Source organism: Onychomys torridus, chromosome 1 (assembly GCF_903995425.1).
Source record: "Onychomys torridus chromosome 1, mOncTor1.1, whole genome shotgun sequence".
Classification (NCBI taxonomy): Eukaryota; Metazoa; Chordata; class Mammalia; order Rodentia; family Cricetidae; genus Onychomys; species Onychomys torridus.
This window is the reverse complement of record NC_050443.1, coordinates 152498395-152642573: the sequence shown is the minus strand read 5'-3', so window position 1 is coordinate 152642573 and position 144179 is coordinate 152498395. Positions and strand designations below refer to the sequence as shown.

The following is a 144179-nucleotide window of genomic DNA, read 5'->3' as shown; positions in this document are numbered from 1 at the left end:
GGGATTCAGCCCAGCCTGGTAGAATCATCTGAGCCAAGTCCAGTCCCCTCCTCCCTACACCAACACTGAGTAAAGTGTCCCAGCATAGGCCCCAGGCTCTAAAAAGCCAGCCCATGCACCAAGGACAGGTCCCAGCTCTACTGTCTGGGGGCCTCCCATACAGTTCAAGCTAACCAACTGTCTCACTTATCCATAAAACCAGCATCTTACAAACCCAAAACTACTTTTCTTTCAGTGCTGAGAATTGAACCCAAGACCTTGCACTTGCTGGGCAAGTGCTCTGCCACACTAAGATTTACCCTGAGATGCAAAAGCTCTGTTTGCAACACATACTACCTAATGTGATTTCCAGAGAAATGTGATAGAGGGTGGTGCTATTTAAATATTAGTGAGAAAATATGAGTGAGAAAACTGAAGTTCAAATGGGTTAAGTAATCTGCTCAAGTTAGCCCAATTAATTATTAGATAAGTCAGCAGTACAAGTATGTTTTCTAGATTTGAGTCAAAAGCAAGCCCTTTAGCATCAAGGCAAAGTACCCATGATCCAATTCACTTCCAGGCTTTTCTACTCTCCAGCAGATATGGGAGCATCTTATCTCTCTTTAGAGCTATTGTTCCCTGCCTGAACACAATTCCCACCCACATGTAATGCTGTCTCTTGCCTCCTCAAAACTCTCATCTTTTGTACAGAGTCAAAATGTCTTCTTGCATAACTTGCACCACTCTGAGCACAAATGTTTTATGCTTGCCATACACCATAAAGTATTGACGTGCAATAAGCATCAGTTTTTTAGCTTTCTTTGCCTCTAGAACCAATACCTTGATGACAGTCACATCTCCCATAACCATCATCAACCTAAGCAGCTAGCAGTTTAGCTTGAACAGAATGGTTTTGGTAATGTTCAGAAACTGGAGAGTGCTCAGTGATGTCTGGTGCTGATTGGTGGTAGCTGAGCAAATGGAAAAGACAAGAAGAGAACTCAGTTCCTAACTCTGATTCAGCGTGGCTCTTCTCTAAGAAGGTAGGATGTCCCAAGTTATAGCTAGTGTTTTAGGCACTGAATACTAAAACTTACGTGACACAGCGATCACAGTGTTCACAGACAGAAATATTGCAATAGAAGTTGTGTTTGCACTTGCATTTGGTATTCTGGGTCTTGGTGCAGTCTGTTTCCACTTCTAAACCTAGAAATCCAGTTTATAAAATATTAATTATAGCAGCTAGTTACAAATAAGCAATGAAAATAATGACTAGATTCTGCATAGATTTTTTTATATCTACTGCTTATTATCAACAGTTACACTATCACATCTTTAATAACAATATTTTGTGCTGATATATTGTGTACCCCCAATAAACTAGCCTGAGGATCAGAGGACAGAGCCAGCCACTAGATTAGACATAGAGGTCAGGCAATGTTGGCACACACCTTTGATCACAGTAATCAAGATCTCATACCTTTGCTTAGGAAGCACACATGCCTTTATTCCCAAGAAGTAATACAGCAGGGCAGAGAAAGGTATGTAAGGTGGGAGGAAACAGGAACTCACTCTTTTTAGACTGAGGGTTTAGTAGAGGTAGCTGCTTTGAAACCCACTCAGACTTCTATCTACTGTTCTATACAGAAGCCCTCAGCCTCACATCGGAATCGTCATTGTTGGCAGATTTGGTGAGACAATTGGGATTTCTTAAAGGGAGAAATTAGTTAAAAAAGATTTTCCCCCACATTAAAAAATGGGAAATATTTTTACAAAGGAAGGAATTTGGTCTCTGTTTGATAATACAATTGACAGTCTGAAAATGGAACAATTAAAAGAGAGAATAATTAATGTAGATGGGATTTTTGTAATGTCAATTATAAATATTATTTGTTTGATCATTTTTGTTTCATCATTTAAAAAAATTGGTTAATATGATTGCCAAGATAAAAGTTTTAGAAAAACTTGTTAAAACAGATCATAAGGAAATTCAGACCCAGACAGAAGAATTTGAAAGTAAACCAATCTCAGCATTGCATTATATGGTTACAGAGAAACAGCCTAAGGTTTTCAAACAGCCAACCTTAATTTATCCAGTAACCTTACAGGAACTGCCAAATGCTCAAGCCTATGTACAAGCTAACTGGACTTCTTCGGAAATGTTAGATTAAGGAGATTCAAAGAAGCTATAGTGACATATGGTATGCATTCCCTGTTTGTGAAGCAGATGTTAAACTTGTGGTCAACTTGTAATAGAATTATCTCTCAAGACTGGAGAGATTTGGTTACAGCCACCTTAGAGACTGGTCCACAATTACAATAGAGGACCTGGTGGAAGGATGAGGCTAAGACCATTGAACAACAATGTAGGGCTAGAGGTATGGAAATCTCCCAAGATCAACTTCTTAGAGTAAGACATTATGCTAATGTAGAAAGACAATCTCTCTATGATGACCATACCCTGGCTTATGCTGAATGGTAGCCTTGAATGCTTGGGACAGAACTGAAGAAGAAGGAAAGAAAATTGAGTCATTTACAAAAGTAATACAGGGCCCAAAGGAAACCTTCATGGATTTCTTACAAAGGCTGTCTTCAGCAGTAAATAGAATGATACCAAATTCAGAAGCTAGACAGATAATAATTGAATCTCTAGCTTTTGAAAATGCTAATGCACAATGCAAAAGGGTAATTAGGCCATTAAAGGCAAGATCAGAACCCTTGGAGGAATGGATATGAGATACAATTAATATTGAATCTCATGACCATGATGATACTTGGATAGGAGAAGTATTTCCAGAGGTTTGGAAAAAATAGTAATGTCAGATGTTTCAAATGCGGTAAACAATGTCACCTAAAAAGGGACTGTAAACAGGGCATTCCTAGAAACAATGTTTTTTCAAGGAATAATCCCAACAGAACACCCCTCCTTTCTGGATTATGAGGAAGATGTGGCAAAGGCAAAAAACACTGGACTAATGAATGTAGGTCAACAAGGGACAGACAAGGTAATCTTTTGCCTTTGCCACTGGGAAATGCCCTGAGGAGCCTCTCAAGGGCCCCCATGACAAATTTGGTTCAGTCCTTTCCTGCCATCATGGAAGGAACCTCTTCCCAGAGCAATTAAAGAACCTAATACATTTTGTAAAAAATCATACTTCTTTGTATGATAGAACAGCTTTAGAATATAAAGCAAAAAGTTAAGGAGAAGCCATAAATCAAAGTTGATAAAGATTAGATTTGGAAACTCCTCAAAGTTAGAGTTGGGGAAGGGTTTTGTTTTTGTCTTCCAGGAGAATGAAGGCATCCAGTTAAAGAATCTGAAGAACACTGGGCAAAGGAGACATCTGAAGAAAAAAACAACAAATCATCCAGAAAAAAACTGTCCCACAAGAAAGATTTTCTGCAGTAACCATGACCTTGTCTAATAGCAACTTTGAAGTCTCAAAAAAGATGATGGGACCCCACAATGATTCCATCAGGATGATGATAATACCACTAAGCTGAGAAACACCACCCAAGGATTGGCTTTGGACCACAAACTGCTCAGGACAATTTCAAGATGGGTAGCTGAGATGATCCAGCCTCACAGACTACTCAAGCGAGGACTTGAGACAAGCCCTGCACTTTCCCATTATGCAGAGACTGGACAAATGATGCAGCTAACTCTCCCAGGACTTGATAATTAACCCTCAAATTTTTCTTTTCAGAATTCCCTAAAGATTCCTTCACCCCCAGACACCATGAAATAATTTTAAGAACATGACACCCACATTTCCAATAGGTGGGATAGGTGGTTTTGGTCATTCAATGGGTTATGGATAACTGTCATTGTTTAGGCTAGTTGGTTACAAGTTGTAAATTGTTAATGATAAGGAGAAAAGATAAACAAAGGAGATTAGATTCAAGGTTCTGGTTTGAAAAAAAGAAAAAGAAAGAAAAATGATATAGATAAGAGATAGGTTATTTAATCTACTCTGAAAAAAAAGATATAGAAATGATGGATAAAGGGTAGATTATTAAATTCTGAAAAAGAGAGAATATGGATATGATAAGATAAAAAGTTAGATTATTGACTCTACTTTTAGAAAGCAACTACTAGTTTTAAATATTTTACATTGGATTGAATTTTTGTATATTGTATACAAATTATGTATATTGATACAAATTTGAGATTATTTTTATTAGAACACACTGTACATACATTCCTACTCTTATTTAAGGTATTTTATCTATACAGCTCATTTAACAATATAATGGAATTTTCTAGTCCTTGAAAGTTATTATTACCAACTATTTAGAATAATAAAGAAATGTAAGTTAGTATTTAGTCACCTATTACAATTAAACTTGTAGTCATACTAGGTATGTTTTCAAGTCAAACAGAAATATATTTTACATAGACAGGTCATCTTCAAACACTTCAGAGATCTACAGAATATGGCATTTAAGATATTTTAATAACAGTTTTTTTTTTTTTTTTAGAACAATGAGACATGTATTCTCCTGGCAGCACCAATATGCTTCAGAGAAGATGACAGGCATCAAAGAAACTCCATACAGAGTTTACTTTCTTTGTGGCAAGTTAGCCACTGGGCAAGAAAATGCCCTTGTCTTGACTGCTGACAGTATGCTGTCCAAAGTGGACAAGCAAGACACAAAAGAAAGGACTGTAGAACCTTGCCAAGACAAGGTAGAACCTTCAGAATATCCTGCTTCAAGATAAGTCTGTCAGATATGGTAGGCCTTAGGGTAAATATGGAAGCCACAACATTGCAGAGAAATCTTGGGTCATCCAGGTAGCTAGCTGTTTCTGTCATTGCTCATATTTTTTTGGAAGTTGCTTGCTTGCAATTCCTGCTTACTTAGGTAGTATTATTTCCTTCTTGGTTCTCTGAGGGAGTTGAAGACTGGATAGTTATAGTCTTTTTGTTAACAAATTCAGAAAAGAAACTCACTAAAGAGGTATAAAGTGTATAAGTTTGAAAGGCATCAAAAAACAGTATTTGGTTGATAATACAAGTTAGTATAGAAAGTGAATTAGGTACAACATTTTAGACTCACCAAAATAGGATAAATAATGGGACATTTTCTCTAAATCCATCAAATGTTAATGGACTGGACATTGTTGACGTAATTCTTGACTGTATATATTGTATATACTTATTGTATATACTTTTTCTTATATTAGTTATAACCTTTTATTATTTTAAACAAAAATAATAAAAGGAGAAATACAGTGATATATTGTATACCCTAATAAATTTGTCTGATAATCAGAGAACAGAATAAGCCACTAGATTAAACATAGAAGCAGGCAGTGGTGGCACACACCTTTAATTCTAGCACTCAGGAGGCAGAGATCCGTGTGGATCTCTGTGAGTTCAAAGCCACCCTGGACTACATGAGACTGACTCAGTCTAGGAGAGAAACAGAGCCAAGCACTGGAGGCACACACCAGTACTTAGGAACCACATGCCTTTAATCCCAGCACTAGGAAAACTGAGACAGGAAATTATATGGGTGAGTGGAGAAAGGTATATAAGGCATGAGGAGACAGGAACTAAAGGCTTTTGGCTGAAGAAAGCTTTCCAGGCTGAGGAGTCCTAGAGGTAAGAGGTGGCTTGTTCTTTTGTCTCTCTAGTCTTTCAGCATTTACCCCAATATCGGGCCTAGATTTTTTTATATTAAGACTATTCAGAAATTTGTGTGACAGTATTTACTAACAAAAAATGTCAGTACCAGGCTGAAAGGACCATCAATCAAATAGAGTTGTTAGTGGATAGATACCCAGAAAGCCAGACATTCTCCACCATTGCATAGATGGCCCCCCTACTCCTTTAATTGAGAGCTTTGTGCCTTAAATACATGGTCTGAAAACCACCACCACCATCATCATTATCATCATCATCATCATCATCATCATCATCATCATCATCATGTCTAACACATTGGAATGCTACATGATAAGCCTGAAATAAGCTTAAGCAGACACATTTTCAGGCTCCACTTGGAGACTGATTTAATTGAGAGCTGAGACCTAAGCATTAATATTTCAACAGCTCCTTGAGCAGCTCTAATATATAACCAGGTTCTGGTGTAAAAACTTTATGCTGAGAGAGAGAGAGAGAGAGAGAGAGAGAGAGAGAGAGAGAGAGAGAAACAGACAGAGAGACAGAGACAGAGAGAGAGACAGAGAAAGACAGAGATCTAAAACTTGATGCCAAAGTATGGCCATTTTTTGTTCTGTTCTGTGTAGATGTAACTGTCTTGTTAAATAAGAAACACAGAGCCAAACACAGAGTTAATAGCCAAGAGGTCAGAGGAACAGGGGAAATGTGGTGGTATTGTGTTCCCTGAAATACTGTGCACCCTAATAAACTTACCTGGAGTCAGAGACAGACAGCCACTAGATACAGAGGCCAGAAAATGGTGGCACTCACACCTTTAATCCCAGATTAAGGGAGGCAGAGCTAGGTGGATCTCTGTGTGTTCAAGGATACAGCCAAGCTCGGTGACTCACGCCTTTAATCCCAGGGAGTGATGGCAGAAAGCAGAAAGGTATATAAGGTGTGAGGACCAGGAACTAAGTTAGTTAAGCATTTGGCTGGTTAAGCTTTCAGGCTTCTAGCAGCAGTTCAGCTGAGACCCATTCAGATGAGGACTCAGAAGCTTGCAGTCTGAGGAAACAGGGTCAGCTGAGGAACTGGCGAGGTGAGGAAGCTGTGGCTTGTTCTGCTTCTCTGACCTTCCAGCGGTCACCCCAATACCTGGCCTCGGGTTTGAGTTAATTAATAAGTACCTCTAAGATTCATGCTACAGTTCTGTTTTGTTTTCACCTTGGTCTTGAGAATAGATTGAAATAGCTACAAAAATTCAGGTCCCCAAGTAGAATGATGTTGACAGACCAGATCCCCAAAGATGAGGGGACATCCTCCCACATTTTGGGTTTCTCTGTACAGCTGTGAACAAGAACCACAAGCCAAGTTTAAATACAGGTGGAAAAATGGCTTCTATGGGTGGCTTTGATTGCAGCTGGTGACTCTCCACTCAGGGTTATTAGTCCTTTGCCTCCATTTGGGAGGATTGCTGAGAAGACTCTTAAATGTGATTACAACCTAAGGACTTGGCTCCACATTACCTAGCTAGCCTCATTCTGCTCCTTCCTATATGTTGGCGTAGTACCAGAGTAGATCTCAATCTCAAACTGTGCGGTGTATGGTTCTACATGAAGTGAGGGGATGGCTTCTTTCGATTGCTTTCTTAGATACATACCATGCTCTCCATCACAGAGTGTACATCTTCTGCATTTGTCAGAATAGTGCTCCTTGTCCATGTATTCCTTCCCTTCCTTGCAGGGAAAGCACTCTGGTTTGTCACCATCAGTTTTACAGTCCGAAAGTTTTCGTTCACCTGTCATGGGAAAAAATATATTAAATTTTTGGAGCCTGGTAGTCACTATGGAAGTATGTGAAGATGACAAATCTTAAGATCAGGGAACGAAATGTCAGGTTAATTATACGCAAATGCAATGGGAAAGACAAATAGCTATTGGGGGAAAAAATCACATTAAGAGCCTTCCAAAAACAGAAGGCAAAAAATACTCCCATAAAAAAGTAGGATAGTTAGCAATAGAAACACAGAGAAAGAGTCGATCAGAGTAACCAAATGCACTTCTCTGAAGAGAAGAAACTAGATACATGGGGGAGGTGGCTGTCCTTGGCTCCGAGATTACCAAACAAACTCACTTTGTTCTGATTCTCATTTTGTTTCCCAAATCCACAAATCCTGATCATAGACAATACAGTTTAAGCAAAATAACTTTGGAAGTTTCTAGAAATCTCTATCAAATCTTTGACAGAGCACTTAGTGTCTGTAAACCTAAGTTTTTGTCATGCAAATGATGAAGACTTCTTTGTCATTACTATCAGAACTGTGCATATGCCACCAAATAAAGAAGTTCCTTCTTCTCTCCCCTTTCTATTTGTTTTCTACCCAGGAACACAGCACATTTTGTAGACAAGCACATGTATTTCTAATAAAATATCATAGGGTTTGCTATTATTGCAAACAATCTGAAATAATATTCATCTTTGCTTTGATTTATTTAAAGTAAGTCATTCTATTACCATGACCAAGCATTATAGAACAATGCCTTCTGGAAATATGGTCACATATTGAACAAGTGTTTATTAAATGTCCATGTGTGCTAAGGGATCTGAAGGAGCAGAAGGAAGTGCTGCAGGAAGTAAGACAAAACATTGGCTTCAGGGGTCTTGCCCTTCTCAGGCAGAGAAGCTAAGTGGCAGTGGGCAGTGAGTAGAGAGGCAAGTGCTGCAGAATATGCAGGGAAGTGTGGCAAAGATGCAGCACCGGCAACTCTAGTCATCAAAGGTGTAAATGATTGTAAAGGCCAAACGCAGTCAAATCTGCTTGCGGTGCGCAAAACAGCAAATGCAATTTATTCTGTGTTTCCTATTACATGACTTGGTGAATTTCCTCACAGAATTTTTGTTGTCCAAACACAATATTTACTAAGTACAGTCAGTTATTAAACCAAAGTATAGATGACATTTTGTGATGTTTTAGTAAATAAAAACAAATCTATTCTTAAAAGGAAACCATGAAAATCTAGAGCAAAAATCAAAGGGCACATCAGCGCTACACAACCTTACAGCAGAATTCTACTGGGGACAGAGTAGAAGAGGCATTGCATTGCCTGCAAGTGGTATGACTCTGTTGTTTAAGTGAACTGAAATATCTAATGAGCTAACCTGTAGATTATGCCTCACTTTATATGGATGCAATTAAGATTCTTTCCTCAAACTATACAATCTAAATTACCTAAAATACAAAAAAGTTACTAAAAAGATAAGATTTCAAAATGCATCATTTTCTGATAGCCACATACTTGCTTATCGCAGAAAATTTGGTAGAGATGGGAAATTATTAAAAGCACCTACATACCAAGGACCTTGAGATATTTATTCTCTTACTTTGTTGCATTCTTATGCATGCAAATATACTACATACATATACACACATATGTATGTATATATAGTAGTATAGAGACAGCAGTGTATATAAATGTGTATATGTAAATATAATAAATAAGAAATACATTGCTGAATTTATCGTATTGGATATCAAGATGTGGTGAGGACTTTACAAGTATTTGATTTTTATTTATTTTTTAAATTTCTGTATATGTGCACAGTATATTATAACAAAAAATATCAGTTCACAGGTGATCCCTGAAAAATATATTTTATTTTCATTTTAAAGAGACTCTATATAAGTATGCCAATCATTTGACGTGGAGATAAGTTAAAGACTCTTTTCACTTAAGTCATATCCACAGTGCACCGCCTTGGTTTCTGTTTGGCTTCCCTCCATCCCCTTCTCCTACTTCCCTTCATTTTGATGAAAAAGAAAGCTTTATCACCCCAACAGTCTGTATGAATTCATGAAAGTATCCAAAACATTCAACCAAGTTTTCTTAAAAGTAAAATTTATCATTTCCCAATATCTGATGTTCACTGATGTATTTCATCATTAATATTACCTATTACTATCCGATCATCAACACTATAAACAGATTTGAAACTAGCTTGAATGTTGGTAAGTCTAAAATTCAACCAGAGAGAATAATAATGGTGGTGAGAGTGTTTGGTGCGTGTTGAATGCCATGTGGAATATATTAGTGAAGGGGCAGAGAAAAACCTTCAACACAGCCAGAATGCCAGATAGCAACTGCTGAAAGAAATCTGTACAACTGAGGATTAGATTAGAAATATATCAGAAATGTTGATACGCCTAGGCTTTGATTGATACAGACTATTCTAGCCTTTGATTACTCCAGAATTTACATACACAATCCTACATTGTTGGGTATCAAAATGAAATGCCATACACACAAAATTCTCCATGTTTAATGCATTTTCCTATAAATAACTCATTGCTGTGTCACTGAGTAAAAACATTGTCCAGTTCTTGACATATGTCCCATTTTCATTCTTAAAAGTTTGCAACAGACTGAGATTCCCTTTTAAAATACAAACAAAAGTACAGTAAAAGCACACAGCAGAAATCTTTGACAGCTTAATGTGCAAAACACACCATCTTCGTTTTAGCTTGCACTTTAAATTTTAAACATCTAAGTGCAAAATTTCAACTTATGAATACAGATTTCAATTCATAGGCTAAATTGATTGTCATTAGCAACTTAAAAAAAAGCAATAGACTCCTGGAGCTCCACCTGAGGCCTGGCTGAGGAGTCCAATTGTTGAGAAAGAGGAGGGACTGTAAGAGCATGAATTGTTGAGACCAAGATTGGAGAGGCACAGGGACAAATAACCAAATGAATGGAAGCACATGAATTATGAACCAAAGGCTGTGGAGCCCCCAGCTGGATCAGGCCCTCTGGATAAGTGAGACAATTGAATAGCTTGAACTGTTTGGGAGGCATCTAGGCTATGGGACCGGGACCTGTCCTTAGTGCATAAGCTGGCTGTTTGGAACCTTGGGCTTACACAGGGACACTTTGCTCAGCCTTGAAAGAGGGGACTGGACCTGCCTGTACTGAATCCATCAGGTTTAAATGAATCCCCAGGGGAGTCTTGGCCCTGGAGGAGATGGGAATGGAGGGGAGGGGCTGGGGAGAAGGTGGGGGCGGGGGCGGGAAGGGGGAGGACAGGGGAACCCATGGCTGATGTGTAAAATTAAAACACAAATATAATTGAAAAAAAGTTTTTTTTAAAAAAAGCAATAGATGATTTCCACTTCCTGTTTGGAAAACAGTAACTATATAGGAATTTAGGTAGGTATAAAGTGGGTTATATAATAGGGAAAACTTTCTTGCTAGGCTTAGTAAAATCTGGACAGGAGAGTGCCCCATGGAGACTGTTGGAGGAGTCTTTGCATGTGCATGACCTGGGCCTGCTTTGTACTTTTAGTACTGCAAGCCTGAGAAGCCAATGATGGAATCTACAGAAGCCTTTTGGAGGTCTATGACTATAGCCTGACACTGTCAAACAAATCTAAATGCCACTGAGTCACTTTCTTTCTTTCTTTCTTTTTTTTTTTTTTTTTTTTTTTTTTTTTGAGACAAGGTTTCTCTGTGTAGTTTTGGTGCCTGTCCTAGATCTCGCTCTGTAGATCAGGCTGGCCTCGAACTCACAGAGATCAGCCTAGCTCTGCCTGGGTTTAAAGCTATGAAGCACCACCGCCCGGCTTGGGTCACCTTCTTATCCTCTCAATGCATCTGAGACAGATCTGCATTTATAAGTAATTGTGGTCAACCCCAAAGTAGAAACGAAGTTTACAGAATTACATTTTCCTTAGCCTCTCATTTGCTGGTGCTTGAAAGCGTTCCAGTTTGAAAGGGATTTGCATTTCAAAATACTGATTTTTGAAAAACTGTTGGTGGCTGTTCATTGCTCTTCTAGCTCATCTGGTTATTCAGCTGCAAAATGCAAATGTATTTTGCAGGCTTTAGTGCTGGGACAGAGAGCCTTAGCAATAGACTGAAGAGGGGCTGAGAACTACCACTGAGGGTGGGGGTTCCTTGCTGAGGGAGCCCCAGAATTAGTCCGATACACCCTGGTCAGCTTGAGATGACAGGCTTTTAACCCTCCCAAATAAGTCTTCCTTAGCTTATGAGAAACAGCTAAATAGATGAATCTTCTGATTTTAGACATATATTCCATTTGTAAATTATATTTCTTCATAAGTACCCCAGACAAGCAACACAAAGATAAAAGAACCAATTTGTGTTTGGAGGATAACTTTATGGTATTCCCCCTCCCTCCACTTCTGCTCTACACTATAGGACAGCCAATAGCTGTATAACTAACTGTCCAACACATTCTTACTTATAGGACTTCTCAAGCCCTCACCCTGATTCTCCCACTCATCTCTGGATGCTTCATGTAACCTACCAGGCTTGCATGGTTGACAGCAAAATTGGCCCCCACGATATAATCCTTTTGAGCAGTTAGTCTCTATTTCATGAACATTCCTCCTCAACTCCGACCCCTCTGAGATGCTGTCTGTCTCTTGGGTATGAATGCTTAACGGTGATCCAGCAAGAACCTGTGGGGGGAGAAACATACTAAGGATCTTAGTGATTACTGAACCAAGCACTGTGGGAAACATGTGTCACTCACCCAAAGTGACTGGATCTGTGTACAGGCTACACAAGGTCATGCTGGTGATTGCCAGAGGAGGGGCACCCTGTGGCCCTGCAAGTCCAAGCACAGGTTTTTCTAGCCCACACTAGAAACACAGGGAAGCCGTGGCTCCACTTACTATTTCTATGACTGGGGATGGGGTGGAGGGGGAATCCCATATGGTCTCTCAGTCTCGAGTTCTTCATCTCAACTCTGGAAATAATCTCTACCTCACAGATCTGTTGTGATAATCAAATAGAACCATGCATTTAAAGCTCTCAGCACAGCGCCTGGAATTTAATAAAAATGTTCCCTGAAAGTGGCAGTATTGCTGTTGTTACTTTAATGTGAAGTTCCAATAACAAAATTGGGGGAAACTCAAAGCAGACATAATTTGAAACCTAATTATGGCCACCAATAGTGACTAACTTTTCCGTGCCTTCATTTTCTTACATTTTAGTGAGACTAGAATTTTCTATCTTTAAATGTTGATCATGAAGAGGAAAGTGTTCATTTCTATCAGACTTGATACTTACTTCGGGCACGTTTGTGCTTCCTTCTTGCTACCCAGCAACAGAATCAAAGCTCTGGTCAATGTTCACTACTGTCCAAAGATACAATGAACTTCCCACTAAACCCATATAGGTCTCTTCACCTTGTCCAGGAAATATATATTTATATATACACTTCTTGGAGAACGAATCTTTAAGTCTATTTTTAATTATTTTCTCCTGAAGACATAAATCCAAATGAAGTTATTTCCAATTTTTCTTTACTAGCTATAGAGTTGGAGTTCCTTGGGAAAATAAGCAAAATTATGCACTTAAGCAACTTAGAGGTAACACCTGCAGTGGTTCCTTTCTTGGGATTTCCAAGTATATATCTGAGGTGGTTTAAATAAGAATGGCCCCATAGACTCATATATTTCAATGCTTGGTCACCAGGGGGTGATACTATTTGAAAGGATTAGGAAGTGTGGCCATGTTTGGAGAAGGTCCATCACTGGAGGTGGGCTTTGAGGGTTCAGAAGTCCACGAAAGGCCCAGTGGCTCTCTCTTCCTACTGCCCAAATTTCCTGATATAGAACTCCCAGTTACTTCTCCAGCACCAGGTCTGTCTGAGTGATGCCATGCTTCCCACCATGAAGACAGTGAACTAAACCTCTGAAACTATAAGCCAGCCCCAATCAAATGCTTTCCTTTATAAGAGCTGCCATGGTCATGGTGTCTCTTCACAGTAATACAACAGCAAGACACCTTATAAATATAAATGTATACCACTCCTTCTATGGATGCTCTAGAGAGAGCATTGTCAATCATCAAATTCTTTGAGCTGCTATTTCTGAATTTGGTTTTCTCAAGATCATTTTCTAGGGTTTCCTGGTACATGATAGGGTGGGATCTGTTTGTGTCGTTAATTGTTTTGGTACTCTGAGCCAAGAGAAGTTAATGATCTGCAGTCACTGCCACAGAGGCCTCCAAGACCCTCTCAGCCTGTTCTCCTTCATCAGTAAAATCTATGACCCCTTCAGGTCACAGGCTACCTTAGGACTTCTGACTGAGGAAAAAGGAAGGAATGAAGTGGCCTACATTTTCTCCTGAGATAAAAGTGTCTTAAGATGCATCTGTGTGCCGGACGGTGGTGATGCACGCCTTTAATTCCAGCACTCGGGAGGCAGAGCCAGGTGGATTTCTGTGAGTTGGAGGCCAGCCTGGTCTACAGAGCAAGATCCAGGACAAGCACCAAAATTACACGGAGAAACCCTGTCGCAAAAAGATGCATCTGTGACATCCACACTTTTAATAGGGAAAAGTGACATCAAAATCTCAGAAAACATTCGACTTGTCTGCAGTTTCTCACCAGCAAAAGGTACAGCTAGGATGTGTCTTAAATTTTCCCTCATAGTACAGTGTTCTCTCCCTTTGTACTCAGAGGTGTAAAACCTTAACATCAATGACAACAACTGACTTTCCATGCTTGAGCAGTTGTAGGTAAAGGGCAGATACTACAAAGATGAGAAGAATGGAGCCTAAATAGGCTGGCATCATCCCCAAAGTATTGATAATTCAACCCAACAGATATTTGTTAAGCTAAGTTCTGATAATATAAATACAATCGATTATTAATGGAAAATAGGTAAGTTCCCAAAGACAGATTTGCATATGAATTTGTGCTTATTACAAAATAATATGTGGGGCTGTTTAACAGTTTATATTTGCATGGTCTTGTTTTATTCCTTCTTGGTGCTGGGAATTGAACCCAGGACCTCATGGATACCAAGCAAGTTATAGACCACCAAGATTCTTCACTCACAATCTGTTGCTTTTAAAACACACTCAAATCTGGGCTCTTTTCTCTAACATGGAAGCTTACATAAATTATATTTATTGGCATCAACTTTTCTTTTCAGAATGACAATATCTATCTCTTGCTTTCTCAGCTAAAGGTTGTGTGCTAGTCCAGTTAATGGCAGGCTCTCTTTCAGAGTGGATAGCCATCAGCTGTGGTGATATAGCTGGGGCCGCTAGGGAATAGTAACTTATTTGGAAATGTACCAAAGGATTAATTGTTCAAGTATGAGAGGTTTTGCACAAAAGTCATTCAAATTCTTATGGCTTCTTACTTTAGGGCTGTGTCAAACTCATATTGATCAATGAGGGATGATTTGTAGAGTTTGACATTTCAGGAGTTATCAACACATGAAAATTCTCAAACTAGGGCTGGGAGATGATGGTTCAGTTGCTAAGTGCTAGTGATGCAAGCATGAACCCCTGAGTTGGATCCTCCAGAACCCACATAATAAAAAGCCATGTGCCAGCATTGGGGGAATAGAGACAAGGTGTGCCTTCCAGCCAACCTAGGTGAATCAGCAAGCCCTGGGTTCACTGAAAAAACAAAAAACTTCTCTCAAGAAAATAAGGTAAAGAGTCATACTAAATGTTGACCTTCAACCTCCATATACACTCATTAAATACACATATGGGGAGGAGGGGGAAATTTGAGAGGCGGGGGGAGAGTGTGTGTGTTCTCTAATCTGGAAAATATCTCAGGAGCTAGAAGGTAACACTAAGTCCTACTGGCAACAATAATCAAAACTGAGTCTGAACAACCACCCGGAGGAGGGACAATTCTTTTCTATCATCAGCCAAGCTGGTTACTGTAAAAGTAACGTTAGTGTCGAGTCAAACTTGCTTTTCTTTCCTGTAAATTTTGACTTTTCAGCGAAAACAAGAAAATGATGGGGATTGAAACTCAAAGAGAGGGCATTTATAGGTTGGGTCTAGCCCAAACTGACAAATTGAAAGCACTCAAGTTTCATGCCCAATTGTACATATGTGTGTGTGCCCTGTGGATATACAGCCTGTATGAACATTTTAACCAACATCTGAGAGAAACTATATGTGCAGGTCCTTGATTCCTAGCATAAATGGTTAAGAAACCAGAGGAGAAGGACAGAAATCCATACATTTATGGATTGCTTCCACTAGTACCATTCCAGAAAAGGATACATATATTACGCCATTTGGGACTATCTGAAAGAAATGTACCACTCTTCCCTACTTCACCCTAGTTACTCGGGATTCTGAGGCCTCAAGTTCAAGTTCTACTGGACTACTAAGTGAATTCAATGCCAGCGTGGCAACCTAATGAGACCATCTCAAAATAAAAGTATTGTTGTTTATGAAAGAGGCCTGGAGATGCAGCCCAAAGGTAGAAAACTTGCCTAGCATGCCTGAGTGCTTTCCGAGTACCAAGGGCACGGAATCATTATCCAAGATACATTCAGAATCTGAGAAACAAGAAATCTGTAATCAAGCTGAGTAAAGAGACACAGACTCTAGAGATATCCCGGTAGCAGCCTCCCTTCAGATGTGTTCACACACTTCACAGAGTTGATTTCTTCAGGAAATGTTGCCTACTTACTACAATATCAGTGACTTATGTCCGGTACCAAGAAGAAAGGTGGTCTGAAACACCTATCCTAACTGTTTCCAGAGGAAAGGCAAGCTACACTCCACCTGGTTCACATTTTAAAAAGTCTGCACTTACTCATCTTTGCAGAATGCAATGATCTAACTGAAACTGTTTAGGCAGAGACTGGAGCATTTCAGTTATGATAGGGTAGGAAACCCACACAAACCTAAATGTTCTGAGTGATTTTTGGTTTTGAGAAGCAGAAAGAAAAAGCAAAAAAGTTAAGGATAGGAAAAGTTGGTAAACTATGGCCAATGACAGGAGGGGAAAGAGGGAAATACAAGTTATTTAAACACCCACTTTCATAAGTAAGACATTTTTAAAGCAAGAGAAACCTTGACATTACATTCTACAGACAGAAGTCTAAGTAAGCAAATGCACTGTTGAGCACCTATTGTGTGTCATGCATTGTCTGGTCAATGCCTGAGAATAAACCAGTGGACAGATAAATCCTCTCCTAGCATTGTTTATGTATGTGAGTGGATTTGTCACCAGGGAAATGGAGATTTATCATGTGTGTGTGTGTGTGTGTGTGTGTGTGTGTGTGTGTGCGTGCACGCGCGCGCGTGCACGCACACACACACAGATTAGATGGGGAGCAATTAATTTTAAATAATTGATGTCTTGGCCCTCAGATCAGATGGTATAAGTCAGCAACCAGAATAATCTGCAGCTCAAGTCCTAAGGCAGTATGGGGGCAGAAATTTTACTGAGGAGCTGAGCAGGCTGGTGTTTGTTTACTACAGCATTCAACCCACTGAATCAGGTCCACATATAATATGGAGGATTAGCTGCTTTACTCACCACATATCAATTTGAACATTCATCTCAGGACACATGCAGAATGTCTGACCAAAACCCTGGGTGCAAGCTGATGTAAAATATTAACAATTTCCAGGGAAGCAATGCTAAATGAAAGAAATGTAATAGGTTTGTCAGGGGAAAATTAATCCTATACAAATAAAGAAAGGGAGCTAGGAGGTATAGGGAATTTGAGGAGTGGGGACATATTCAATAAGAAAAAGTGGTCTCTACACAATGGAGTCTTACTCAGTGGTTAAAAAAATGACATCATGAAATTTGCAGTCAAAGGAATGGAACTAGAGAAAAAATCATTCTGAATGAGGTAACCCAGACTCAGAAAGACAAATACAGTATGTATTCACTCATAAGTGGATACTAGATGCACAACAAAGGATAACTAGGCTACAATCCACAGCCCTAGAGAAACTAGATAACAAGGAGAACCCTAAGAGGGACATATGGATCACCCTGAGAAGGGTAAATAGATGAGATCTCCTGGGTAAACAGGGGGCAGGGAGTTGGAGTGGGGAGGGGATGGGGAATGGGAAAGTGAGGGTTCAGGATGGTTGAGTTGGGGGAGGGTCAGAGAGAGACAGAGACAGCTATGTGGAAAATATCTTGATAGAGGGGCCAGTATGGGGCTGGGGAGAGGCCTGGTGCCTGGGGGGCTCCTGGGAGCCCCCAGGGATGACCCCAGCTAGGATTCCTGGCAATGATGGAGAGGGTGCCTGAACTGGCCTTCTCCTGTGGTCAAATTGGTGACTACTCTAATTGTCATCGTAGAACTTCTGTTCAGTGACTTCTGGAAGCAGATGCAGAGAACCACGGCCCCGCAATGGGCCAGCTCTGGGAAAGCAGTTGAAGAGAGGGAGGAGGGGTTATACAAGCAAAGGAGGGGGAGAATGAAGATCCCACAGACACAGCTAACCAGTTCTTGTGGGAGCTCATGGACTCTAGACCGACCCTCTGCATGTGAATGACAGTTGTGTAGCTTGATCTGCTTGTGGGACCCCTAGCAGTGGCACCAGGTCTGTCCCTGATGCATGAGCTGGCTTTTTGGAACCTATTCCCTACAGTGAGATGCCTCTCTCAGCTTTGATGCAGGGGGAGGAGCTTGATCCTGCCTCAACTTGATATGCCATGCTTTGTTGACTCCCATTGAAGGCCTTATCCTTTATGAAGAGTGGTTAGGGTGGGTAGAAAGGAGGTGGGGGGGACTGAAGGAGAGGAGGGAGCAGAAACTGTTGTTGGTATGTACAATAAATAGGTAAGAAAAAAGGAAGAAAGAAAAGAAAAAGTGGTCTCAGGTAGGGGAAAACCTACTAGTATTATTATGATAAAGGTAAATAGCAATAAAATGACTGTTAATTAGATATTGCTATACTCATTGGTCAGTGCCTCACTCTGCCCTCATCAGAGAAGCTTCTTCTTGCAGTAGATGGAAATCAAGACAGAGATCCACAGCTGGATGATGTTCAAAGAGTGAGAGATTTTGGAGCACTTAGTCCTAAATGGGACATCTTTATCACACCCTGTCCCTCAAGGCTTAAGGATCTATGTGGAAGAGGAGGAAGAAAGATTGTATGAGCTAGAAGAGGTGGATAACTTGAAGGAAACAGTGTCTTGCAGGCACAACAGGAGTGATACCCGTATAAACTCATATAGACTGTGGCAGTATGCACAAGACCTGTACAGGTTCAAGACATATGGGTCCCAGCACTGAGAGTGGACACTGGCTCCCACCTTTAATCAAGAAGCTATTTGCAGTTGATACCTCTGGCAATGGGAAAATCAGTTTTATAACATAGAGTGTTACTGAGTTTATCAAACACATTCCAGAACAGGTCCTATGCCCAGGATTAGCCAATCAGCCCAAAATGAACTCAATGCTTCCTCTCTCTCTCTCTCTCTCTCTCTCTCTCTCTCTCTCTCTCTCCTTTTCTTTCTTTTTTTGTGTGTGTGGTCCTTTGTTTAATCTGGGCATTTTTTCTTTTGTTGGTTTTTTTGCTTGTTTTGATTTTCATTTCTGTGTTTTGGTGGGAGGTAGGTTTTTTGTGTGATTTTTTGTTTTGTTTTGTTTTGAGGGAGAGGGGGGGAGATCATAGAGTGGGGTGTGGAGAGAGATGGGGAGGACCTGGGTGAGGGGAAATATAATCAAAATATATCATATGGAAGAGAACATTTTTAATAAAAAAGAAAAAAAATTGACCACTGAGAAGTTACAGACCTGATGATATATAAGGGATGGCCACTTTCGGGACCAGCTTTCTAGGGCTCCTGACCTGGGGAAGAATCCCTTTGGTACTCACAGCCACAGCAGGTGTATATGTCTCTAATGCTGCATTCACATTCAAGCCTGGAATGTCAATTTAGAAAGGCATCATGGCACCTGCTCAGCTTCAAGCCAGATTTTAATAATGGATCTCCTTTGTGCTAGATAGAGATGGGTCAGCAGTAAGATACATACACTGGTCTCACAAAGGACCAGAGTTTGGTTCCCAGCATCTAAGTAAGGCAGCTCACAGCCCCTTAACTCATTCTGGTCCCCATGGGCATCTCTACACTCATGTCCACATGTCTACTCACATATGCACAGTTAAAAAAAATCTTTTAAAAATAGTATCTACTGGAATGTTTCATTACCTACAGATTTTAATATTTCCTGCAAATCAGAAGTTCTGTTTTTCTCTCTCCTTTTCTGAATCCCTTGTGGCCATGTGATGTGAGAGTACCCACCCTTATTTACATTCCCCCATGACACTTGCCTGCTCCTTACAACGTTCATTAACATATACTACCTCTTCAGTTACAGTAAAGTACTCATGACAAATCGTTACACTTAGCGATAGTTGAAACTCAGCACTTTCCCCAAAGCCCAAATTTAGGAACGTTAACAAAGGACTCCAGTTCAGCCACTTCCGTTCCAAATCTGGGATGGACTCTGATGCACGTTTGTGAGGATTTCCTTAATTACTTTTGCTTCATTTAGGAACACTAACAACAGTTTTCAGACAATTCTGAACAAAAAAGCAACAAGTTAGTTTTAATGAGGAATCTTCAAAACACATGTTGGAATGATTTTGAAAGGATTTCTCTTAGACTCTGAAGTCAGCCTCAAGCTTGGGAGCCCCGGGGAGGGGTGGAGGGGTAGGAGGGGACCACTAAAGCCAAGGCTGGGGCTTGCAGGGAAGGTGAAGCTTGCCAGTCCACCTCAGTTTGCCCGCCCTTCCTCCAGGTGGGGCAGCATTTGTGTGAACAGCCATGGCAATGATGCAGCGTCTGGTAGAGGCGTCCATCTGGAATGCAGACGCCCGAATCTTCACATTTGTCCCCTTGGGGGCCCCAGAAGAAAGGATTGTGAGTGCCTGTCCCTGTGACCAGGTCATGAGAAACAGAGAACAGTGGGCATTTTCTTGTCCTGAAGCATCGTGATGAACTGCTTTTCAGAGGGTCTCAAGTTATCAAACCGAAGACATGGTACAGGAATGAGTCCACCCGTAAGGGCCAGTGCCTGCCCCATGTCACCCGCTAGCTAGCACAGGCTCAGCACACCTTCTTCCCAGGAAAGGAGTAACAGTACTCAAGAAGTAACAGGGCGATGACAAGCAAAGAGACACCCAAGTGACTGAAAAAAACGACCTAAAGAACTTGGGCCTCCTGGTAAGGCTGGTGCCCGAGGATAAGTGTGACAACTGGTCTTGAGGGCTGAGGCAGATTTTAAAAAGACAGAGAGAGAAAAAGAAAAAAAACCACTTTTTTTTTTTTTTCTGTTCTCGGGTTCAAAACAAACAGGAAAAGCCTTTTTTTTTAAGTGGAAGGTGGGGGGAAAGGTGTTAGGTGGTGAAAACGTCAGCTTTCTAACTGGTAAGAACGAGTGGCCAGATGTCTGGCTCAGCCACACTGTTCAGTACTGATACTGATGTCGGCATCAGACTGAACACAGTTTGTAAAGGCACAGTGACACCTCAGCTCCACGGTAAGTAATCAATAAAATGAAAAGTGATTTACTTCCAGCCAAAGCCACAGGGTGTCTTCACCAGTGAGACTGCAGTGCACAGTGACTACAGGAAAATGCTCCCTTGATGAGAGGCTAGACGTTGACGAGTTGGGAAAGGAGGAGGAAGAGGAATAGAAGGATGTGTCTGAGCCAGCCATAGCTCAGACACATAATCACAGCTCCTGGGGAAGTTGAGGTGGAGGGATCACAAGGTCGAGGCTAGCCTGGCCCTTACATGCCCAAAGAGAGGGGAGAAAACAGAAACACACACACACACACACACACACACACACACACACACACACACACACAAACAAAAACAAAAATGTCAACACGAAATGCTCTTTTAACACACATCAAAACCTGATAATGTTGGTTGCTGGGAGTATGAGTTCATTACATCACAGCTAATGAGAAGCTTTGGTGGTAGCAAGACTGCATGAATTCTAAAACTCCGAAGTGGTTTCTGGTTTGTGTTCTCTGAAAGATTAGAAACCTGGGTGATAACAGGAATGAATCTATGGCAGGCACCACCTAAGACATCAGAGATGGGAAAAGTTTGTGCTTGAGTGAGCAGCATTTGATCTGTCCTAAAAATTTATATTTTGTCTTCAGGTTTTGATGGCAGTCCTATTGGCTTCCTGAAACAAGCATCCTAAATACAACCTTACTTGAGTTGACCTCATCTCCTCACCTTAGTGTGTTCGGGGCTGTTTCGTTTCCCCTGGTCCATCAGCTTTGCTTCATTATGAGGAAAAGTCTGTCTTATTTAAACAGACGAGACAAAAAAGAAAGGAGGCTATTTCAACGTATACTGAAAAGAACTGTTGACTTCATTGGAAGCTCTGTCACATAAACCACCACAAACTTGTAACTGTAATTCAGTGAGCTATATTTCCAGTGAGTTTCTAGGTATCTTTCTTAAAGGATACTTACTATAAAAGTATGCCTTCTTAACCATGTCCTTAACAGATCGCCATGGAGAATGCACTCAGAGTCACTGGGACAGCAAGAAAAAGTGACTTAGAAATTAATATTCAGCAGGGCGGCGCACGCCTTTAATCCCAGCACTGGGGAGGCAGAGGCAGGTGGATCTCTGTGAGTTCAAGGCCAACCTTGTCTACAGAGTGAGTTCCAGGAAAGGCGCAAAGCTACACAGAGAAACCCTGTCTCAAAAAACCAAAATAAAAAATAAAATAAAAATAAAAATAATTTTAAAAAGTAAAGAAAAGAAATTAATATTCAATGCTTCTCTAGAAATGGGAATAAGTAAATATATTTCTTAAGGATTGCATTTATACCTGGAGAGGTGTGGGCTGACTGTCTACTGTGAATTAGTTGTTTTGTTTTGAGGGGGGAAAGAAAGACTATATAAAAATGTGATAAGTGTGATGTTCCTAGTTATCCATACAGACTACTCTGGGGAAAGTACCAGAAAAGATTTTTTTTTAACATATACAATTTAGGAAATTTGCTTTTAAATTGTCTGTAATTCTGTTTTATATTTGCACCATACTTTGAAAAAATCCACCTTATTACATAATTATTCTTGTAGCCCTAATATGTAAATGTAATAACATAAAAGAATGCTTCTAAAGTCATTTAAATGCACTTTGATGGAATTACCTGAATGAATGACTACTCAATTTGAAAGTGGGCATTTTAACTCCAAAGTTCAAATAGATGGGTGAAAACATAGGTAAGTAGTGTCCTTTTGTATACTATGAAATTTGTCTTTCAGAATTTAGTGAAAAGGTTACAGGAAGTGGTAGCTGGGGTTCATTTGGGTGAATAGCAGAAACAGAAAATGAGAAAATACGTTAAAGTTGTCTACACTAGCAAAGCTTCTAGATAATTCCTAAGCTCTCTGATACTGAACCATAGTTTGGTATCTCATTGGATTTATAATTTATTTCTTTTCTCCTTCCCTGGATTTACCATTTCAGAACAGAAAGGACCTGAAAGGTGATTTAACTAAGCCCTTTCCCTGGTAGACAGAGCCATGTTTCAAAATGTTCCAGTGGCCGGTCCAACCTCATGCTGCCTCTTGACCCAAGACTGATGTAGCTGCACTGTTCACCCACTCCATATTCTTGAGGTAATATCCTAACTCCTACAGCTCTTTAAAACATGATCACATTTTGAGATAGGACCACTTCAGAGATGGTTTGGCTCAGTTCAGTAGGGTGAGTCCTAATCCAATTTGGCTGGTGTGGTGGTTTTAATAAGAATGACCTCCATAAGCTCATATATTTGTGTGCTTAGTCACAAGGGAATGGCACTATTTGAGAAGGATTTGGAGGTGTGGCCTTGTTGGAGGAATTGTGTCACTGGGGGTGGGCCTGGAGGTTTCAAAAGTCCACACCAGGTCCAGGCTCTTTCTTCCTACAGCCTGTGGAACAAGATGTAGAACTCTCAGCTACTTCTCCAGCACCATGTCTGCCTGTGTGCCACCATACTCTCCACCATGCTGATAACGGACTATACCTCTGAAACTGTAAGCCAGCCCCAATTGTTGTGGGATAATTGATCACACTGTGTGAAGATGTGTCTTTGTCCTTCCTTGCCTGCCTAAGGCACCTTCCGACTGGTTTAATAAAGAGCTGAACAGCCAATAGCTAGGCAGGAGAGGATAGGTGAGACTTCTGGGCAGAGATAGGAGCTCTGGGAAGAATCCTGCATGGGAGGTTTGCCAGTCAGATATAGAAGAAGTCAGATGTAAGGTAGGGAGGAGAGGTAATGACCCACATGGCAGAATGTAGATTAATGTAAACAGTTCAATTTAAGTTTTAAGAGCTAGTTGAGAACAAGCCTAAGCTAAGGCCAAGCTTTCACATTCAAGAAGTCTCTGTGTCATTATTCAGGAGCTGATGACACAAAGAAAGTCAGACTGCACTCAATGAAATGCTTTCTTTTCTAAGAGTTGCCTTTGTTGTGGTGTCTCTTCACAGGAGTAGAACAGTGACTAAGACAGCTGCTCTTTCATGAGGAAATATGGGTGCTCATGGAGAGAGGAAGACGACATGAAGACAAAGAGAGATGAGGCCATTTGTAAGTGAAAAACAGAGGCCTGAGCAGACCCATCACTGCCCTCAGAGGCAGACTGTCACTTTCATCTTTGATGTCCTGAGAGGAGAACTGTGAGAAACTGTTCAAGCTACCCTGCATGTGGGACGTGGTTATAATAGCCCTCACACACTAATATAAATGCAAAACTACAGCCTCTCTCTTCTCTCACACTCCTGATTTGACGAACATCAGAGACACATATAAACCTGGGAACCTCCTGTAGCTGAAGGAGTTCTCATCTCAAATGATCAGGGAGCTAAATGGATAAGAGAATTTCCATGAAATTTAGAAGTAGAAATCACCCAGGGGCAGATGCAAACCAGGCTTCTTCTTCCTGGACTTATTGGCCATACGAGACTGCTTTGAAATCTCACTGCCCTACACTGCTGAAGAAAACAGTGAGGCAACAGGTGAAGATCTGCTGACTACTTCTGCAGGCTTGCTTACTAGACCTCCTAGCACTTATTAATATTTGACTGAACAGAAATTCTAAAAAAGGCAATCAATGGTTCATTGTTTTAGCAGTGCATCAATGCATAATTCTCATATCTACCAGGGATTTAATGCATCTCTAATTGTGTAAGCCAGTAAGTAGTATTTCCATTTTATATTACTACATTGCTTAGAAAACAAAATAAAGATTTAAAAATCTACATGAACAAGATAAGTGAAAGTTGTATGTGCTTTTATTTATTTCAGAATATATAAAAGTAGAAAGTAACCCCATCCCAGACATGTCATCTCTCTTTCTTCAAGCCAGTCTCTAGAAATCTCAGGAGAGAAACAGTGCAGTAGGAAGACTCAGTTAGGTCCATAACTGACGAAGCAGTAAACAGGAAACACAGAAAGGACTCAGGAAATCCCATCTGGATTCTATTTTAAGTTTAATACTTTAAGTTTTAAAGATTAAGTTTAATTTCTTAAAGTTAGAAAAGCAATTCTCAGAGACAAAGGGTGTGTATAACTCAGTGGCAGAGCATCTGTCTAATATGTGCAAATTCCTGGGTTCAAATCCCAACACTAGAAAAAGAAAGGAGGGAAGGAAGGAAGGAAGGAAGGAAGGAAGGAAGGAAGGAAGGAAGGAAGGAAGGAAGGAAGGAGGGAAGGAAGGAAGGAAGGAGGGAAGGGAAGAAAAAATGTTCTCAGAAACCCTAATAGACATAAAAATATTTAAGTAATACATAAACAATAAACACTCTAACAAATACCAGAATCATACGTGGAGCATTTTGATAAAAATGCTTAGACCTTGGTAGCAGCTCAGAAAATCAAGATATTTGAGTGGGAGTAGACTTGTTAGGCTGGGTACTGTACCTGGACCCAGGGACTAACTGGGTCTAAGCTCTGGGAGATCAGAACTGCTACACTAGCCCAGATCTGTTTTCCAACAGACATCAAAAATATCTAACATTGAAATGGTTCCAACTAGCAACAAAAATAAATGTATAAATTCATGTATATGTATTTTATGCATCAGCACTACATGTGCTAAACAAAGCATCGTCTAGAACAATGTGTGGACTATTTCTTCATTTTGAAAAGAAGCAGAGAGGTGACAAGTTGTCTTTGACCACACAAGCACCATCACACACAAACACACACACACACACACACATGCCTCCATTGCTTCACAAGCTTTGCTATATATGGCCAAGGCCACACCGAATCTTTCCCCAAACCCTTATTGTGAGCTAGTCAATCTCTAGAACCTATATTTATGAAAGATGTCACACACATTCAATCTGTAGAACCCATCTTTATGGAGTATGTCACATGTACTTCACAAAGAAGTTTTGATGTAGTCATATCTTAAGCTTGAGTGTGTACATGGGGTCGAGTTAATTATCACCAGGAAAGTTATCATTATTTGCTATCCTTAACTGTGCCTAAAATAAACTACTCAGAGTCAGATTCCCAAGGTGTGAACCAACACCAGCTACTTAGTTGCGTTGACTGAACAGTGTGCCTTCTTGCCTCCCGTGGACTGTTCCTCTACTGGCTGCTGTGGTCACAGACACTCCAGCAATACATCTCCACTGAGTGGGCCATGGACAATTGTTTGCACCAACTGTGACTGCTGTTTCGAAATTCCTATGACTGGGGCGGTGACTGGGCTGTGTGGCGGTACAAGAACGAGAAGTAGAGAAGATGGCCAGCTCATTTCCTTCTTAAAAAGGAAGGGTTGCATTGCTCAGTCTTATAATAACAACTTCACTCTTGCATAGCAAGCAGTTTTCCTGATGGAGCCTGCTTCCAAGCCCCTTCTATTTGAGAGAGAAAAGAATGGCCAGTAACTAAGTGGGTTTTCTTTCTGTTTGTGTGAATTATACAAACATACCCATGTGTGTCCCTAAAGCAAAAAACTGGAGGCTACGGTACTTACATGAAACGTGTGTGTATGTGTGTGTGTGTATGTGTGTATATGTGTGTGTGTGTATGTGTGTGTGTGTGCATCTACACAAGTGGAGGTCAGAGAGCAACCTGCAAAACCATTCTCTTTTACACCATGTGGAGCCCAGGGACCCAAATCAGGCTGTACGGTTTGGCAGCAAGCACTTCTACCCACTATTTTCTTTTTTTTTATGGATTTTATTTATTTGTTTTAGGGTGATGGGATCAACCTCAGGGCCTGGTACATGGTAGGCAAACACTACCACTGAGCTATTTCTTAGACCCAAGAGATAATTATTTATAAATTATAAAATTAATAAACAAAATTATAGTAATTCAAGCTCCCTTACTAAATACCCTCTCTATAATATATCAAATAAAAATTATAAGATGATAATTGCATAGAAACACAAGCAGGTTAATATACATAGGAAGTGTCAAGGAGCAGCCCATATACAGCACTGAATAAACATACAATTATGGACATGTGTGGAAAAGACTCAGAAGCTAGAAGTAAAATTTTAAAATGTTCCCATAAGGCTGATTTTTTTTTTAATGAATGACTTTATTTTCCAATATTTACATTTAATTTCATTCTGTTTGGGCAATTTTTAAGTATTTATCTACTCGAAGAAGGATTCATTATCCTAAACTTGGTTTCGAGTTATTTTTTATTGCATTGTTTTATTGCAGTTTTAAATCACATGGTTTTTGTGACTTTTCAATAAGTGGTCTCTGGTACATAATGTAAAACATGTGCTTGGTAGGGGACTTTTGGAACTAAGATAATTCACCCAAAACACACAAGTTAGAAGGGGCTTTTGCAGGGGGATTTCCTTATTCAAGTTTCTAATCATCTCAGAAAAACTGTGATTCTCTCCAAATGGCAATTGGATTGTGGTGGTCAGCCTCCTCACTGAGCATGCCCCAGCCCTCAGAAAGTTGTCTCAATACGCTAACACTCCAGTCCTGAAACTATTCATTCTCAAAGAGACAGCATCAAACCCTGGTGCATCAGCTCTTTTTCACCTTTGACCCTCCTGTAATCTCAGCTTCAGAATAAAATCTTTTCCTACATTAAAGTCTTCATCAGCTCTGCCAGCGATAATTCTATCTATTGTGGACAGGGACAGGCAGCAGACTTTCTGTTTGTGAGCTGTAGCTGGTGAGGGATGCTGATAGCCTCCAACTTAATTCTTGCTTTTCAGTCTTTAAAAACATGTGTTTTGGGCTGAGAGAATGACTTAGTTGGGAAAGTGCTTGCTTAGCAAGCATGAGAACTTGAATTTAATGTGCAAGAATCCATAAAACTTACAGTTTTCCACCCTTGTTACTGCTTTGATTTATATTTAGTCTTGTGATTGCATTCATAAAACTTTCAAGTCTCTTGTGGGATAAACAAAGCCCTTCCAAAAAATTGAAAAAAAAAAAAAACCATTTCATGTTTCTAGAGTTGTTTGAAAGGAAATGATTAAATTATAAACAAAGCAGCTGTCTTTGTCCATTCCTCCAACACATGATTCTTCTGTAGGATTGCTTGTAAATGCATCATTCTTTTCTAAATCTCATTTTCTTCAACCATCATTTTTAACAACTGCTCTAAGAACTATGAGGAAAGGGGTTGTCTGGTGAGGGGTTGTTCACAGCCCCTAAATAGTGCAGGATGAAACCGTAAGGACCTTGCACCACTTCATAACACACACACACACACACACACACACACACACACCACACCACACGCACACACGCACACCGGACTCAAGACACATACATACACACAGATTGGCTCTAAAAATTTGTGAAGGTTTGGTGACTTCAGACTTACTGGACAAAAAAAAAAATCCCAGAAACTAGGAGAGGCAAAAGAATCTCTAAAAAGTAGAGAGAGGAAAGAGAGGCAAAGAAGGGTCCATTTGCTGCGTCTGCAAATGGTACTGGAGACAGGGGAACTTGGGGAAAGGAATCAAAGAGAACTCATCCCCAAACCTACTCCCTGGAAATCACCACTCTTTAACAAAACTTGGATTTGCGTTTTAATTCACTCTGCCTCTATTTCACTTACGCCACAACTAAGGAAGTCCTACTGTATGGGGAGGCATATTTCAGGAGACACACAGGGTGATACAATGCTAGAAGAATGGGGGCTTGATGTTGGATAAGGCCAGGTTCTGAATAAGGAAACTTCAGAGTCTTATATGGTGGATGGAAGGTACTATGAAATGCAGCAATGACTATGCAGGGGACATGTTACTCCTCTGTCGTTATAACATTAGTTAGTAAACTTTAATCTCCTAGGCCGTAAATCATAAATTATACTTAACGTTGATGTACTAATGTGTGTCTGTAAAAATTCACATGAGCATACATGTATTGTGTGTATGCTTTTAGGAAAGCTGTTTCTTGGGTCCTTGAGGCACACATCCTAAGCTAAAGACACAGCTGTACCTAAGTTGAGCATACTCCAGGCCTTTGGCATACTGTGAAGAGCTGAGAGATTTTCCAAGCCACCCACACTGATGGACTGATAACAAGGATATTTACACTGAGGAGAATCTTAAAATTCCCTAAAGACATTTCTAAAGGCCAAATACTATACATGACTTCTTAAAGAAACAAAGGGATTTTTTTTTCACTCCTTCACAGGGTGCCAAGTATATGAGCCTTTGCCATTCTACTCTTGGTATACTCTGGATATCAGATGCAACCAGCAAACTGTGTAGTCTAAAAGAAACTCCAATTCCTCAAATTCCAAAAGGCAGTACAAATGTCCAGAAATGAGCTCAACCTAGACTATAGAAGGATTTCTGGCAGTTAGATAAAAAGGCAGCCAAAAGGAATCAATTTGCCTTCCTGTTGACAGAATGCCTATAAGTCTGTCACAGCACATACTGGTATCACAAGTACCATGCTGGCATCCTAGCCCCTCTCATCTCCTCCACTGCCCTAACCTCCCTCCAGCTCATGGGCTTCCCTCCGCACAGCTACTCTTCTCCTTATAGCCCTGCTGTTCCCGCTATGTGCCCACCCATACCTCCCCCTGTTTCTCTCACTGTATTTTCTCTGTTCTCTTCTATCCCCTGTTCTTTCAAACAGCTCTGGCCATGTCCAGACTGCTGACCATGTCCAGTCTACTTCTTTCTCTCTGCTCTTGACTGTTTCAGATGCCTCTGGCTGTTCTTTCTCTTATATCTACAAAAACAACAACAACAACAACAACAAAACCTTTCCCTTAACCATAACTATGGATTGGTCATGTCATCACTTTATACATTTGTTGCCCAACATCCAGGAGTGGTACAAAGAGACCCCTTTCCAAGGTGCCTAGCCTCTCTGAATCAAACCAAGCTACTACCTTGACTTTCCAAAGGTAAGGAACATTTGTTTCTTCTGGCTCCTGATACCTACCACCCCGCTTCAGATGCTTCTTCTCTCCTTGGAGCTACCTGGTCTGTCTCTGTCAGCTCCCAGAGTTTACTATGCTACAAAAGTCATGCTGCTGTGTCAGGCAGCTTATCTCTCCCAATTGGGAACACATCACATAGGACGCCTCTCCTTTGTGACTTTGGACATTTCTCCCTGACAAGTCTCTCAGTCCACTTGGGGATGCCCTGGTTTGAAATTCTTGTCACCAAGACACTTAGTGTTCTCTCCCATCCTTGCTCTCTCTTCTGACATGTTCTCAGCTCCCTCCTGGAGCTTGCTCTGTCTCTCTTGTCCATCTCCTCACTCTAATCCTGGCTTCCTCCTTGCTAGCTGTCTCTCAGCCCCCTCCTAGAGCTAACTTTGTCTCTAACCATGGCTAACTATTTGTCTCTCCTCATCTCCCCCTAGAGCTTCCTACTCTATCTCTGTCCTTCTCATTGGCTCATTGGAGCCTGCTACTTGAGACCTGCAGGTACATCAGGCATTTTTCTATGCTCTCCTGGGCCTCTAAGATATTGAAATCTTCCCTCTGGTGGAGTTTCCCTAAGCCTTTCCCATCCTACCTCCTCTCACTGTGCTTCCAAATGTCTCCTCTCTCTCTCTCTCTCTCTCTCTCTCTCTCTCTCTCTCTCTCTCTCTTTCTCTCTTCCTCTCCCTGTCCCTCTCCTTACCCCTATCACTCTCTCAGTTCAGTTTGCTCTTGGAGCCTGTTCTTGTCTCTAGCCATGGGTTCTTCCCATTCAGAATACTCCCCCACCCCACCCCCATCACCCTCTTCTCTAATCTCTTTTCTTCCTCAGACTCAAAGATCTCATTAAGCTTCACTGTCTTACTGCAAATGGCTTGGCCTCAGTACAGTTCAATGGCCAAAGATGGCACACTAGGTTTCCAAATTCTCACTCCACTCTCATAAATTTCTTATCTCTGAGACTTCTCTGCTCCCTGCTCTAATCTCTCCCTCTGATCACTAAATCCAGTTTTACAGAGATTCAAATGTCTTCTATGTATGGATAATATTTAAATATTGTCACATGCTAGTCTGCTTTAATTTTAAAAAATCCAGCTCTAGAACTGGGTTATGTATGGTCTCCCTCTCCAGGCCCAGGATGGTTGTTTAAAAGTTTCCTACAAAAATCTCTGTCTTGAGTCAGGTGGGGACACTTGTCTTTGTGACTGGGAGGACAGCAAAACAGAACAACACAGGAAAAGACACTCCATGCTTTAAGACAGCCAAAAAGTAAACTGTTCTTGTAGGGATCATTGTTCCTTATCTCATATTCCTCTTCTTGGTTTTACTTAACTCTCTAAACACTCCCCTTTCTTCTAACTCTAAAAGGTTTGCTAAAGTATCAACTTTAGCTCAAGGTTTGTAGGACTATTATGTATACTTCCTGTATCTCAGGACTTGTGAATTGGCTGGGTGCGGTTAAAACAAAAACAAACAAAACTTGTAAAATCTGCAACAAAAAGTTAGCTTAAAATTTGTAATGAAAAAGGTTGATAGTTAAAAAAAAATCTACAGCACACTTACAGCACAAGAAGCTTGGCAAGCTGTTTACCAGCATTGACCTGTGAAGGGAATCCTGCCATCTCTCTAGGCTCTGAACCCACCCACCAGTTCCAGGCAGGAGATCCCTGCCCAGACCCGGGAATCTGTCCGGAAAGGACTCTACCCAATCATAATCACCATCTTACCTGCTGTCAAAGTACCTGGTGTGATCTCTGAAAAAGGCTGCTGAGGATGGGGACAGATGGTGTTATCATTTGGACTTTGGGCCCCTTAAAGGTAGACTGATTGGAGTTTACTACCCCAGGATATACAGTCCCCATCGGCACCAACCCAGGACTTGGGAATTCAGAAAAACTGGGGACGGGAAACTTTCAGGTGGACCTCTGTTCTCCTATGTCCCTTCAGGCATTAGAACAATATGGGTCTAAGGGAGAGACAGGAGTCAGTAAATCAAATTGTTGAAAAGTGGCTAGAAAGAGGCCTTCACGGAATTTAATTTTTATGCATACCCCACCAAGGACAAGGTATCTGCATCAAGTCCTCAAATTATCTGGCTTGCTTGTCCTAATGGCTTGACTAAATGTGCCTCCTACGACTCACTGGAAAGTCATTTCTTTTACCTCTGGCAAAAGGGACATATGACTACCTATGGCACCTATCAGCATATCAAGGTATCCAAGCACCTGATACACATTTCAAAGTCTATGTTAGCATCCTAGCCCTTCTCACCTCCTCCCCACCCTAAACTCCCTCCAGCTCTTGGGCTTCCCTCCCAGCAGCTACTCATTCTCCTTATAACCCTGCTATTCTCATTCTGATCTCTCTGTTGCCTTTCCTGCCTCTCTCGCTGGATTTTCTCTATTCTTTGAACCCTGCTTCTCCCCTCTTTAAGGTAGCCCTGGCCATGTCCAGTCTGCTGGCCATGTTCAGTCTACTTCTTTCTCTATATACTCTGGACTGTTCCTGATGCCTCTGACTGTTCTCTTTTTCATATCTATAGCAAAAACCTTCCCTTTAACCATGCCCTGGAGCTGTCCTATCATCAGTTTATACACAAACTGCTTGTGCCTCCGAGTTAGGGCTGAGTCCAAGCCCAGGGCTGTGTCCAAGCCCAGGGCTGTCATGAGCTAGCTGTGTTATCTCTGCAGTCCTTAAGTTCTTTGAACTTGGTTTCTACTTGTAAAAGTGAGCAGAGACCCCGGTGGCGGTGGTGCACGCCTTGAATCCCACCCACCACTCGGGAGGCAGAGCCAGGCAGATCATTGTGAGTTCCAGGCCAGCTTGGTTTACAGAATGAGCTCCAGGGCAGGCACCAAAACTACACGGAGAAACCCTGTCTCGAAAAGCAAGCGAGCAGAGGCTGAGCAGAGGCTGAGCAGAGGCTGAGCAGAGGCTGAGCAGAGGCTGAGCAGAGGCTGAGCAGAGGCTGAGCAGAGGCTGAGCAGAGGCTGTCTTCCTCTGTTCTCTGCTGCTGCTGTGAAAACCGATTTTAGGGCCCCAATAAAACACTTTGTCTAAACTCAGAACTGGATGAACCTCCCAAGGTAGAATCCCTTTGATTGGCCAGTATCAAGCTAGTATTTCTGAGCAGGGGACTCTCCTGTAGAAGCCAAGTGCTTGCTTACTCCTGTGCCTGCAGCAGACACTGGCTAAGACCCAGAGCTCAAAGGTTACAAAGATAAACTTGCCTCGGGAGTGTGGGAAGAAACTGGACAAAACAACAACATAAAAACACCCATCAGCCCAGCCACCTACAGTTTCACAGCTGAATTCCCGGAAGGGAAGAACACTGGTTTTATTTTTCCGTGTTGCCACAAGAACGTAAACAAATCTTCAGAGGCTTTTTAACCCAAAGTAACTTTTTGAAAGTTATTTTGAGAAAGGTTACCTCCCGCCTCCTGGGTCGGAATCGCCGCCCAGAGTTGACTCACTTTCCCAGTTGAACGAACTGTCACAAGTGTCAACTCCTCTTGTGCTGCACAGTCTCGGAGGGAACCCCAGACAAGCGCTCGAGCTGCCGGGTCTGTGCCTGGGGATCAGCCCTGAGCACTGAGCCAGGAAAAAAAAGCAGCTCCCCCTCCCTTCTGAATATCTGGACGGAAGGGGGTGGCCGTCATTCAATGTCAGCCGCATCCAGATTTCCGCGCGGTAGTCCCCAAAGTGCAGCGTCCCACATCCAGGCTTCCCAAAGCTTACCAGTGGCAGGAGAGTCCAGATCCACAGCATTTCTGTGCCCCAAGGGAAAGCCAGCCTAAGTCTCCACTTCTTAGCAGGGTGAGTCACCTACTTGGGCAAGGCCGGCCCCACCCCCTGCTCTAGATGGCGAGTGTGTGTGTGTGTGTGTGTGTGTGTGTGTGTGTGTGTGTGTGTGTGTGTGTGTGTGTGTAGCGTGGTTCTCAAACCGCTTCTCTCCGGTCTCCCCAGAAATCGCTTTGAACACTTATATGTCGCTTTTTCTGAGGGAGTAGACACAACCTATGTAAAGCCCCACCGTTTGGGAGGAAGTTCTGCTGGGCTCAGGGGAAATCCACTGATTCATCAACTCACTGGTGTGGGCTGGGGAGAGGGAAGCCAGAGTAAGGCTTGATTGTACAAATGGGCATTCCCCGTCCTGGGTGCTTCCACGGTCACGTGAGAGCCTTCTCCTCCTTTTGCTGTTGCACCCAGGGAAGAATTGTAAACTCCTAAATGAATTGGACCTTGACTAAGTGCTGAGAGACCAAGACCATCCTGCCTCTGTCAGTGACTGGATTGTTGAGGCTCCCGGAGCATCTGCGTAGTGTACAGAGTGGTAATTACCATAGAGGATTCTGGGATTCTAATGAGGGAGGGTCCCTCCACAGAGCCCTTGAATGGTGTATGGAGTGACAATCACCATATAGGAGGTAGAGATACTGGGCTGTGGGATCATGAGAGGAAAGCCCATCCTGACTGCATTTCTCAAGTGGAGATCAAAGGTAAATGACCTATGACAAGTCACACAGCTGTTGTTAAGTCGATGATAATCCGTAGACCTGCAGAGGTTAGGGTTAGAGTAAGGGACTCAGGGACAGATAGATCTTGTTAGGAAAGAAAAAAAGGATAGATAGTTATGACTGGGTGGGGGGAGTGGGATGGGAGGATCAAGTCAGGAGGGGAGAGGAGGAGGATGGAAGAAATAGAAGGAGAGATAGCTAAAATTAACTGCTATTTGAGAGGTAATATGGAAACCGGATACAGAGGAAGCATCCTAAAATATATACATATACATATATATACATATACAATGGTGATCTGCCTGCAAGATATGCTAGTGCAATATTGGCACAAAGTTTGTGAGATTAACTAATCAATATCTGATTTGACTTGAGGCCTGTCTACTCCACAAGATGGAACACATTCATGACACTGCTTGGGTGACGAAGAGCCAGAGATAGCCCCTGAACCTAGAGTAAAACCAAATACCACTATTCTTAAAAAAAAAAAAAAAAAAAAAAAAAGGAAAGAAAGAAACATTGTAATAAAATGACTCCTAATGATACTTTACTATACTCACAGAGACCCACAGGCAGACATTATACAAAAAGTGAAAGCCCCAGGAACACTCAGCTCTAATGGGATGTCTCCATCAAACCCCTCAGGGTTCAAAGGAACCCAGTGGAAGGGGAGAAGGCAGGAAGAGAGTAAGAGCCGGAGGGGCTGGAGGACACCAAAAAATAAGATCCTCTAAGTCATCATGGTCAAAGCTCCTGTGAACTCAGACTGAGGCGGCATGCACCGGGCCGGCATGGGTCTGCACCAGGTCCTTTGCACACGTATTACAGATTCTCGTTTAGTGTTTGTGTGGGATTCCTGAGTGTACCTCTGAAGGGATCTCTGTTTCCTGTGCCCTTTCCTTCTGGTTGATTGTTTTGTCCAATTTCAGTGTGTTAGTTTTTGTTTTAATCTTATTTTCTTTTCTTAGTGTCCCTTAGAAGCCTGTTTGTTTTCTAATGACAGAAAGGGAGTGGATCTGGATGGAAGAGGAGGGGAGAGGGACTGAGCAGAGTGGGGATGGGGGGGGGGGCACGGGACACGGTGGGGAACTGTAATCAGGATATATTATGTGGGGGGGGGAATCTATTTTCAATAAAAGGGGAAAAAACCCTCACACAGCTGTATTAAACACTGCTGTTATTTTCTCCTTTTGTCCCTGATTGTTTCCTGACCAATTTTCTTTGGAAAAAAATCAGTTCTTGTCATTCTTTACTGCTCTAGTTGATTAACACAGCTCAAAGTCACTATTATTTTGGAAAATAGATAGCACTTTAGTGTCCTGTGAATGTTCTAGAACAGTGATTCTCAACCTTCCTAATGCTGCTCGACCCTTTAATATAATTCCTCATGTTATGATGATCCTCCCATCATGAAATTATTCCATTGCTCCTTTATAACTGTAATTTTGCTACTGTTACAGATTGTTTGTAAATATCTGATATGTAGGCTATCTGCTCTGCGACCTCATGGGGTCGCAACCCACAAGTTGAGAACTGCTGTTCTATAAGGTAAGTTTGTTCAAGGACAGCACTAAGAGGTCCTGGTCAGGAAATGGTTCCTGAGCTCCATCTCTACTGGTCAGAATGTCTGCAAAATCCAGAGTGCTCACCTCATATGTCCACCTTTTTCATCTCTGGAGGATTCATCTAATTAAGAACACACACACACACACACACACACACACACACACACACACACACACACACACGGGGAGAGGACATCCTGCAGCATTTTCTTCTGAATTCCTTTTAGTGCTCTGAATCTGGGGTGTCACCCTCCTTCCTCCCCGTGTTTCCTCACTCTGTTTCACAGGTGTCACTGCCTTTACACTCACCCCCCCTGCTCCTCACCCCTCTCTCCCCTCCTCCCACCCCCATCTTGCATCATCTTCCTGTAGATTATCCGGTGCCATGAAGAAGCCTCAGGCTGTGCCTTCCTACAACTATTGTAAAAATGGAAGGAAGGAAAGAACATTCGAAATAAAACATTCCCTGCAAAGAGAAAAGGAAGAAAAAGAGGAGGGGGAGAGGAGAGGAAGGAGGAGAAGTAGAGGGGGGAGCAGAGATGGGGTGGGCAGATCACAGGCACTCTTGGTAAAAGGGAACTTGGTAAAATCAACATCCCTTGAGTATACACTGTGAGTCAGCAACTTTCACTTTTGATTCATTCTTTCTTAATACTTTTCAACTTGGCAGGGTGAGTTAATTACTTTAAAGGTGTTGGCCTGGAAGAGCAAACAACCTGAATTCTATCCCTGGAACCCACACCCAAATGTGAAAACTGACTCTCAAAGGGTGTTCTCTGACCTCCACATGTGTGAACTGTGGCACACACACCATAATACACACACAATAATAATAAGGTAAAAAAGTATTTAGAGTTTCTTAATCTGTGACTTTTCACAGTCTTTAATATGCTAACATGTATTGTTATTATCTAAGGAGTGATCATATCTGCTATACCCCCAAGTTCTTTCTTACAGAACCTTTTGAGGACTATGTATTGAATGAGTAAATCTTGAACATTGATATTCGGGGAGAGTACTTTGGATATTTGCACTGGGTAGTTTTTGTCAATTTGACACAAATAGAGTTACTTGGCAAGAGAGACTCTCCATTGAGGAACTGTTTCCATCAGATATCCTGTGAGATTGTCTGTGGAAGCATTTTCTTGATTGCTGATTGACATGGGCAGGTCCAGCCCACTGTGGGCAGTGCCACCCCTAAGCAGATAGCTCTAAGTTGCAGAAGAAAGCAAGCTAAGCAAGCCAGTAAGCAGTGCTCTTTCCTGGCCTCTGCTCCAGTCTTGTGCTGACTTTCCCGGTGATGGATTGTGATCTGGGAGCTGTAGTATGTAAAATGTAGTATGTAAATTGCTTTTGATAGATGTTTTATCACAGCAACAGAAAGCTAATTAAGACAGTATTTCTAATGGTTATTTCTATTCTACCAGTACATTTTGAAGAGCCATCATGCCTTCAAGTGAAAAAAAGGAATAAATATATAATTTGTATGTGTATGCAAATGTGTGCCCATGCATGTCACAGAGTGTCCTCTATTACGCTCTGTCTTATTCTCCTGAGACAGATTTTGTCATTGAACCTGGAGCTTGATGTTCTGTGTTCCCTAGCCTGGCCGGAGGCCCAGAAATCTCCTTTTATGTCTCCCTACCTTGCCAGATGTGGAGTTACAGGAGAACAGCATACCTGAATTTTTTTGGTGGGTGCTGGGGATCTAAACTCAGGGATTCACGCTTGCACAGAGAGTAATCTTACCACTGAACTTTTTCCACAGCTCTAACAAATACATTCTATAATGTGGTTTCAGGCCCTCCAGCAATGAAGGAGTGTTTTGGACAGTCTATACTGTCTTATTCGATCCATACCATGTAAGTTAAAGTATATTTCTACTGTAAAGATAACTGCGTCTAAACATTTGGCATATCATTTACATACATATCTGCTTTCATACAAACCTAATAGGTAAACACATCAGCTTTTACTGCCAGCAATAGTTTTGTTTTTTCCTCAATGGAGAATGTTTTAAAACATTGTTGTCAGTCAAACTGCTTTGATTAAATAGCAATAAGTTGACTTAATAGTTTCCAACTGTAGTGAACATCCTTGGCATTTTTTTTTTCAATATCTGTTCTTCTCCTTCCTAGTAACAGGATTACCAAGATGGTTTTGGAAAAACTACCCATCTCTTCTCTCCTTGACTATCTGATATGGGTGGTTATTTTAGTCAGTGTTTTCCAAGGAGTGATAAATATAATCAACAGAATAGAGGATGGATGGATGGATGGATGGATGGATAGATGATGGATGGATGTGTGGATGGATGGATGGATGGATGGATGGATGGGTGTGTGAGTAGAGAGAAGATAGATGATAGACCTTCAGGAATTAGTTCATATAACTGTAGAATCTTATATGTCTAGCATCTACAGTGTATGTCAGCCAGATGGAGACCCATGAAAGAGTCCAAATCCAAAGGCAGCTTGTTGGTGGATTCCCACGTTCTCGAGTTTGGTCAGTCTTTTTCATAAAGCCTTGACCTTCTTGGATGAGGCCTAGTCACATTGTGAAAGGCCATAATCTTACTAAAAGTCTATGGATTTAGGTATGAGTTTCATCCAAACTACAGTGTCTCAAAAGCATAGTGTTTTACTAAATATATGGGTACCATAGTCTAGTCAACATGACAGATAATATTAACCATCACAGTTGATACCAACCCCAGAACCAGGGTAAATATGTGGGTTAGAAACTCCACTTGGCCAAGGGAAAAATATATATATATTCAGTTGGATAACCTTGGACTTATTTACTATATACAACTGAGATACAAATGGTTTCTCACTGGGTTTGAAAGGGGAATGAACATATTCTGTGAGATGTGCTCTTGGTATGATTGGTTGTGGAAAAGAGTTAGTTGTTTGACAGGACTAAAAACGGAGTCCTCACACTGAAAGGAAGTGATGTGCAGAGATGGAGCTTGGGGTTCCTTCTGACCCCTGGATGACTTATCCTTAAGACTAAAACATGGGCTCCCCACAGTGCTTAACCTCAACTTTTGTGTAAACCAAATTCTTAGAACTCTAAGGTTCTTTAGGTGCCATTAAAGCTCATGGTCAGTGTAAGTAATCCTTGGTTACCAATCATAATTGCTTAATATTAGATATTCTGTTTTCAAACTTAAATAAGCAAGATTGCCTTCATATTCCCTCAGAGACTGATGTGAAGTCCAGGGAGATCTTCTGTCACTAGAGGGCATCAGAGCTCACACTGACCAAATAATGCATCAAATTTTCTGTCAACCAATCCGGTGCCAGTGGTGTGACATCTTGCACAGCCTTGGTGCAGTGGGAAGGGGCTTGGACCTGCTGAGGCTCAGTGTGCTGGGCTCTGCTGACTCCCCATGGGAGACCTTGAATTGGGGGATTTGGGGATGCGGGGTGGCTTGGGAAAGAGGGCTGAGGGGTGGGAGGAGGGAGGGGGATAGCATTGGAGTCAGTAGAAAATTTCTTAATAAAGAAAAATGAAAGAAAAGGAAAATATATTTAGGTTTACAGAAAGGGAAATGGAGAGCTTTAAGTTCACACGTAATCTGCAGTGCTGGTCATGCGGGTATTCTCACCTCCCAAAGACTGTATTTCTCAGACGGTGGAGACTATGTTTGCAAAATGCTTAGCACTTGTGGAAGCCAGCTCCAAAATACACATTGCCAGTCCCAGGTGGCTTTATAAGTCAAACTACTGACTTGATGTCACAGAGAAGATGAAAAGGAGGATAAATTAGATGGTATCTACTGTGCTTTTCCTGCACAAGCACGTTCACATGCATGAAGGAACAGCAGTACCCCCCCAAAACAGCCCCAGGGTCTAACTGATGAGAGCTGAATGCCTGGCCCCTGAGATGTGGAAGAAACAATTTAGTCTTCCAAATACTCCCACAGTGAAAACTGGCACACCAATATCCCTCTGACCAATGACATGGAGATAACGATGTGTTGCAGAACATCCAGAAACTGAGGTGCAACTGGGGAGGGGGCCTGGCAGCACATAGGTGGGAAAAATAGTGATCAGCAGACCCAGACTTCAACACCCAAGTGAGCCTCCTTTCCCTGCCATTTCTGCATGTGGGGCTGCACTACACACAGAGACATTGCCAGACTCCAGGCACGACAAGTGCACTTATCACCTGGTGCTCAGAACTGACACACAGAGGGAACGTTTGCAGAAGTGCTGAGCTAGTGTGGGTGGGGTTTAGCCTTGAGTAGGCTCCACTTGAGACAATGTTAGACATGAGGATCTTGCGCCATCTCTACATTGGGAAAGATTGGGTGATGGGCTGTAAATTACTCAGCATAATTCATCTTACTTCTGGGTAAGTACCTAAAGCATGTGCCCAACTGATAAGTGTGTCATCTTTCTATTATCAACAGGACACCTGGCTAAAACAGACATCTGGCCACCGGATGACAAAATTAAGAATTCAACATCACTTAGTTAATTATTATCACAGTGTATTGGTTATTTCTTTCTTCTTTTCTTTTAGGTTTACTTATTCTATGTGTATGAGTGTTTTGCGTGCATGTAAATGCACCCCATGAGTGCCTACAGTATGTATTATATGCATGTTTGAGTAACATGTATTTTTAAAAACCAACTTAACGTTTTTCTTCAATAATTTTATTTTTAAAACAAGACATTACATGATAGTCAAAAATGGAAAATCAACATTCCTTGCCAGAAATAGAAAATTTCTACAAAAATAAATATGAAGTAAAATATTTGCCTGCATACCACCAAAATTGTTTCCCAAGTCATTACCAGTAAGAACCCTGTAGCTCTGGAAGGGTTGGGATTAGGCAGGATAGTGCCCACTCTCAGCCTTATATCATGTAACCGGTCCCCAAGTAACAAACTAAGATTCTCAAACCTGGCCTTGGGCCCTGGCAGAAAGGGGATGTGAAAGAAAATGCTGAATCATGGGGTACAAGTGGGTGGGGGTGGGTGAAGAAGTTTGTCTCTGCAGACTCATCTAGCTCCAGTTGAGTGGGCTGGGTGTCTTCTGCTGGCACATCCTTTTCCTGTCAGCAGATGCTAAGAGGCAGCCAGAGGGAGACAATGGATAGATAACAAGGCAGGAAGAGCACAGTGAGTCCTGTGGAGCTACAGAGATAGCATGAAGTTGAAGTTGGGAGAGAGAGGACATGAGAGCCAAGGGCCAGTTTAGAGTCTAGGGTACTTGAGTCAAAGCAGAGACAGGGGTATGGATGATTTTCTGCAGAAGGGAGCTTTACTCATTTATGTAGGACTTCTGGCTGGTACACTGGGAACAGGGAAAAAGAATCTAGAAGGTTTGGTTTGTTAGACCGTGAATGCCCCTGCTCAGGGAAACTTTTCCTTTCTTCAAAAATACCCCACTTGAGCAACTTATTCTGTGAAGGGTAGACACCAGGAACTTACATTCTAATTCAATCACTTCTCTGGCTGAGCATAATTTTAATCTCTCCCAGACTCAGTTCTCTCACTCAGTAAATAGAAGTCTATTAAATAATAATGACTTGCATGAGAATTTTCCTTGTGTCCTGCAGTTTTATTATCGTATAAAAAAATGGCTTTCTCCAGACCATGTGATTCACCAACACCCTTTCTAAGTTACCTGTAGTTACCAACATTCTTACAGTATGTTCGCCTGTATCCTTTCCCTGTCTAGCTCAGGGAGCGTGATTGCTTATAGCCTTGGCTGTTCTACTACGATCTTATTTCGTTATTTTATTTTACTTTTCTATTCTTTTTAAAGCTTCAGGAAATAGCTGCCTCAGTCTCTTCCATGTTGCCAGCAACAAACTAAGCCATTCATAAAGAAAGGAAATTTATTTTGTACCCTTCTAAAAGCTGGAAGTCTGTGGTCAAGGGCCTCCTCATCTGACTGCTTCCTACCACTCAGAGACATCCTGCAGTGAGAGAAGAGAGACATCCTGAGGTGATAGAGCAAGAGTATGCAGGCTTATTCACCCCTCCTTGGTCATATCTGATGCCAAATACTTCCAAAAGACACCCAACTCCAAATAATACCAACATTTAAATTTATAGTTTCCAATGCAAGAAGTGAAAAGACTCACTGAGTTAGGATTTTTCATCCCACGAGAATTTGTTGTTGTCTCATCAAATCTTAGGATAAAAATCAATCTCAATTTCTCTTTGTCTCTTTTTGTCTCCTCTCTCTCTCTCTCTCTCTCTCTCTCTCTCTCTCTCTCATAGCTTTAGCATTGAGATAAGAATAACTGAACACAAGAACAAGATTTTCTTAGGTTGAGAGGGCTGGATCAGAGAGCTTAGGCCACATGGACTTTTGAAGTTCTTAGTACATTGAAACAAAAAAGTCAATAAAATTATTGAAATGGGATCTCTTTAGTTCTTCTGTATGGCCCACTGATGATTTTAATACTTAAAACTTAAATTCAGAATTATATCTGTGTCACAATGCCATCTGACATTTAACATGTCAATATCCTGGTATCTGAGACTCTTGAAGGTTGTGAAGCCTGGGCGATCTCAACATACTCTTGGCAACTTTTGACCTATGTAGCCAGGAAATTGGGAAGAGCTGGGGGGTGGAGGAACTTGGAATCATGAAATTAATATCCATCATTTCAAACCTGACTCTCCTCCCTATACTCCTGGGACCTGAGTACCACTCGTGGCTTAAACCCTTCCAAGACTGACTCCCACCATTTCCCAAGGCAGTTTACTCCATAATAGAGGACCTTCCAGTGTTTAGAAATCCTCCTTGATTCTGTAACTGATTATAGTTTGACAAAGTTTTTCTTAACATTCACAGGGCAAAGATCAATACTTGTAAGCAAAACTAAAACTAAAATTGTTTCATAAAAATTTTGGTGATAGGGAAATGGCAAGGTGGGTCAGCAGGTAAAGGTACAAGTCTGACAGCCTGAGTTGAAGCCACAGGACCCAGGTGATAAGAGAGAACTATAAACCTGATGTCCCAGATGCCCCGACACACACACACACACACACACACACACACACACACACACACACACACCCTCTAACCCTGCACAGTCCTGCACCTTGGGAAATTTTCATCCAGGCAACAAGAATAATGAGGCAGCCCGACTTTCTAAGTATAGTAAACTGGGGTGGTGGGGGGGAGCAATAGATATTTTTATAGCAGCTTCCACACTGAGTAAAGACACTGGAGTAGTGGTCCTCTACCTGGCAAGTCAACCAATGGATTTGTGTAGTGTTTGACTATATGTTGAACAAAGGTAATTTAAGGTGTTACACTTACTCACACTAGCTTGGCTGAATGTGGACGCTTCCCGTAATATCAATGCACCTAAGTTTCTCATTTCCCTGGGAAGTAGGTCCTTGCCCAAGGTCATTCAGTGACTATTTAGGCTTTAGAAGTGGACTTGTCAAGACCAATTCCTTTCAAACCTGTTGTGGCAGTGGCCTTATGACCATGGAAGTACAAAACCTAGTTGTTTTGTTGTCCAGTCAAATACTTGGCTTCCTGCTGATTCATAACATACCTTTGCCAGATTCTTTTCTTAAATCTTTGGCTTTCTTGGGCTGGAGAGATGTCTTGGTGGTTAAGAGCACTGGTTGCTCTATCAGATGTCCTGAGTTCAACTCCCAGCACCCACAGTTGCTTACAACTATCTGTAACTATCCTATCTTGTCTCATAGGACCCGATGACCTCTTCTTCTGTGCAGATAGATGTACATGCAGACAAAACACCCATATATATAAAAATAAATAAATCTAAAAAAAAATTCCTAAGCTTTCTTGAGTAACATCCTAATATAGTGAGCTAGGAACCTCTTCATTGCATTGAGTAAATCTATAGAAAAGGAAATTTGCTGTTTGTACCGATTCTCCTTTGTAAAAATGATAGCTTACAAAGCCATACAAACTGGATAGAAATACAGAATAATTAAAATAGTGTGACCATAACTTCATACTCTAACTTTCTGACTTTCAAATATCAGGATAGAATACATTACCTATAGCATGTCTAGTGGTGCAGGCCTGGAATCCCAGCTCCATTGGAAGCTGAGGCAGGAGGATCACACCCAGTGTCTTAGGAGGCAGAGGCAGGAGGATTACAAATTCAAGGGTGTTGTGAGAAATTTGATGAGACGCCATCTCAAATTCAAAAGGATGAAGAAGTCAGGGGCTATAGCTCAGTGGTAGAGTGTGTATTTAGCCTGGGTCGTGAGACCCTGGATTCCATCCCCACTACCACAAAAGTCATTATTAAGTTTAGAATTTAATCCATTAAAGTCTGAGAAGAATAGGTGGCTGTAGCTGCTCAGGCAAAAGTGATATCATGACCTGAAAGGACCCAAGAGGTGGCAAGAGTGTAGCCAATTCATGGAAATTGTCCATCGATCCATGAAAACAAAGCTGCCTTTTTTTTCTCTCTTTAACATTTCTGTCAGTTGTATTATTATTTGAGCATCTTTGCAGTTGTGTTAGGGGAGAGATGCAGGAAAGTTAATGAACTCAGTAATCTCCTAACAGGCATGTTACCCATTTCCTATTTACTAAAGGTTCATATTGTAAATATGTGTGGAAGCCACCCCTCACTGCTCCAGAGATAAGTTTGTCTTGAGTGCATAAACACATATTTTTCCTAACAAGAAAAAAAAAAAAAAAAGACCTTAGCTCCTTTTCAAGCACACTGAGCTTTTTCTGTGAACTGAAGGAAAATTGGCTGGATGTCTGCTGTGTCCCTCGGCCAATGAGAAGAATGTGACCATAAATGTCCAGGAATTGCCCCTTCTGGGAATCTCTGCCTTTTTTATTTCTGTCCTGGGGACTTGTATCTTACAGTTCTGTGCCACACCCTCTGCCTTTTAGTTCTGACTTTTTTCCACTTCTGAAAAGACATTTAAGTTCCGTGTGATTCCTCATCTAAAAATCCACTACTTCTTACATGAGAAGCCCTTAGTTAACTCATGCACTGCTGTTGGTTCTTAATAATCATAACTAACCCATTTAGAGCACTCAGTAGGAGCCAGGCACAATTGTAAGGGTTTTATAAATATAATTATAGTTCATGCTCACAGAAGTTCCCATAATTCCCTGCTGCACAGGGAGGGTAGCAAAAGGACCCCAGTAGGGAGGATCATGCATGTATCACCCAATGAGTAAGTTACAGAGCTGGGATTTGAAACAAGGCAATTGTTTCCTGAATTTTGCAATGTGCTACTTATATACATCTTAGTTAATTGGGAATTCAAAATATTCTGGACCCTTTTGGATATATTATCTTCTTTAATTCTTGGATTTCTCTAATTCATAGAATAGAACAAATCCATGTTGCAAGCCAGGCATTAAGTACGGTACATCTGAAGAAACACTGTGGTTTGTACAATAGCATGGTATCTCTTGTTTTTCTGTGAGTAAGACCATTTGCCTCATGTTTTGTTTTGAATTAAAAGCTGGTCTTAAACATTCCAATGGCCCATGCTCAGGATAGAAGAGAAAAAGGGTGGAGAAGACGTTAGACAATGATCATTCCAGAGAAAGTGTCTCAGGCCCATCTCCACTTCTTTATTTTCCCACCCCTCTTAACATTCTCTCTTTATAGTACATCATCCACCCATTTGGCTCTCTTTAACACCATTAACATGGTTGATATTGGAGGGCTAGGGGAAGCGCCTTATCCAACCTTAACTTGGCTCATCCTTATGCCTTAGGATCAGATTTCTTCATTTTTCATTCCTTTTCTTGAATACTAGTATAGACCTCACTCAAAGCAGACTTTATTACCTGATTGTCACATTGTGAATACAGCTAAAACACCAAATACCATAGCCCACCAATGTTGAAGTAGAAGACATCTGCCAATCCCCTTACAAATAGGCAGTCCTCTCTTGCCCGGTGATTAATGTGGGGTTAATATTTATCAAGAGCTTAATTGCATCAAACAACTGATAGATAGGCAACTTTTTCTGCTCTTAACTTTATCCTAGTGTTTACTCTCATTCTGTTCCTATATGGAAGAACAGAAGTCTGGTGAATGAAAGTTACTTTTACATGGCTGCTTTATGCTTGAGTTGAGGCTGCCACATGGGTCTGAAACCTGCTCAGTTCACACTGTCAACTATTTCCTGTTTGATGTTACCATTCCTTAATTCTGAATTCCTTGTAGCTGGCCTCTGTTCTGTCCCCACCCTGTCACCTAAATGTCTCTTCTGAAAGGACCCTCCTTGGGTTTCACTTCCCATATAAAGCAAAATTAAAGCTTTGAAGTTTCTCCTGACTCACATTATTACCCAGTTTTGACCTTTCCAAACTTAGAGCTTCCTTGGATCAAGGAGCAAGTGAGAAAGTTGCAGTGGGGTCTATGACATGTAGCTTCCTGCCTTTTTTAATGAATATTTTATATCAATCTAGATTCAGCTGAAATTACATCATTGTTTTCTATATGTCAGTAGCTACTTGATCTTACATGCATGTGACATTTTCCTTATCAGAATACCAAGTACCTGAGAGGATGGTATTTCCCAACAGGAAGAAACAGCGTCTTTTGATTCAATGGTATTGAAATGTATCCACACAATCAATGTGTGTTTTCCTCTGTGAGGACAATATTCAATAACTCAGAAGCAGCATTAACAACATTATTATAAAACAGGCTTTGTGAGATCAGGTGTGACGTCATATGCCAGTTATGCTGGCATGTGGGAGGCCAGCCTGAACTACATAGTGAATTTGAAGCCAGCCTATGCTACATAGCTTATGAAGTTCCAGTTCCTGCTGTTGTGGCCCTACCAAGCTAGTTTTGGATCCTAACAGACAAAGAAAGCCAAAGCCTATGAACAAAAATTGTGTTTTGGAAGACCCCAAAACAGACTTCTTTCCTTTTGGAATTTTATTGCTTATTTGGTTATTCACTTTATTGTTACAATTTTCTGGGTTTTTTGGCCCAGGTGTAAATGAAAGAGTTTAGTTTAGGCACAGTAAGAATTTGATAGACTGAGCAGAAAGAAGTGGAAATAGTGCACTAGAAATATAAAGTTAAGAGCATGAGGTATAGATCTGCATATACTGTTGTGTGGGTACACTTCAACACCATCAAATCAAAGACCACAGTGGAGCCACTGTTGAGTTAGGAAGCTTCTGTACTTTGTTTTTCTGGGACTTCAGTCTTCTGATCTATGAAGTGAATGACAACAGAATGAACTTTCATTTATGAAGGTTAGAGGAGATATCTCACACAAATTATGTTTCACAGTGCCAGCCACATAGTAAGTCCTTAGGTAAAATTCTAGACTTTAAAATGGAGGAAGAGATCTGGGCAGTAGTGGTGCATGCCTTTAATCCCAGCACTCAGGAGACAGAGGCAGGCTGATCTCTGTGAGTTTGTAGTCAGCCTGGTCTACAGAGTGAGTTCCAGGAAAGTGCAAAGCCACACAGAGAGGCCCTGTCTCAAAAAAAAAACCAAACAAACAAACAAAAAAACAAAAAACAACAACAACAAAAAAAAAAAAACAAGCAAAGATACAAACAAGAAAAGGAGTAGGGGTCATATCTAACCTCAGATATTATAGGAAATATTTAAGGCAATCTTGCTTAGACTGAATATAGGTTAGTAGCAGAGAAGACTGAATTTAATAGCCCCCCACTCTTGGTATACTCCAACAAGGAACCTCCCTCCCTTCGCTGGCAGTACAGTATACTGGGGATCTGGTGTCAATGAAGTGTCTTCTCTTACTGGGCCCAGATCTTACATAGGCCTGCCTTGTTGGCCTTTCCTCCTTCTCTGGAGATTGAGTTCCCATTGAGCAGAGCATCTCCTCTCTTTTACCACTTTTTGGGGCAGGGAGGAGTGGGTGTGATAGAGACTTGTGCTCAGAGCATGTACATTAGTGTGCAAAAGCCAGCATACACATGCAGAGCTCTTTCTTAAGTTTTCCAGGGTTGTATGAAAGTGGTAGTCAAGAGCTTACCCGGGCTTTTAAAACATTTGAACAGTTCTTCACAAAAGCTATAATTCATTAGGTGCCAGAGGAGTAACTAATCAACCAGCTTCTGTAATGGAATCCCCAAGAGTTTTCATTGCTGATTGCCAAAAGAAATCTGGAGGCCATAGGCAAAAATTCCCTTATCCAGAGTTAAGCATCTCAAACCCAGTGAAAGTCCATTATAGATACTGTAGATATAGTATTGGGTTAAGCCTCTATGACAGTTCAGTTATGTTTAATGAAAGAAATATTGAATTCCATTTGCAAACCTCATCTCTACCCAAATCAATACATTTATGCTTTGATTTACTTAACGAAAAAACTTCCAACACATTTTGTTCGGTATTTTATTTCTTTCACTGCCTCAGATTAGTTGAAAGTGCCATCAGTCTCAATATTAAGTGTGTGTGTGTTGTTTTTTATTTTGGTTTTTTTTTTTGAACCAGTAACATCATTAGAGGTCTACTCATATTCAAGACATAACTGATATTTTCAAGTCACTGATGGGGAAGGAGGTTTACATTTGAGAATTTCGAGACCAAATTATTTGAACTAGGTCAATGCAATATAAAGGATATTTAAATGTGATAAATATCTTCCTCCATTTTATATAATCTTTATGATGAACCAACATACTGTCCTACATTCTTTCAGTCTGTGTGTTTTTGAATACATATCATCTCTTTCCTTTACCATCATTTGTGGCATATAATTTGTTAATACATTACTTTACTCATTATATGATTGCTATAAGTAATAATTAAGGATGACAGTCTGTGCTAGGACATTCATATCAAGGACATGTAAGATTCAGTGGTGAGACAATTCAATCTTGGCCTCAAGTCTGAGGGGACTTTGGATTTTGATGGTAATTAATCGGGGAATCTAATGAGGTGGCTCCTGCTGAGGCCTGCATCACAACCTTCAAAGGTAAGCTCCTAGCTCCAGTTGTGTGGCTCTGAGATTCAGCACTGCAGCACTAGTCCAATGTGCTGATTCTACACTGAACACACCTGAAGGCTGAGAGAAGAAGAGAACTCCAAAGCAGGCTAAGCTCCACAGCTGTACATGGCCAAGGAATCATTTAGTCTCTTCCTACCTGAGGAGTACCTTGCACCAGTGTTCGACCGTTCTTCTTTTGAGAATATTTACCAAGAGTCCACTGCATAGTTGGTCATTTTATATCATGAGGCCACAGCAGTGAAGGACAAAACCAGAAAGGTGTCTGTGAGGTGGCTCAGTTGATAAAGTACTTGCCAGCAACTTGAGTTCAACCCCAGGGTCTCACAAGGTAGAGGGAGAAAATGGACTTCAGTGTCCTTCCCACATGTGCTGTTGAATTCACACTCCCCCACACTAAATAAATAAATGTGATAACTGTTTTGTTTTAAATTTCTTACCCGCATAGAAGTTACAGTTTGGGAGAAAATCAGTCAGAGCTTGAGTTCTGTTTATTCCAGAGTTCAAAGATGTGTTTTATGGAAGCTCCATTTGTCTGTTTCTAAATCTCTTCTTTTCTGGGCTCTTTTCTCTGCATCAGAGACATCAGACCTATAAGAACAAGAGTCAGTTTTCTTACAACCTCAGGCACTTCAGCACTGCTAACTGAACTTAGTGAGTAACGACGAAAAGGAAGAAGAAAATAAGGAGTGGAATGAGGGAGTCTGGGAGAAGCTGGAGGGGAGGGGTGGGTGTGATAAAAATGTTGCACACACATATGCAGTTCTCAGAGTAAATAAATAAAATAATTTGAAAAAATAACAGCATATTTCTCTACTCTTTAGATTCCTAGCCTTTAAAAGCTTCTAGGTTTTCTTTCAGAGGAATGCCCTTTACCTGTTCCTGGCAATAACTGAGAACATTACTTAAACAGGGACCACATTGCCACATATTTCCTGACCCCAGAACATTAGAACATTAGTCAGGTTTCAAAAACTGCTCCCTAATTAGGAGAAAAGAGATTTATTTTTACCAAACGAAGCTTAAAATGACTTTGCCAAGGTCCATGGTCAGATGGAATTCACAGTAGTGTTTTTATTACTTGCTAACCATTAGTTGATCTATGTAGGTACTCAAGAAGAGCAAATGGCCCTCAACAAATTGCATTCTATGATGGGACTGCTTTATGCAAAGTTTTCCAACCAATGGGTAGGGTTTTAGTTTTGATCTTCCTTTTAAAGCACAAAACATGAATTTAAAGTGCAAACCCTGCAAACATCTCTTTTTGGGGAAACAAGAATGGTCTTCTGCTTGCATTGGTTTCCTAGAGAGGGCACGAGAGCTTAATTGAATTACCAGATGACTAATTAAGTCTTGAGAACTTACTCCTTCATCAAGTAGCCAAGCTACTGTTGATTTTTTTTTTTTTTAAATCACTTATGAGTCACCTCGACATTTCAACCCTAATTTTAAAGTTTAATAGTTTGAGGCTCTGGGGTTGGTGTATGGCTCAGTGGGTAAAAGCTCTTGCCTAGCAAGCCTGAAGCCCTAGGTTCAATCCCTGGGACCCTCTCAGCACACACAGGGTGAGATGGGAGACAGAGATAGGACAACATCTCAGCAGCTCTCCAATCAGCATCAAGGCAGAAACAAGATCCTTTCTTAGGAAGCTGCAAAGGGAGAGGGAGTCCTCAATGTGGTCCTCTGACCTCCACACACATACCACAGCACATGTGCACCTGTATTCACACACACACACACACACACACACACACACACACACGATATCACACATGATATCACACAATGATAATAATAATAACAACAATAATAATAAATTGAATGCTCTGAAGCCATCTATACAACTGGCATCCATTAGGGCTGGCCTCTAGAATGCCTCTACAGAGATGCATTTGGAGTCCTTGCTCCCTAGTGTCTTGTATGATTTTGATGGCATCAGAGCCTTTAGGAGACAAGGCCTGGGGACAGACGAAGGGGAGGTCTTTGATGCATTCGCCTGCCTCTCGTCTGGTCTTGGGTTTTTGCTTCAGATCTGCTGTATGTAAAGTGCCTCCACTACATGCTCCTGTTGCTGTGAGCTCCACCGTGCCTTACTCTCAAAAACCATGAGTCAAGGGTTTGGAGAGATGGCTCAGCACTTAAGAATGCATACTGCTCTTACAGAGGACCTAAGATTGATTCCCAGGACCCATACTGGGTGGCTCACTACCACCTGTAACTCCAGCTCTGGGAGACATCCTTCAGTGTTTTTAATTTTTAAAAATGTGAGCCAAAATGCTCCCTGTCCCTTAGGCTGTGTCTGATAGGTATTCTGCCATCATGAGGCAAAAGTGATGAACCCAGTGCCCCAGCCAGGGCTTAGGTGCCTGACACTGATAAACTAACTGACGGCTGAGGATGATGAGATTTAGCAATGGGAAGGAAGGGACTGTGTCTAATGAATTGTTTTCTCCATTGTGAATTATGAAGGGTTTCACAATTGTTGCCCTGGAAACTTCTGGGTCTGCCCAATCTCTTTCTCCATTAAAACATGGTAGTTCCTGCTTCTCTTAAAGCTGTTTGGAGAGGGCCTGGGGACCCACTCATCATTTAAGAGTGCTGGCCGCTCTTGCAGAGAAACCCAGCACCCACATGGCAGCTCAGAACTGTCTGTAACTCCGGTTATGATTCTCTAGGTCCCATGTGTGAAAGCAGGGGAGACACACTGACATGCCATGAATGTCATGCAAAATGGAAGCACAGCGATTAAATAGAGAAGTTAGAACTACTTTAAGAAAGACTAAGGATTTACAAGTTTAGTTTTTAAAGTTCCCTATCAGTTCAACTTTGATTTTGTATTATTCAAGGTTTTTTGTTTTTTCAAGCAGGAACTTGGTCCTATATATAAACATACACACATTCAGGCCCATAATCTTTAGACTGTCATCCAAAATACCTTGGAATATTATGGAACTGCTTTTAGGATCTCAGTTAGACAGACCTTGGTAACCAAATCAGATTCATTAAAGGGTAAGTGTGTTCTCTTAGATGGTGTATACACAGTACTAGAAATAATGGGGAGAATACTAAAGGAAGAGTTGTGTCACTGTATGGGCTTGTTAACAGTTTCTACGTGAAGGAACATGCAGACGAGGCTCTCAGAGGGTTTTAATAATTTCCATCAGCAAGGCAGTATTAACTCCAAGTGGGTGGTGACTGTTTAAACTTGTCTATTGCATTCCTTAGAACAACTCCTTCCAAATTACAGGAGACAGACATAACATGGTGATACACAAATCAGAAAACAGAAAATACTCAAATACTATAAAAGAAGATGGGGAAGACAGTACAAAATAATAAAGGCAGCATGTGTGAGCTGGTCATAAAACAGCTGAGCTAATTTAATAATTTCAAATATCACATTACTTGTTAATTAGACTCATCATAAACGGCTATCAATCCCTTTCCTAAGCTTTTTTTGTGACGTGTCATTACTGTGCAAACAGTAACCACCTTTCATATTCTTGCAGTCCAAAGCTCAGACAATAACTAATTTTAAACTGATCTGTTCTTTTTTAAATGAGGATTTGGAGATTTTGTTTCATCTTATTTAAAATGGCCAGTTAACAAGCAGCCCCACTAGCTAGCAGAGTTAAGGCTTTCTACCTCTCTTCCTGGATAAGCTGCCAAGAAGCCAGGTGTGTAAGTCAGCTCTCTATCAGAACAGCACCCTGTGACCATTGCTTCTTGGCTGGTTTCTCAAGGAGACTATGCAGCAGGGGCAAGAAGTGCACATTGTACAAGTTGCTGTGGTCACCCTATACCCATCTGTATTCTGGATCCACATTTTCAAATGTCATTTCCTATTAGCTTGGAAATAAAAAAGCAACTGTTTCAGTGGTTGTCCTTCATTTCTGACAAACCAATAAGGGGAAAAAACAAATCCAAATATTTAGAGAGGAGTTAAATGAGTAATATTTGGGTCTCATCTTCATCAAGTGATATCTGAGAAATAAAATGACCACTCATTCTTAGTTTATTTTATTTAGCACATCGCTTAGATCCTAATGTGACTTTAAGAGGGTCGTGAGACAAGGAGTGAGCCTGATGAGACAGCATGAGTTGTCTCCCTCCCACTGAACTAATATCGGGGAGATGTCTTACCAAACATCTTACATGGAGTTTGGTCATTTAAATTTACTTTAATTAATTAATTCTACACCTGTTGTTATTATTATTATATTGTTTAATGTTATATATTGTGATATGTGTGTGAGTGTAGGTATGCACATACTACAGTGGAGGTAAGAGGAAAACATGGGAGTCAAATCTCTTTACAGTGGATTCCAGAGATCAAAGCCAAGTTGCCAGGCCACAGGAGAAGCACTTTCACCCATTATGCCATGTCCCTGGCTTGTGATTTGCCTGTTCTGTGATTGGATTTGTCTTTAGCTGTGTTTATTTGAGCAAGTTATGCCTTTGAAGAAGGCAAATAAATACATTATCTATTATCATACCTACTTGGAGTTGAGACACGCATTAAGTAGTTAAAATGTTGAACATCCAAAAAAGTGAAGCCAATGAAATGCCCACTTTTGTCCAGTTCAGGAAAATGCATTCCAGTTCAAATCCAATTGACTGAACAAGGCTGGAAGATTAGATTCTAGTAGTCAGGCAGATGTCTGTCTCTTTAGTGTGTTTCTTATGAATGAAGGAAAAGGAGACAAATTGTTGCCCGGTAGTAGAATCCTAATGTCAGATAAGAACTCAGATGTATCCTTTGCCACATTTTAGAGGCATAAATATCAAGTTGGGAACTCCAGAGCTATGCTGACTGATTTGTGGACTTTCCTGGTGGAACATTAACATTCTAGTCTTTCCCATTCCTCAGCACTAACATGAATTGTACTGAACTAGGCAATGACTCATTAGATGGTCCCACCACTTCTCAACAGGTGCTCTCCCAGATGTGGCTCACCTGGACAGCAAGGTTGAATGCAAATGGAGTTGGAAGGTGGGCAAAGGCTGAGCATTTTTTGCACTCAAAAAGAATCACCCAAAAGGATAGTAAGCCCAGTCACACTTTCTACTCATTTCCTGAGGGAGGAAACTGATCCCAGGGAGAGATTTCTTGGGGAGACAAAGTCACATGAACATTGCAAAGACTTTGCCCTTCGGTAAAGAATGAGCAGGTAGGTGCTTTGACATGGGAACTAAAAATGAGTCATTCCTTAGCATCAGATCCTCAGTTTCAGCATTAAGCAAGGTTATATAGAATCTGGATATTGAAAAGAATTCTATTCTAGAAACTTGTCAATTCATATTTCCTTCCAATAGTAGTACAACTGTATATGAAGCTAATATCGCCATACTTTCCAGAGTAGCTGACTGTCAAAGAATTACCGGCATTCACTTACTCACATGGAGTTTATAATTAAACAACATCCATGTGAACAATATTCACTGGGGACCTCCTATGCCAACACTGTGATAGACACTGTGGGACCCAATGCAGAACTAACCTCTGTCAGACTCCTTGATATGGTCCAGGTAGGAAGATGGATATTAATGAAATCACATCATGCACAAATCTGCTGTTACAGACTACAGTAAGCACATGAGGAAAAGACAGTATACTATGAGGTCCATAAGGAGACCTAAGCAGGGTATGGTGGTGTACATTGGGAGTCCCTGCTAGTTGGAAGACTGAGGCAGGAGGCTATCCTTGATACTAGGCATTTGAGGCCATCTTCATCAGCATACCAAGATCATGTCTCAAAAAATAAAGTGAAAAGATCTGATTGAGACGGGGACAAGACAGTGCTTCCTCCCCTGAAAAACTGATCATTGAGAGATCTGAGGGAAAAAAATGATGATACTGTGAAGGCCAAAATGTTTTGATAAAAAGTTAAAATTCTGGGAGCTGGAGAGATAGTTTGAAGTCAAGAGTACTTGCTGCTCTTATGGAGTACCTAAATTCAGTTTCCAGCACTCATGTGGGGTGGTTCACAGCCACCTGTAACTCCAGCTCCAGGTGATCTAAACCTCCTCTTCTGGCCTCAGAGGTAGACACACACACCCCACATCCCTCACACACATACACATACACATACAAGTACACACACAAATAAAAATAAAATACTTTTAAAATCTATTAAAAACAGATCATCTAACACCAAAGCTCCAAAATTCTCCTTTGGGCCATGCAGGACACTCCTGATTTTTCACAGATTTGTAGGCTTTTTTAAAGAGAGACATCAAAGGCTAGGTTACTATTAGGTCTTATGAACTTTGGTTTGGGTACCCAAGATAGAACAGTAAGTGGAAATATGAATTTGTTTCAAAGAAGTTTGTATGTGGACTATTAACACCAAAATTATTTTTTCAGAAATAAGGCAAATAACATGAACTAGGCAGTAGAAGAATCAAGGCTAACCATGGGGGAAAATTCAGTCCTCTACTCCCATAATTTAAGTAATGATCAATATCTTTGGTTCACCAATAAATATCTTATTCATAAAGGTTCTTGTCCTGAATACTATTTAGAATGGAAGGGGGGGAAATTACAGCTCAGAACAAATCTCTCCACATGTTCTATTACAACCCAGAACAAAGCTCTCCACATGCTCCACACTTTACACCTTCCAAAGAACCTTTCCCTCAGAGAGGTTTTCTTTCCAGATACATTTCCCATCTATAGTCTGGGGCATGGAAATCCAGCCAGGCAACCTGCTACCCCAAATACTAAAACTCAGATTCTGACAGAAACTTCTAATTCTGGGAAAATCTCCACCTACAGTATCTACTTTCCAAGAAGGCTCTCAGAAGGGTGAGTGAGGTCTAAGGCGTCCGGAGCACTCTTTCGGCACACACATATAAGTTAATAGAAAAGAAGATAGAAATGTCTAAGTCAATAGCTGCCTGGAACATTTTTAGCAGAGGCTCATTCCAGGCCAGCCAGTGAGAACTGAGCAGCAAGGGCCTGTGACTCTGAAGCTGCCTTCCCTTATAAGGTCAAGGTTCTCGGGGTAGTATTTTGACTACTTAGGGAGGAGGCATTCACTTCACAGAGGAAGCCAGAATTTTCTGTTCCTCTCTACCAAAAAAGTATGACACCGACAAATATGTGTTCAAAAATGCAAACCTGCCTGCATTCTTTCAGGTTGGGGCAGTGCCCTTGTTACCCACCATTCACGGCTGAGTTTTGGACTAAATTCTTGTCATGAATTCAGGAAAACAAACGGCTTTCAGTTGTCCCATCATGAGTTTTAAACCTAAGGTGAACAAATGCTGCGTGGAGATTCATCAGGATCTTGTCTCTGAAAGGAATATTCTTCTGATGTGTCTTTGCTATGAAATAAGAGGATGAGTTAAGCACATAGCTAGAACTACTTAAAAACATCATACATATTCTAATTAGTCAAATATTCTGATTAAATGAGAGTAGCTACACATAATTTCAAGGACTTCAATACACATTACTGCACAAAAATGCAAGATAAGTAAAGTAGTTATAACACAGTTATTCCTGAATCAATTAGCTTATTACTGAAAAAAAGTTGTAATCATGATGTACCTCAAGCTCACAAGAAAAAAATCCCAGTTATTATTGTATGCAATAGCAAAAATAATTTTATTTGAATAATACTGTTTGAATTATAGATAAAATATAACCGTAAATTACGACTGCAATACTAATACTCTCCTGAGATTTTATTCACGTGAAAATTTAGATTTGTGAGTGATGGGAGAATTTTATATCTAGGTGTTTGATCATGCTTGGCTATTTGTGGTTTCATCACTTTCTTTAACAGATCAAAATGTTGATTTTCATGAAGATCCTGACCGGCAAGAGCATCGCCCAGAGTGGAGCCCAGTTACGCCATTCAGAATGTGAAAGCCAAGATCAGGAAGGCATAGGGATGATTATCCCCAGACCAGCAGTGGATCGCCTTTGTAGGCAAGCAACTGGAGCGTGGCTACATATTTCTAGTTACAACACCCAGAAAGAGTCAAGCTTTACCTGGATCTCCATCTGAGGGGTGGAGATAAATTCTTCAGTCCGCATTCCCAGTGGGCAGTGATGGCATTACTTTGCACTATAATCGTTTGCCCAGATTTAAGTTTACAAATTATACATCTCAGTAATAGCTGTATCTGTTAAAAAAAACTTTGATAAAGGTTTCATTTAATGGTAAAATAATAAAAATAACAATAGGTTTATGCTTACCCAACCTCGTTCTCCACCCTCCTGCTTTGAATTAAACGGTGGCTGAAACGGGTTCCTGTGTGTGTGAACCATCAGTGCTTCTGGACGGGTGGGACTCACAAGTTTCAGCCTGCTTTGTTATTTTAATTGATCTTTTCAAGATTCACACTCCAGAAAGAAAATCATAAAGCAAAATGGCATGCTTTGTATGTTCACTCTCCATCTGTGATGGCTTAAGAAACAGCAGTCATCGGGTGGTCTACTGCTGTTTGAAAGTTGTTGCCAGGCGTGCTGAAGTTAATGGTTTTGCGTTCAGCAATATGGACTGTCACAAAATGCATAAAAGAGTGGAACAGTGCCAAGGTGCATAATGTTGTCACCAGAATCCAGCATCCACCACACCCTTGTCAGCCTTCGTGGCCATCTGTAAGAGAAGGTGCTGTGCCATTACCATTTCATAGATAACAAGGAGGTAAAATTCAAAACCAGAGGTTTGAAAGAAGTTGATGAAACGACGATGCTTTATTCTAACCTAATTCCAAAATCCACACTTCAGCCTCTGTTTCATTTGTCTTTTCTCATAGATAATAAAACCTTGTCTGGCTCCAGCTATCTCAAATTCCAATCAGATTTTCAAAGCGGTGGTGGCAGTATGAAATTACCCTATAGGGTCTCAAAGTTGTAGGCAAGGAAAGAGAATGTCTCAAATTCCAGTTTACAGCTTCTAACATTCTTGAAGCGTCCAGAGACAGTTCACTTTCTTTTCTGGGGCATAAAGCATGCCTGATGCTCAGAGTGGCATCAACTCCCAGAATGATCTTGGTCCAAAGCCAACCTCAGCACCATTCAGGCCACTTTGCTCTTCTGGGATTGATCAAATCTCAAGGTCCTCAGATGGAAACTTCAGTGTTTGCCTTTTTCCACATTATTTGATAACAAATTCTTAAGTATCACCGAACACAGAATCCTAAACTTGAACAGCTTAAGTAACAACAGACAAAAGGCTCCACAAATTGACATTTTATGGTTTCCAAAATACTTGAGTAGGACTTAGGATGGAGCCCAGTGGTCAGAGCCCTCATCTGGATCCTGCATCTGAGGACAGTCCCTGGTCAGTACTGTAGACAACTACAAAGCCACTTAGTCACACTCTTGACATAGCAGGAACAGCTGTGGTGGAAATGGAGCAGGAGGTGAATGGCTGGCTAGTCAGGAGATAAGGACTGACTCTTCACTTGTTAGTGACCCTATGGTAACCCTAGCTGAGTCCCACTTCCCTTTTATGATGGTATCAACTTCACTGGTAGATGCCACAGATAAATAGAAGAGTCTACATTTTCTCTGTAGATTTTTCAAATTCGATATTCTAATCAAAGATCGTTAGAGATAGAAATAACAGTAAGCATACAGCTCAAAGGCCCGAGGGTTCTGCAGACTATTCAAAGCCATACAGATCATTATCAGTTGCAAAACCCAACCACAGTCCACAGAGCTACTTACCTCCTTTCTGTTGTGCTGTCCTGGGGCCTTGTGCCTGTGGTGCCACAGTCTAACAGGGGATAGTTACAGTACTGATGTTATCATTATTTTTGTATGCATTTGAGGTCTTGGTATCACACTATCCTTTTATCCTGTCTCTGGGCTAGGGTGGCTTTTGTTCCAAGACAGATGTGCATGCTCCACATCAGAGAGCCAGGCTCAAGGGAGGCCTAGGACGATATATCTTCACTCACTACCCAGGGATTTCATTGGTTATGGTTCTGGAAGTTTAGGCCACACTTTAGGAAATTTTGCTCACAGCGTTTCCAAGGACTCAGGTGGAAAAAAATGGTGGCAAATTATATTTAATAAGTAATTTACTTCTTGGAAGGGTTGTCCTCAAATAAGCCATAATAGTTGATTAACAGTAAATGTATTGCCAGATTGAGACTTTTCAATGAGTTTTGCTGATCCTTGAGGAAGGGCTTCTCTGAGGCTAAGGGATCTTGGGAAAAATCTGTGCTGTGTAGATGTGCAGAAGAGGCCTCACAGCCACTGTTGGCCACTTTGCCTAATGACCTGATATTCTAGAACATATGTGATCCAGTCTCTGTTCTGTGTGTGTGTGAGCTTTTGGTTGTTGGATAATACTGGTGTGCCCAATGTGCTAAAACTCCCGAGGAAGGATCCTGGGCAGACACCAGACACACCTTATGTATGGGAAACAGGGTCAAGCTCTCAGGCTGTAATAAATGTGAAATTACTCAAAAAAGTCTATAACCACAGAACTCCTCCTATGCATCTTAACTATTCTTTTCTTAAATAAATTGGAAAGCTACTGAAAATAAGTGTCTAAATGTTCACTGTAGCTCTTTGAAAGTTGTGGAAAACAGGAAGTTGTGTAACTGCATTCCTGAGCAGGCTGACCCAAGGGAATAACCAGCACACTGGTTCTCTCCAAGTGTTTGCAACCCAATGGTTGAGTGCAGGAAAAATGTGTAAAAAAGATAAAAGTTGATGGAAGTTAACTGTGTTGAATGTGTCACTACAGTAATGGGAGCATTATTTGAAGCTGTGAAAAGTGGGGGACAGGGACCAGTTAGAGGAAGTAGTCATTGGAGGCAGGCCCTTGGGCCTGTAGCTTGCCCCAGCTCCCCGCATTTCTCTTTCTCTACCTCCTGACCAACCCCTGAAACCTAACTGCTCTGCCCCACCCTTCTCACATGGCTCTGGTGGTGGACTCATAGCTCTGAAACTGTATGCCAAAGTCAACCTGTGCCCCTTTATGTATTCCTAGTTTGTCCTAGTGCTGAGAACAGGAAGTACCATACCTAAGTACCAGGAAGGACAAAGATTGCTTATCGGCGATATCTCAGTCGCCTGCCTGAAGGCTGATATGAACACAGCTGCGAAATAATTTTTACTACCAGCATTTATTTGACTTTTACTTCTTACATGTTTTTACTTTTCCCCAACTTGACACCCCTAGGGACTCAAAGACATTTTCTATGTCTTTATATCTCTAAACATTGTTATGTAGATAGGCTCTAAATCACTTCTTAGAGTATTCATTCTTTGTGTGTTTCCCACCTGGGTTTGAAGTGTGTATCTTAATAAACTTCCATTTGCATTTCTGTTACTCAACTCTCTTTTGTTGTAGATCTGAGACCAGCACTCAGAAAGAGAGACGATTCCCTTTCTGCTGTACAATGCAGAAATATGTATGTATGTGGTGTGTGAGCCACAAGGTAGGGCCCATTTAAGATAATGGGAATCAGAAATAAGGAGTTAGGTTAAATGGGTCTTTTAGGGTGAGCTAGAAGGTAATTTGAAATTATAACATTATAATAAAGTATGGATATGTAGAGAAGGGAGAATTGGGGGCGGGGGATCTGCAAAATGCTGGGAGTGGCAGTTCACACTTACAGTTCTGCACTTGGAGGCCAAGGCCAGAGAATCACTAAGAATTTAAGGCCTCACAACCTGGCCCTCAAAAGTGTCAGGCCAGTCTCAGAAAGAAAGTAAAAGAGAGAGACATGGACAGAGGGAGATGGTGGGAGGGAGGAAAGAATGAAGGAAGAAAAGGAAGGATAAAAGAAAATGGAAACCAACTTGCACAGATGCTTAGCTAAGAGTGTGTTGCACACTTTGGCTCTTCACAAACTGGACTGGGATATCAGTCTAAGTACTCTCGAACTACCTTTTTTTTGATCCATAACATTAATATCCAAGTTTGCCCTGTCACTTTCTTTATCGGTCATTGATGAAAATGGTGTTTTGCTGCAGGTAGAGATTTGCCAGTACTCAAGAAATCTGAAAGAATTTGCTATTGTCTTCATCCATAGGTCCAGAAAACATGGGAAATGTCACACACTGTTAAGTAATTTAACTTCTGAGAAGGATTTCTAGAGAGAGGTAAACGTAACTTGGCTATCTGAAGCCAACTGACTATAAAAAATTAAAATCCTTGGGTACTAATCATAACCCTCCAAGTAAGTCAGAGTTGCTCTTTAAATCCTTACTCCCAAAGGGAAAGAAACTCTCATTCACCACATATCTACATAGTAAGCACTATGCTTGGGGACATGCTAGGCACCAAACACACACAAGTTTTCCTCTTCTGTGAGTTAGTGGAAATGAAGACAGAATATTTAGGGCATTGCCAAGCCTTTGCTCCAAATACAGTTTTCCTCAAAGGCTGATCAGATATATTTGTGACAGTAAAAGTTGTTTGAAGGGCTGGAGGCATGGCTGAGTGGTTAGGGAAGCTTGCTGTTCTTCTAGAGGACCTGAGTTGCATTCTAGCACCAGATCTGATGCCCTCTTGTGGCTTTTGAAGTGCATGCGCACATGCGTGTGTGCACACAGTTATTTACACACACACACACACACACACACACACACACACACACAGGCGCATGCACTGAAAATATAAAAATACTTTCCTTTGGGGAAGATAGCTTCAGAAACAGTGAATGGTATTCAGTAGTGACAAATGAATACCCTTGGTACCATAAACTCTAAGCGGTTGATCATGATGATAGTTTCCCCATCAGCTTGCTTGCCTTTACTTTCTCTCTGAAGTCAGTAGCTTAGGGGTGGTATCTTTTTCTACATTTCACAGGATGAGCAGGGTGCTTCTTTCCTATTTCATCTACTTTACAACCTTCGGATATTGTTGGTGATGAACCATTCTTCTATGAATTCAGCCTTTTTCTTTTCTTTAACCATTAGTCCCCCGAATTGTATGGACCCATGTCCAGCTCCTATGCCCACCACTCATTGGGACCAAGTGTGATTTGGGAGAAGGTTCTTCAACCCTGTCAGCCCCAGGTATCTACTTTAAAAACTGGATCAACAGAAATTATGCTTAGTGCTGAGTGTGGAGTGTCTGTTACACACTAACTGCTTAGTTTGTCAGTGTTGTGAATCATAACATGTGGTTCGAATGTGCTATGAACTATTCATAGCTATGTGCTATGAACTACTCATAGTTATGAAGGTCCTCTGCACACGGTCTTTTATTTTCAGATATTCTTTTATTTATTTATTTATTTATTTGTTTGCTTGTTTTTCAAGACAGTGTTTCTCTGTGTAGTTTTGGCGCCTGTCCTCTATCTCGCTCTGTAGACCAAGCTGGCTTTGACCTCACAGAGATCACTGGCTCTGCCTCCCCGGTGCTGGGATTCAAGGCACACCACCGCTCGGCTATTTGCAGATATTCTTGGACCCTTCTCTTGATCACATACCCGTTTCTTCAGCCGATACTTACTCTTCTTTGACATTTCCTCCCAGGTTCAAAGTTCTCTCTCTCTCTCTCTCTCTCTCTCTCTCTCTCTCTCTCTCTCCTCTTCTTCCTCTCTCCCTCCCTCCATCCCTCTCTCTCTTTCTCCTTGGATATCCCAAGATATCCAAAACACACAATGGTGAAAGTATCAACAACTCTGCTTTTGTTCACTGTTTCTATAGGAACTACAATTTAGATTGTCAACTAAATAACTGACTATTAACTAGTCCCATTGGAAGTCAGTGAACACACCCATCCACCATGTCAGCCACATTCAGAGATTCAGAATCAGCTGGAAGAAGCCCCAGGATTTCATGTGGTTCTCTACCCTCCAGTCATTTGTCCAAACAACTCTCCAGGTTTGTTTATGCATTCAAAAACAGATTCCTGCCTGGATACTCTATCCTAAGGAGGTGGAGTGTAGCTCTCCATCCTGTAAGTGTTTGCTTATAATGGAGTCCACTCCAAAAGTACTGTTTAAGAATGGCTTGGTGAGCTGGTGGTGATGGCACACGTCTTTTATCCCAGCACTCGGGAGGCAGAGGCAGGCAGATCGCTGTGAGTTCAAGGCCAGCCTGTGTTGCAGAGTGAGTTCCAGGAATTGTGCAGAGCTACACATAGAAACCCTGTCTGAAAAAAACAAAATATATATGAAGTATCAATTTAATCAGAAAAAAACAGACAAATCTCAATTAAGGGGTATTTTACCAAACATCTTACTAGTCGTCAAGGCTAGCAAGATCTTTTAAAATAATTTCTTAGACTGTAGCATCCAAAGTATCTTCAGATAAGAGGAATAAGTACACCATGATGTATGGGATGCAAGGTGATGCACAGTATGAGCGTCTGAAGTTAAAGTGGGCAATGAGCAAAGTCTTTGTTTGTTTTCTACTGCTGTGATAAACACCACAACCAAAGGCAACCTGGAAGGAAAGGGTTTGTTTCAGCTCACAATTTAGTAGTCCATTATGAAGGGAAGGTAGAGCATGAACTCAAAGCAGGAATGTGGAGGCAGGAACTGAAGGCCACAGAGGAATGCTGCTTCCTGGCTTGCTCTCAATGGCTTGCTCAGCCTGCATATATATATATGTATATATATATATATATATATATATATATATATATATATATATATATATATATAAAACCCATAACCACAAGCCCAGAGGTGGTACTGCCTTTTAGTGAGCTGGTTCCTCCCACATTAGTCATTAATTAAGAAAATGCCCCACAAGCTTACCATCAAGCCAACCTGATGGAGGCATTTCTCATTTGAGCTTTCCTCTTTACAGATGACCCTTGCTTCTGTCAAGCTGACAAAACACTGACAAGCAGAGGCAAGAACTAAAGGAATGCTAATAAGGAATGGCCTTAGTTAATAATCATGTGTCAGCATTGGTTCATCGGTTGTGACAAATGTACAACAGTGCTGAAAGATGTTAATAAGAGTGGAGAGTGAGCATTGGATAGATATGAACACTCCTCAGTTTTCTGTAAATCAAAAAAGACACGGTATTCTCTACTGAAAAGTTTAAGGACGTTGAGGTCAGGGATTATGGTTCAGGAGATGAATGGGGTAAGGGACTCCAGTTTTATAAGTCACTAATGTGATGCCCTGGGGACTCTGATAAAGACAGGTCTGTAGTTAGATTTTTCTTGCCTGGCCCAGTCAAGACAAATCTCTCTTACCCACAGTCACTCAGACCCAACCAAGAAAGCACACAGAGACTTACATTGTTTACAAACTGTATGGCCGTGGCAGGCTTCTTGTTATCTACTTCTTCTATCTTAAATTAACCCATTTCTATAAATCTATACTTTGCCACGTGACTCGTGGCTTACCAGTACCTTATATCCTTCTTGCCATGGCGGCGGCTGTGGTGTCTGTCCTCCCTAGCCTTCTACCTCCCACAGTTCTCTTCTCTGCTTGTCCCGCCTATATTTCCTGCCTAGCTACTGGCAAATCAGCATTTTATTTATACAGAGTGATATCCACAGCACAGGTCACAGGGTTTGCTCAGAGGAACTTTGGCTACTGTGAAAATTCTCATCCTTGGTGATGAATTAGAACATGGGTTCTGGGATAAGAGGTCTCTTTTAGCCAATCTAGTAGTAGCCAGGACACTGGAATTTTTTAAGGCCTTTTATTCAAGTTTAATTGTAATCATGTTTAAAACTTACTATATATGTGAATTCTAATATGGTAGTCTATGCAAACTAAAGTTTAATTACGATTAAATGAAATGAGGGGCAGGAGAGATGCCTCAATGGGTAAAATGCATGCTGTGCAAACATCAGGACTGGAATTCTGATCCCCAGCACCCACATAAAATCCTCGTTGGTATGGGATACCTAGAGCAAGCCACCTAGTGAGGCAAGCTGAGTCAGCGAGTTCAAATTAGAGATCTTGTCTAATAGGTCATGTGAAGATGATCAAGGAATACATACTCTATCAACCTCTGGTTTTTACAGACATACACATGCATACACATGTGCCCCCTCACATGTAAATATGTGTACACAAAGGCATGTACACTATATACACATAGCAAAGCAAAATTAAATGAAATGAAAAACATCAAGTCTACAGACTGGAGTAGTCAATAGTTGCATGTGGCTAGTGTCTATTGCATCAGCATTGCTGATTCTGAACATTCCCCTCACTGCCAGTGAGTATCATGCTAACTCAACTCTGGATTGGTTCCCAGTGAGGACTAAAATGGTTTCCAGTTCTCAAGAGCTGTGTAATAAATCATCACTAAATCATATTACCAAGATGCCATGTGATGTTTGTAGAGTAATACAACTACAAATGACTCTTGGATGTATGCTTATAGCTTGGATTTATTATATAGTTTTCCTGAACTGCAACCAAGTGACCAGATGTTACTCTTTCTTTAATCATAACTCTCTGCATTCATGGCTGTCAACCTCGGGAGTGATCTAAGCACTCTAGTAGAACTTTCCTTGTATACATGCACACACTAGTCCAGTGCAGCTTTCTTTCACAGAAGAGACTTGAGTTGGATATAAACTCTCAAACTCACACAGTGAGATCATTAATCACTCGCTCAGAAATTGATTTCAGTTGCTGATCCTCCTTGGTTACTTCAGATTGTGTTTTTTTAATTCTTAAAAATAAAACTAAACCTTGAGTTCTATTTTATTTTCTACTTTTATGTCGTAATATTCTGATCACAAACAAATACAACTACTATAAACAAAGAAATGATATAAGTTTACCAAAGCTATTCTTTTGGTATTTAAAAGAATAGCTAGCTCATAAACAGATCAAGACACCACTCACTCATGAAACTAGACATCATCACAGACATCCATGTCAGAGACTAAAACAGAGAAAATGTAGAATTTTTGCTTTCTATGATGCCTGTGATGAAAACCATTGGATTGATCATAAGTGTCCCATTCTGGGTCACAGTATGCAGTCTCTATATTTGAGCAGTCAGACAATTGTATTCCCTAGTTGATTGAAACCAGATACAGGGTAGAGAGCTCTCAAGCAACACAGAGAAATCCCATCTTTTAGCAACTATTCAGACTCTTCTAAGAATCAACAATGCAATTTCTCAAAGACAAATATTCATGCATACATGTGGACACACCATAAATCAAATACATGAGAGATGGTAGCCTGAGTGGACAGTTGGTGCCATTCACCCTGGGGTTTTCCTAACATGTGAACAGAAGTACTTCTGGAATCCATCCAAGATATTTCTATCATGAATGGAATTAGAATTATGGCTTTGGGGGGGTACAGAAATGTAAAATGATTGACTCTGTCCATTGAAGCCCAACTCTTTGAAGACTGACAGGGTCATCTGATCTATGCTTCTGTCCATTGGGCTCATAGGTATGGAGGAGGATCAGCAGCCTTCGTTTCAATGTTCCAAATTTCTTCTACAAAATTTTTTATGATGTGGTGATATGGTCATCTATAGAGCCAAAGGACGGTCCCTAATCATGCAGCCAAGAGCCAGTGACAAAGCTGCAACACAGAAGACACCCAAGGGCTAACGCAGTTGGAGGGATTCTGACTTCCACGTTCTTCTTTGGGAAACACAGGTTGGCCAACTCTGTCTACATAGTTCCCTTTCTGTTTTCCTTAATACTACACAGAGGGTCGATGTATAAACACAGTGTCACTACCATAAAATGATCACACCTCTCCACATTTATGAGTGACTGTGACATCTCTTGTTCCAGGCTACCTTTATAAGAGGGTTGCTTTAAAATCCCAGCTAGTCAGAGGCAGGTCCTTCCTGATCTCAGTTCCTTAGCAAATGGTCCAAAAGGCCAGCTTAACAGTGAGCTGGCATTGTCTGAGGAATGTGCAAACCGTGCCTGCATCTGCCCGAGGACACTAGCCCAGTGTCTGGGCATTTCAGCAGTTGTTCTGAGGGCTTAGAATGCTTATCCCCATAAGCAGCTGAGCTGCCTCCTGTTTCAGGAGCAGAGCAGAGGAATGCTGTGGAAGAGACCCAGGCCTCTGGCCACCCAGATTAGAGAGTTTTGTGCTGAGGTCCCTATATGGTTGTGTTAGAGTGAACGGCCAGCTCCAGCCTGTCTCTGCTCCTTGTTTGGGAAGCAAGTGGGAGGGGATCAGACTAAGGGGCTATATAACCCTTGAGCATTCAGCTTCCCCAGACACCACCCACCCAGAGTAGAGAAGCCCAGCCAGTCACCATCAGGGTAAGTGGCACCAGCCCAGGGGTGTGACTGAGATCCACAGGCTCTTTTATTGCCCAGTGTAACCAGACATTGTCTGTGGGACTCTGGATGACTCGCATGTTCTGCCTTTTTGAATGAAGATTTATACTATTAAAATGATTGTAGCTTTTGGGCTTGCATGATTTTACATTCCACTTGGGCTAAAATGAAGCTTGGTTTAATGGGGAAGGTGATGGAGATGGACTGGAATTCTGTTCATGCATGTCATTTATAAAATCTGTGTCTAGTAAACCAACTGCTCAGATCCTGCTGCCTACTGTATCGGTGAAGTCTAGCTGTATTTGGTAAATTGTTCATTTATTTCTACTTAGGCATTGGAAACTTGGATTTGTCTATGGCTCGTATTTAGTGTTGGAGACTGTTTATCTGACTCTGTTTTTAGGGTAAACTGAGGTAACTGATAGTGGATGTCAGGAGGGAACTGGGGCAGTTTCCAGCCCTCTGGTGTTGGCTGGAAATGTATGTGTGCATTGCTTCTGGGTCTCCCTGGCTCTAACAGCTGTGTCCCATGTTGGAAATGTGCATCCAGTGAGTGCGCCAGTGTCCTTACTGTTCAGACTTGTGCCGTTGCTCACGTGCAACAAAGCATTGTTTCTATGCTTTCTGCAAAGAAAGGAGGGAGTGTCTCATCCAGGGGAGGACTGATCTGCATTTCTTTGCCTCAAGTGTCCCTTGGTCTGGTAAGCAGTGCTTCTGTGGAGCCAGCCTTGGCACCCCAGCCTAACCCCTGTAACTCAGGGCTTGGTAGCTTCAGCAGGGAAGGCAGTTCTCTCAGTAAGATTTTCTTCCCGTTTCGTGATTCATGACTAAATATGGCTTGAGACTCCCAAGCTGGGAATGGTACTGTCCTTTCCTCCTCCCCTCCCTCCCCCTCCCTAACAATTTGTTTTTGGCACAAGATGCACTCCACTGTGCTGCACCGAACTGCCTGACCCGGGTGCAGTTCCAAAAGCAGACGCTGAAGCCAGAGTGTTTTACCTAATTAGGAAATGCTCGGCTTCGAACTGAGCTGCTCATTCAGGTTAGATAAGAGTTGTAAACCACAGCAACAGTCCCTCTGGGAACAAGGAGACTGCTTCTCTAGTCACGATGCTCCTTTCAGGATCACTAAGACAAGTTTCCTGCACATTTTTTTTGGTGAAATATAATTATATAAATACATCTTCACTGAATTTGTATAGTATTTTCCTGCACTTTTTTGGGGGGGAGGGCAGACAGCTCATTTTTCTGAATATATTGAAGCAAAACTCCGTGTCATCTCTGTCCAACAAAAAGTTTAAGTGGTTTATCCTTCCCCATGTTGAGAGAGCTTCCTAATTCTACATGGCTTATCCCATTTGTGGCCCTGGTGCTCAGTTGGAAAGCAGGCTTAGTATACACACAGACTCTGCTGGCCCCTTTTTGCTGGCTGCCTCTGACAGTCACGCTGCTTTTGTCTGTATCTCCGTGGAGTTACAAACTATCTTCTGACTCCTCAACACCTACTAGAAAGGAAGCCAAATATAATTCAGTGTCTGAAAGGAAAGAGAAAAGTGAGGAGAAGAAAGAACAGACCATGGACAAATCCTGTCTTCTGTTCTTGGGAGGGGACCCACACATTGAAGATTTTTGTTCTAATCTGGAGGGCAGTGCTGGAAGAAAGAAAAAATTACAAATAAAACTTCTGGATGATGATAATAATCACATAATGATATCCATTTGCAAAGCTCTGACTGTCCTTCCAAACTTTCAAAAGTCCAAGCTTAAATGTCAGTTAATTAATATTTTGTTTTAAAACCAAAGGAGTATATGCTCAATTAACCAAGTTTAGAAGACAGGTCAGAACTCAGAATAAAGACTTGCACAAAACCCAATACTTACTGCTTCAAAAGATCCCCAGTAAATACCTTGATGAGAATAAGTAAGTTTTGCAACAAACAAGCAAACAAACAAAAAGCCCACATTTTATTATGGTCATAAGATGTTACTTTCCCTAACTTATTAATCTTAAGTAAGAACAGCTGTTAGCATACTGTGGGACTTTCAGTTTAACGGTGGCTTTAATTAATGAAGAAACACTATCAACTCCTGCAACTTCAAACATCTCGGAAAATTTTCATTCATGTTGTTATATTAGACCAGCTCTTGTTGGTCTCAAATTTGTGATCCACCTGCCTCAGCCTCCCAAGTGCTAGGATTACAGGTGTGCATCATCACACTCAGCTTTGATTCTTCTTTAATGTCTCCTCAAGTATACAAATCTTTAGACCCAAAATAATTCTCTTTTAAACATTAAAAATGAGACACATTTTAACACTTTCAAATTGTCGTAGACTGCCCATTCCTCAAAATCTACCTTTTTGGAAACGAAAATTAACTTACACTTAGAAAAAAAAAAATGTGAGTTTGGTTTGATATAAGCAAATAAAATTGGATAGTAGTTCTTTATATGTGCTAAATACCATGTCCCTGTGGAAATCTGTTTTCCTACTCTGGAACTCCCATCTCTGCAGCTTGTTCACTCACTCCATGCTCTGGCCAGCTTGAGAGTGTTATGAGAGCCTGTGACACTCCACTTGTTGCGCTGAGGGCCTGTGGTGTTAACCTGGAAGTCAGCGGTGGAGCTCATCAAAGGCTTTACAGCCTAGTGAAAGCATTTCAAGATAAAGAGTGTGTTGGTTGAGATTTCAGGAGAACCTCCAGCTAAAATAACACAAGAGGGCCAAGAACCCTGTCTGTGGGTTGGAGTGATGGTGAGCTCTGATGACTACTCTGGTACAGCGGGGACTGCTTCCTCCCTGTCTCTGTAGATCCCTGTGAAGCTGCTCCAGCTATGTGTGAAGAGGAGGACAGCACCGCCCTGGTGTGTGACAATGGCTCTGGGCTCTGTAAAGCTGGCTTCGCTGGTGACGACGCTCCCAGGGCCGTTTTCCCATCCATCGTGGGACGGCCCAGACATCAGGTGAGCCAAATTCTCATTGAACGTTGAGAGAACTGGACTATAGGCTAGATCTTTCTGTGTCTACATGTATCCAACGATTGTCAGGTGCTTTCTTCCCAGAGTTTACATAACCTTGTGAAAGATATATCTATGATAGGTTGGGATATAACCTAGTGATGCAAGGTGCGTGCTCTCTCTCTTTCTCAGTCTGTCTCTGTCTCTCTCTCTTTCTCTGTCTCCATATTGGTGATGACTGATGCCCAGGAATATATGTCAATTTCACATATCAAACATATAGATTATCTGGTAGATTTTATATATACATATATTTATTATATACTGTACCTATATGCATATAACACATATTTATTATATATTGATAGTACATATATGCATATAACATATATAATATGTAACAGCAGAATATATAATAATATATAATTACAATACAGTAAAAATTCTGTCATTTTCTCATGCACACAATCTAAATACAGCCACCGTGACCATTGTCCTCACTGCAGTAGCAGCAGCAGCAGAAATCATCATAAGCTGCCCTTATGTACATCATCCCCACTTCTGGGAAAGAAAGGAAAACAAAACTCAACCTTACCGAGTTTGGTTTTAGATGAAAGGCAGTACTGTTACCAAGTGTAACTTTACATCACGTTAGCTGTCAAAGAAATCATCAGTTCACAAGTTTTGGAAAGAACTGACTTGTGGTTTGTTGAACCATTTCAGGGAGTCATGGTGGGAATGGGACAGAAAGACAGCTACGTGGGTGACGAGGCGCAGAGCAAAAGGGGGATCCTGACCTTGAAGTACCCGATAGAACACGGAATCATCACCAACTGGGATGACATGGAAAAGGTACCGAGAACTTGCTGCAGGCTGACTCTTCAGGGTGCAGAATTCCAAAGCTCCCGAGAATCAGAACCACACACTACAGCCTGGGGCTGCTGTGGAAGACAGCCAGCTATCATTGCTCAGCTGCGCTGTTATTTGTTATTGCTTAGCTTGGATTATTACTCACTGAAAAGCACTTGACTGACTTCTTTTAGAAAATGAATACCTTGGCTATTGGAGTTTATAAATTGGTGGGAGACAGGTCTGTAGCCCTTTGCTAATGTGGGAATGACTTTCTTTCACATCCATTGGACTGCCTTCTGAGGACAGGCATCCCCAGAGCATCAGGTATCCAGAGGTAGAGTTCTGGCAAGACCCTTAGCCAGCCCATTCTTGAATGTGTTTTGTTGTTGTTGCTGTTGTTGTTGTTAATTTGCCCTGAGCAGTTTTCTTAATTTTTACAATTGAAGAGGAGACTACATTAGCTTTGGTACATTCCTGAATGCCCCTGAATATATTGAAGTAAAATTGTGACTGACAATTTTTTAGGATTTCTAAAAATTTCTGAGGATTATGAAGATTGTTATTAGGCATTTCAGAAGCACTAGTAACAAAAAAGCAAAAGTAACAATCAAAAAGCGAGATGATTTTTTTAAGAGCAGCAGAACGTATTAAACCTGCAACATGTTTTTATTTAACTATTTATTAGCTTTTTGTATCCTCCAAAACACATATATTCACCCACATATACTCACATGTATCATCTAAAAATAAATCCTTACACATAATGCTACTAAAATGTGTTGCTAGTTATGTGTAAATCTTTTCTCTGCAAGGGCTGCCCATCCTTAGCTTGAGTTAATCTGATTGTGGACTTGGCGCAATTGCAGTTTGTGCCCTGCAGGTGGCAGCATCACCAGCGGGAAAGAGTCCTTCAGGCGTCTCTCCATGGAGCATAGCAGCATGGATGATCCGGCTATGATCGGTATAGTGAAAGAGAGTATAGGAATGGAAAACAAAACAAATCAAAACAAACAAACAGACAAAAACCAATCCTGCCTTCCTGGCATTTAAATTCAGAGCATATTCTGGAGAAAAGGAGTGGAGGAAGGATTGGGGTATTTTTAACCTTGTTTCAGGTAACTGCAGGGTATAATAGAGGACTGACCAGGGTTTCTGAGCACTCTGCTTTTGCCTTTTCATTTTATAGAGCAGAGTGTCTGTTCAACTGATTATCTGTTTAGTGGAATAAGATGAACAGATTAAGGAATAGTTGCCCACTAATATTTACTGTAATGATGATTTATGAAGATGGTTTCCCAAACTGCTCAGCCCCACCCTTTCTTCCTTTCACTCCCTCACCTCCCCCCACCCCCACAGGGCCAGGATTTGCCAGGGTCCCTTTCTTTGCCGGAAACCACAAAGCCAAAAACAGGAAACTAGAATCGTGACAAATTCTTTAAAGTTGGTTTTACTTTTGTTAGTTTGCAAATTGTCATCAGCCATGCCTGTTTACTCCTGGGTCAATCTCAAATTCCTAATTCTGGTGGACAACAACCCTTCTTTAAAAGGGGAATTATTTTAGTCCTTCCATAATAATGTGCCCTCTTTTAACATCCAGGGATTAAAGAGGTTGCTCAATTATAAAGCCAGTGCACTTTTGTCCAAAATACAAACACACTACACACAGGTGGGCGTGGGCTGTGGGGAGGTGTCTAAGGTCTGGCATCTGCTCCTGAAATGGAGGTCTAGACTGTTCCTGCTGAGGCTGCTTTTCCCATCCCTGGAGGGCGAAAATATTGAGGGAAGCAGAGGTGGAGACCTTCTCCCCACCTGCACACACCTGTACACAACTACACCCCCCCCACCCACACACACAGAGCCAAGAACAGTCTCTAAAAACATTAAATATGGCAATTAGGTTTTCAGGTGAGCCCCATTCATTTACATGTATAGCTATTTGTCCTTTTATTCATTGTCCTAAATCAATTTCCCATGAATAAACTAAAGGAAGGCATGAATAAAGAAGATGTGGCTGATTAATGAATGATGCTATTCATTCTAGCCTCTGGGCTGACTAGTTCCTCCAGTGTTATTTTATGTAATTCACAAAAGAACCAGTGAAGCACATACTGTTTATTTTCTCCTTCAGTTACCAGTAGTGAGACTGGAGGTGAAAGTGGCCAGGAACTTGCTAGCTCACACAAAGAGAAAGCCGCCCAGCTGTGGTCTCAGTCTTCATTTGACTACAGAGCCTGTATCCTTGACCACTACACCATCCTGCCACACAGACCTGGTTTTGCTTAGTCACTCAAATGGATGTGCAGCCTTGTGTGTGCTATGCACACCCTCTGGGCCTCTGGGTCTGCATCTACACAGATGAAGCCTTGTACCGTTCGTCTGATGCTGGTTTGGTCTGCACAGTCTGCTCCCTTCCCAGGCTCTTCCCAGCACACCACTGTGTTTCTCTTTCCCTGCCCTCTAGATCTGGCACCACTCCTTCTATAACGAGCTTCGTGTGGCCCCTGAGGAGCACCCCACCCTGCTGACAGAGGCACCACTGAACCCCAAGGCCAACCGGGAGAAAATGACCCAGGTAAATATTTGCTCCAGAATGCAACACTGTTGGATTTGGGGTAAGGCTAATTAGAGTAAGAGCACAGCATGGCAGACAGAAGGCCCTAATGGGCAGTTCACCCAGACTGTCCACCTGGAGACCCCATGGCCAGGGATCATGACAGTGCTCACCTCCTTACTGCACAAAGACTAGACCATTTTCCCTCAAAGGGCAAGAAAAATGTTGAAAGGTTTAATTAAGAAGGAACATATCTAGGGTTAGAAACTTCCGATAAGTCATTTCAAAATGCAGTGTAACATAGTAGGAACTGAATCTGTCACTGAAAGTCACTTAATTTCTGAGAACCCCCAGCTGCTTTGTTTGTTGGGAACATTAATACTATCATTTTCAAGGGATAGACATGCAGACTAATGATGCAAAGATGATATGTGAGTATCATGGTATGTGGCATAATACACATCAACAACTAGTAACAATTACTGCCACTGTTGTCTGTCTGACACTTAAGACCCTACAGCAAGAGACCATCCAGTGAGCTAGCTACAGAGAGTTCTGGTGTGGATGAGCTGTCAAATGATAATATCAGCTGCTCTGGAGACCACTCTGTCTCAGAAGAAATGATACTTGTAGTAACAACTGTCATTCTGTGAGTTATGTGGAGGTAGAGAAGTGACTGAAAACTATGGGTTTCTAGCAAACATCAGACATTCCTTCAGCTTTATGCACTGAAGAATGTTGTCAAAATGGAGGCTGGGGACATCTTCTGATGCAGGAGGAGCCTAGGGAGTTCTGGCTTTAATCTTGTCCCTAAACTCCTTGGACTAATGGATTGCATTTATATGTAGCCTTCTATTCCATGATATAGGTCCTATATGCCAAGATCATACCTAGCATCTCCCACCCTAGCCATGGGGACCTGATTCCAGGGCTGGCATTGACTCAAAATTGCATAGACATTGAAGATTAACCTGAACCTGAGACAGACCACACAGCCAGGGTTGTTCATAGCTAGTCTAAGCACTGGGCTTTGGTTGATGTCCCTTGGATATTCTCTTGTCTTTTCCTTTTTGTCTTTGATGTAGTTAATGATTCTTAGATTCTCTCTGAGAGCTCACTTAGTCCAAAACCCTTCTCCCTTTACATGTGAGAAATAAGGAAAAAAAAAAAAAACACCCTAGTGAACCCCATCACATCCAATTCAGGACCAAGACTAGAGCCTACAGCTAGCCACCCCTCACCTCGCCAGGTCTGTGTTCACAAGGCTGGCTCCTGTCCTCTCCCGTCAGGTAACCAGTGTGAAGGCCCTGTCTATTACCTCCTTCATTTATCTTTTTCCTGGGACCAGGTCTGCATTGGCCTTCCTTCCTTTGTTCTTACATGTCTGGAGGGTCTGCATCAGGCAAGGGGGTATGCACTTATGTGTTCTTTGTAAGACTGACAGCATCGTCTACTTAACACTTTGGATTCCTTTGCAGATCATGTTTGAGACCTTCAATGTCCCTGCCATGTATGTGGCTATTCAGGCTGTGCTGTCCCTGTATGCCTCTGGACGTACAACTGGTAGGTAGCCATGGGAATGGGAACCTTAGTCAAATGAATCCACCAAAAAAAAACCTGTGATATTTGACGGTTACATCCTCTGGGTTGTGACGGATGAGAAGTGAATTAGACCAGACAGAGATGATCCCCACCCAAACAACAACAGCAACAACAACAAAACAAAACAACAATAACAACAACAACAACAACAACAACAAAAAACCAAAAAACTTGCTTTTTTTTCAAAATCAGCCCTGGACCCCACTTCTTTAGCAAGATTTCTCCAATGGCTTCCCTCTTCCTCTTCCCGTCTCCCACAAACACTCTCTTTTTACCTCTCCCATCAAACACGTCCTCTCTAGAGGCTTAGGAATTACTGCTCCCCATAGTTTTTAGTGTACTAGAAGAGCAAGTAACTGCACACCAGCTGCTGCGGTGACTTACAGCAGCTCAATGGTCTCCCTAGGTATTGTGCTGGACTCTGGAGATGGTGTTACTCACAACGTCCCCATCTATGAAGGCTATGCCCTGCCCCATGCCATCATGCGTCTGGACTTGGCTGGCCGAGATCTCACCGACTACCTCATGAAGATCCTGACTGAACGTGGCTATTCCTTTGTGACTACTGGTGAGGCCCAGGGGAGGTGAAGGGAAGAGGATGGAAGACAGCGTGTTGCTCAGTTACTTAGTAGAAGGAGTACTGTCACTCAAAAGGGGTCACAGAACCAGAGAGAAGGCTCAGCTGGTTGACGTGCAAGCATGACAACCAGAGGTTGTCCCTGAAGCCACAGTGAAAGGAGACACCGGACAAGAGTTACCTTCTGCCACCCACACATGTGCACACACACACACACACACACACACACACACACACACACATACACACACATATGCACACATAACAGTAATGATAATAACTAAAATTAAAAAAATAAACTAACAAAAGAGTTGGTAGTTCATGACTTAACAACAGTAAAGCCTGTCGCCAATGCACAGGGAAAAACAAAGCTTTTCCTGCCTTGTGACTGTAAAGTGACTACAGTTCCTTTGAGAGTGGCTGTAGAGGCAGGTGTAGTAGGGCAAGTCAGAGTAAACTCCATTTGTCTGTACACTGCTAGAGATCAGTCCAGGGTGTTGCATTTGCCAGCCAAGCACTCTACAACGGAGCTACACCACAGAGCTACTTGGGCATTTTTTAATTTCTGCATTCATAAAAAGAAAGGAAAGCGTAAGGATAGAGAAATGTGACTGGCAATCTTTGAGGCATCTAACAGGACTTGAGTCCCAACTCGTTACCCTCTGGCCATGTGACCTTGGACACTAACCAGCCTTGCTAAGCTGTAGCCCCTTTATCTGTAATACGGGCCCAGTGGCAGAACCTGCCTCCTGTGACTCTATGAGTATGGAACACTACCATGCCTGTAGGATGCTTTGCCAAGAGTAAGCGCTCAATATCATCTGTTTTAGCACAGGTCTAGCGGGCAGCGATACGTGTGTGTGTGTGTGTGTGTGTGTGTGTGTGTGTGTGTGTGTGTGTGTTGCATCATAGCTGGTATCACTCACACTTTCCTGATAAAAGGCCAGTTCAGTGACTCTGTCTCCAATTACCTGAATCCTCACAAATTGGGAACTGCCCAAGTTTTAGGTCTCTAGATGTACTTGGAGCCAATTCTAGGCTCCATGCTTGTGAACCCTGACAAACATTGCAATCTTCTTTTCCAATATGCTTGAATTAACTCTATTCTTTCCCCCAAACACCACCCAAAGATTCCCAGGAATCAGGTGGAACTAGTACCTTGGAATCTTAAGGCACAGGAGCCTGAGTAGTGGGCAGCCATCTTTTCCCTATTTCTCTTCATATGTGCCACCGGAACTGGAGCTGTCCTGAGCTAGCCTCTGCTTCATTTCGAAAAGTGAGGAATGTATCAAAGATTGAGCCACTACCTATCTGGGAAGGGAAGCAAAGACCTTTGAGTCATTTGGAAAACTCTGAGTCTTCTGAGGAGCTGGTTCAGAGAGTGACATGGGCGGGCAGGCTGTAGCCCCTCTGCAAACCCTAATGTGCACCCTGTTTGTATGTGTTTGACAGCTGAGCGTGAGATTGTCCGTGACATCAAGGAGAAGCTGTGCTACGTAGCTCTGGACTTTGAGAATGAGATGGCCACTGCTGCCTCCTCTTCTTCCCTGGAGAAGAGCTATGAACTGCCCGATGGGCAGGTGATCACCATTGGGAATGAACGCTTCCGCTGCCCCGAGACCCTCTTCCAGCCATCTTTTATCGGTAGGCACTGGGTAGTGGAGTCTCCCTGGTCTGTACCCAGCCAGTCCTGGCTACTAGTACCCATTGGCAGGTAGAAATGAATCAGGGCTTCAGAAGCAGAAGCAGTTCGACAGCAGGGAAAGTGCCACGTGGTCAAAATGAGAAGACCCCAGGCAGCCAAGAAAGGACTTGAGTGCCTTGGAAAGTTCTCTTAAGTTGTGGTCCCGACAAATGTGTTCTCAGCCTATAATGCAAAAGATGAACGTTGTCTGTGTTTAGGATGTAGTGGAGCACAGGGATGGTTGGGGAAGAAGAACTGATTCGGAAGGGTGGGGGAGGGGCACAGTCAGAGGGTGCCCACTTCACACTCTTGGCATGGCAGAGTGTCTTCTTGGGAAGCTGGGGCCTGAGCTTGAGACTTTGTTCTATTCTCAGGATTCTGAGAATGTCACTTAACCTGACACTCAGTTTCCTCTTACTAGGGTAGCTGGAAGATTTATAGCAAAGTTGTATAGCACCCCCCCCCACCCACCCACCCCCACCCCCGGTGCCTGTTCAAAACAAACATTCAACAGTTTGCTACTGTCAGCAGTGAGCAATTAGGTGGTGGTGTTGCCATTATAACTAGATGACAGGGCTAAGAAGGATGAGGGGGCCACCTAGAGGTTTATTACAAAAAAAAAAAAAAAAAAAAACCATGCATCAGAAATCAACAAGACAATCAGCCACACACTCCCCACTCCCCCACCCCCACTGCCAAATGTCTGTACAAAGATTGCATAAAAAGCATCTTGGTAGCTGGGCATGGTAGTACATGCCTTTGATCCCAGTACTAGAGAGGCAAAAGCAAGCAGATCTCTATGGGTTTGAGTCCAGCTCGCTCTACAGCAAGTTCCAGGCCAGTTAAGGAAACATAGGGAGACCAGTGTTAAACAAATTCCACCTTGGGTGTTAACAGCTGGGGAGAGATGGGAATGCTTTGATCAATGGCCCTGGCCCTCCCTTTTATGGAGCATCTGAAGGCCTAGCCCCTCATTCAAGCCATATATAGCAGAATCTCTACTGAGACAATGGTGTTAGCATGTTATAACCTCTCCCTGGAAGTGCTGCAGCTGAGCCTCCTCATTAGATAGGAGGTAGGAGGGTGTGGAGCATAACAAAGGCCCTTTGGTCTCTTGGATGGTAGTTTCTAGTTCCTGATGCCTGCCAGCCTCACTCAGATTAGGCAGTTGTGCTGACATGGTTATTCGAGATCAACCCGAGTTTTCCCCCAGCATCCAAGGTCCATGGCTTGTGTCTCTTTTCCAGGGATGGAGTCGGCTGGTATCCATGAAACCACCTACAACAGCATCATGAAGTGTGATATCGACATCAGGAAGGACCTCTATGCTAACAATGTCCTCTCAGGGGGTACCACCATGTACCCGGGCATTGCTGACCGGATGCAGAAGGAGATCACAGCTCTGGCACCCAGCACCATGAAGATCAAGGTACCACTGGGAGACCCTGTGATTCATGAAGCGGGAGGGAAGTTCTAGAGCAGCCACTGCATGTGAGGCAGCCTAAAAAGTTCTCTGTTGTTTCCAAAGGCAGTGTGGCTGAGGTGGGAGTGGTTTAAACTTAGACATGTGCCCCTTAAAACAGGCTCTGAGAAAGCCTTTCCAGAGGGACTATATGGTGAGAGGGGAGCACTGCTTCCTGGAGGCTCCGGCTCCTTTGATGCCTGTCTGACTGGCTAGAATCCCTCTCCCTTCTATGGCTGAACATGCTGCAGAGCCTACTTAGTGGAGTTTGCAAACAGGCAGGCTGCATGCAATGGGACTTAGACGAAGCCTCCAAACTTTCCTTCTTCAATGGAAATGGATGTGAAACTTGGGGGCCCGGTATGGTCAGAGAGCACAGAGAGCCGATAAAACTGGGGACGCCAAGATGACGTGTTCACAGAATGAGTCTGAATAATGTCAGGAAGTGTCTGTCTGTATGGTCTGTGCCACTTTCTAGAAACCTGAACTTATCACCACCACCCCACACTGTGGGAAAATAAAAATGTGTAGCGTCAAAACAAAACTCCTGTGGGGACCAATTTTAAAATTAAACCTGATACTGACACAGCCACTGGTGACCATTATGGACAGTCTCCTGAGCCTATGTCTTTGTATGTGACAGGAGATTCATTGGACACCTACCCTTCAAATTAGTTATAGGAGTCAAATAAGCTACTACTACCTGTAAAGCACTTAGCACAGGGCCGATACAGTGAGAGCTGAGTGAGGGAAAAACTGAATATTGAACCAGAGCTTGTGGGCAGACAGAAAGAAAACTTGTGACCAGAGTTTCAGAACCTCAGTGCCTCCACTGCTGGTCAGGCAATAAGATTGGAGGACAATTTGACATCACTCACCTCTATGTTTGAGTGGCTGTGGCTTATCACACCCTGGCCTGATGCTCCACACTCTGCCTAAGCTATTGGCTCAACAAAACCAAAACAACAAAAAAATGAGCATTTCCAGTTTACACTCTGAGTAAAGCCAGCCCCTGCAGGGTAACACTCGGACGGGGGACCCGGGGACTCTGTGTTGGACGGTGCATCTGACTGGGATTTCAGAAAGCAGTGGCCAGTTTAGTCAGGTAAAGAACACTTTCGAGGAAATTTCTGGAAAAATTACCATGTCTCCACACACACTAGGACTTCTACAGAAAGTACAGGTCCTGCTGAGCTCTTAGGCACAGCTCCTGGAATCTCTTCTGGAGACATTGGCAGGGCTTTTATGCAGAGGCCCCACATGACCTCAGGGTTTGCTCAATGAAGGGGTAAAGGAATTAGGGACGACTTGGCACAGATTGCATGAAAAAAAAAATCAGTGGGCTCACTGGGGAATCCCTATACCCTGGCATGAGAAGAATGCCCTTCTTTTCCAGGAAGGGCCAGCGTGAGGCACTTCTGGCACTGGCGCTCTCTTTTTCTTATCCTACAGATCATTGCCCCTCCAGAGCGCAAGTACTCCGTCTGGATCGGCGGCTCCATCCTGGCGTCTCTGTCCACCTTCCAGCAGATGTGGATCAGCAAACAGGAGTACGATGAAGCTGGTCCCTCCATCGTCCACCGCAAATGCTTCTAAGTCACCTCCCTGCTCTGTCTCTAGCACACGACTGTGAATGTTCCGTGGATCAGCGCTTTCGGTTCCTTTCTAAATCATTCCTACCCAAAGCTTTGACTTGTTACTCGTGTTTTTAAATAAATCAGACATGTGCTACCCTTAACTTCTAGGTCTGGCCTATCAACACTATGAATCAATTGTTTCGGTTAGGTGGGACTCATTTATATAGGGTGGCTCCCTCTAGTGGTCAAGAAAGAATGGGACGCAATAGAATGACCTGTTCCCAGGCAATGGATAAAAATCACTTCAACAGGGGAATGTCCACTTAAAAGATGTACACAGGATGCATTTGAGAGTGCATAGGACTTGCATATATTACATATAAGAATATATACTAGTACCAGGAGGAAAAATCTACACTGACTTCACGACTGTTTGAGCGACTATATTATTTTATACATAAAATGGTAGCCTGATAGGCAAAAGGTGAAAACAAAAACAATCTTACATCTATTCAAAATTTGCCAAGCAATATGGTTTTATTAAAATTACATCTTTTGTATTAAACCATACACCTATGCATGAATATGCATGTGTGGGTTTTTTTGTTTGTTTGTTTATGTTGTTGTGTTTTTTTGTTTTGTTTTGTTTTTGTTTTTTCGAGACAGGGTTTCTCTGTAGCTTTTGGAGCCTGTCCTGGACTAGCTCTGTAGGCCAGGCTGGCCTTGAACTCACAGAGATCCACCTGCCTCTGCCTCCCAAGTGCTGGGATTACAGGCGTGCGCCACTACCACCCAGCTGCATGTGTGGTTTTTAATTCGCACCAAGTCTTGAATATTATTTGACTTCAATGTACTTCAAACCTTGTGTATGTAAGAAGGTATAATTTTTTAGTTTGTTTTTGTAAAACCCTGAGAAACTTCTTTAGAAGTCTCGTAATGTTCCTGGATCATCTTTTCCTCGTCCTCGGACCAACATCTCTCTGAAACAAAACAAAACAAAACAAAAAACCCAAAAAACTGCAGTGGGTGTATTTACACTAAAAGGAAGGAAAAAAATGGCAGCACTTCTCAAGGACTAGGCATGTCGCCCATCGTGCACAGGCTTGTCACACGTCACCGCTATCTTTTCTTTAAAACTATGTGCAGATAGTGTCATCACCAGTCATCACATGAGGAGACCAAGAGTGTCCCAGACAGTAGTTACTTTTAGGGGGAGCTACCCACTTCACCAGTTCCTTTTCTGTCAGCTTGGGAAGTACAAAGACAAAAAAAAAAATTACCAGACATTGGCGCTGGAGAGTTGGCTCTGTGGTTAAGAACGCTTGTTGGTCTTGCAAGGAACCCTGGGTTCAATTCCTATCACCCAACCAGCTGGCTATGACCTAAGTCCCAGAGGACCCAAAGCCCTCTTCTGACCTTTGTTGACACGAGGCACACACATGATACTCAGATACACATGTAGGATACACATGTGGGCAAAACATTCAGACATATAAAAATAAAATAAATAAATCTAAACAAAATTTTACAAATAGACATATTGTTATTTGCAGCACAATTTATTTCTGAGGATATTATTTGGGTACATTAATAGGTATAGATTGAACAGCATGTGACCTCCTTTGAGACACAGCAACCCAAAAAGGAAACTTCAAATGTGCAAGAACAATAAATATCAAAGTTTTAGTCTAAAATATATAAATATAAAATATCAGTCACTTCTGGAAACATCATAAGAAATTCAGCAGCCACACGTATCTATGGCAGCTATCTGGTGAGGATGGTCTTGTGTCTGCAATATGTCACCTCAGATCCAACACAGTTGTTTTTATGTCTTTTACTAACACATGGCTGCATATCTAGAAAAGAAAAGAAAAAAAAGTGTTACATAATAATGTTTAATGTGTGGTTTTCTTTAGGGAAGGTATATAGAGTTCTTAGTTATTTTTTTCCCTGAATTTTATAAATATTGCTGAATTGGGGTAGGGTAAACACAACATAAACATCTTTGAGAATAATTCATGCTCTCTATTCACAATGAACATCTGTGTGAAAATAATCTCTGCTGTTGAGCCAAGCATTGTGGTGTACATTTTTAAACACAGCTCTCAGGAGGCAGAGGCAGGTGGATGTCTGTGAGTTGAGGGTAGTCTAGTCTGTATAGGGAGTGCCAAGGCTACACAGAAAGACCCTGTCTCAATGATGGAGATGATGATGATGATGATGATGATGATGATGATGATAGTAGTAGTAGTAGTAACAATAGTGAGAGCAACAACAATCATCCATGATGTCTACTCACACTGAACAGCCTGGGGTCCTTGGTGTGAGGATGAAAGCCTTTCTTTTTACAACTGGAAACCTCGAGCATGCCTGCATTGGTGAGCCTGAAAATGCCTGTGCTAAAGATGAGATGAAAATGAACACAAAGTTAAAGGCCATCCGGGAAGACATAAACCCGCACATCCCTCAGATGGGATGGAGGAAGAAATCACAAACCAGGAATTCCCAGGGACTCTCACAACTACCCTTACCATGACTACCAATAGATACACTGATCTCCAAGCACCCACAGGACCCAAAAGGGACAGGTAGTTGAACTGTTGAGACCCCATAGGAAAGGTCATACACATGTTCTCCACCCCAGCAGACAGGTCTAACTTCTGTAATGTTAGTGTTCGTTCCATCAGTGATCAGGCAGGTGGCAGTGTTGGGCACTATGATAAACACCTCAGAGAAATTCTCATCTAGTGTCCTTCACATCCACCCAGGACAGGCAAGGATGAAGGATGAAGAAGGATAACGAAGTAGGATTACTGTGCTATGGTATCCTGCAGCTTGCAGGTAGAGTCAGGCTTCAACAACGTCTGTCTGATTTTTATGATTATAACTACTTGTGAACTGAAGTCTCCAGAAAATGAAAAGCTGCTCCTGTATTAAAAGATCTGTAATACGAGGCCAGAAGACTGAACTCCTTGGTTTGGAGTTAGAATGTTGTAGACAAGTGCCATACTACCTAGAGCTGTTTTTAGTTTCCTTCAGAACTATTCACTGCCCACATCTGTGTGGGTGACTATCAGTTTCAGCAAATATTCTTAACAGACCTTTCATTAACCCCAAAGTTATAAATGCCATCAGACAACATGTGACCCCCACGGCACAGTTCGCCCCCTGCTTTGCTGTAACCATTCTGCATGCTGTTTCTGCCAGCGCATTTGGTAAATGCTTGATTTAGAACCAGCTTTGTTCTGTAAACACCAAAATTTAATGCAACCGCTTCCATGGTGGCATATGTTTTTCAGGGCAACTTGAATCCATGTTCCTGTGCCACGGCCACTTACATTTGGCTCCAGAATAAAGTCATTCTTTCCAAGATAAGAATGACTTGTGTTAATGTAATAACATTTGTGTTCCCAAACTAGGAAAGCTTTTGTGGTAACTGAGCAAGGCTAAGTAAATTACTTTCATAGAACACAGAACAGTAGAAATATGATTTTCAAAATCAACTGTGATGGCAACCCTGTTACATGCTATCATAGGACATATGTTGACATATTACATGTTATAACAGAAGGGGAACTAGCAGGCTCACCTTTGAAAGGGCTTAAGACAACAGCAACAATAGATTATGGAGCTACAGGGATACAGAAACTAGCCACAGCCCGTCTCTTGCCGGAGGGCCTCATATCCGAGCACCGTAGCATGATGGACTTGGGGGCCCTCTCGTTACACTTACTCTTTATGCTTTGGGGAACACACAATGGCAATAGCCTCCGGCAACATAAGCTGATAGGAACAGTGAGTGTGAAGATCCACACTGGACAGGAACGCAGTTTGCGTGGGGTGTGTCTACAAATGGGAAAGAAGACAGTCTCGTCAGGGGAGTCAGGCTTCGCTTAAAACTTTTCCTGTAATTTTCACTAAGCAAATGCACATGAAAAACATGTATTGGTGAAGGCTGCTGAGGTGGCTCAGTGGGCAAAAGTGCTTGCCAAGCAAGCCTGATGACCTGGATCTGATCCTTGGAAGCCACCTACTCCCTGAAGTAGGTCCTCTGACTTCCACATGTGTGCCATGGCATCTGCATACCTGCATACTTGCACACATCACACAATAACAACAACAACTAATAATAATAATACATACATACAGACAGACAGACAGACAGACATAAAATTAATTAGGTGGGGCTGATAGTATTCTTCCATTTCTACCATGCTATTTCTTTCTTGGAATAATTATGACTTAGAGACAACATTCCTATGAATGCTTTCTTTGTACAAAAGAGTGAGATGGCTTCACTTGCAGGGGGCTTTAAATAGATCCTCCATTAATCTAACGAGGTAACAATCTGACTATCTTGGTCTACATACAAGGATTTCCAGACTCAAGAAGAGGAAGCAACATGGCCACAGAGATCAAAAACCTGGAGTCTTGTGCACTTTTGTATTCTTACAGAACTAAATATAGCACATAAATGAGACTGTCTGTGGCTTTTTGTCCTTATAAACAGGAAGGGGGGGTCTCCAAGTTCCTAAAGGTGTTTGATACTCATCAAGCTTAGCCATTGAATCTGCACAAAGAGAAAGGAGACTATAAATGAAATCCTATCTACGCTAAACACACACCCTGCCTGCATAGAGCCACTCACCCAGTGTCTGTCCCATTGTTAAAATGCAAAGAGTTAGTAGAGGGATGAGTAAGAGGGCTTGACATCGCTCCTCTGCCAGAGAACACCTTTTTTGAGTAAAACAGAGCTTGCTTTCTATGTTGTGACAGAATGGAAGAAGTATTCTAAGGAACCACTGTGCTGTGGAGGCACCCAGCAAGTTGTCACATAGAAAAGTTACTACGTCCATCAATTGACTTCAGACTGAATGCACCCATGCAAACATCTGAGTCCTCCATTTCTGCCTCAAAGAACCATTTCTATGCTCAGGAGGACATCTCTCCCATGGGGGCATGGTACTCCCATTGCAAAGGAAAATGGTGGTGGTGGTGGTGGTAGCAGCAAATGGCACTTATTACAAAGAAACAAAGTGGTAGGCCGAAAATGAATCACTTTCCATGAATTATGACAGAGTCCTCACTAAGGTCTGTGTTGTTATCATCCCTGTTCTGTAGACAAGGATGCGACTGAGATCAAGAGTGCAGTATCTTCTAGAAGAGAGCCAGTCAAGCTAAGACATTTAAAATTCAACTCTAGTTCTGCCAGATCCATTCAGGCTTTTTACCTGATGACGAGTTTCTATAGAAGATCTAGCCCTGGGATTGGCTGCTATTATCGTGTGCTTTAAAAACCAGCCAGACTTCACCAAGCTTCTGAAATGTAACTAACAGCTGTGCATTTTCATTCCATTGCAACAGCTTGATTCAGTAAAGTCAATTTAAATCTAAAGTCTTGGAAGTCTAGAATGATGGCAAGTCCATTATTTAAACAACTTAAACTCACTCTAGTGTACACAACAGATGTAGCACCTCTTAGGAAAACCTCTGATTCTAATTTGGGAATTGTTCATCAAGATGAACACAGATTCTCCTGAATATGCAATTTTAAAAACTACCACTTTCAGTTTGTTATAATTTCCTTGCTACAGCTTGTGTATGTGTGTGCGTGCATGTATGTGCGATATAGTGGTGTATTACATGTTCATGTATGCACGTGCATGTAGAGGCCAAAAGATAACATCAAGTGTATTCCTCTATTGCTCTTCACCTTATTTTTTGGGTCTGTTTTTCCTATTGGACCTGGAGCTCACAAACTTGTCCAGGTTGCCTGGCTGGCTGGCAGTCACCAGTGATCTGCCTGTCTCTAACTGTCTCCTCAGTTCTAGGACTCTAGGCTCATGTGGCAGCACCCAGCTCTTTAGGTAGGTACCGTGGTTCTGAACTCAGGTCCTCATTTTTGCATGGCAAGTACTTGAACCAACTGACCCATCTCCCCAGGCCTCTGTGCTATAGTTTTTTTTTGCTGTAAAATGCATTCTAGATAAATTCTGTTAGGCTAAATAAAGACTTTAAAACAGTAATTTCCATCCAATAGTAAGGCATATTATTTATTATTAAGTAAGCCAAATAAAAGAGTAGAAAGTTTATTTGACAATAAATTGGGGGTTGGTTTATACTTTTCATAGTGCTTTAATAGCTTATCTTTATTACTGATCACATCAAATCAGTGTGAGAACTCATTAGCTTCACTCAATGAGAGAACTTGAAAATAAGTTGTTGGTAGTCCTAACTAGGAGGACAGAGGTACAAAGGCCGAGTGGGAATGATGTCTCCTCCACCCTCCTAAATTATCTTGTAATAACACTTAGCAAGTGTGTGTATGCTCACATTGATCCTACCCAGCACTTTTCTACAAATAAATAAAATGCTAACCAATCCCTGCTCATTCTTTAGGTCTATTGCAGGCACCCACTGTGCCTTAGACCTTTTGGCCTGCATCCCACGATAGTGAGATGACTTGTCTCTGTCTGCTATCATTAGAATGATGTTCTCTTGATAATCTGTAAAGGAACCAAATCAAAGAGATAGCAGTGGGAGGTGTGGCCTTCAGGAGGTGACCAATGACACCCCCAAGTAAGCACTTGGGGTGAATGGAGAGTTCTCTTGCTCTTCCTTCTCCCACCATGAATGGATAGAGCAACGAGGTGTTGCTTTGGAAACATCAAGCAGTTCCCACCGGACACCAATGCCTTGATGTTTCTACCAGTCCCTAGAAGTGTAAGAATGAGAACTCTCTTTTTTTTTTTATAAGTTATCTAGTCTCAGATATTTTACTACAGGTGCATAAACAGACAAACACAGTGCCCAAGATTGGGTCGTTTTCTGAGCTTCTAGAAAATATTAAGAAATTCACTGGCATTATTTCATTTCTCATTCAGTATTAAATGAAGTCAATTATTATGGTTCCTATTTTGTGGATGGTGAAGTTGCTGTTACAGTTAACCTCACTTGCCAATGTTCCTATCATGAACGCTTAAAGGAGCTGACATTTATTGAACTCATGTCTATATGATGTATAAGCCTAGTTTCACATCTACAGCATCCCAAGAGATGTTAGAACCCAATACTCTGACCTTAGCCATTTGTTCACCTCCCCAGCAATTTTATGTATACACTTCTGCTCTGTAGGGCAGGCAGGGCACTGAGTGTGTGGACCCCCTCTGGTATACACAAGCACTGTTAATTTAGACCTACAGCATTGGAAAGGAGACTATTACACAGTTAAGAATCTGGCTAAGTCTCTGTTAGATTATCTGAACCCATCCGATAAAGTCCTACTGTCATGTGGTCCCTTTGTTAACTCTGGATGAAACAGGGAGGTATAGGATACTCCTTTTAAGTCCAGCTGTGACAGATTTAGACACAACCAGTCATTGAACAAACTGTGATACTGATTACTTCTGGGGAAACATAAAAACAAGAAACTATTTAAATTCAGCTAAATCCCCTGTATGAAGAAAACAAGACACCACACTAAAATAAACAAAACCACCAAAGGCCAAACGTACATGAATCCATCCAAGTGTGAGGAGACCATGTTGATCCTGGACACTGAACAATTCCTCTACATTCTCCACGTCGCAATAGTCTGGGCCCGCAGACTGTTTTGGCACGATCACATGGGTAATAGTGAATTCATTATGTGTCTAGAAAACAATTATCCAAAAGTAGTAACAAGTGTCTGACAGAAGAGACGTCTGAAGGGGATGTGAGATGCTTCGTTATTGGCTAGTGGACCTCAGTATTTGTAGCATCCCTCTCACTAGGACACTATCATAATGCCTTGGCATACTGGATCTACAAAGGAAAATGTCTTCACACAGCAAGGCGGGTTTCTGTGGAGGGACAGAGACCATTTTGGCAAATGTGTGGAGTTACAAAAAGGTACTCCTGTGAGTTGTAGGGGTTGATGTCTTGTTGTTGTTGTTTTAATCAATTATATGTAATTATGAAAGAATTAGGACTTTCCTCTAAGTCACCAGTGTTTCCCAAAATTAAAATAATGTGGCTTTTATAATTAAGTAGAAAGAAGAAACACATCACTCTCCTTGAGGGTAGGTATGTGTGGAAAAGAAAGGGTCTTGATGTAAAGATGAGGGAAGGTTTTAGATCACTGGGCTATGGGGTGGTGTCATCCACTAGCCTTCCCATCCTTCTATGGCACCACAGCCCTCCAGCCTCAGGGCCTTCCTACCCCTCGAGCATTATTTCTTACACCTTGACTTGTAATCTGCCGGTTCTCTAAATATTTTCTTTAGAGTGTTTTATGGAGTTTCTGAAATTCTAGAGTTCACTTTTAGAATGTGGAGTTCTTGAACGATGACAACTGTTTAAGAAAGTTCATGTGCATCAGACTGATTTCATAATATTTACAGTCCCTCCCCCACATGCTTCTTCCCCGCTCTCCTTATCTCAGGGAAGCCAATGCTGCTGAAAGCGACCCGTTGAGAGATGAAACAAGACCTTACCAGTTTGCCACACAGGATCCCACAGGTTTCTATTCCTCTTACTGTGTTAGATTCAGCCAGCAGCAGAAATTTATGGCAAAGATCTCTTGATAAAACAACACACCTCAGTCCTTCAACCACTAAATCTAAGACAGAAAGGAGAAGCATGATTTAAAAAACAAAACAAAACAAGTCTTGGGTCTCATCCTTCAGAAGTGAATTTTGGCCAGCAAATAAAGTACAAATTTCAACACAGACACTATCAGATGCTCCACTTTCCACAGTTCATTACAAAACAAAAAAAGAAACCACAACTCTTGAAAGTAAATATTGATTAGAAGGAGTGTAAACATGCAAATTATTTTATAAGAAAGTTTATAGAGAGCCAGCACACTTACACAACTGCCCTCTGGAACAGCTCTTACATATGTGCATTTTCTTTCTGCCCATAGCAAACACATCAATGAACCCACAGAGTACAGTTCACATATCATAAGATACAGGATGAATATTCCCCAGTGTATTTGTTATGTGTTACTTCTAGCTTAATGAACATGAGAGATCAGTAGACAAAAGCATGTTCTTTCTGGAGACAGTTACCAGTAAAGCTGCATGCACAATGGCTGCCTACCACGACTCTTAAATAGGTGCCTCCTCTGCCAACAAGAATTGCCTGCTCGATTTGGGAACTTGCAAGAGATGGTGACTGACAGTACGTAAAATTAACACCACTAACTGCCGGTGGAAACTCATATGGCTCACAGGCTATCTGTTCATGAGACGGACACTCCATCGGTCCATGCTGTTGCTGAACACTGCACACCAGTATCTGGCTATTGAGCCAGGGTCTCAGCAACTAATTTCTCAGTATCTTCCTTCATGAGTCCCCAGTGTGTTTCCCTTTAAGATGTATGTATGCAGCTGGGTGGTGATGGCACATGCCTTTAATTCCAGCACTCCGGAGGCAGAGCCAGGTGGATCTCTGTGAGTTCGAGGCCAGCCTGGTCTACAGAGTGTGATCCAGGACAGGCACTAAAATGACACAGAGAAACCCTGTCTCAAAAAACAAAACAAAATAAAACAAAACAACAACAACAACAAAAAGATGTATGTATGTCTTGAGTAAAACCCAAAGAAGGAAAATAAATGCTTAAACTTTCATTCAAAATCTCTATCCAGTAACAAAATATGACTGCTCTGTGATCAGATAAGTTAGGTGTGTTGGATTTTAAAGTTAGATATAGTAAAAGATGATGCGCTTGACTCCTACATCACTTACTCTGAACAGCACTCAGAGTGGCCGCTGGCTTTAAGGCCCTGTTCACTGGAGGAGAGTGGTCAGCAAAATCGCTGCCATCACTTTTAAGAGGCTGATCTGCAAATACGTTCCGTAGAGAGTTATTCTGGTGGGTGGAAAAGCAGGACAGCCCGCTTCCGTCAGTCTGCTCAGACAGCACCGGGGTGTCTTGACCTCGCATCTGGCCCCGGGCCAACTCCTGCTTCTTGAGTTGATCTTCGAAAAACAGGAACTGTTCGGATTCTAGTTGCTGCTGGCGCATCTGAGCTATGCGCTTGCGCTCCGCCTCGATCAGTCTCTGATGTTCCAACTTTTTGAGAATTTCAGCTTTATATTTGTTCTGAGGATATGGTTGCCAGAAGAAAATGTTAGTTTCCAAGCCAAAATCACGTGGTGGGAGGGGAGAAAGAAAGAGAGAGAGAGAGAGAGAGAGAGAGAGAGAGAGAGAGAGAGATTGATTCATAGTAAAACAAAAAACAATCATCACAGCAAAAACACTGAATTTGATAAAGAAAACAGTTTCTATATCCATCATATTTCACAAGAGCAGCACAGAAACCATGCTCTACATTCCCCAGTGGTTCTAAAGACTGGAATATTAATATCCTGTTCTCCTGACCCCTCAGACGGCTTGGAACAAAGTATCTCATCACTTAAACAACACTGCCCAATCTGGTAGCCACTTGCCAGACGCTGCTACTTAAATTCAAACAAACTGAGATTTAATAAAACCAGGTCTCAGGCACAGTAGTCCCATTCTAAGTGCCCAGCAGCCCCCTGTGGCCGCTGTACTGGAAATGACAACCAGAGCAGCATGCTCATTGTTCTAAGTTTTTTTGCTTGGGGCTCCCTAGAGCCTTTCTATATTTGTCTACAGAATGTATCTTTTGGGCATACTTTATGGAGAAAGGGAATCACAGAGAAGTGGTTCCCAAAAGTGTCTCACATTTCTCCTATCAGTGTTTCTACTTCTAATCAAAAGCGTGTTAAAAATTAAGAATCCCAACACCCAGTCTCAACAAAACATCTGGGCATTATTAGGGTAGAAGGATACCAAGGGCTAGCAAGTTCCCCAGCTGATGTTGAAGGAAACTTAGTGGCAAGCTACTGGAAGGGGGGAGAGCACAGGGATTACAGTAATGTTTAACACATGCGAATCACTTTGGGCCTTGTTAGCATTAGGAATTCCGATTTGGCACGGATTCTACACTTCCTACAAGCATCAAGGGAGGCTGCTGCTGCCTAGTCAGGGCTTACAGGTAGGTTTAATCCTCTCCACAGCCTTGGCTGCTCCCCCTCTACCTCTCCAGAAATTTGCACATGGGGTACAACTGGCTGTGGGGTACGATTGAGTGAGGCTACTAGTGTTACTGCAGTATAACATGACACAGCTGTCTGATTGCTCCTCCCAGGGAGGCCCTGCAGGTACACCATCTGTACTCCCTCTACAGTTGAGCTAAAATGCCTCATGCCAGCCAGCCTTCCAGCTATGTCCCAGAAGCTCTGGGACTGTTAGCAAAGGTCGTGAGATTGAGGTGAAGTGAGAAGTGGTTAAGCTGGCAACCTCCAAAGCAAATGGTCACCCAGCCCCAAAGAAGCAAAGCATAACTTCTAATGATCTCACAAGACCTAAGAATTTGCATACAAAATCTGAGAACTCCACAGATTTACTGGTTTATCTCTCCTTTCAATGCCCCTCAGTCTCCTTTCGCTGTGTAAGAAAAATCCAGAAACTAGCATCCATTGGAACTATGATTATGTTTCACCCACATGGTGAGTTGTTCTATCTTGATGAAATGTCGACTGTACTATTTAGGAACTAAATTCACATTTCCAAGGCCTACATAATTAAATACATCAAAAATCATGCTCTGTTTCTTTCTACTTTCTGCTGCTTCTGTTCATCTGGGGAAAAAAATGTACCAGCCATCTGGCTCAAGGTTACACTAGCACAACTCGGTCAGAAGCGCCATTTAAATCGCTGTAGGAAATCCACTTCCTAATGCATTGCTTTATTAGACATTTTAGGAAATGATAATACCACATCCTTAGAGCATGTGCTTAATATTGACATCTACATGAATCTTTTATTAGTTTCACATCATTGCATCTTTAATTTTTAATTTAAATGTATATATTTCAGAAACTCATACAGAAATGATATTCATAAACCTTTTTCACACACACACACACACACACACACACACACACACAGGGTGAAGAAATAAATGTGCCTATAGAACTTACTTTGCTTTGCAAATACTCTTGGTATTCTATGTTATATTTCCTTAGCAGGTCCTTTTTCAACTCATCTGTCCTTGGGAATGCAATTTCCTTCAGTTTCTTTAAAAAAATAAATATATATATATATATATATATATATCAATTAGTGGGATTTCCAGGATACTCTTTCAGAGCATCAGCTGAGAAATAAAAATAGCTGGGATACATATTAGAAATCAAGTTATAAGAAGCAAAGATAACCTCAGAAAAATAAATCTATTCTAGAATTCCAAAATACAGCTTTTAGCAATGAAAAAAAAAAAAAAACTCTGTGTGTGTGTGTGTGTGTGTGTATGTGTGTCCCTTTGTAAGATCTCTATTGGTTCCACTAGTTAGATAAGCATTTTGCTTAGGAAGGTACCAATAGAATTTTGTATTACACTTGGAAATCATTTATTATTGGCATTACAAGGGAGATTAAAGTGTATGTGGTGGGTAAGGATTCCTACTCATGTCAGATGTAAAAGGCTGAAGAACCTTTTATAACAATTCAAATTCCAAGGCTAATCCCAGATCTACTGGATTCACATTTGTAGGGAGGTGTGAAGGAGCCAAGATCTCAGACAACTTCTTTAGTGGTTCTTAGTGACAGGAAAACCTAGGAAACTGGATAGAATTCAATTGCACCCTCCTTTGTGAAGGAACAGTGAAGCAAAAGCCTCGTGAGATCGGTTCACACAAGTAGTTGAAGGTCCAGTTAGGACTAGGATCCAAGCTTCTTGCCTCTAGCTAAACTCTCCCACCAAAATTTCATTCTAGGAGGTAAATGGTTACATACCACTTAACAACAGGGATATGATTTTGTTGCCATGTGAAAATTATAGTATAAACTAAGATGGTTATGATGTCACTAGGCAATAGAAGTTAAAGGAACCACTATCATCTATAGGTGTTGGAACATCATCGTGTACACAGCACGTGACTGTAGCTAAAAGTTGGGACTACCTCAAAAATCGCCTCTGATTTTCAAATAGTTATTTTATCCTGTGGAAAAGAAATCAAATGCAGCCAAAGTGATTGCTACAAATAAGAACATGAAAAATTCATCCTCTCTGGGAGGAGTTGTAAAACAGCTCCTTCTCTACATCATTAGTTAATGGAGCACATTCCCTTCTCTCTCGCTTCTCTTCCCCAATGTAAATTAGACACGTTGAATGGCCACAGTCATAACCACTAAACGTGTTAGGAGGAAATCCAAACGTCATGGCTGATGAAATGGGGTTCTTGTGATGGCTGCCCTCTCCAGAGGACAGGACAAGGTGGAAGCTATGACTCAATAACACAGACTTAAGGTCACTGGATCCCACAGCAGAGGGTCAGCTCAGTGTACCTTCATGATATCCTGCTTCTCCGGTACTTCACATTGCTGGTAATCTCGATGGCTGGGGAGCTTTTCTACAAACAAGCTAGAGAAGGAAAAACCGCAGCATTAGCATTCTGTGGCCACAAAAGGCCAGTGACAGTTTCTAACAAGCAATCTTTAAAACAAACAAACAAAAGATCCACTCAACAGCTTTTCTTTAACTATGCTCTTCCCACTCACCTTTTCCACAGAGGTCAGCATGTATAGCATTCCAACTCTACAGTACTTACAGCAGGGCTGTGCTGGTTAGTTTTTTGTTTTCGTCAACTTCCTGCGAGCTCAGATCATCTGGGAGGACAAACCTCAGCTGAGAAAATGCCACCTTCAGACTGGCCTGGAGGCCACTCTGTGAAACTTTGACTTAATTAGTGATCACTGTGGGCAAGCTCAGTCCACTATGGGTGGAGCTTCCCCTAGACAGTTGGTCCTGGATGTTATAAGAAAGCAGGCTGAGCAAGCCATGAGGAACAAGCCAGTAAGCAGCATTCCTCCATGGCTTCTGCGAGTTTCTGCATCTAGGTACTTGCCTTGACTTCCCTTTGTGATGGACTGTGATCAGAATTGTCTGTTGGAATATAAACCCTTTCCTCCTCAAGTTACTTTTGGTCATGGCCTTTAGCACAGCAGTAACAAGCGAACTAAGGCAAGGGCTGAGGTCAGGATTTCTACATGCTCCCTTTATTCTCTAGTCTTTCTTGGGTCCTGGGTACTTGAGCCCACAAGAGCACTGTCTTACTTACGTGTAAGATTTTGGAACAATGGGTATAAATCCCTTTCATCCCTGAAAAAGACTCAAGCACCCACTCGTGAATTAGCACCACTATCGTGTGTTTGTCAAAACTCATACCTGAAAGTTCACAGCTAAGAGAGACAGCAACAGAATCTCTAGTGGGCTTGTTAAACGGAAGTTATTTTCCACTCCCCGTGGGAGGAAAAAGATTCAGCAGAGGTGAAGAGAAAACCATGCAAGGCAGGTGCACTGCTCACAGAGAAAGCAAAATCACTTCTGCAGGGGCAGACGTTCCTCTTCCTTACTCTAGGATGTATCCCTGGCATGAGGAGTGGAGTTAGCCCATAAAAAGTGATTGATACAGATTTGTAAAATGAATGACTGGCTTTCCTTAATAGATCATGGTGGAGTATAGATCATCTAACATGAGTACCTTGCAATTACCGGTTCTGCTGCTTTTAACCACACATACGTATTCATTTCATCTCACCTTATGGCAGGATTAGAGGTCACACTTAAACACAGACGTGACTTCCATTTCTAAAATGAGATGGCTAAGGCTTGCAGGAGCTAAAGAAAAGCTATTAGCTGCCAAAGACTTCAGAATCAGTAAAATTACAGACCCTCGGAACTGAAGTGTCCTCAGACATTTTCTCCCTAAGGCCTCATTTGTCAGTGCATCACTGAGGCCCAGGGAAAATAAGTGAAGTAAATATTCTCACTCAACTAATGTGAGAAGAGAATCCAAATGCTCTGATACTCACTAACAGTGGCCTTGCTCCTTCATGAGGAGGAGGGGGGGTGGGGGGATCTTTACACAAAATTGGACCTGAAGGTGGAAAATATATAACATACTGAAAATATAATTCAGAAGCTAAAACTTTTACAGGGTTCTGGCCATAAACTGTGGTAGACAACCTTCAGTTCCATATCTATTGCTCAACTTCCTGATAACCACTGATTTTTTTTCCCAGATAGAATGAAGGCAGTCACCAATTCTTACATTAAGTTTTCAAGCTTATTAACTTGGAAATTAAATAATATGTAAATTGTTTTTACTTTTGTCCTTAGTGGAATCATTAAAAATAGTTTTTTTAAAATATTTTATTCTTTCAATTTGAACATTTTCAGAATAACACCCCTTCCCAAATGAACTACTTAAATTATAAATAAAGTAAGCAAAATAAAGAATACAAGTAGTTCATGATCTCACTTACAATTGGAATTTCTAAAAGGCAAAGGCTATGCCACACATAGTGGTGCACACTTACTATCCTCAAGCCTTGGGAAGTAGAGGCAAGAAGATCAAGAATTTAACTTCCAGCCGGGCGGTAGTGGTGCACGCCTTTAATCCCAGCACTCGGGAGGCAGAGGCAGGCGGATCTCTGTGAGTTTGAGGCCAGCCTGGTCTACAAAGCGAGTTCCAGGAAAGGCGCAAAGCTACACAGAGAAAGCCTGTCTTGAAAAAACAAAACAAAACAAAAAAAGGAATTTAACTTCCTCCTTCCCTGGGTACATGACATCTTTCGGTCAGTCTGGACTCCATGGAACCCTGACTCCAAACAAGGTGGGAGGGGACGGACACATGAGGCTGTTTTCTCAACTCCATCTGTATGCTGAGGTGTGCACGCACCTGCATCCATGCATACAAATGTGCACATATGTATAGCCATCATACATACATACACACACACACACACACACACACACACACACACACACACTTTTTAAAACATTGAAGGGTGCAAAATTTCAAGTTAGATGAGAGGAATAACTTCAGAGAGCTGGTGCACAACATGGTATCTATAAGCAATGAACTATACACTAGAAAGTTGGCAAGACAATGAATTTTTAAACAGTTTCACTATGAAAAATGGCAAGTAGGTGATATAATAAGTTAACTAGCTTGACTTAGCCATTGAAAAATATGTAGGCAAATAAAAACATCATAAATATACACTATTTTTCAATTAAAAACAAATGAATGAAATTAATAACACGTGGCTTTAAACTAAAACAATAAAAGGCTTAGCTTAGATTCCATCATTATTGTTAAGAACAGATTTTATAGGCAGTGAAATGACCAAACTTGGAAGTCCAAAACCAGTTCGGCTAACTCTTAAAGTTAGGATATATTACTAATAAACGTCTGGGGGGAAATGCAGCCTTTTCTGATGGCTATTGTGGTGTCTTCACTTTTGCTCAATATTTTGAAAGCTAAATTTCTGTATATTAACTTCTTGCATAAACAAGTAAATGCCTTCTCAAGACAAACTGCTCAATTCTATGTGAAATGGACTACTGTACCCTCTCCAGAAATCACATCTCTCCTTTGCTCCCTAAGGTGTCCCTGCTCTCCACCCTTCAAATCAAACTTTTAAAATGTCGTTGCAGACTCTACATGCCTTAGATGGAGTAACATGGCTCCTGCTCTCAGAAAGCTGATGTTGCTATGGGAGGAAATGTGAAACTACAGTTGTGAAGACTGAGACAGGTCAGGCTGGTTGTGGAGAGCTTCAACCCTCCTGACCTTCTTCTAATTCCTGAGGCTCATGCAGGGTATCTCGATGTTTTTCAATGCACATCAACACAGATACTCCATTTTTTGAAAATGGTCAAATTAGTTTGAAAATGAACACTCTCATGGTATGCAAACTGCCATGTCAAAATATCACATAAATACTGTTTCAATGTTCTCATTCTAAAGACCTCTAAAACAAGACTTACGTTATGAATTTGTTATAAAGAACAAAGGCATTTTCCAGGTTTCCTTCTTCCAAATACACGGATGCCATCCTTTCCATTTCCACTCCAGACCTGAAGTAACGGCGTGGGGTGATGTCTTCATTAATGGAGATATTACAACCAAGCTTGCTTAGGGCACGGACCCGCTCTTCCGGATTTAGAGAAACATCTGTATGATCAGGCATAGCGGCTAACTTCTTCTGCAATGTAACATTTAAGTATCCAATTATAATTTTTTTTAAAGGTAACAGATTTTTCTTTCTTTCTTTTTTTTTTTAAGATTTATTTATTTATTATGTATAGAGAAGAGGGCGCCAGATCTCATTACAGATGGTTGTGAGCCACCATGTGGTTGCTGGGAATTGAACTCAGGACCTCTGGAAGAGCAGTTGGTGCTCTTAACCTCTGAGCCATCTCTTCAGCCACCAATTATAATTTTTTTAAAATTACATAACTATTTACTTAATACATGTATTTTCTGTGCCACAAACCCAATACGAATACCTCAGAAAATCCTGTCATAAAGAGTTAATGATAAGACCAACATGAAATCTTTTTGCATAAGCACACCCAAGACACACATCCAGGAAAAAAATAAGCACTTTTGTTGGCATAAGACCTCTTCATAAGTTTCAAAGTACAATCATGTGGCATTTCCTAGGTATGTAAGTGTTTTAGGTAAAGCATCATATAAGCTATGGATGTTAACCATTCTAGGTCATTCTTGTCAGAGGAGGGTTCATGTTATTGGACTCTGAGGTTCTCCAGAAAGTTGCTTGCATTAAAGTTATTGGTAGGATTTGGTTGTGGTGATATTGTGTTCCCCAAAATATTGTGTATCCTAATAAACTTATCTGGGGTCAGAGAACAGAACAACCACTAGATATAGAGGCCAGAAAATGGTGGCACACACACCTTAATCCTACCACTTGGGAGGCAGAGATCCATCCAGATCTCTGTGAGTTTAAAGCCACACTGGAAACAAGTAGGCATGGTGACTCACGCCTTTAATCCCAGGAAGTGATAGCAGGAGCAGAAAGGTATATAAGGCGTGAGGACCAGGAACTAGAGCTGGTTAAGCTTTTAGGCTTTGAGCAGCACAGTTCAGCTGAGATCCATTTGGATGAGGACTCAGAAGCTTCCAGTCCGAGGAAACAGGATCAGCTGAGGAACTGGCAAGGTGAGGTGGCTGTGGCTTGTTCTGCTTCTTTGATCTTCCAGCATTCACCCCAATACCTGGCACCAGGTTTGTTTTTATTAAAAAAGACCATTTAAGATTCCTGCTACATTTGCTTCTATCTTATAATATATCTGGTTTAATTGGGAGTTTCTAGGGTCTCCCTGCATTGTCACTGAACAAACAGAAATGGCAACTGAAAACTCCTGGAGAAGCCCTTTGGGAAAAAGAACACTCTCCAAGCCTTTTTTTTTTTTTTTTTACACAAATAAATCTAATAAACTTCCATCTAATAGTAATTGCTCTGTTAATTAGTTCTCAGGTGAGAAAATGATAATAAATAATGGAGAAAAGTCATTTCTATTGCTATCTTTGAATTTTACTAACAAAGCCACTATGCATACTCTGAGCAGTGCATGGAGCATACAAGGCTCGGAAAATGTTTTGGTTTTTTTCCACTAGTAAATATTTTATGTTCTTTGTTTTGAATTCAGCCCTCCACATGTAAGAGCAGCTATAAACAATGTGGGAATGGAGCCTGGCTCTTTGCCAAGGCAATGGACACAGTGCTGAGACCCCGGCTTGTCTGCCCCTAGTTCAGACTTGTCTGTCTCAACAGTATGGGCCAGGAACCTGCAGCATCAGCAGCGACGGGGCCCGTTCTTGAAAATGCAAATTCCTAATGGGCTCCAAGTTAGAACTGCAAACTCAAGATCTCTGGAGATGGCTGGAAAATTGATGTTTCAGTTAGTGTTTGCAGAGGAACTTAATGCATTCTCCAGCTTTAGACCACTTGACCATTATTTCTCACTCCAAGAATGCAGCAACTCCAGAGAAAACAGCTTCCTGTGGCCCTCCTTAATCAGATATGGGTAACTTACAAGCCCAACTGTGGTGGTATTGTGTGTTCCCTGAAATAAACATATCTGGGGTCAGAGAACAGCCAGCCACTAGAACAAAGCCAAAAACGGTGGCTAGAAAATGGGAAGAGTAAGCTATAACAGAAGTTGGGCGGTGGTGGTACACACCTTTAATCTCAGCACTTGGGAGGCAGAGCTAGCCAGGCTCTCCTAGTTCAAGGCCACGTTAGAAACAGCTAAGCATGGTGACCCACGCCTTTAATCCCAGAAACCCAACCTTTAAAACCCAGGGAGTGGGGGCAGAAAGAGAAAGGTATATAAGGTGTGAGGACCAGGAACTAAGGGAGTTAAGCATTTGGTTAAGCATTTTGGCTGCAGAAGCATTCAGGCTTTGGAACAGCACAGTTTAGCTGAGATTCAATCTGGATGAGGACTCAGAAGCTTCCAGCCTGAGGAAACAGAATCACCTGAGGAACTAGCAAGGTGAGATAGCCGTTGCTTGTTCTGTTTCTCTGATCTTCCAGCAATCACCCCAATAAATGATCTCGGGTTTGAGTTTTATTAATAAGAACTCTTTGAGTTTCATGCTACACCCAACTACAGTGAAGGTAAAACATTTGAACAAAGTCCATAGAAATCTCTGAAAAAAAATTAAATCAGATATAGCCTTATTCTGGCCATGAATAACTGAGCCAACTGGACAGAGTGTAGGAGATCAGATCCATACAAATTTTTCTTGAGTCATTTGATTTACTTTACTTCCAACTTTATAGCAAGGAGAACATTAGAAATCTGAAACGAATCTTGCTTCTGAAGGTTTAATACATAACAAGAGTCATAAAGCTTTTCTTAAGTTTCCATTATGCCAAAGGCAGCCACACTTCCTGGGCCTGTTGTTACTTTTGACTGAACCTGTAGCAATGAACATGAAAGGTCCTTCCTGCTATTTCCTACCAAAGGAAGTGCCAGAGACTGGACTTCTCTCTGCAAGGTGTCCAGGTATCTTTCTTGTGAATTGTTGGGCATACCAGGTCCAACTACAGTTCAAGAAATAGTAATATTTAGTCTCCTACATTCCCAGAGGAAAGAAGTTTCTGGTCCAAGTGACCCCAATAAAAGGATACACAAAATGTTGCTCACCTTACACTTTTTGATCTGTTTTCTCTTGGTCAGGAATTGCAAAACTAGAGATATATGATGAGCAGCAATGCAATATATGCTCTTCCTATCTTAGTTAGTTCATGCCAAATTAAAACATTTCTTTCATTAGATAGCAGGAACCAAAATAGAGTTAGTAGAAAGAATTAGTTTATAGTTCTAAAGCACAATAGGGTGACAAAAGACCACAATTTATAAAGTAATATGAAAATTTCTAACATAGAGAATTGGAAGTGACATCTGCCCTGTTTTGATCACTGCAGAGCGTATACATATATTGAATTAACACCCAAAACCCTATAAATACTTATTTTTTTATTTTGTTGGAATTTGTCAAAGGCATTTTCTAACAAAATCCAAAAACTGCTCATGATAAAATTCCTATAGAAAGAAGGGATGGAAAGAAGAGTTCTCAATGAGCGAAAGGTATACATGAGAAACCAATAGCCAACCACCACATTAAACAGAGAAAAACTTGAAGCATTTCCACTAAGACCAGGGACAAATATGTTACCACTCCTGTCCTTGAAGTTCTAGCTAGAATAATAAGACAAGAAAATGAAATAAGAGATACAAATAGGAATGGAAGAGGCCAAGGTATCCTCATTAGCAAATGATTCTATACATGAGATACCCCAAGGACTCTACCAGGAAACTCCCAGAGAAGGCAACCACTTTCAGAAAAGTGGCAGGATACAAAATTAACTTAAAATTAATAGTCTTCTTATTATACCAACAAGAAAAACAGACCGAGAAAGAAACCTCGAAAACAATTCCACTCACTGTAGCTTTAAAAATACCTGGAATCAACTTATACAGTGAAAATTTTAAAACACTGAAGAAAGAAATTGAAGAGGATATCAGAAGATAGAAAGAACTCTCATGCACATGGATGAGTAGGATTAATATTGTGAAAATGATCATCTTACCAAAAGCCATCTACAGATTCAGTGAAATCCTCATCAAAATTCTGGTGCAGTTCTTCACAGAAATTGAAAAGGAAATTTTAAATTTCATATGAAAACACAAAGATGCAATTAGCCAAAACAATCCTGAACAAGAAAAACACTTCTGGAAGAATCTTCATTTCTGATTTCAAGTTATACTACAAAGCTATAGTAGAAAAAAAAAAAGAAAGCTTAAAAACAGTCAGCATGATTGAGTGAATAGAACCAAAGACTCAGATAAAAGTCCATGCACCTTATAGTCACTGGCTTTTGACAAAGATGGGAAAAAATATGCATCAGAGAACAGAGCCACTTTAACAGAAAGTGGTTATCTGTCTACATGTAGAAAAATAAAGCTTGATCCTTTTACACCCTCTCCCCTCCACACACACACACAAAATCAATTGTAAAAGTATTGAAGATCTGCTATGGATATCGCTCTGTATAAATAAAATGCTGTTTGGCCAGTGGCCAGGCAGGAAGTATAGGCAGGACAAGAGAGAAGAGAATTTTGGGAAGTGGAAGGCTGGGGAGGGAGACACCGCCAGATGCCGCCATGACAAGCAACATGTAAAGACACCGGTAAGCCACAAGCCACATGGCAAAGTACAGATTAATAGAAATGGGTTAATTTAAGATAGAAGAAGTAGATAACAAGAAGCCTGCCACAGCCATACAGTTCGTAAACAATGTAAGTTTCTGTGTATTTACTTGGTTGGTTCTGAGTGTCTATGGACCTGGCGGGTGAGAGAGATTTGTCCTGATTGTGGGCCAGGCAGGAAAACTCTAGCTACAAAGATCCTAATGCTAGACCTGAAACCTCAAGTAAGAACTTTCTGATAGGACTCTGGTGGCCCAGGAAATAGCATCAACTATCAACAAGTGGGACTTCATACAATTGAAAGGCTTCAATACTGCTAAGGAATCTGTTAACTGACTGAAAGGGTAGCCAACAGAATTTCATTAAAAAGGAAAGTATTCACCAACTATATATCTGGTAGAGGATTAGTATCTCTAATATAGAAAGAACTCAATAAACTAGACATCAATAAAACAACCCAATTAAACAATATGCTAAGGACCTGAGGGAAGAGTTCTCAGAAGTACAGATGGCCAGGGATTATTTTTGAAGTGTCTACCATCCTTAGCCATCAGATAAAGACTACTTTGAGAGCTCATTGTACTTCAATCAGAATGGCTAATATAGAGCACAAAAGAAAACAAACAAAGATGTAGGGAGAAGTTTCTGTCCCACCTGGTCCTGCAGCTGTTCAGTCCCCAATAAACACAGAGGCTTGTATTAATCATAAACTGTTTGGTCTATGGCTCGGGCTTCTTGCTATCTAGCTCTTACAACTTAATGCAACCTATTCCTAATAGTCTATGTTTTGCCATGTGACTTTGTGGCAATTACCTGTTCTCTCACATCTTGCTTCTCCTGGCAGCAGCTTGGAGCATCTCCTGACTCCACCCTTCTCCCTGTCTCTCTGCTTGGATTCCCAGCCTGGCTCTATTCTGCCTTGCTATAGGCCATAGCAGCTTCTTTATTAACCAATGGTAGCAACACATATTCACAGTATATGGAAAGACCATCCCACAGCAGGAACCTTCATGCAATGATGGTCAGAGTATAAACTGGCACAGCCACTATGGGAATAAGTGTGGTGGTTCCTCAAAACTACAAATAGATTTACCATCTGACCCAGATATATCACTCCTTGACATATACCCGAACTATTCTCTTTCCTACTTCAGAGACACATACTCATATTGTTCATCATTGCCCTATTTAAATAGCCAGAACATAGAAACAGCCATCAGCTGAACAATGGGTGACAAAAATGAGGTACCTAAATACAGTGGAATTTTATTCAGCTGCAAAGAAAAAAATTAAATTATGAAAATTTCAGATAAGTGGATAAGACTGGGAAACATTTCCTAAGTGAGGTAAATAAGACCCAGAAAGACACATGTGACAGGTTCTCAGACATATGTGGACCCTAGCATCAAATCTAGTGTATTTAACTTGGAGTACCTATAAAAGTGAGGAAACTAGAAAGGAGCCATAGATGGGATGGGAAGGGTTAAAAAAAGATCTTAAGGTAGCAAGAGACTGTAGTGCTCAGGCGGTATAAACGGAGGAGAATAATGGGAAAAGAGGTTTAAGCAGGGAGGGGATAAGGACAGCGAATGCAGTGAGGAAAGAAGACTAACACTAAGGATGCTTGTAAAAGCCATATGGAAACCTACTATTTTATAAGCTTCCTAAATATCTGTCTATCAAAGAGAAAGACAGAGAGATTCATAAAGATATAATTAGAGTGATCTTATCCAGAGATAATGCTTCTTCCAGATGGCAGAGATTGCCAGATAAAAAGCCCAGTGCCCCGTGAATAGCACCTTCTCTCAAGCTGTTTATTAGGAGTGTTCTGGAGACCTCCTACACAATACAGGCTATAGTCATTGCTCTTGTTTTCCCACTAGAACTTGATAGTAAGACTCTACTGCTGAAGACAATACATACTTTGTTCACAGTACATGGAGAAATCAAGTTAGCACTGACCAGGAAATTACTCCCTGCTGGCTAAGGTGGATTACAGGCTGCTGATAAAGAAAGGTCATCAACAGTCTTATTCAACTATGCATACCTGGTACTAGCCAAGAACCCATGGTTGGGAGCTCATGGGACCTACTATTATTATTTTGCTAAACAGACAGAGTATCAAACTGCCCTCTAAATACCCATAGATCTGTGCAGTTCTTAGACCATACCAAATAAGTTTATTTGTGAAGTGGATGGCAATTAATGCAGAAACTAACTTACAACTGGTCAGAGTACTCAGTCACAAATGGGGCATATTACAGACCTTCTAAGGTTCAGGGACCATAATGGAAGAAGAGGCAGAAAGGTAAGAATCAGAGGTCAAGGAGGTGTCAAAGAATGTCTTCTGGTCATGACAAATGCACCCATGAACTCAAAGAAAGTCCGGTCAACTACACAAGACCTATACAAGATGAAGTCAGTCAACACTCCAGCGTGAGTGGGGAGGGGCTTGTGAGCCCCCCTTCTAGCTGTGGAGCTCTTGACAGTTGATGGATTCTTGGAGAGAGAAACTTGGTTTCCCTTAAAGGTGGGTGGGCCCTCTGGTAGGTTAATCATGCTTTAGCAACCCCTGCCCATGGGTTGACAGGCAGCACAAAGTGAACTCTGTGGACTACTAAAAAAAGAGAGGACATAAAGCTGGGAGTGAGTGTGAGTGGGTCATAGCTCTGAGAAGTGTTAGGGGAGGAACAGGCAGTTAATATGATCAGAATACATTGTATGAATGTATGGAATTATCTAAAAATTAATAAAACATTAAAAAATATCCTATCAGTTAAGAAACAAAGTACTAAGTAAGGAAGAAAAACAGACTTCCACATACTCTTGCTTTGATCCACACCATACAGTGCTGTTCTTGTAGTTTTCTGAATAGTTTTCTAATTTCAGAGACGCTGTTGGAGACGTCTCTACAGAGGGCCAGGGATGGGGGCTTGTGAAGTGGGCACCTTGAGCATCAGCATCAAAGCAAACCTCCAACTTCTGTCTGTAAAGGAGCTGAGTGACAAAGGGACTGGCGTACCCAACATGAGGTCCACCCTGAAATCCCCTCTAGTGGTTTTCTAGGACTTACACTCCCTCCGAGCATCTAACTGCATAGATTCAAATTTCACAGATTTGTGAGTAAAATGTTATTTTGGTCTGGCAAAGATGACTTTATTAGTCACTTCCTTGAAGGACACAGCCACAGAGGGCTACAAGCCCACAGGGAAGTGCTATGCTTCTTGAAAAGCTTGTGGTCTTTTTCACAGTTGGTCCTTTCTGTTCTTCTTTTGGAACTTTCCAACCATAGGCAAAGTGTCAGTTGGCCGGACTTACCAGTGAGTTCACTGTAAACGGCTGCTCCATGCTGTCCTGTCTGCAAAGACAAGGTCCTCCCTCTTTCTTCTCGATCACTTCATCTGTTTCAAAGACACCAGGAAAAGCTGAGGTTACTCTGTGAGAACTCATCTCAATTCCCAAGTTCGAAAGGACATGAACACTTTGAAAACCTTACCCAACCAGAGTGCCTAAAGAGACTATGTACAGAGTTCTTCTCTAGAAAATACAAAACCATGGGTGGTTATGGGTTCTTGAAATTGATCTTCAAAGGTGGAGGGATGCAGGGAATTCACATTTGATTAGCCGAGTATGAAGTTGCTCTGTGCTAGTTTATTTAGAATCCTATGCAAGGCTATATATAAAGCAGCCTTACTTCCTTCAAAAAGAAAAGAACAGTTGCTATAAACAAGAATGTGGAGGCCACTGACTCGTCACCTGGAGCCAGGCTGGGTTTGAACAGCCTTAAAGCTGCATTTCCAGGTGTATAAGCCAGCTCTTTGAGTCCTGTCATTGTGAACTATGGTTTGTGGAGCCCCTCCCCTTGAGAATGGACAAGACCTGTTCGTATGCGTCTTCTGCCTACTGAACATGATAAATGAATGGTGTTCCCATAATTATGTCCCATCACATATCAAACATGAGGATTTAGGGCAGCTATATTAAAGCCCCTTAAGCAGTTTGTATTAAGTTAATTATAACCCAGACTACCCTGAGGTCTTCACCAAAGGAAGTGAGACTTTGAACAGAAGCAGGTGCTCCGCTTGTTTTCAGATCCAGATGTCAAGAGTTCTGCAGCTGCAAGAAAGCGAATTCCACCAAAACCCAGAAGAACTTCAAAGAGGAGCCACATCCACTGCTGAGCCCCTACCCACCAACACCCAAGTTACACATCCCTAGTCTGTCCTCACTAGGTCATCAGCTTGACTGCAGCCTTAGGATAGCATGCAGAGAATGTAGGCAAAGCTACGCTCAGACACATGCCCTACAAAATCTGAGATGACTGTAGGCTCTTTAGCCATTCAATTCAAGGAAATGAATACGGTAGCAATAGAAAACCAGCCTGCTGTGTGACTACAGAGAAGCTAAAGTGTTGGGGCATCTGAATGGAGAAGTAATAGTACCAATGACATGCCGTAACAAGGATTAAATGAGTTCCTACCCCATAGCCAATATTCTATAAACATTAAAATGGTCAGAATCTTTATTTTTCAGTTGAAACTAGATTTCCACCTGAATATGCCCAAGTTCAAATCCTATCTCAACAATTGCTAGCCTTTCCTTTGTATGTCGGTGTAGCTCAACCTCTCCATCCTCTCTTTCCACCTCTCACCCCATCACATCTGGACATTCATCTTCTCACATAGGAAGCTATGGAAGGAGACAGCCTCTTAAGCTGTAACGTTCTGTGATTGCAGAAAGCTCCAGTCAGATCAACCGTCTCTTCTCGATGTTGTTTTTCACCCCAAACCCACAGAAACCCTTCAAAGAAAATGGCTCTGCCCCTAAGCTCTGGCCTTCTCCCTCCTGTCTCCAGTTAACCTTGGAGTAAATGCTGAGCGGTACACCTGACTTACAAAGATGCTCAGGAGAGAAACTGCCTTGGAGAGCTACAGTCACCAGTCACACCTGCGAACTGATCATCTCACACCAAGGATGATGTAGAAGGCAGGCAACTCTCCCTGGGGAACTGCCCCTTCTCAGTGCTCAGCAAACAACAACGCTTAAGAGTTCAAGAGACTCCCTGCTTGACGTGGTTGCACATGTCTGTTTCTTCAACGTTAATGGGGGTAGAAGAGTCAGTAGGATCATGAGTTCAAAGTCAGTTTCAGCTACAAAGAGAGCGATATAGAAAATTAAAGGTCAGCCTAGGCTAAGTGAGACCCTGACCCTGTCTCAAACATCCCTAAGAAGAGGGGGAAAAGAGAGTTACAGAAAGAGCCAGAACAATGTGAATGAGTGGGGAAGGTGCATGGGAATAAAGACATACTAGTTAGTCATTGGGCTTCGTAAAAGTAGAATTATTTCTGGAGAGGTGGCGGTCAGAATTTCTGTTCAAGGTCATTCTGAGCTACACATCAAGTTCAAGGCATCCTTGGACTTATAAAGTCATGTTTTTCATTAATTAATTAAAATGCTGAGTCCAAGAACACATGCACAAAGATTCTAAGACCAGGAATGAAGCCTGGGATTTCCATACAAGAGCTTCCAGAAGCTACTATGAAAAGAACTGTGCTTACTGCACTTGCAAATGTATCATGCAAAATTCTTAGTTACAGGCAAAGGCCCCTACTCTTGAATTCAGAGAATAATGGAGAGAACATGTATTTCCAGGAAGTCCAGCGAAACTGGACTCTGAGACTGCATTTCTAGGAACACCACCCAAAATCTCAAAGTCTGGTAGACCAAAACGCCACCCTGCTGTCTCTGTTACAGCTCCAGCAGGATTGTCTACAGCTTCCTCTACCAGAGACTGCTGGAATGAATTGTTGCCGTGGAAACTATGTGCAGTTGCCTGAGGGGTTTCTACAAGTCTGTAGTTTCTTTATCACAGCATGAAACATAGATGTTTATCAGCTATGCCTAGGTCACATGCCTGCAGCCTGGTTGTACAGAGGGCTGACCATGACCATGACCAATTCAACATTTCACATTTCTATGGAAAGTACTAAATGTGCCAAATTAGAAATGATGTGGGTGGCTGGCCACAGCAGTAAGTGTCCAAAACTGAATGAACAAAATTTTCTTTGTAATGCATTTCTGTTTGTATAAAATGTTTAGTTTATATATCTTAAATACAGAATTAATTAGCTTGACACAGTTAAAATAATCACTTTGAACTTTCACATGTAAGTTTATTATTCAATGGTAGAAACCAACCCCTTCTAAATATAAGATAAAAGATGTTCACAGATTGGTTGGCCTATCTTTTGGACTGTTCATTATTTGATGGTACTGTTCCTATAGGAGTTCCTATAGTTTGAAGTTCCATGCCCTGGGTCTTAACAACTGCTAAAGAATCACAAATCGGTATGCTGTCTAGGTTGGTAGCTCTCAGTGTACAGACCAGGCATCCTGAGATACTTTCAAGGGGCATTAAAGGTCAGTACTATTTTCATGATATTACTACAGCATGTGCTTTCTGGTATAAGTCTGGGTGAGCACATTTGTGGGCGTGTGAATGAATGTGCACATTTGCCCACAAGTGTGGAGGCCAGAGGTCAACATCAGTTGTCCTCCTTAGCCACTTCTCCACCATGTTTTTGAGACAGGATTTCTCCCTGGAGGTGAAGCTCACTGGTTGGCTATGCAGGCTGACCAGCAAGCCCAGCCCAAGGGATTTCCTGTTATCACCTCCCTAGGGCTAGGGTTACAGTCAAGCCCTTTGTGGCCCAGCTTTCACGTGGGTGCTGAGGATCTGAGCCCAGTCCTCAAGCTTTCACAGCAAGCACTTTATCCATCAAGCTATCTCCCAAGCCCCATTATTCTTGCTTTTTTGGTATTCATCTCTTAAAACTGTGTTTTAGAGAGTTCCAAGGGGTCAAGGAATTCATAGACCCTCCACTTCAATACTCTTACTGTCTGCTTTAATATTTAATAATGTGAACAAACAACCTTAAATCTTTTAACTCTTCAGTAATGTTTTAGAGAGCAAAAAAGTTTAAGTATTGCTTTTCTATGACAACCAAGCAAACAAACAAAAATTCATTATACTCTGCAGTGCAATCAGAAATAAAGCAATTCATAAGGGTCTAACTCAGGAAAAATCAATGGCAAGGCTGCCTCTCCTTGGTGCTGTTTGAGTCTTGTTGAAATAATGAGAGAATTTAAACAGAATGAGACACCCAGCTTGACAGTACTGAGGCCCACCAGTGCAAATACAGCAGGCTGGTAAGCATCTTACAAAGCCATTCTCTTTCTGATATAAATATGTCATTTTCAGTAGATGCAGAGCACCCAGAACAGACCCACATTTTTCACCTTTGTGGCCATATCACCAAGTCATCGACTACAGAGTGTGGACAGAAGTGAGGCAGTCAACATTTGAATCCTGAAAAGGATGATGGGAATGACTGAGACTGAAAGGAAAGCATCTTTGGCCTGGTTTTGCAGAACCCAGGGACTTAGGACACCAGACATTCAATGGTCACTAAAGTCAACCTGAGATATATCGTGGTGCTCAAGTTGGTTGTCTCACTCTGGTGACCATTAAAGATATGGAACTTGTAGGAGAAAGCAATGCAGAATTCTCTAAATTAAAAGAAATTAATAAAAAATGAGGAACTGAGGCAAAGTGAAATTCCCAAGAGCAGGAAGGGACTCCCAAGAGACAGGAAAAAGTTAACCTGTTTCATCTGGATGGAGATATAGTATTCATTGTAGAAACTGTATGAAAACTGAGGTAATTTCTATCCAGATTGGTTAGCACTCTGGGAATAATATCACAGGTTTGGCTATTTAAAGGGTGACATCTGTCCATGTCCTGGTCCAGTCAGGAGAGGTCATGTGTTCATGTGTTACCCATCACCCCCCCTGCACACGCCCCTCCCCCAGGTCTATCTCTAACTTCTGCTTTGTCAGCTGTTGACCTTGACCATTTGCGAGCTCTTGGCTTTGGCTGGCATTGTTCCCACTGACCTTGCAGGTGTTGCAGGCTATTGATTAGTCTGTGCTCTTGGTTCTCACATTTATGAAGCCAGCATGAAGTGTCACCAACTCCTTTCACAGCTACCAAGATGTTGCCACAATAAGATGTACAGCTAGCTACCAAGATGTAGCCACGGTAAGATGTAGACACAGTTGTTCTCAGTTACTTCATATTGAACTCCTTGTCTGTGTTCTGGATAGTCTCTTTCCTAAAATGAGTGCAAGCTTCTAGAAGCTGTCTTTATTTACTATTCAGCTTCTGCATTAGTGGCAAGAACGTGTGGAAAGGACAGCAGTGTCCTACACATGCTTCTGAAGGCAGAGCACTCCAGAGGATGAAGCTAGCCTGCTACCACTTCCTCTTATATGACCAGCTTGGTTACATGATTCTCAGCTGCAAGTGCTTCAGTGTTTTCTCTCTTATGTTCCCACACTCTTTTAACCCCAACACATCTGTTCTCACCCTAACATTTGTGATAACACATCATTTTGAATCTGAGTCCTTCTCCCCCCCCCCCCCGCCACTACCCATGGTGAGCTAGCTTCCATTTCAAAGGGATGTATATGACATGCTTTACCCACCCCTCCCCCTCTTGCCAGCTGAAGTCATGTGAAGGTAAGGTGTATCATAAGGACGAGCCACAGCAAAACATGGAAAAAAGAACATTTTAGTTTGCTTACACTCAAGAGAACTTGGAGCTGCTGTGGAATAATCCTTCTGTACACTGTAAAGACCTGCTGCTCTCATTGTTAATAAAAAGCTGATTGGCGGATGGCTGGGCAGGATTTTCCGGGCAGAGAGAATGCTGGGGAGAAGGATGGATTTAGAGGAGAGGCCATGAGGTGCAGAACAAGCAGGATGGGAAATACATGAGGTAAAGGAGCCTCGGGGGAACACATAGATGAATAGAAATGGGTTCATTTAAGTTATAAGAGCTGGCTAAAAACAAGCTTATGCAATTGGCCGAGCATTTATAATTAATATTAAGTCTCTGTGTGGTTATTTGGGAGCGACTGCTGGAACACAGAAAAAAAAACCACCTACATAGAGCAGTGGTTCTCAACCTGTGGGCTGCGACCCTTTGGGGAGTCACATATCAGATATTTACATTATAATTCATAACAGTAGCAAAATTACCTGAAGTAGCAAGGAAAGTAATTTTATGGTTAGGGGTTACCATAACATGAGGAACTGTATTAGAGGATCACAGCATTAGGAAGGTTGAGAGCCACTGACTTAGAGAGATACAGATTTCTCTCTTGTTGACTGCTTTGAATGATTATATAGGCAGCTGGACCAGCACCCTACAAAGGCAGTGACTCAGGAAAGCATAGGAACCATGCCTATGCTAATATGAAAACCCAAGCCTATTTTCGCCCTCCTTTCCTTATCCTCAGTGCCTGTCTGGTTGGCTTCTACCTTTCCTCTCTCTCCCTTCAGCCCCCCTAAAAGTAGCCCAGACTGTGACATTGAACTTACCCGTGGTGAAGTTTCAGGCTTCCCCAGAATCAGTATCATACAACCCTCAGGTCTACAGTGAGCTACAGTCCCGAATACTACCTTTGGTTGATTGTCATAGAGAGTTGATTTGGTGGTTTACAGTAAACTTTAACTTTTAAGTCAGTTATTACCATTTAAAACTAGGAAGACTTCATATAAAAAGTATGTGTCTATGTGTGTGTGGTGGTGGGCATATGCATCTATACCTGTTCATGTATGTTTATGTGCATGTGCAGGTGTGTATGTATATGTAGAAAGCTGAGGTTATTGTAGTGTTGTCTTCCTCTATTGCTCTCTGGCTTACTTTGCACAAGGTCCTTCACTGAACCTGAAGCTCACAATTTCAGTAAGATCAGCTGGCCAGCCAGTCTCAGGATGTGCCTGTCTCTGTTCCCTACTGCTAGAATAGCAAGCAAGCCTGGATCACCATCCTCGGCCTTCAAGTGTGTTTGCAAGCAAGCCTGCACCACCATCCCTGGCCTGCAAGTGTTTTTGCAAGCATGCCTGCACCATCATAGCCAGCCTGCAAGTGTGTGCTGGGGATACGAACACACATCTTAACAGTTGAGTGAATGGCAAGCTGTTTACCAACCAAGCCATCCCCCCAGTGCCAGATTTCCAGCTATCAGAGAGTCTGGCAATAAGTCAGCCTGAGGCTCTGCACTAAGGCACTTACAATATTTAGTTGTTTCCTCTGTGAATTGGGATCAGAGAATGGAAGCACGGCTTTCATGAGGGAATCAAAGCCATTAGTATTTGTTTATTGCTCAACAAGGAAGAAGGCAAACAACTTAAGTGCTAAGACCATAAGCAAATGGTATTTCATGGAAGGAAGTAATCCATGTAACATTAACTCAATAGGAGAGCTGGCTTGAGGGTTTTCTGTTCTGACTCTCACACTTCAGCAGGGAATTCAGCATTAACTCAAGGAAGGCAGGTTGACATGATTTCAAGGGCTAACGATAAACACTGCAGTTTGGAGAATCAGAAATACACTGAAGCAGAGTGTCAGAGGCAACACGGAAATATTGCATGGCATGCAAGAAGGAAAGATAATGACTTGTTCGAAGTGAGGTTCCAATGTGCCCAGAGCACACAATGCAAACAGCCCCCTAGTCACACAAGTTGGAGGTAAATGTGGTTCTAACATCTCCTTGTTAGTCCTTAATGTAACGCTCCAGGTTCACAATCTCATCCACAAATGGCCTGACCTGACCACACTGCTCACACTTACAGCTGTTTGCGAACATCCATTAGAAATGCTTGATTTAGTCTCCACTTGCTCCTTAGCCTTGGCCCCAGTACGGTCCACATTCTTCAGATTTGATAACATCTGAGTTACAGCCATGAGGTATTTACCCTGGCAGACTTTTGCTCTGTAATTGCTGCCTTCTTGCATTTATCCCCAACCCCTTTCCTCTAGAAAAATGCAATCACTTCCTCTTAAACTGACCTTTTACAGAGGTGTAGGGAGCCTCAGTTCCTTGCTGATCCTGACACAGGGCTTGGGAACATGAGTGCCCAGAAGTGCATGTGTTCAGCTAACCCCTGTCCCAGAGGATCAGTTGACAGCAGCCCAATGAAGGAAGTGAGCAGCCAACTACCTGGAGGGTCTATGACAAAAGTAGCCACGTCCACGAACCTTCTCCGAGTGACAGTTCACACACTGTGCTCAGAACAGCCAACCGGTTTCTTTCCAACCAACAGTACAGCCCCTTGCCACTTGATGCCCGACTCATTGGCTATAAGTCTCAATTGCCCCCAAAAGACTGGAGGGCACTGCGATTCTGTCTTTTGAAATACAGAGCAAAGAATACAAGAATGGACAGAAGAAAATATCTGGCGGGTATTTTGTGACTTCTTTTAGTCTTAATTATTTTTCCCTCTCTCACCCCCTTTCTCCACCCTCCCCTCCCCTCTGACCTACCCCCTGCCTTCTGAAGGGTAGGGAATGTTCAGAATCGAGGGCCTCACATGCTGGACAGATGCTCCACAGCTAAGTCACACACTCAGTGCAATTTTGTGTTTTTGCTTTTTTTCAGTATCAATTTACTTAAACTTTAATCTTTTTTTTTTTTTTTTTTGCTTTTTCGAGACAGGGTTTCTCTGTGTAGCTTTGGTGCCTGTCCTGGATCTCGCTCTGTAGACCAGGCTGTCCTAGAACTCTCAGAGTGCTGGGATTAAAGGTGTGTGCCACTGCTGCCCGGCCCTTAATCTTTTTCTTAAAAATATACTTTTTTTTTTCAGGGAGATGTACTCAAGCTCAGAAGTCTGACCCACTTTCATCCATAAAAGCAGTATTTTCCAGAGTATGGAAAGGAATCTACCAGACAGTGAGCACTCTCCTTGGAGACTTCACACTTGGGGAAGAGCTGGGGACATCTTTACCCAGTTGTGTCCTTTTCTCCCAGAGTGCCAAGGTGACCTGGATAAGCACGTGCGGTGCTGTCAGGTGAGAGGGAACAGACCGGATCATGCCTCTGCCTCAGTTCTCACTAGCCAAACCAACAGCCTCTCTCGGGCCCCACTGCATTAGAGTTCATTTTCCAGGAAGAACAGGGTGCAATTTACTTAACTGGAGATACATAAAGGAAATTATTGTAACCCAGGCCTTGAGCTGCAATGATCTAATCTGATTTAGATAAAGGGAGAGGGCAACTCCCCTGACTTCAATGACAGAAATACAAAGGACCTCCTAGTTGTATTCTTAAAAATGGGGACCTACTTTAGGGGGGAAGTAAACTAGGCATAGCCACTATTCATTTTTAAAGATTCTAAGAACAGAACACTTTGTGTAAAATATTCATCCATAGTACTCACATGACGTGTGCCATGACCCAGATGACATCTTATCTATACCAAAATATGGGAAAGGTAAACACTGCATGTACAACTAGGGTTCACCAATTAATAACTGAGTATTAACATTCTTTAAAGTTGCTAAGACTAAGAAATTCCAAAAACACTCCTGAAGAACACATTTTCCAAAGATGAAATAAAGCTCTGGGAAAATAAAAGTTTGTGAATGGAAACAAAGAGGCAAGACCATGAGAAGCAGCTTCCATTGAGGGTTTTCTTTCCCCTCTACCTGTTAACAACTATACATAAGTTAATATACCTTCTGGGTGCCAGGTTTCCATGTCATGCCTGCAGGTATGTCCTAAGTAAACATTCTGCACAGAGGGCTTTGAAATTGATCAGTCAGCAAGAGGAGAGTATTAAATACATCATCCTTAGAGAGTTTACAGTTTTTAAATAGATTTACTTATTTTATTTTGATGTATGTGAGTGTTTTCCTGCATGTGTGTATCTGTACCATGTGAATGCCTAGTACCTGTGGGGGTTCAGAAGAGGGCATTATATCACCTGGAACTCGAGTTACAGATGGTTGGCAACCACGGTGTGGGTGCTAGGAACCAAACCCAGGTCCTCTGCAAGGGCAGCAGGTGTCGTTAACTACTGTGTTAATACACTAATGCTGGTGACGCTGATGATAACGATGATGTTGACAATGTTTTGTAAGATTTAGCTATTTCTCATGGACACAGTTCTGACATAGATTACTTCTTCCTTGGAGTAACACAAACATCTGCTGGTAGCAATGCTTTCTTCTTTTCGACTTGACTCCTTTAGCCTCTCATGGGTTTCAAAGACCTTCTGCTAGGAGGTGGTAGGCAGTACTTGGGAGGCAGAGGCAGGTGGATCTCTGTGAGTTCAAGGCCAGCCTGAGCTACAAAGTGAGTTCCAGAATAGCCAGGTTTCAGTTACACAGAGAAACCCTGACTTGAAAAAAAAAAAAAAAAGGAAAGAAAGGAAGGAAGGAAGGAAGGAAGGAAGGAAGGAAGGAAGGAAGGAAGGAAGGAAGACCCATAAAAAACAAACAAAAAAAGACCTTCCAATTTTTGACTGAAAGTCTTAACTTCAGTCCTTCCTCTCTTTTAACCTGGTTTGTATTACTGAATCTTTACAAAATATAGCCTGAGGATAGATTTGTAGCAAGCATTCAGCTATGAATGAGCTGACTACTCTGAATGGACCCCATGTTTCCAGTCTTTTTACTCAAAGTGTACTATTTTCTTTCTTTCTCTCTATTGCAGTGGTTCTCAACCTTCCTAATGCTGTGACCCTTTAATACAGTTCCTCACGCTGTGATCCCCAATCATAAAATCATTTTGTTGCTACTACATAACTGAAATTTTACTGTTGTTATGAATTGTGGTGTCAATATCTGATATGCGATCCCTGTGTAAGGGTAGCGACCTTTTCAAAACAAGTTAAGAACTGCTGCTCTATTGTCTTCTAGAGCCAGCTGAGTTCTAGGCAAAGGAGGCACTAATAAAGTGCTACCTGCCTCCTTTAACATAAACAATAGCAAGACAGCCGCCATGATGGTAACAGACACTACTAATACAGATCTCCTTCCCTAATGGAACCAATGACCTCAGACTGCCGTGAGGAGAGCCTGCTCAGAGCTTAACAGACACATGAGCTTTCACCTAAGTCCTGTAACCCACAGTCAGAACACCTGAGTTCAAATTCCAAGCCTTCTTAGAGTGAGGTAATGCTTGACAAACATTCAACACAATACTCTCTACCATTCCCTCTCCGTCTTATGCACGAGAAAACAGAAGCTTCTAGAAGAAGCAATAAAATTGAGTAATGAATGATGGGGGGAAGGAAGTAAAACAGGGATCTCAGAGTTCTGTCATAGTCCTGCAGTGATAGCAGTAATCCATTAGCCTTTGAAAGTTACTAGTGAGGTCCAGGGGAGGGTCAAAACAGTGGGCCTCAGACAAGAATGACTGAATTGACTACAGACAGGGGATTTCAGTCTAGCATCACAAATATATGATTCATAATCTCTGTGCCCAAGATATTAGATGGGCATTCATTCATAGTTTTTCCTTAAGGCAGAATGATTGATTAAGTGTCCGTGCCTGGCCACCTGGTACATGTAAATAAAAGAAATCTAAATGCACAATTATTCTAGCAGGACATGGTTCAATTCAAAGTAGTCACGAGCTTTTAAGATAAATCCTAAATTTTGTGGTATTCGAAAGACATTTCACAATCTTATAAACAGATATACTAGCAGGAGAGCAACATTGTCATCTTGAACATATGGTGATTCTGAGCTTTTTTAAATATGATAATTAATATGAAATATAAAACATTTGGTAAATAAATTTAAGGTGTCAGGAAGATACTTAGATTTAAACACATCTTTTTCTAATCATAAATTCAGAATGGTAATTTTACTTTCTTGTTGGTAAATCAAAAAAAAAAATTCTATAAGTATTCATCTCAAATATAAGCCACTAACTCGTACTGCTATTGGAATATGCTTCCCTTTATCCTTTATTCCAAATTGCTCTTTTAAAAATATTATTCAAAGGTACTTAGTTCAATAAACCCATTTTTAAATGACATCGTTTTTTGTCTTTTTTTTTTTTTTTTTTGCTTGCCAAGATAACTAAACCCTGAGATAGCAAGGACCAGGCCTTGGCTATGATTAATTTCATTTAATTTGCATAAATTTCCTAAGAAGAGTTTTCCAACAAATGATGTCAGTCTGACATTACTATTGGAAAGCAAACAACACAAAACAAAAGCCAGATATCCTGATCATCAGCCAGCTGCTTCCCCAAGGTTCTTCAGCCACAGGAACCTGCACTGTTCAGTGTGCTTCTGGGAGCAGTTGCACTATGTTTGGTTTTGCAGTAGATGAGTTCTTCAGTGCAGTAGACAAAAGCCACAGAAGGCTGTCCAATGGCTCTGACTGTAGGGTGGCAGGGGTGGAGTACTGATAACGAACACAGGGTTGCACACATGCCCTTTCATGGCACTCTCTAGTAATACACCAAATACTCTTCAAGAAGTCCTTATGACACTGGAATGCTTAAAATGTGACCATCTCCTAGTCCTGCTATTATCTCTCAGTCCCTGCCTTCCTCCCCTGTGGGTGGTGTCTTATGCTAATGTGATGTTTCTCTGACTGTAGTTCCTGGACTACCTGGACCACAGTAACATGGTGAGGAGGGAAATGCTGGCAACAACAGGGAAATTTTAGGTCCTAACTGAGTCAGAATTTCTGGGAAGGGTGCCCTTGGCATCTCTCTCATTGTCTCTCTTTTTAATCCACAGCCCAAGATATATTTATTTACATCAAAACCTAAGACACTGCATCAAGTCACATTCCTCCAAGACAGTAACAAATAACCTAAAAATGTCTAACCTGCACTCAGCTGATATTTCTTTAGAACATACTTATGGTTTCCACGATTTAGAGAGGTATCTCTCCTTTTCCTCACTCCTCAATCTGCATCCCAAATACTGATTTTCCGCCTCTGCATTTGACATGCCTTTATCCTCTGAAACACAGTGGTTTTTCATTTGAGTGGCAGCTGTATTTTTTCATTTCCACCAGGACGCCCAACTGTGATTTCTCACTCACTATCATCCAAGCATAAATATATCTTCCCTACAAATACTGCCTATTCTGAATAAATTTATTTCTCCTTTCATTTGTTCATCATTACTTCTTCAGCTCTGACCATGAACTAGAAGGTGGTGGAACAATGGAGAACAAAAACACTGACCTCTGGGAGCTTTCTGGCTTATTGTATACTAGTGTCAAGGGCTATACGGCAGACAGGTGGAAATGTTAAACAACTGGAGAAAAGAAGATTGTGGCAGCTACTACAAGGTCAGCATAAAGAATCAATTAGCCATTAGCATTGTTCTTGAGCAAAAATATTGCAGAAGTGATGGTATATCCCTGGGGCATCTGGAAACAGGGCATTGGTTTGTCTGACTATTGCTGAAGTGAACTTTGATCATTTAAATTGTGTCTGTCACTTTTTCCTTTATAAAGAGACCATTTTATTTTTTTGCAATGCAATTAAAAAAGTACTTTGTAAGCAGTTATTTTAAGAGTATGAAAATATTCTGTTACCAGCTAACATTAGCAACTAAAGATTTTTTTTTTTTTTTTTTTTGGTCTGAAACAATCATTGTCATGTTTGAAAAGGTTGGTTTTCTGTTGACATCATTCCTTTCATATTTATTAGTTTAGCAGAACTTTTGGGTGAAAGCTGCTTCATTTTTAGATAAAATTTTAAAAAGCTACACAGAGAAACCCTGTCTCAAAAAACAAACAGACAAACAAAAAGTTAAACTGTCTAATGAACCTATCCACGGTGAGAGAGGTACTGAGGATGAACACAGGGCCTCTCAAACTCTACTGCCAAGCCTTGCCCTGAGCTGCTATCTACCGTTTCAATGGTAGCTAAAGCCTCCTGTGTTGAGGCTAGCTTCCTAGAAGACAGCACTGCTGAGAAAGTGTGGAATCTTTATGAGGTGCAGTCTGGTGATAAGCAATGAGGTTGGTATGTGGAACCATCCCTTGATAGCGATGTTGGATGTCCAGACATGAGTCAGTGTCTGTCTCTCTGTCTCTATCTCTCTTACATCTTCCCCACCTTCCCCCACCCCCTTTCTTTTTCCTGGCCTCTGAGAAGCAGCAGCTATTTTCCACCCTTTGCCTCCTGTCTTGGGGCTCTGCCTTGTCATAGACTCCAGGTTAAAGGAGATGGCTGACTATGGACTAAAACAACCTCTGCAACCACGAGTCAGGACAAATCCTCCCTCCTTTTGCAGTCTCAGCAAAGCTGTCTAAGGCAGAGTCACCCACCAGAAGAGACTTCAAATGTGTCTACCTTATTTTTTTATTCTGACACCTTTATAGTTAGACATTTTTTGGATAAATAGCTCTTGGTCATGTCTAACTTATTGTAATATAAGGAATAAAATGAGGGTTATATTTTTTTCCCTAAGAAAAATATCCTTTTCTTTGTCTCAAGTTATAAATGGGAAATGACCCACGAGTCTCTAGAGATATATTTAGCTTCTCTTTTAATTCTCCTTTCTTTTTTTTTTTTTGAGCTGAGGATCGAACCGGGGCCTTGTGCTTGCCAGGCAAGTACTCTACCACTGAGCTAAATCCCCAACCTCTTTTAATTTTCAATTCTGGCTAACAAGGTGGTCTGTCTAAATAAGACATTCAGTACATATTTACAAACTTGAAATGATCATCAGGCTATGATGGATAAAGTCATAGAGAACATAAGATGTGGTGGCCCAGACTAGAGGCAAGTGTATCACTGTGGAAGGAAGTAGCCCAGGTCTGAACTAGAGACAGTAAATGGAATGGAAATATGGCTATAGGGGGACATCCTGAAGAATACTCATGGAACTTGGAAGCAACCCAATACAATGGGATGCAGAAACATAAAGATACTATAAGTGCCAGCAGAGATAAGGATTAAAAATGTGCTCCTTACCAATGCCCAACCAATCTCATAGCACACAGCAAATGCTAGAAATAGATATCTTACATTTGTTCCTCCCTCAACTCCAGACTCCACCTACCAACCACACCTGCAAATCTGGTTTGCTTTCCAAAATGTCTCTCAAGACTGCATCTTCTACCTTGTCAGGAGGCCCCTTAATATCTGCCACTTTCTCTGTCCACTGTAGTTGGAAGTTTTCCTGTGTCCCACCTGGTCCTTCAGCCACTCAGACCCAAGTACACATACAAAGGCTTGTATTAGTTGTAATTGCTTGGCCATTAGCTCAGGCTTATTATTGACTAGCTCTTACACTAAAATAACCCATAATTCTTATCTATATTTAGCCACTTGGCTTGGTACCTTTTCTCAGTTCTGCCTTGACATCCTGCTTCCTCTGTGTCTGGCTGGTGACTCCTGACTCAGCCTTCCTCTTCCCAGAATTCTCCTTGTCTGCTTATCCCACCTATACCTCCTGCCTGGCTACTGGGCAATCAGCATTGTATTTATCAACCAATCAGAGCAACACAAATTAACAGCATACAGGATGACATCCCACAGCAAGCAGTCCACATTACTAGAAGAGATCTTGTGCTATGTTTATCTGCTACTACCTTGTTTCTTTCTGATTAACTCTATATGTCACATCTGCCTCTTAAATACCTGCCTTGGACATTGTCATTCCTTTGCTTAAAGCTCTTTGATAGATTTCCACTATTAATATCATAGAATAGTCTCTTCTTGTAAGTATGTTTTAAGACTCCTCATGGATGCCTGAAATCACAGATAGCACCAAATTTTGTGTATATGCTCTTTTTTTTCTTTAGCATATGTATCTAGGACAGCTTAACTAAAAGTTAGACACATAAAAGATTTATAATAACTAATGATAAAATAGAATAATTATAACAGTATATATTAGACACATAAAATATTTATAGTAACTAATGACAAAGTAGAATAATTATAACAATATATAAAATATTTAATGAGATCACAAAATTAGATGGGTAGGAAAAGGAGGGTATACCTGGAAGGAGTTGAGGAAGAGTTGAATATGACCAAAATATATTGTATGAAATGTATTTGTTAGTTCTCAAAGAACTAATAAAAAGTTAAGGAGAAATTTATGAATCTGGAATTGCTTTCTCAAAATATTGTATTATACTCACTTTTTTTTTTTTCCTATCTTGGTCACAGGAAGCTGAAACCAAAGAACTCAAGGACATGGATTTGAAAAAAAAAGACAACTGAGTATCTATAGTAGGTCCTGCAAAGGTCATTTTGACGTGGTTGCCTCTTCACTAGCCTTCATTCATACCCTTACTCCATGTAAGAATTATTGAGATGCATCATGAAAAGTCAATGTAAATATCCCCACCAGCAGTCTACCCTTCCTGATATCCCCCCTCCCAGTGATGCCTTAAACAGCTCTTCTTCAAGCAGGATGTTTAGATCATCAGCTGTGGTGTTTGAAAGAAAATGGTCCCCAAAGGGAATGGCACTAATGGGAGATGTGGTCTTGTTGGAGTAGGTGTAATCTTGTTGGAGGAAGTGTATCATTGTGGAGGTGGGTTTCAAGCTCTTATATATGCTCAAGCCATGCCCAGTGAGTCAGTCTACTTCCTGTTGCCTTTTCACCAAGATGTAGCCAGCACCATGTCCGCCTGCATGCCACCATGTCCCACTATGATGATAATGGACTAAATCTCTGAAACTGTAAGCCACTTCAATTAAATGTTTTCCTTTATAAGAGTTGCTAGTGGTCATGGTGTCTCTTCACAGCAATAGAAACCCTAACTAAGATACCAGCAGACTAGTTTACACTCTTAATTATATATGACTGAATAAACATCAAATAGGTCAGAATCAAGGGATTGTCTACAAAAACAAAAATCAACAAATGCCTTTAAAAGGCATAAAAATCATGAAAACCTGAAAGATTGAGGAATGACTCAGATTAAAGCCACTGAGGTGATAATACAACTAAGTGTAGTGTGTGATTTTGGACTGGTTCCTCCATCAGGAGGAAGGCGTTGGTAAAATCTGGAGGAAGAGTCAAAGATTAGCTAGCAGTACTGTCACTTCTGTGACTGTTGATATTTAGAGAATCAGGGTAAACAATGTAAAGAAATTTTGTATGCTACTTCCACAATTGTTTGGACACCTACAATTATTTTTAAATTAAGTATTTTAAATATTTATATTAACTGAAAATTTCACACAATGTTCACATTCAGCCATTCAAGTCTTCCCATAGCCTCCTTCTCCACCTTCACCTTCCTACCCATCCAACTTGAAATCACAAACCCGCCTCCCACTGAGTCCAGTTCAAGTTACTTTCTTACTACTCTTGGAGATGGGGCCTGCCCTAGAGTGTGGTTGACGTACTAGGAGTTACATCATCAAAGAAAGCTGACTCTCCCTCTCCCAGCAGCTGTCAGATGCCAACAGCTGTCCAGTTAGTGCTGGGACAACATGCCCACAATGCCCCTCCATGATGGGATTTTTGTCTGGCTTCACCTTGTGCTGAAATGAAGTATTTTTTAAGTGTTTAAACAGTATCCTTGAAAGTCAACAAATAATATATTAACTGTATATTTACTATATGTTTATATATATATATATATATATATATATTAACTACAACTATATATTACTATATTTACTATATATAGTAAAATAATATTTGCATCAGTTGTGTCCCTATAATATCCATTATCATTACATCAGATAAAATTTTGCTGATCAGTAGTAAAGAGACAGACTTGAATAAAAATGAGCAAATGATGTGAACAAGTTTTTTTTTTTTGTTTTGTTTTGTTTTGTTTTTTTCGAGACAAGGTTTCTCAGTAGCTTTGGAGCCTGTCCTGGACTAGCTCTGTAGACCAGGCTGGCCTCGAACTCACAGAGATCCACCTGCCTCTGCCTACCAAGGGCTTGGATTACAGGCGTGCGCCACCACCACCCGGTCTGAACAAGTTTTTAGGCAAACATAAACAGCTACATATGATGTGAAAAAAGTGTTTAATCTCATCAGTAATTTAAACAAATACAGAAATTCAACACAGGACTGTAGGTCAGTAGTTCAGTGTTTAGACACAACTCTCCAGATACAGGTGTTGGGTCTTTGGCAGCACACAAAAACAAACCAAAACAAAACCTTGAATTTAAACTAGGTAATTTCATTTACTGGACTGATAAATTTCACATAACTGATCAGACCCAATATTGATAATTCTGAAGAACATATATTTCTATTGACCAAGAAGGTATGATTTAAAAATTGTTCTTTAGATTGCCTAGCATATAAACACACACATGCATACCCACCCACTCACCCACCCTCCCCACACACACAGTGCAGCATGTTTTTAAAATATTAAAAATTTGAAATAAAAATAGCCATCAAAAGAGTCATTTAAAAGAATCTGACAGATGAAGCTGTTAAAGAAGATTTAAATGCTTGCATACTGGACTGCTAAACTGTCTAAGTTAGAGTATCCAGTGAAATAGCAAGTGGTGGGAAGCCCTCAAAGCAAGACATGCTTGTAGTGTGGATGCACATGTATTTAACTTGTACTGGCATTGAGAATTAAAGCATCTGGTACACATCTGAATTTACCTTAGTTCCCCCAATAATGGCATCATGGGAAACTTTCAATTCTTTTCCTGTATCAGTTGCTACATGTACATTTCACTTTATGACTGACATTTCCTAAGCCTGTAAGGTTTGAGTGGGTGGCTTGAGACTTGACTTCTTGGCTAGCCAGTTTCTCTATGTTCAAATACATGATTTAAGCAGGATGATGTTAGTGTTACACATCATGACATCCAATTGCCAGAAAGAACAATTTTTCCAGCTGTAGACATTTGGGAACACAGAGAAGGAGGACCCTACTGCAAAATCTTCAAAGATGGCTCTACTAAATTCACAGCCCCGAGTCCTTACACATGTTCCCATCTGCTTTTTATGGTGACAAGCCTGTATTTTGCTCAACTGATTCCTCTATTTATAGATAGAGTACTATGTGGCTCAAGTTGAGGAGTACATTTATTTGTATTACATTTAGTCCATCCTCTGATTCAAATTGTTCAATTGTGTATACCAGAGAAGGTTTAAGCACCTTGGCCAGCTCTTGAAGTGTCGTGGATAGCCATCCCAGCATTGGCTGGGAAGTTCCAACCCCCATTGAGGCTTTGGTAATGGTCGCGCCCACAAGGCAGGGCAGAGAAGGAAACGGAAGTCGGAGGATGGGAAGGGGAGGCGCGCTTGGTTCCGGGACATGGGACGCTGGAGGGAGATGGAGCAGAGTTCTCCAGAGAACACTGCCGGACTGCACTATACCTTTGCCAGACCCTGCAACCTACCTATCCCTTCATTGTAAGTTACCCCACAAAATAAACCTCCCTTTTAACTACGTGGAGTGGCCTAAATAATTTCACCAATATCTGGCGCTCATGTGGGGCAAATCCCAAAGGCCTAGGCGGCTCCCTCCCTCAGCCTCCTCCCCGGCTGGCGGGTACCTAAACCGGCCTGCAAAGTTAGCTTAGCCCCTAGACCAGCGAAAACCCACTGTAAGTGAGGCCTTCCCACTCCTCCTGCTTTGGAGCTATACCAACGCCTCGTGCTGGCTGAAAAGTGCTACTGCACTCCCAAAACCACGGAAAGGTAAACTTTTTTCAAGTAAAAGTACTTGATAATTTTACACCTTAAAACTGACTAACAAATTTTGAGTAATTCTTGTAATATGGCGGACAACATTACCTCACAAGGATTTAAAAACCTTTTTGCCTGTATGATGAATGACATTCTCCTGGAAATATACGACCTCCCTATGACATATCTGGCCTGTACCATTTTGACATTCATTGTAATAATTCACATAGTGTTCAAACACTGGTTTAATAATAAGAACAAAGATGAGTCATTATTGGGACTGATACAGGCTTTAAAAGATAGCAATGAAGACTTACAGAAAAAGATTCTCTTTCTGGAATCTGCTAACCAGGAATTACAGGTTTTAAAAGATAGCAATGAAGGCTTACAGAAAAAGATTCTCTTTTTGGAATCTGCTGACCAGGACTTACATAAAAAGATTCTCTCTCTGGAATCTGCTGGCCAGGACTTAAAAAACAAGCTTGTACCCAAAATTGCTTTTATTGATAATAAATATGAGTATTTAATGGATAGAACACTAACTCTCCAGAGTGAAGTTGTAGCTACTCAGACACTATGTAAGGAAGAAAAATTATCATTACTTGATAAGATAAGGTCCATGAAATCATGTGTTTCAGAAGAACATAAAAACTTCCATGATTCCATGAAAAATCTGGAATCCCTTATAAGAGAGGAGGTTTACTCCCTGGAACAGACCCTAGGTGCTCGTTTATAAGCCCTGGAGGAAACTCTCAATAAACATGACAAGGGACCTAATAAGCAGAAGGGCAAGACCATACAGGTGGTAACATCTCCAAATGGCTCTCATACAATGGCTTATCCTGTTATCATCCACGAGAAGCCAGCAGATGACACATACCTCGAGCCATATATGACATATACATTACAACCAATTTCAACAAGGGACTTTAAAAATATAAAGGAAGCAGTAGTTACATATGGGATACACTCCACATATGTAAAACAGATGTTAAATTTGTGGTATACCTCACATAGAATCATTCCAGATGACTGGCATCAGTTAATTTCAGCTGTTCTAGAATATAGCCAGCAGTTACAGTGGAAAAGCTGGTTGAGAGAAGAGGCAAGAAATTTAGAACAACTAGGTAAACTCAGAGGTTTTGAGATCTCCCAAGATCAAATACTTGGTGAGGGATGCTTCGCTGACAGGAATGTACAAGCCATTTATGATGAGCATACAATATCCCTATGCCGTACTGCAGCTCTAAATGCTTGGGAAAAAATTCCAGAACCTGGAAAAGCAACTGAGGTATACACAAAGATATTTCAGGGACCGCATGAACCCTTCACTGATTATTTACAAAGGCTGAACACAGCTATAACAAAAGCTGTGTCAGATAAAGAATTAAGAAAAGTATTAACTGAGTCCTTGGAATTCGACAATGCTAATGCAGAATGCAAAAGAATACTTACACCATTAAAGATCAGATCAGCTCCTTTGGAAGAATGGATTCAGTATACTAATGGTGTTGAGTCTCTTAACTACAGTAATGAGGCTTGGATAAGTGAGACAAATCCCAGAGGTGAAAGAAGGCCCCGTGGTAGCAAATGTTTTAAATGTGGTACACCAGGTCATATAAGTAAAAACTGTACATGGGGTAATCCTAGAAGTAATACTCCTTCTAGGAATAGCCTAAACAGAAGACCCCAACCACCTCCTGGATTATGTAGAAGATGTGGCAAAGGCCAACATTGGACCAGTGAGTGCAGATCAAAAATAGATATACAAGGCAACCCTTTACTGGCAGGAAACGCCTCAGGGGGCCTCTTGCAGGCCCCCAAATCAAATGTGGTAAGAACATTCCCAGCCACTGTGGAAGACATTCCTCTCCAGGACAACTGAATAAACCAATGCCTAATGTAAAAACCGATACTGCAATGGATGATAAAACAGCTCTGATAGATGAATCACAGTTTACAAAGAACACAATAAAACAAATATTTTGGCAGACTTCCATAAATGAACAAAGACCAAAGCTTAGAATTCGAATTAATGGCTTGGTTCTGGAGGGCCTGGTAGACACAGGTGCAGATGTGACTGTAATTACACCAAAATCATGGCATCCAAATTGGCCTCTTCAAGAGGTAGATGTCCAACTTTTAGGAATTGGCACCCTATCTCAGATAAAACAGAGTTCGAGATGGGTTGAATGCATAGGGCCAGAAGGACAGAGAGGAAGGCTGAAGCCATATGTAGCAAATGTAGCAGTGAATCTATGGGGCCGAGATCTGTTACAACAGTGGAATACCCAGATTAAAATTCTTACACTCTCAGAAAAGGAATACAGGACAATGCATCTTTCTAGGAATAATGCTATAAAAAAAACAGTCACCAACCATTCAGGCTGTACACAAACAGAGCACAACTGCTGTTGAACTCTCAGAAGTACCAACTGCCTTACCTTTAAAATGGCTAACTAATAAACCTGTCTGGGTTGGACAGTGGCCTTTGACAAAAGAGAAGCTACAAGCTTTAGAACAGCTGGTTCAAGAGCAGTTAAATGCTCAACACATTGAAGAATCTACCAGCCCTTGGAATTCTCCTGTATTTGTTATTTAAAAAAAAGTCTGGTAATTGGAGAATGCTGACAGATCTGAGAGCTATTAATAAAGTAATTCAGCCAATGGGCTCCCTACAGACTGGGATGCCCTTGCCCTCTCTGCTACCCAAAGAATGGCCTATAATAGTTATTGACTTAAAAGACTGTTTCTTTACCATACCCTTACAAGAAAATGATAGAGAAAAATTTGCCTTCACAGTTCCTAATTATAACAATTCTCAGCCATTCAAGAGATATCAATGGAAGGTCCTCCCACAGGGAATGCTAAACAGCCCTACCTTATGCCAATACTTTGTGCAAAAACCATTGGAGATAATTCGTGTAAAGTTTCCACAATCCATAATTTATCACTATATGGATGATACCCTATTAGCTGTTCCAGTTAGACACATTAGAAAGCATGTTTGAAGAAGTAAAAAAAGTTTTGCCTCACTGGGGACTGCAAATTGCTCCTGAAAAAATACAAAGAGGTGATTCTATTAATTACTTAGGATATAAGATAGAGTTACAAAAAATTAGACCCCAAAAGGTACAACTGAGGAGAGATCGATTAAAGACTCTTAATGATTTTCAAAAGTTGTTAGGAAGCATTTCCAACTTATTGGGTATCATGGGAATACCCAAAGATGGACTACAAAATTTGGCTACTACTCTAGAAGGGGACAAAGAATTAAATAGTCCAAGAGAATTATCAGCCGAAGCTGAGAAGGAATTGGCTCTAGTAGAAAAGACAATTCGAGAAGCACATGTGGATCGTGTCGATCCAGAACTCAAATGCATTCTTGTCATATTCCCCTCCAGACATTCCCCCACAGGTATTTTGATGCAGAGGGAAGATATTATATTGGAATGGATATTCCTACCATGTAAACCAAATAAGAAATTAAAGACTTATTATATAGAAAAGATCTCTGATTTGATTCAAAAGGTAAATTAAGACTTCGTCAGTTGACAGGAATGGACCCAGCAGAAATTGTAGTACCTTTAACTAATGAGGAAATTTCATCACTATGGAAAGATAATAAATACTGGCAGAGAGCCTGCAGTAACTTTTTTGGGAGAGATTAACAACCATTATCCCAAAAGCAAGAGAATAGAATTCATAAAGAAGACTGAATGGGTCCTTCCTCACATTGTATGACACAAGCCAATTTCTGGAGTCCTCACATTCTATACTGATGCAAATAAATCAGGGAAAGCAGGATACAAATCAGGAGACCTAAGTAAAGTGGTACAAAGTCCATACAGCTCTGTACAGAAGGCAGAACTGTATGCCATTCTTATGGTACTGATGGACTTCACAGAACCCCTCAATATAGTCACTGACTCTCAATATGCAGAGAGAGTTGTTTTACACATTGAAACTGCTGAATTTATTCCTGATAATACAGAGTTAACTTCATTATTCATACAATTGCAGGAAATCATCAGAAAAAGGGAACATCCTATATATATAACACATATCAGATCCCATACAGGTCTGCCAGGACCTCTAGCACATGGTAATGATGAGATTGATCAGTTACTAATAGGTAATGTGCTAGAAGCCTCAGAATTTCACAAGAAACACCATGTAAATAGCAAAGATTTGAAGAAGGATTTCTCCATTACTTGGCAACAAGCTAAGGATATTGTGAAAAAATGTCCTACTTGTTCCTTCTATAACCAAACTCCATTACCTGCAGGAAGCAATCCAAAAGGTATACAAAGAAATGAAATTTGGCAGATGGATGTGTTTCATTTTGCAGAATTTGGAAGATTAAAGTATGTACATCATACCATTGACACCTATTCAGGATTTCAGTGGGCAACTGCTATGAGTTCTGAAAAGGCTGATTCTGTGATTACACACCTATTAGAAGTTATGGCCATCATGGGAATACCTGTACAAATTAAGACAGATAATGCCCCAGCATATGTCTCCAATAAAATGAGACAGTTCTTTGCTTATTACAATACAAAGCATGTTACAGGTATACCACACAATCCCACAGGCCACGCAGTCATAGAAAGATCCAATCGAACTTTAAAGGATATGCTAAATAAACAGCAACAGGTAACAATGACTCCTAGAAATAGATTGCATAGTGCTTTATTAACCTTGAATTTTCTCAATGCTGATGAGAAAGGAACAACAGCTGCGGAGACATTGGACGACAGACAAAACTCCTGAGCTAAACCAACCGGTTTATTTCAAAGATGTGTTGACCTCAGAATGGAAACTTGGATATGTCCTACGTTGGGGGAGGGGTTTTGCTTTTGCTTCCACAGGAGAAGAAAAGCTATGGTTACCAACAAAATTAGTAAAAATTCTATTTGAACAGAAGAAACCCCTTGATGAGGAGAAGTAAAAGATCATCCACCAATGTGACATCTCTTCAGGTTGTAAGAAAAATTTAACAATCAAAGGTTGGGGTAGAGTTCTGATTTTGTCTTTCCAGGATAATGGAAATACCCATCTTCCAGAAATCATAAGGCCTTGGATATCCGGATGTTTATAGCAGAAAGAAAGAATCTATTGGTACCAATATACACAGGGTAAGATATCACTGTCTAACATCTATATCTCTATCAATCTAGAATAGTTGTGGTTCCAATTTAATTATAAACCAAGCTGGCTTTGGAGATGGAATTGGCTCACTCCTTCTCTAAACCCAAGCATATTGATAAAAGAAAAGGTTGAGAGATTCTTCAGTCCCATATCCAAAGAGCCCTCTGGTGTGAGACAGAAGGAAACCAATTATAAGGGACCAGTATCTTCAAGATTCTAATTCTCTCCATGATTATTCTTGATTTCTTGGAATCCTTTCTTACATGTCATGACATCTTTAAATCCAAACCTTCCATTCTGATAAAAAATAAGTTTTTTTCAATAGCAATCTCTGAAGTCTCCAGAAGGAAGATGGGGCCCCAACAACAACAACTCTACCCAATCCAGAATAATGCCATGGTAATCATCATCATACTATACTTCTTGCCAGAATTTCAGACAATCTTACCCATTACTCTGAGAGTTGCTGCAGAATCTACAGTTAGTCTAACTGAGATTTAACTATCTGAGCTTTCTCACAATACCCAGAGATACCATTGCCCCCTAAACAGCAGGAAGCAATTCTAAGAAAACGACGCCCCTTATCCCTAAGGTTTCATATTTCTTAGGGTTATGGATAATGGTTCTAGGGTTGGGGGTGGAAGAAACTGTTAAACTCAGTACTGTCCTTAAGGAAAGAAAATATGTTAAAAAAAAAAAAAGGAAAAGAAGAAATGGAATGGATAGGTATAAGATATTATGGTAGACTACCATATACATTAGTAAACAAATTTAGTAATATAGCAGCCTTTGCACTATTATGAATTCTTATATGTTGATACAAATATAAACCCTTTATATTCCTATTTAAGATAATTTGTATATTGATACAAATACAGAACTATGTTTGTTATATTGTACACATATTTTTACTCTTATTTGAAATATTTGTATATTGATACAAATGTGAATTTATATCTGTCATACTGTATGTATGTTCTACTTCTGTTTAAGATATTCTGTATACTTATATATATTTAGGATTATTATCATATTGCATATTGCACTATACATTCCTACCTCTGTTAAAGATATTTTGTGTATTGTCACAATTTAAAGTCATTGTCCTTTTATTGTACATTTGCTTACAGACTGTTTGCCTTATTTATAGGAAGCCTTAGTCCTTAGGTTCTTTAGGTAGATAAGACTTATAGGGTTATTGTCACCTATGCTTGTCATCTCTGTAATTATGTTAGTTAGGTTATCCAGATTTATAAATACATAGGTCAGATGGACAGGTAATCTTCAAACACTTCATGGACATAGAGAATATGGCATTTAAATAACTTAGAATTCTGTTGACGTGAGACACAATTGCTCCTGGCAGCACCAATTTGATCCCGAGAGAATGTTGGGCTTCTAAGACATTTCCATTTGGAAGTTTGTCTTCTTGGCACAAAATGGCCTACTGGGCAAAGAACTGCCCTTGCCTCAACTGCTGACAGTACAAATGCTGTCCTTTCTGGACAAGCGGGACACAAGGAAAGTGACCACTATACTTTGCTAAGACAGGGTAAGATGGTCTTTCAGAATTCCTGCTTCTGAAAATGGTCTGTCAGATACTCTAGGCCTATAGCCAATTTGAATGCACCAAAGATGCTGAGAACATTAGGTGACCGTCCAGGCTGCTAGCTGTCTCTGTCCACTCTTGCGAGACTCCCGAAAGTTGCTTGCGTCCTTCTCCCATTTCTCAGGTATTATTATATTCCTTCTCAGGTCTTTGATGAGGTTGGAGATTAACAGTTATAGTTACAACTTAGTATATATACATATATAATATCTTAGATAGAATATATTATGTATTAGACTCAGGTTCTTTAGGATAGAACACCTTTTGGAATGATCTTTGTAACATGCCACCTACCCACGCTCTAGACTTCCCTGGCTTTTACTATGTGTTTTTTACTTGATATTGTTTGCACTTATTGTAATTCCAGCTTATCTAGGTCATTATCCCTCATTACTCCTGGACAATATTTGATAACCATCCCTCTGTATATAGTCTTGTATTAGGTTAGAACTTTCTTATTTAGACAAAAGGGGGAGATGTAGTGGATAGCCATCCCAGCATTGGCCGGGAAGTTCCAACCCCCATTGAGGCTTCGGTAATGGTCGCGCCCACAAGGCAGGGCAGAGAAGGAAACGGAAGATGGAGGATCCGAAGGGGAGGCGTGCTTGGTTCCCGGGACGTGGGATGCTGGAGGGAGATGGAGCAGAGTTCTCCAGAGAACACTGCTGGACTGCACTATACCTTTGCCAGACCCTGCAACCTACCCATTCATTGTAAGTTACCCCACAAAATAAACCTCCCTTCTAACTACGTGGAGTGGCCTAAATAATTTCACCAATACTTGAAGGCCTTCCTGTTCTGTTCCTCTCCTCTCCCATGCACTATTAGACTGCTTTGCACTGCTTGCTACATCTTCTGTAGCCTTCCTTAGATCAAATCTATCTCCAAACACTGGCCACTCAGAAGGACATTTGACATTTTCTCTGCAAACGCCTGCTAACACTGAGAGTTTCTGAACATAAGACATGAGCATGAAAGGTACCATACCATTCTAGTCTAACCTCCAAGGCAGCCCTGAGGGGTGTATTGCGGTGATTATGTGACAATGTATATTTAAGGCAGAAGGAATACATGCTCAGAAATAAAAACAGAACTAAGCACTGGATATGAGATTAGATTTCACTGTTACGTTTCTCTAAATACGTCTTACTAGTCCCTTGTCTCCACATTTCTCGCAGAGACTTTTAGACAGAGTCTGCCAGACTCCACCATAACCTCTGACAGAGAAACTATATAGGGGGGATGGAAGACAATGTTTGGACTAATCCGAGGATTACTTATGTAAGTCATTTCATAAGTGACAATATCATACTAATGAAAGAAAATTGACTATGTCTGTCATTAGAACACGACAGTTCTATTTATTTCAACATTTTGATATTTTACTAATTAGAAGAGCAAAGCTTTCTAATTAGTAAATCCACCTGATTCCAAGTTAATTTTAATCTTATTTATGTACTTGAGTTTTGTATCAATTCAATGTACCACAGAAACGACCACACTTTCAGGGCCCTTTCGAGGCCTTTCCAATCCCATTCCATCTCCTGGCTCCATTCTTTTGCTGTTAGAGAAAAAAATCTGGGGCAGTTTAGAAACAAACGTTTGAGGACAAAACACATAGGAAAAAGGACTAGAGTCAATCCATCATTAGATTGAAACATGGACTCATGGTCAAGGAAGAGCTGTAGAATATTATTTTAAGATGTGTTCCTTTTGTTTATGCTGTGGGACATTTGTTTAATGATGCAAAGATGTGTTGCATTCTTTTATGTTGCATTTGTTTAGTTCTGTGAAGCTGTGTTACTTTGCCTGCCTAAAACACCTGATTGGTTTAATATAGAGATGAATAGCCAATAGCTGGGCAGAGAAAGGATAGGCAGGGTTGGCAGGCAGAGAGAATAAATAGGAGGAAAAGAGGGATTGGGAAGCAAGAAGAGGATGAAGGAGCAAGAAAAGAAGGGGCCAGCCACCCAGCCACCCAGCCCCAGCCAGACACAGAATAAGAAGGAAAGAAAAGATATACAGAAATAGAGAAAGGTATAAGCCCAGAGGCAAAAAATAGATGGGATAATTTAAGTTAAGAAAAGCTGGCTAGAAAGGGTTGGGGATTTAGCTCAGTGGTAGAACGTTTGCCTAGCAAGCACAAGGCCCTGGGTTCGAGCCTCAGCTTAAAAAAAAGGAAGGAAGGAAGGAAGGAAGGAAGGAAGGAAGAAAGGAAGGAAGAAAGAAAAGCTGGCTAGAAACAAGCCAAGCTAAGTGTAATCATATAGGTGCATGGGAGGCTTTGGCAGGTTGGGCCAAAGTACCCCACAGTGAGTGAGGCAGACACACCATATAAATGTGGCAGCGGGCTGCAGCGCGGCACATTGGAAAGTCACTCACACCCACGTGGAAAGAGTTTGTTAGTGAGAGAGACAGAGAAGGGAGGGGAGGAAAAGAGGGAGAGAAGAAGAAAGAGAAAGAGAAGAAAAAGGGGAAGCAGAGATGTGCACACCTCATGGCAGGGAAGGGAGGAAGGAGGGAAGAGAGGGAGTGAAGGAGGAGAGTTTTTTCTTTCTTTTAAATAAAAGACCTTTTTTTATTATTAAGAGACTTTCTATTTATTTTATACACCAACCACAGATCCCCCTCTCCTCCCTCATTCAGCCCCCTCCAGCGTTACCCCCCACCAGCACACTACCCATTCCCACCTCCTCCAAGGCAAGGTCTCCCATGGGGAGTTAGCAGATCCTGGTACATTCAGTTGAGGCAAGTCCAGGCCTCTCCTCCCTACATCAAGGCTACAAAGTGTCCCACCATAGGCACTAGGCTCCAAAAAGCCAGCTCATGTACCAGAGAAGTGTCCTAATTCCACTTCTTGGGGGACCCCTAAACAGTTCAAGCTAAACATCTGTCTCACCTATCCAGAGGGAAAAGTCTAGTACCATGGGGGCTCCTCAACTATTGGTCCACAGTTCATGCGTTTCCACTAGTTTGGATGGTGAATCCCTCCTCTCTCTCATCGATTGGACTCCTGGAGCTCAGCCTGGCACCTGGCCATGGGTCTCTGCATCTGCTTCTACCACTCACTGGATGAGGGCTCTATGATGACAGTTAGGGTATTCAGCCATCCAATCACTAGAGTAGGCCAGTTCGGCACCTTCTCTACTATTGCCAGTCTAAGGTGGGTTCATCCTTGTGGATTTCTGGGAACTTCCCTAGCACTCTGTTTCTCCCTATTCCCATGATGTCCTCATTTAGCATGGTACCTCATTCCTTGCTCACCCACTCTCCCTGTTCCAGCTCAAACCTCCTGTTCCCCTATGTTCTCATCCCCCATCCTTTGACCTCCATTACTCCCCCTCACCTCTAGTTTGCTCATGTAGATTTCATGTATTTTCTCCTTTGCTGAATGATCCATGTGTCCTTCCTTGCTAGCTAGCCTCCCTGGAGCTGTGGGTTGCAGTCTGGTTATCCTTTGTTTTACATCTAGTATCCACCTATGAGTGAGTACATACCATGTTTGTCTTTCTGAGTCTGTGTTACCTCACTCAGAATGATATTTTCTAGTTCCATCCATTTGCCTGCAAGCCTCATGATGTCCTTGTTTTTCTCTGCTGAGTATTACTCCATTGTGTATATATATCACACTTTCTTAATCCATTCTTTAGTTTAGGGGCATGTAAGTTGTTTCCTGGTTCTGGATATTATGAATAATGTTGCTATGAACATAGTTGAGCATGTGTCCTTGTGGTATGATTGAGCATTCCTTGGGTATATACCCAAGAGTGGTACAGCTGGGTCTTGAGGAAGATTGATTCCCAGTTTTCTGAGAAACTGCCATACTGATTTCCAAAGTGGCTGTACATGTTTGCACTCCTACCAACAGTGTTCCCCTTGCTCAACATCCTCTGCAACATAAGCTATCTTCTTAGCCATTTTGACAGGTGTAAGGTAGTATCTCAGAGTCATTTTGATTTGCATTTCCCTGATGACTAAGGATGTCGAGCAATTCCTAAAATGTCTTTCAGCCATTTGAGAATTCTTCTGTTGAGAATTCTCTGTTTAGCTCTGTAGCCCATTTTTTAATTGAATTGTTAGGTATTTGGTGTCTAGTTTCTTGAGTTCTTTATATATTCTGGAGATCAGCCCTCTGTCAGATGTGGGGTTGGTGAAGATCTTTTCCCATTCTGTAGCCTGTCGTTTTGTCTTATTGACCATGGCCTTTGCCCTATAAAAGCTTCTCAGTTTCAAGAGGTCCCATTTATTAATTATTGCTCTCAGTGTATGTGCTACTGGTGTTATATTTAGGAATATATGTGCCAATGCATTCAAGACTACTTCCTACTTTCTCTTCTATCAGGTTCAGTGTAACTGGATTTATGTTGAGGTCTTTGATCCACTTGTACTTGAGTTTTGTACATGGCGACAGATATGGATTTATTTGCAGTCTTCTACATGTTGACATCCAGTTATGCCAGCACCATTTGTTGAAGACACTTTCTTTTTTCCATTGTACAAAGGGAATGCAGGATGGTGTCAGGAAGACACTGGGCAGGTCCCCAAGGGTTAGGTAGGAATACTAACACTAAAGGTAAGCATTCATAAGAAAGAATAAGATTCCATGTGTATTTATTTGAGAGCTGGGTGATGGGCCCCCAAAGAGTCAAAGAAAAAAGAAAAGAACAAATTAGAGTTCTTTAGGTTTTGTTTTAGACACAGGAAGTCACAGCACTAATTTTAAGAGAGACAGCTTTAGAGGTAGGACGCAGAATAGCATCCTATCCAGAAAAAAAATGAAATCACGGGGTCAATAGATAAGAGCAATTCAACCCTAATCCCATTACTAAATATAGTTTCCCTTTTGCTTTTAATTAGAGGTGCATGGCTGGTTACCATTCAGCCATTTGAGCTTGAGATAGTGTTCTAAAAGAGACCTGTACCAGGGCTTCTTTTTGTGCACAAGCAAATGCAAAACAGGAAGTCAGCACACAGGGAGCCAGAAAGGGTTAAAATGAGTCATCCTGACCTCCTGTTTCCAAATTGGCCCAATGAATCACTAAGTCAAAACACCAGTAACTGATCTGTGATGGTTCACTTAAAGTTTCCTCTCATAGGAACCTTTGGCCAAATCTCTGGCTTAACTGAGATGCCATTAAAACATTAGTGATGGCAAATGTTTAAAAACCAAAACACCAAATCTCAAGTTCTGTTGTCTGTAGTCAATCTGAAACTCAAGAAATTGAAGAGTTTCTTTAGAAAAGAATGAATCTTTGGTTAGATAAAGAAATATCCAAATCAAATGATACAGATGTTACTTAAAATGCCTTCAAGAAAATAATTCATGGTTTATGGAAAACATTATCCAAGGCCAGGAAAAGCTCTCATGTGCTTAGTGAGACACTAAGACATCGGGACTGGAAGTACATAGCTCAGAGATCAAGTCTTTGCTTAATATGTGAGTTAAGTCCCAGCAGTAAAACAAAAACAAACTAAAAACTAGCTCCTAGTTGTAGACTTCTCAAAGTTAACTACAAGAACAGAACTCAAAAGGCTTCAATGTAACCTTGTGAAAGTCCATCAATCAGTGATGGCAGACTAGATCCAGCTAGAAAAGGTCTGAATAAACTGACAATTTCCACTCTTCACCACCACAAGGATCTCCCCAGCAATAACTAAAATCTGATCTCCCGGAACTAGATGCAGTCAGTTAAGTAAGCCAAAGAACAGCTACAAATTTCTTTGTCTGTGCCCCTCAGAACTTTCTGCACAAGCTAAATAAAAAAGAAATACAATCATTACTGCATTGTGCTTGGAGAGTGGAAGCTATATGAGATTCTGGATCACAGTGAGAGGTAGATGGCACAGAGGTCCTCAGAATACTGATAGCCAATACTGGACTTGGGACCTGATGCACTTTTTAAGAAGACTCCTTATCTCAAGCACAGTCACTGAGTATATGGTAGATGTCTGTGTTTTGTATATCAACTGCACTGGGCAGAAAAGTTAAAAAGAACTCACTTTAAAGCAAATGAAAAAACACAAATTAGAACCAGTCAGATGGCTCAGTCGGTAAAAGTACTATCCACTGCATCTACCGACTTCAGTTTGATTCCCAAGAGTTAGATGGTGGAAGGAGATAACCAACTCCTGAAAGCTATTTTCTAATCTCCACATATGGACCCCATCATGTATATATACACACATAAAACAATATATGTACATATATATATATTAGAATACTTCTTAATAATCTTACTAAAAACATTTAGAAAATATTAAAACATCAAGGAAAAATAATCCTCTAAAAAGTACAATAATCTGGGTACCTATTCTAAATTGGAGATAATGTGTCTGTGCTTAATTTGGGAGCTGTGAAAGAGGTAAAAGCCACGTGGCAGAACATAGATTAATAAAACCAGGTTAATTTGAGTTAGAAGAGCTAGTTGGGAACAAGTCTAAGCTAAGACCACGGTGTCATTATTAATAATCAGTCTCATCATTTGGGAGCTGGCAGCCAACAAGACTAGCTGCAGCAAACAGCAAACTAAAGTCATGTTTATGACTTTACTACATAACTTAGTATTTCCTGAATTGTTCAAGATTCTGAAGTTGTATCAAGACTCAGCAGAAAAGAATGCTGGAGCCAGGCAGTGGTGGCGCACACCTTTAATCCCAGCACTCAGGAGGCAGAGCTAGGTGAATCTCTGTGAGTTCAAGACCAGCATGTTCTACAGAGCAAGATCCAGGACAAGAACCAAAACTATACACAGAAACCCTGTCTCAAAAAACAAAAAACAAAACAAAACAGAAAAAAAAAAAAAAAGAAAGGAAGGAAGGAATGCTGGGATCAATCGGTGGTGCCAGAACAAGAGTGTAACATGTTGGTGATTATTCTTATGCCTCTTTTCATATAAGGAATGCTGACATCTTAAGTTGCCTTTTCCCCCCACTTCAAGACAGGGTTTCTCTGTGTAGCCCTGGCTGTCCTAGAACTCGCTTTGAAAACAGACAAGCCTTGAAAACATAGAGATCCATCTGCCTCTGCCTCCCTAATGCTGGGATTAAAGGGTGTGTGCCACCATGCCTGGCCACCGAAGCTGTCTTTCTCTTGGTGTCCAAGGAATTTTGGTCCAGTTATCACTTTCTCTTTTTCCTTTTTCTAACCCGCTCCTACTCAGTTGCCAGATGCTCTTATGAAAACATGCCTTGCCAAGCATGGTGGTGCATGCCTTTAATCCCAGCATTTAGGAGGCAGAGGCAGGCAGATCTCTTTGAGTTCCAGGCTAGCCTGGTCTACAGAGTGAGTTCCAGGACAGCCAGGGCTACACAGAGAAACCCTGACCCCAAAAAACAAAAACAAACAAACAAAAAAACTACACACACACACACACACACACACACACACACACACACACACAGAAAATTTGCATTATTGTTAAACGATACAATATTAATATCTAGGTCAATTCTAGCAGCTTTCTAACTTTCATCCTGCAATTGGATCCTGAATGACATAGAGAATGGCTAAGGACTAGAGATAGAAAGTCAGAACTACAGCAAAAAGAAGATAAACTTCTAACCTTCTAGAAGAGTTCCTTAGACAAATCACAGAACTAGCCAACCACTGTTTGATTAAGGGACTGCTTTTCATAAATAAGGCTTATGAAGGAACCGCCTATCTGAATTAATGTCTCTAAGCCAAGCACTTCAATAGACAAAACTAACACTGACTTAATTTAAAAATTAGAAAGAGAATCCAATGAGCTGTGGTTTGAAGACGAAGCAGCTTGCCACATGTTTAACTGGTCTCTCTCCTTAGCTAAAGAAGCAGGAGGGCTGTACTAGCCTTCCAGTGGATTTGCTTTGAAATGCACATAATTTCTGACAAAAGCCACACCCAGATGTACGTAGTTCCATCCAGATTATTCCTGAATGGAACTCTGTGATGTCAGCTCAGGATTTCTGACTTTGCCCTCAGCACAGTCCACTGGACAGTTCACGCATTCAGGGAGGTGGGGAAAATAGATCAATATGGTGTTTTATGTTGCTTTAGAACAGTGGTTCTCAACTTGTGGGTCACTACCCCTTTGGGGGTCAAAGCACCTTTTCACAGGGGTCAAATACCAGATATCCTGCATATCAGATATTCACATTATGATTCATAACAGTAGCAAAATTGCAATTATGAAGTAGCAATGAAATAATTTTTTGTTGGGGGTCACCACAACATGAGGAACTGTACTAAAGGGTCGTAGCCTTAGGAAGGCTGAGAATACTGTTCTAGAACAGTGGTTATTGGTCCTTCCATTGACAAAGTTGATAGTCTTTATCGAATATATTGTCTGTGCTTTGATTTGATGGAGTGTTTGGTGATTCATATAAAGTTATGTCCAAAAAAGAAAATCAAAATCAGAAGAGTCAATGTAGCTTAGTCTGGGAAGACAAAGATGTTCTAGAACCTGTTGTTCATTTGACATTTGTTCAACAGCTGAAACCCATCAGCCCTAACGGATGGAAAACGGACTCTGGTATTTTCAGCAACGACCATGAGTCATTTCTCATAGTTTCCTCGGAAATACCTTATAAATCCTTAAGGAGGTCAAGAAAAAAAATTATTGGATTAAGCAGAAACACACACAGAGACACCCAGTGAGTAGATGAAAATGTTAACTGCCATGGCTCAAGAGATGGCTCCATGTGTAAAGCAGCTTGCACCAAGTCTGAGTTGGATCCCCAGAATCCAGACAGTGAAGGAAGAGAACCAACTCCCCAACATTGTCCTCTGATCTGCACAAAAGTAGTGTGCATATGCACACACACACTAAATAAATAAGTGGAAAAAAATGTCTCTAACTTGAAAACATAATGGCCAGAAGGGCATTTGATATGTTTTCAGGTGCATCTACATTACTTCCTCACATAATTTTGAGTAAAACTTATCAGCCTAGATGTCCACCAATGAATAAATGGATAAAGAAAATGTGGTGAACCTATAGCAGTTTTTGTTGTTGTTTGTTTGTTTGTTTGTTTTTGTTTTTGAGACAGGGTTTCTCTGTGTTGTTTTGGTGCCTATCCTGGATCTGGCTCTGTAGACCAGGCTGGCCTTGAACTCACAGAGATTCCCCTGGCTCTGCCTCCCAAGTGCTGGGAATAAAGGTGTGCGCCACCACATCCTGGCTCTATAGTGTTATTTTCATTCAGCTGTAAAGAAATGTGGAACTATAACATTAAAAAAACTGGGTCACTATGTTAAGCAAAATGAGACAGCCAGACTCAGAAAGACAAACTGCAAATTTTCTCTTGTGTGCAGAGTCTATGTTTCAGTTTACACACACACACACACACACACACAGAGAGAGAGAGGGAGAGAGAGAGAGAGAGAGAGAGAGAGAGAGAGAGAGAGAGAGAGAGAAACAGAGACAGAGACAGAGGATATGAAAGTGGAAAGGGGACCTGAGCGGGAGAAGTCTATCTAAAGGGAAGGGGGAGGAGGGGACAAGAGAGGGTAATGTACATAGCATGAAGCAGAAAGGGAACTATCTAGGGGATGCAGGGATCACAGGAGGAGTGAGTGGAAATGCAGAGAGGGGAGCTAGTAAGAGCAGTTTAATAACATACATGTATGAATGAAACCTATTTCTTTGTATGTTAAAAATTAATTTGAGGATGATCAGGCTTTTCTTTTCTTTCTTTCTTTCTTTCTTTCTTTTTTTTTTTTGAGACAGGATAGGTATCTCTGTGTAACAGCCCTGGCTGTCCTGGAAATCACTCTCTAGACCAGGTTGGCCTCAAACTCAGAGATCTGCCTGCCTCTGCCTCCTGAGTGGTGGAATAAAAGGCGTGCGCCACCATTGAAAAGCAGGCCTGAGAAGAATCCTTAAAGGAAGGGTCTCAACCAATTGAAAGTAAAAAGTATTAACTATTATTAGCAGTTCTTTAACTTCTTATCAGCCCGTTCAGGAACCAACCCCAGAGACAGCATTCATAGTACATTCTGCTCCTGAGCACACCCACAGAACCTGGGGCCCCTCACCGTTCCCTCCAAGTCAAGACCCCTTGCAAATGGGTAAAGGACTGAGAATCTGCCTTTATAGGCTAAATGATGCATATCTTACTCAAGGAAACAAGAAAATAAAGTGCTTCTTAAGATTCCCAAGAAACAGCTAATGCATGCATTTCATCTGAGATGTACTCAACAGCGGGTTTGCATGAACTAAACACTCTGCTATGGGCAGACAGAACAGATAACTTCTTCCATCCAGTTAATTTTCCTGGTTGATCCTAAACACAGTCCCTGCCTTTGAATAAAGAGGCTCTACTATAGAGATTCTCAACCTGTGGGTGGCAACCTTTGGAGCAGGGGGTCAAGTGACCCTTACACAGGGGTCGCTTAAGACTATCAGAGGGCACAGATATTTGCATTACGATTCATAACAGTAGCAAAATTACAGGTATAAAGTAGCAACGAAAATAATTTTATGGTTGGGGTGCCAACAACTTGAGGAACTATATTAAAGGGTCGCAGCGTTAAGGTTGAGGACCATTGCTCTAACCGGATTAGCCTACTGCTGAGACATTAAGGTGTTTAAAATGAACACGGACATTCTAGAGCCCATCTAAAAAATGCCCAGCAAAGTCTACTTACAGGGTACATTTGTAAAGTTCAATTTAGCATCTACCAGGAAAACAAAACTTGCCCACTGAAAAGTGTCTGGAAACGAATACTACTTAAAAATTGAAACCGGAAGTCAAACATCCAAGTGTAAATTTGTCTGCTCTCACAGTCCGCGTTGACCTTGACAGGAGCTCAAATCAACCTTATTTCTGGAAACACTTAAAACTCAAGACTTCGTTTAATTTTCAGTGACTAGCTGCATGTCTGGGAAGCGGTGTGCTCACTGGAGCTTGCTACCAAACACTCATTTGGGGAAGACAGACCAGCCCCTCCCCCTCACACTAACCTAGAGAATTTTTTTTTTTCTTCCCAACCCTCTAAATCAGGTTCCGTTTCTTGAATTGCTGCTTCATTGTGAAATTTTCTTTTAAACTTCAATTATTCACAGCAGTTCAGGCTCTAGACTCCCAGCAGGTTGGGTTGTTTCGGGGAGTTCTGGAAAATTACGTTTTCATGGCACTGCACTTTTTATGCATTTCTCTTTTGGCTTTTAGCGAACACTCTAGTTATTCCAATGAGAGAATATGTCTCAGGCTAAATGGCATCAATGCAACATCTAGAAAGCTCTCTCATCCCCCACCCCCCACCCCCCACCCCCACCCCCCACCCCCACCCCCACCCCCAACCTCCGTCAGGATGAAGGTGTTTTACCAGTTCTCGCCCCTCCCTCCTTGACATCCAGCGCAGCGGACGTGAAACCCCACGCAAAACCAGTGAGGTGGGCTCTCAGAATTCTGACATCATCAGCAAGGTTGCATCCCAAATCTGAACCAGAAAAGCACGCATATCCGGGGCCAGGTCACCTCCGGGAGGCCAGGAACCACCGTCCCTGCTTTCCCTAGCAAGAAACTAACCCTAGGGCGGAGAGGGGCGCATGGGGGCGGGGACTGCAGGGCGACAGGAAGCCAGCAGTCGTCTCCACGCACCACGGGGGCCAACCGGGCACACGTGCGCGGCCACTCACCAGCAGTCGTGCGTGTCGGGAGCTCGCGTGGGACGGCGGCTGCCCCCGCACGGGCCGCGTGGCTCGGGCATCCGTGTGGCCGCTGCAGCCGGGGTGGCGGTAGCTGCTCCGCAAGGCACCGGCGCTTGGTGACGGTGGCACCAGGCTGGGAGGCGCCGGCGGGCTGGTCCGGGCCGTGCCTTCTCTGAGTTCTCTCTGCTACCTTCCGTGCTTGGGCTTGCTCTAGCTGGCCGGACAGCCCCAGCGCCCTTGCAAACCCACGCACCGGCCGGTGACCTCCGAATCTGTGTCGGCCTTCTCTGTGGCAGCAACACCAGGAAAGAAATTGTCACTGCAATGGTCCCAGCCTCCTCTGCCCCGGCCCCAGGGTACCGCCTCCGCCTCTGCCTCCGCCCCCTCCTCCGTAGCCACAACCTCCCACGTGCTGCAGAAAAACCTCGCGGGTGGCGGGTCCCTGCGGATGGGGTAGGGCCAGAGTGAAACGGTCGCCTGTGGCTTACCCCCCACCCCACCCCACCCCAGACACCCTGCTCGCTCGCTGCCCAAAGTTGGACCACCTGAACCGTCCAGTGAACCATCAGCTTCATCTAGAAAGCAGGAGAATGGCTGGGCGGCTCCAAAACTGCAGAGAACACTATCCATAATGCAGCCGGATTTGCCGGTAGGATGGCTCCGGATATAGGGTTACATGCAGCTTATGTACGAATCCCATTTTGAGATTTGTCTGTGACTAAGCACTCACGCCACGAAATACTCTCCCTCTCCACCTTCTTGAGATAGGAAAATACAAATGGATAGCTCATTATTACTATAGTTACCTCCATATGCAATGTCTTCAACATGGCCCTCCACCCATGCCAGACACACAGTACACACATCTGACGTATTTGCTACAGCCCAGTGTATAAAAGCTGCGTCTTATACTCTTTCCATGAATAGAGCATAGACAAGTAAAATTATTTATGATTTTTTGCTCAGCTACAAAGTAGAAGACACACTTTAAATCTGAGAGCGTTGGCGGGGGGGGGGGGGGGGGGGGGACTGAAGGAGTGGGGAGAAGCCACTGTGATTTGACATCTGTGCTGACTGGTTTTTGTGGCAACTTGACACAAGTGAGAGCCATTTGAGAAGAGAGACTCTGAATTGAGAAAATGCCTCCATAAGACAGAGCCGAAGGCAGGCAGGCAGGCCTATAGGGCATTTTCTTAATTGCTGATGGATGTGGGAAGGCCCAGCCCACTGTGAGTAGCGCCACCTCTGGGCAGATGGTCTTGGGTTCTATAGAAAGCCTCCTGGGCAAACCATGAGGAGCAAGCCAGGAAGCAGTATTCCTTCATGGCCTCTGCATCAGCTCTTGCCCCCGGATTCCTGCGTTATTTGAGTTCCTGCTATGACTTTCTTCAAGAATGGACTGGGCCTTGGCAGTGAAATAAACCCGTTCCTCCCTAGGTTGATTTTG

At 41.5% G+C, this 144179-nt stretch overlaps 3 protein-coding genes across 5 annotated transcripts in view; 1 reads left to right on the top strand and 2 right to left on the bottom strand.

The window, feature by feature from the left end:
• Fas (Fas cell surface death receptor) overlaps window positions 1-33619 on the bottom strand; it is a 39453-nt gene extending 5834 nt beyond the window's left edge. Inside the window, exons 1-4 of the mRNA XM_036198636.1 lie at window positions 33512-33619; window positions 11916-12069; window positions 7252-7389; window positions 1077-1185 (exon numbers count right to left, since the gene is read on the bottom strand). Of these exons, the coding sequence (XP_036054529.1) occupies window positions 1077-1185; window positions 7252-7389; window positions 11916-12069; window positions 33512-33541 (431 nt within the window). The 5' untranslated portion in view covers window positions 33542-33619. The remainder of the gene's footprint in view (window positions 1-1076; window positions 1186-7251; window positions 7390-11915; window positions 12070-33511) is intronic.
• A 33264-nt stretch (window positions 33620-66883) lies between these two features.
• Window positions 66884-80406, top strand: Acta2 (actin alpha 2, smooth muscle). Its single transcript, XM_036166970.1, has 9 exons — window positions 66884-66966; window positions 69795-69946; window positions 70664-70792; window positions 73254-73364; window positions 74822-74906; window positions 75352-75513; window positions 76975-77166; window positions 78454-78635; window positions 80121-80406. The coding sequence occupies exons 2-9, from the start codon at window positions 69818-69820 to the stop codon at window positions 80262-80264; spliced, it is 1134 nt and encodes a 377-aa protein (XP_036022863.1). The 5' UTR covers window positions 66884-66966; window positions 69795-69817; the 3' UTR covers window positions 80265-80406.
• A 1379-nt stretch (window positions 80407-81785) lies between these two features.
• On the bottom strand, window positions 81786-143556 carry Stambpl1 (STAM binding protein like 1). 3 transcript variants are annotated; one of them, XM_036166879.1, is made up of 12 exons: window positions 143539-143556; window positions 142408-143019; window positions 105181-105263; window positions 97102-97319; window positions 93612-93687; window positions 92246-92341; window positions 89981-90338; window positions 88723-88847; window positions 87763-87900; window positions 83982-84094; window positions 82548-82647; window positions 81786-82104 (listed from the first exon to the last, which is right to left on the bottom strand). In XM_036166879.1, exons 3-12 carry the CDS (start codon window positions 105208-105210, stop codon window positions 82048-82050), a joined length of 1311 nt encoding a protein of 436 aa, XP_036022772.1. In that variant the 5' UTR covers window positions 105211-105263; window positions 142408-143019; window positions 143539-143556; the 3' UTR covers window positions 81786-82047. The 3 variants fall into 3 exon arrangements, with proteins under 3 accessions (XP_036022772.1, XP_036022766.1, XP_036022779.1); XM_036166873.1 differs by lacking the exon at window positions 143539-143556 and having other exon boundaries at window positions 142408-143088; XM_036166886.1 differs by lacking the exons at window positions 92246-92341; window positions 143539-143556 and having other exon boundaries at window positions 142408-143088.
• Window positions 143557-144179: the final 623 nt, after the last annotated feature.

Bases quoted from the DNA above. Each gene is read 5' to 3' on its own strand.
- Acta2 (XM_036166970.1), top strand. From the start codon at position 69,818: ATGTGTGAAGAGGAGGACAGCACCGCCCTGGTGTGTGACAATGGCTCT. The intron at 70,793-73,253 runs GTACCGAGAACT...CCTGCCCTCTAG, and splicing joins ACTGGGATGACATGGAAAAG to ATCTGGCACCACTCCTTCTA. The intron at 74,907-75,351 runs GTAGGTAGCCAT...TGGTCTCCCTAG, and splicing joins TGCCTCTGGACGTACAACTG to GTATTGTGCTGGACTCTGGA.
- Stambpl1 (XM_036166879.1), bottom strand. From the start codon at position 105,210: ATGGAGCAGCCGTTTACAGTGAACTCACTG. The intron at 88,848-89,980 runs GTAAGTGATGTA...TTTCTGTCTTAG, and splicing joins CACTCTGAGTGCTGTTCAGA to ATTTAGTGGTTGAAGGACTG. The intron at 84,095-87,762 runs GTACGTTTGGCC...TCCCATTTGTAG, and splicing joins TCACACTTGGATGGATTCAT to ACACACCCCACGCAAACTGC.